Source organism: Perognathus longimembris, chromosome 27 (assembly GCF_023159225.1).
Source record: "Perognathus longimembris pacificus isolate PPM17 chromosome 27, ASM2315922v1, whole genome shotgun sequence".
NCBI classification, from domain to species: Eukaryota; Metazoa; Chordata; class Mammalia; order Rodentia; family Heteromyidae; genus Perognathus; species Perognathus longimembris.
In genome coordinates this window covers 4,622,349-4,757,335 of record NC_063187.1, presented here as the reverse complement: position 1 = coordinate 4,757,335, position 134,987 = coordinate 4,622,349, and the positions used below count along the sequence as shown (strand labels likewise).

General features: G+C 57.3%; 10 protein-coding genes across 12 annotated transcripts in view; 5 read left to right on the top strand and 5 right to left on the bottom strand.

Moving 5' to 3' along the window:
- Positions 1 to 6,484, bottom strand: part of Dusp16 (dual specificity phosphatase 16) — an 18,052-nt gene extending 11,568 nt beyond the window's left edge. The window contains exon 1 of the mRNA XM_048335140.1: positions 6,255 to 6,484. The gene's annotated coding sequence lies outside the window, so the exon portion shown is untranslated. The remainder of the gene's footprint in view (positions 1 to 6,254) is intronic.
- Positions 6,485 to 18,967: 12,483 nt separating this feature from the next.
- Positions 18,968 to 28,665, top strand: Crebl2 (cAMP responsive element binding protein like 2). Of its 2 annotated transcripts, none has more exons than XM_048335144.1 (4): positions 18,968 to 19,151; positions 20,831 to 21,028; positions 21,743 to 21,887; positions 28,500 to 28,665. In XM_048335144.1, the coding sequence occupies exons 1-4, from the start codon at positions 19,137 to 19,139 to the stop codon at positions 28,616 to 28,618; spliced, it is 477 nt and encodes a 158-aa protein (XP_048191101.1). In that variant the 5' UTR covers positions 18,968 to 19,136; the 3' UTR covers positions 28,619 to 28,665. The 2 variants fall into 2 exon arrangements, with proteins under 2 accessions (XP_048191101.1, XP_048191102.1); XM_048335145.1 differs by lacking the exon at positions 28,500 to 28,665 and adding an exon at positions 23,793 to 24,721 and having other exon boundaries at positions 18,996 to 19,151.
- A 1,049-nt stretch (positions 28,666 to 29,714) lies between these two features.
- On the bottom strand, positions 29,715 to 37,130 carry Gpr19 (G protein-coupled receptor 19). Of its 2 annotated transcripts, XM_048335142.1 has the most exons (3): positions 36,996 to 37,061; positions 35,482 to 35,633; positions 29,715 to 31,031 (listed from the first exon to the last, which is right to left on the bottom strand). In XM_048335142.1, the coding sequence occupies exon 3, from the start codon at positions 31,007 to 31,009 to the stop codon at positions 29,762 to 29,764; it is 1,248 nt and encodes a 415-aa protein (XP_048191099.1). In that variant the 5' UTR covers positions 31,010 to 31,031; positions 35,482 to 35,633; positions 36,996 to 37,061; the 3' UTR covers positions 29,715 to 29,761. The 2 variants fall into 2 exon arrangements, with proteins under 2 accessions (XP_048191099.1, XP_048191098.1); XM_048335141.1 differs by lacking the exon at positions 35,482 to 35,633 and having other exon boundaries at positions 36,996 to 37,130.
- Positions 37,131 to 46,426: 9,296 nt separating this feature from the next.
- Cdkn1b (cyclin dependent kinase inhibitor 1B) lies at positions 46,427 to 50,521 on the top strand. The gene is made up of 3 exons (XM_048335143.1): positions 46,427 to 46,859; positions 47,184 to 47,311; positions 49,250 to 50,521. Exons 1-2 carry the CDS (start codon positions 46,466 to 46,468, stop codon positions 47,303 to 47,305), a joined length of 516 nt encoding a protein of 171 aa, XP_048191100.1. The 5' UTR covers positions 46,427 to 46,465; the 3' UTR covers positions 47,306 to 47,311; positions 49,250 to 50,521.
- An 8,104-nt stretch (positions 50,522 to 58,625) lies between these two features.
- On the top strand, positions 58,626 to 64,961 carry Ddx47 (DEAD-box helicase 47). Its single transcript, XM_048335222.1, has 12 exons — positions 58,626 to 58,715; positions 59,099 to 59,192; positions 60,293 to 60,481; positions 60,611 to 60,682; positions 60,847 to 60,965; positions 61,178 to 61,249; positions 61,355 to 61,471; positions 61,698 to 61,844; positions 62,185 to 62,322; positions 63,232 to 63,302; positions 63,513 to 63,642; positions 64,530 to 64,961. Exons 1-12 carry the CDS (start codon positions 58,626 to 58,628, stop codon positions 64,659 to 64,661), a joined length of 1,371 nt encoding a protein of 456 aa, XP_048191179.1. The 3' UTR covers positions 64,662 to 64,961.
- Positions 64,962 to 71,516: 6,555 nt separating this feature from the next.
- Positions 71,517 to 76,141, top strand: Gprc5a (G protein-coupled receptor class C group 5 member A). The gene is made up of 4 exons (XM_048335216.1): positions 71,517 to 71,552; positions 74,338 to 75,267; positions 75,835 to 75,893; positions 76,004 to 76,141. Exons 2-4 carry the CDS (start codon positions 74,349 to 74,351, stop codon positions 76,094 to 76,096), a joined length of 1,071 nt encoding a protein of 356 aa, XP_048191173.1. The 5' UTR covers positions 71,517 to 71,552; positions 74,338 to 74,348; the 3' UTR covers positions 76,097 to 76,141.
- A 1,750-nt stretch (positions 76,142 to 77,891) lies between these two features.
- On the bottom strand, positions 77,892 to 83,830 carry Gprc5d (G protein-coupled receptor class C group 5 member D). Its single transcript, XM_048335052.1, has 3 exons — positions 82,936 to 83,830; positions 79,470 to 79,538; positions 77,892 to 77,899 (listed from the first exon to the last, which is right to left on the bottom strand). The coding sequence occupies exons 1-3, from the start codon at positions 83,828 to 83,830 to the stop codon at positions 77,892 to 77,894; spliced, it is 972 nt and encodes a 323-aa protein (XP_048191009.1).
- Positions 83,831 to 89,329: 5,499 nt separating this feature from the next.
- On the bottom strand, positions 89,330 to 92,709 carry Hebp1 (heme binding protein 1). Its single transcript, XM_048335196.1, has 4 exons — positions 92,569 to 92,709; positions 91,318 to 91,456; positions 89,949 to 90,129; positions 89,330 to 89,527 (listed from the first exon to the last, which is right to left on the bottom strand). Exons 1-4 carry the CDS (start codon positions 92,644 to 92,646, stop codon positions 89,356 to 89,358), a joined length of 570 nt encoding a protein of 189 aa, XP_048191153.1. The 5' UTR covers positions 92,647 to 92,709; the 3' UTR covers positions 89,330 to 89,355.
- A 1,970-nt stretch (positions 92,710 to 94,679) lies between these two features.
- On the top strand, positions 94,680 to 105,465 carry Fam234b (family with sequence similarity 234 member B). Its single transcript, XM_048335195.1, has 13 exons — positions 94,680 to 94,752; positions 97,508 to 97,900; positions 98,616 to 98,717; positions 99,563 to 99,760; positions 99,858 to 99,988; positions 100,260 to 100,407; positions 100,597 to 100,738; positions 101,224 to 101,367; positions 101,803 to 101,884; positions 102,487 to 102,642; positions 103,217 to 103,334; positions 104,312 to 104,532; positions 105,232 to 105,465. Exons 1-13 carry the CDS (start codon positions 94,716 to 94,718, stop codon positions 105,235 to 105,237), a joined length of 1,878 nt encoding a protein of 625 aa, XP_048191152.1. The 5' UTR covers positions 94,680 to 94,715; the 3' UTR covers positions 105,238 to 105,465.
- A 2,518-nt stretch (positions 105,466 to 107,983) lies between these two features.
- Positions 107,984 to 113,118, bottom strand: Gsg1 (germ cell associated 1). The gene is made up of 6 exons (XM_048335051.1): positions 113,112 to 113,118; positions 110,552 to 110,873; positions 110,256 to 110,303; positions 109,282 to 109,434; positions 108,585 to 108,696; positions 107,984 to 108,305 (listed from the first exon to the last, which is right to left on the bottom strand). Exons 2-6 carry the CDS (start codon positions 110,871 to 110,873, stop codon positions 107,984 to 107,986), a joined length of 957 nt encoding a protein of 318 aa, XP_048191008.1. The 5' UTR covers positions 113,112 to 113,118.
- Positions 113,119 to 134,987: the final 21,869 nt, after the last annotated feature.

Genomic DNA, 134,987 nt, shown 5'->3' with positions numbered 1-134,987 from the left:
AAATGCCACCAGGCCCAATGCTTGGTATTTGAAAATTCCCCTCAAATACACTCTATCTTTAAATGAACACCATGATGACTACATCCTACAACAAAGCCACAAAAGCCAGTAGGCCCCGTCTCCTCAGCTCCATCTCTCCTTCCGGCTGCTGGTGCAAGACAAGGGGCTTTCCGTGGTGCAGGATTCTTACTGTCGGTTACAAAAAAACCACAAAGCTATAAAAATTAAGCTCAAATAAGCTTCTTAGTCATCCACAAGTTGAAAAATAAAAACAATTGCTTTAAATACCAGTACAAGCACAAGGTTCCTAAACCAATATTTAGGAATTCGGTGGACATGAAATTAGACACTGTTCCTAAACTGTTCAAAGCAACTCTGTGGTTCATAGGCACCTCTGCATTTTATTCTGGAAAATACTCCCTTAAATACCTGGTGGTTCACTGGAGTTAAGAGTCTCACAGGTTTTCCTGCCTGGGCTGGCTTTGAACTGTGATCCTTTTCAGTCACCAATTCCCTCACACACTCTCCTTGTTTTTGTTGTATAAAAAAGGTGGGAGGGGGCTGGGAATGTGGCTTTGGGGTAGAGTGCTTCCCTAGCATGCATGAAGCCCTAGGTTTGATTCCTCAGCACCATATACACAGAGAAAGCCAGAAGTGGCGCTGTGGCTCAAGTGGTAGAGTGCTAGCCTTGAGCAAAAGGAAGCCAGGGACAGTGCGTGCAGGCCCTGAATGTAAGCCTCAGGACTGGCAAAAAAAAAAAAAAAAAGGTAGGAGGAGGGCAAGCAAATACTTATGGCAAGACTCCTCCCTCCAGCTCCCTTACCCACATCTCTGGGGGTGCCACCCCAAGGGGCTTCTGGAGCCATGGGGCCCCACCCACCAGCAGGTAGAGGGCTCCTCCCACCACTGCAGGCCCCGCCCACCACCATGGGGTAGGGGGGGTCCCCCTCCACCAGCTCCCCCATAGCAGTTACCCCCAGGAGCAGAGGAGACTGTATTACCAATGCAGGTTGCCTGTGAAGGACAAAGAAGAATACTTCATTCATCCCCACTGCTCATGGAGACTTCTGCAGGGGAAGCCGTGTGTGTGTGTGTGTGTGTGTGTGTGTGTGTGTGTGTGTGTGTGTAGTGACATCACAGGGTACACCAGCCTTGAGCAAAAGAAGCTCAGGGACAGGACAGCACCCAGGCTTAAGCCCCAGGACCTCACAAAAGAAAAAAAAAAAATAGCAGTTTGAAAACTCACTCTCAAATCTTAACCATTTTCCAATTTCCAAACACTCTTAGATGAGACTTCTGGTCAAATCAGTGAACGTGCCTTGTTTAATATTGTGTAATCAAACGTGCCAATGTTCAAAAGACCTGCTCAACTCAGCAAACCATTATTTTCCCAATGACCAACACCTAATATGACAAAACCACACACAGGGGGCTGGGGATATAGCCTAGTGGCAAGAGTGCCTGCCTCGGATACACGAGGCCCTAGGTTCGATTCCCCAGCACCACATATACAGAAAACGGCCAGAAGTGGCGCTGTGACTCAAGTGGCAGAGTGCTAGCCTTGAGCGGGAAGAAGCCAGGGACAGTGCTCAGGCCCTGAGTCCAAGGCCCAGGACTGGCCAAAAAAAAAAAAAAAAAAAAAAAAAAACCACACACAGGTCAAAGAGCCATCCAAACTACAAGGTGGAACAACAGATCTGAGTTAATGTTTCTGAGTACAAAGTAATTCATAGATAGGACCTCAGATTCAGCACAAACCACTTACTGAGTTTTGGCTTCCCGCGCCAGATGCACAATTACATGAAGACTGTTTAGATCCACCCCATCTTTTTCAACTACACATCTGCATGTGCCTGGCTTTCTTCGTGGACCTCAACAGAAACAATGGGTCCAAATAGACAGAATGTAGAAGCCATTTTGCCACTAGACAAGATGTTCCCAGGGGGAGGGGAGGAAATGAGGGAGGAGGTAACAAGTTGAACAAGAAATGCACCCACTGCCTTACATATGAAACTGTAACCCCTCAGTACATCACTTTGACAATAAATAAATAATTATTCAGGAAAAAAAAAAGATGTTCCCAGTCCTGGACAGCCCAGCACAACACAGCCTTCACTAAACTAGAAGTGGCATTCATGTTACCATGAAAACAAGTAACACCAGAAGAGTTAGGAGTAAAGAGAGTGACGGCCAACCTTGCACGTGGCAATCTACAACAAGTCATATAAGCTATATAGACAGTTAATTAACACGAAGAGTTCTACTCAAATTGGTTCAGATTGTGTGTGGATATTAAAGTTTCCACACTGACCTCGGTCATCAGAGTGTCTTAGGCGACAGGTTGGTTCAGAGTGACAGCACTACAGCAGATCTCTACAACTTCCTCGCTCATTCATCAGCTGGCAGGTTGAGACTTCTCATGAACTATGTGCTTGTGAAGGCCTTTCTCCTGGTCTGCAGTTTAGTGTCCTCTCTCCTGCCAGACTGTAAGTTCCAGAAAGCCAAAAAACCTTCCCTGTCTTGCTTTCCCTAGTATGGATGGTATATCTGGTTGAAGGGGTGACAGAATCCTGTACATGATTAGAAGGATGGACAGACACCCCCCCCCCACCTCCAGGCAGGGCTGCTCCTGAACCCCCATCATTGTCTTCCTGGGATGTCTGGTGCCCACATGCACACCTTCCTTCAGTCCCTCCACCCCCTCTCCTTTGGGCACATTCCCAAATCCCCAAACTTTTGCTATCTATGTGGCTAGTCTTGAATGTTTCACAGGATTTTTTTTTTTTTTTGCCAGTCCTGGGGCTTGAACTCAGGCCCTGGGCACTGTTGCTGAGTTTCTTTTTGCTCAAGGCTAGCACTCTACCACTTGAGCTACAGCGCCACTACCGACTTTTTCTGTTTATGTGGTACTGAGGAATCAAACCCATGGCTTCATGCATGCTAGGCAAGCACTCTACACTAAGCCACCTTTCTAGCCCTAGATTCATTTCTTTTTTTTCTTTTTTTTTTTTTTTTTTTTTTTTTGCCAGTCCTGGGCCTTGGACTCAGGGCCTGAGCACTGTCCCTGGCTTCTTTTTGCTCTAGGCTAGCACTCTACCACTTGAGCCACAGCGCCCCTTCTGGCCATTTTCCATATATGTGGTGCTGGGCAATTGAACCGAGGGCTTCATGTATACGAGGCAAGCACTCTTGCCACTAGGCCATATCCCCAGCCCCCTAGATTCATTTCTATCTGCTGTTAATACCAAAATCTAGTTAGGTAAATAAATGTCAACTTCTTGTGATTTATCCTGCCCTCCCAAATAACGCAAAATAGGCCATAAAACTAAAAAGAGTACCCCTCTGTCCTGGAAATGTCCAGAGTTTTGGTTTTGGGGTGTGTGTGTGTTATGCACTGGTGTGTACACGCGTGTGTGTGCACGCGCACGCACTGGTGTGTACACGCACATATGCGCACTAGTCCAGGAGCTTGAACCCAGGACCTGGATACTACCTCTGAGCTCTTTTGCTTAGGGCTAAGGCTCTCACTTCCAATTTTTTTAGTTGTTAACCAGAGGTAAAAGTTTCATAGACTGTCCTGTCCAGGCTGGCTTCAAACTGGGATTCTCACATCTTAGCCTCTTGAGTAGCTGAGATGACAAGGGTAAGTCACTAGCACACAGCCATTCCTCCCTTCTTCTAGCAGAGGTACAAAAGGGGTTCCTATTCATGCCAAGTTGTCTATTTCCTTCTCTTCTGGTCCAGGAGCTTTGGACTTTGGCCTCGTTCCATCTGCCTTAAGGCCATCCTTTAAACAACTCTTGTTCCCTTTAGTGGTTTATGTGACCAAATTGCTAACCCTATCTCAATCCTTGGGGATGGCTCTTCTTGAAGTTCAGCCGGCCTTTAAGGCCTTCTCCTCATGCAGCAATCCTTGATCCTCTGGGCGAAGGAAATGTCTACAAGTAACAGAGTGTTCACACCGCAACAACACAACGAAATTGGGTTAAAGGACAAGTGGTGGAAAATATCCTTAGGTCGCTTTGGCGAAACTTAACTTTCTGAATCACATTTTTGCTTAAGCCCAGTGTTAGTAAGATTCTATTATGGCTGGTATCAGGCTCAATTTTAAAATTCAGTGCCATTTTTAAAAAAGTTAAAGCCAACCAAGCAAGCACTGGTGTTTTTAACTCGTTCCTCAATCAGCTGGAGTCTGTTGTAAAACGTGTTGTTTTCTTGACATGCTGATCCAAACAAGTTTGCCCTGTCCATTTACATTCCCAAACGAAAGTAACTTGCAGTTGAGAACTCAAAAGCATGGTGTGTGTGTGTGTGTGTGTGTGTGTGTGTGTGTGTGCTGGGCACTATTCCTGAGCTTTGTGCTCAAGGCTGGCGCTTTATCACTTGAGCCACAGCTCCATTTCTGGATGTTTGGTGGTTCATTGGAGATAAGAGTCTCATGGACTTGCCTGCCTGGGCTGACTTTGAACTGTGACTTTGAGCCTCCTATCTCAGGCTCCTGAGTCGCTGGGATGACAGGCCAGAGCCACTGGTACCCAGCACAAACAAAACCCAGTGTTTTTAGGAAGCAGTCTTCCACATTCAAACTCAGTACTTCCCACCACTTTCTCTCTCAGTACCTAGCGGCTCTCTCGACTACAATACTGACACAAAGCAGTGGATTCTTAGTTTTCCTAATTAATTCTCCAGGCCACTGAGCCCTCAGAGCACACAAACCCCCACCAGCCTTACAGCTAGGAATTCATCAGTACTCTCAAGGAAGTGATGACAGAGCAATTCACTCACTGGGGAGGGATCCTGTCTTCTTTTAAAGTTTACCTTCACTTCTATAAACTCCTAGGTGTAGGTAGAAGAGATAGCACAGGCCTCAAAGAGAAAACAGCAGTCCATCAGGCCCTTTTTCCAGCGACCCATTTCCCAAATCCAGGCCCCGGCTGCGCGCTTTACGCACGCACACACGATGCCCAGCACATTAAGAAAGAGGAGGAACATACCTGGTCATTTTCTAAACAGGTCTGATGGGTTTGGTTGGCTGGCAGAGGCTCGGTATTTACTTACTTATCCTTACAAGCCCCTGGGCAGGCAGAGGGCAGGGCAAATCAGAACTTCCGAGTTGTGAAAACTCTGAATTCTCCGCTCCACTTGCCCTGGGGTTCCAGGCCTCCCCCACCCGGCCAGGCGAACCCCACAGCAAAAGGAGATTATGCAACAGGTCCTGCTGCCAAGCCAGGCCCCCCAACACCGACCAGAGCCACAGGCCCTCCAGAAACTTCTTTGGCACTCTGCACCACCCATTCATTTGTATTTATTTTCCCAGGTTCATCACACTTTTTTTGTTTTGTTTTGTTTTAATGTTGTATCAGCACAGGTTGTGCAAAACGGCTTTGGTGTGGGATACCTGAGTTTTTGCAAAGTTTCCCCAGCTCTCTTCCTTCCTCAGTCCCCCACTCTCCGCTGCACCCCCTCTTAGCCAGCTTTCTCTAGGAAATCAAGGCAGCCGCCGGGGAACACTAATCAATACTGGTCAACTTCACACCGCACAGGCCCTCCGGGGGTGTTTTAATCTCTCAGGGTACCCCTGAACCCCAGATCTTAAGTTCATGCCGCCTCGGCAGGGCGCTCTGGAGTGAGGGAAGTGGGGGGGGGGGCCCTGGCTCTGCGCCTCTGCTGCCCTAGGGTGAGGGAAGTGCGGGTCCCAGTCCTGTGCCCCCGCCACCCTGGTGTGAGGGAAGTGGGGGTCCCGGCCGTGAGCCCCCAGCACCCTGGGGTGAGGGAAGTGGGGGCCCCGGCCCTGTGCCCCCACCACCCTGGAGTGAGGGAAGTGGGGGTCCTGGGCCGTGCACCCCCGCCGTCCTAGGTTAAGGGAAGTGCGGGTCCCAACTCTGTGCCCCCACCACTCTGGGGTGAGGGAAGTGGGGGCCCCGGCCCTGTGCCCCCCCCACCACCCTGGGGTGAGGGAAGTGGGAGGCCCCGGGCCGTGCGCCCCCGCCGCCCAGGGGTGAGGGAAGTGGGGGGCCCCGGGCCGTGCGCCCCCGCCGCCCTGGGGTGAGGGAAGTGGGGGCCCCGGCCGTGCGCCCCCGCCGCCCTGGCTGGGGTGAAGGAAGTGGGGGCCCTGTCCGGGCGCCCCCGCCGCCCTGGCTCCGGTGAGGGAAGTGGGGGCCCCGGCCGGGCTCTCGGCCTGGCGTGTGGGGACCCGTCCTGGTGCGGCCCGCGCCCCGCGCCCCGCTCCCGGCCGCCCGCGCCCCGCCGCTGACCTCGGTCCTCCGAGTCCGCGCGGGCCGCGTCCCCGGCGTCCGCCCGGGCGCTCGCCCGCGGCCCGCCGCCCGTCCCGGGCCGTCGCTGTCGCCCCGTCCCCGTCTTCTCGCCGAAGGACCGGGGCCCGGGTAACTTTTCACCACTCGCCCGAAAATGTCGGGAAGGGTGGGTGGGGGAGGAAGGGGTCGGAACCGGCCAGGCGCGGGCCGCGGAGCGGGGCCGGGGCGGGGGCGGGGGTGCGGGCCGAGCCGCGGGTCAGGAAACTTCAAGCGCCGATGAGGTCATCGGCTTAAAAATAAAGGGATGGCGTCACTTGAAACCAATCCCAGTGAATGAACTCAGCGGAGCCCCGCGGAGGGCGGGGCCCGAGGGGCGGGGCCTCGGGGAGAGCAGGGCCGCGCGCAGGGAGGGGGCGCGGCCTCGGGAGGGGCGGGGCCTCGCGGGGTTGGGAGGGGAAGTGGGGGCGGAGGGACGGGCCCCGTGCGCAGGTGGAGGGCCTCGCGGGAACCGATGGGGCGGAGCTTCCGGAGACGCGGGGCGGGCCCCGGGGAGAAAAGGGCGGGGCCTCGGGGACAGGTGGGGCCGCGCGGGGAGGAAGGGGCGGGGCCTAGGTAGGGACGGGCCTGGGATTGTGGGCGGGGCCTTCGCCTGGTGGAGCCGCCGCGGATAGGGGGCGTGAAAGGGGCGAGAGAGAGAGAGAGAGAGAGAGAGACCCGGGCGGGGGAGGGGGCGTCCAGGGGAGGGCTAGGGAGGGACGGTGGACACGCCTGGCGAGGCGGCGCGCTCCGGGGCTCCCGCACCCGCTCCGGGGCTCCCGCACCCGCACCGGGCGGGGGGGGGGGCCGCGATGTCCGACCTCGGAGGTCGGGCCTGAAACCCGCGAGGAAGGGCCCCACGTGGCCGCTCCTGAATTATTTGTATTCGCCGATGCGGTGACGCAATGACGCACGTGCGACGACGTGATGACGCGCGCCGCCAGGAATTCTCCTCGCCGACCTCTCCTCCGCGGGGCGGCGGGCGGCAGCGCGTGTGGGCGCCGCGGCGGGGAGGTGATGGAGCCTTCCTTGTCTTGATGCGCCCTCGTTTTCTTCTTTCCGGCACGTCGGGGGAGATCTGAATCGGAGCCGGCGCCCCCCCCGCAGGACAAGCCGAGCTGTGTTCCTGAGGCCTCGGGGCGTCCCACTGTGGAGTCTGGGCGCAACACGAGGGTGCTGAGCCTCCCGGGGAGGCCCCACGTGCAGGCCCCGCTTCGAGGGTGGGGGTGGGGTGGAGGTGGGGGGGCCCTCCCGGGGAGGCCTCGCGCCGATGCCACCCTGGGGCCGTGAGTGACCGGCCAGGCGGGCTGCCTGCCCTTACCTTCGTGTTGGGACAACCCGGTTCAGACCACATCGTGCGTTGAGGCCGGTGGTAAGCGCACCGCACTTGGCCGTAAAGACAGTTTGTTCGGGAGGTTTCTAAATCCACACCGCCAAAGGGCCTGTCTTACACTGGTTTAAAAAACAACAACAACAAAAGCAACCGAGAGGACCTAGGCTGCTCCTACTGCTCCTTTTCTGCCTGTAAACCGTGCCACAAAAGCAGATCGCTGGGGCCGGGAATGTGGCTTAGCGGTAGAGTGCTTGCCTAGCATGCATGCGAAGCCCCTGGGTTCGATTCCTGGACACCACATACACAGGAAAAGCTGGAAGTGGCGCTGTGGCTCAAGTGGTAGGGTGCTAGCCTTGAGCAAAAGGAAGCCAGGGACAGCGCTCAGGCCCTGAGCTTAAGACCCCAGGACTGGCAAAAAAAAAAAAAAAATTAGATCACTGGTGGCGCACACCTGCCCAGGAGGCTGAGCTCTCAGGATCCCAGTTCAAAGCCAGCCAGTGGGAGAGTCATTGAGACTTCTCTCTAACCACCCAAAAAAGCCAGAAGTGGAGCTGTGGCTGCACAAAGCTCAAGAACAGCACCCTGAGCTGTTCAAGACCCAGGACTGGCGCGCACGCGTGCGTGCATGTATTTAAGTACAGGGGCTTAGTGTGCCTAGCATGCACGAAGCCGTGTTTGATTCCTCAGTACCACATACACAGAAAAAGCTGGTAGTGGTACTGTGGCTCAAGTGGTAGAGAGCTACCCTTGAGCAAAAGCTCAGGGACATCAAGCCCCAGGACTGGCGTGTGTATGTGTGTGTGTGTGTGTGTGTGTATACACACAAGCCCCCGGATAGGAAGTTGAACTCAAAGCTGTCAGAGTCCAAAGGCCCATAGAACCTGAGAGGAGTGGCTGCCCTTGGTATTTGTGGGGCTGAAGGTCCAGGGCAAAGCCTGGGCTGGAGATAAGGCTTGGAAATTCATTGGCTGGGTTTCTTTGCAGGTTTGGCCCATGATGAGATCACCAGAGGATGAGAACAGTGGTTGCAAAGCAGCGGAAAAGCCAAGAGGTTGGATTGGGGGTGGGGGAAAGAGGGGACTCAAGGAAAAGCAAGACTGACCTTCAGGCCGGAAAAAAGTATTTGTAGGGGAGAATGACCTCATGAGGCCCGCCGGGGCAGCTTTGCTTTAGCAGTGAGGTTAGGGCAGGAAGATTTGCTGAAGACAAAAGTGGCAAGACTGCAGTCACTGGGAAGAAAAAAAAAGGAAGAAAATGGAAACAAGGAAGCCAGAGTGCCTGCCAGCTTGCTACCCACGGGGGAGGCAGAAGGAGGAGATACAGCCAGGCCCTGCCTGAAAGGTGACTGGGTGCAAGCCCCAGTAACCATTGAAAGAAAGAAGAAGGGAGGGAGAAAGGAGTGAAAACAAAAACAATAGAACGGGTTCTCTCAAAAAGATGTAGTGTTAAAAGGACAAAAGCCAGGACAATCTTGAAAGACAGAGAGGGTGATGAGGACCTAGGAAGACTGTCAGGACCCAGTGACATTGCTACAGTTTTGTACAGCAAGCAAATACTAAGAGAGGGAGAAAAGTGAAGCCAACACTGGTGGCACATGCGTGTAATTCTAGCTCCTCAGGAGGCTGAGATCTGAGGATAGTGGTTCACAGACAGCCAGGGCAGGAAAATCCACAAGACTCATCAACAAACCACCAAAAGGCTGGAAATCGAACTGTGGCTCAAGTGGTAGGGTGCTAGCTAGCCTTGCCTGAAAAAGCAGCTGTGTTTAAACTGGGGAACACCAGACAGATGTAACCGAGTAACAGGTGTTGTGCCAGCCCCCCCCCTCCCAACACACACACTTTACTTCCTTCTCTGTCCCTCTTGGTGCAACCTGGGACATTTCACTGATTGAATGGTGCTCCCCCTGAGCTTCAGTCCCCTGATGGTGGAATATGGGGGGGGGGGGGTGACATCCTAGAATGCATTGTCGATGGGACAGGACTAGAGAGGCCCTCTGCATTCATTTATTACCACAAGCTTAGTGGCTGAAAGTGAACCGGACTTCTTCTTCCAGTGGGCAATACAGGAGTCAGAATTGGGTCTCTCTGCAATCAAATCAAGATCTGGCAGCGCAGCAGTCTTTTCTAGAGGCCGTGAGGGCCAAATCTAACCTCCTCGCCCTTTCCCACTTCCCCAGGCTGCCTGTGCTCCTTGGTGAGTGGCCTCTTCTGCCATCTTGCTGGTCCTCTAAAATAAATAAAGGTGGGGCTGGGAATGTGGCCTAGTGGTAAAGTGCTTGCCTCGTATACATGAAGCCCTGGGTTTGATTCCTCAGCACCACATGTATAGAAGAAGCCAGAAGTGGCGCTGTGGCTCAAGTGGTAGAGTGCTAGCCTTGAGCAAAAAGAAGCTCAGAGTTTTATTACTTACATGAGCATGATTTTTAATAAAAGTTGTCCATTCGAAAACAAAGGGTGTAAGATATCACAAGAAATGTACACACTGCCCTACTATGTAACTGTACCCTTTTTGCATAACACCTTGTCAAAAAAATTTGTGTTCAATTAATAAATAAATTAAATTTAAAAAAAGAAAAGAAAACAAAGATTGGAAGGAAGAAAACTATTCAAAATCCTATTCTTCCAGGAAAGTAACGTGCATGTTCTTAAAGAACATCTTACATTTAATGTGTTAGGGAGGGGAAGTGGGAGAAAAACGGGGGGGGGGGGGTAACAATGTTCAACAAGAAATGTACTCATTACCTTACTTATGTAACTGTAACTCCCTGTACATCACCTTCACAATTAAATTTTAAAAAATTAAAAGAAGCTCAGAGATAGCACCCAGGCCCTGAGTTCAAGCCTCAGGAGTGGCAAAAAACAACAACAAAAAAAAAGAATGAATTATCCAGGCACTAGGGGCTCACACTTGTCATCCTGGCTACTCAGGAGGCTAAGATCTGAGGATGGAGGTTCAAAATCAGCCCAGGCAGAAATGTCTGTGACAGTCCATCTACAATTAACCAATAAAGTACAGGACTAGATGTTTACACAAAAAGATAGTCTTCTTGGTGGGGCTTTTAAAAATAATACAATAATTGTATTAAGTCGTGTAGAGAGGAACTACTACCATTTACTTTTTAGTGAATTTTGATTTCCTAGACTGTATCTCGAAGCAGTTACCATTGAGAGTTTTCCGTGTGTCCTCCGGTTAAATTATTTTGAGTGGCTCCATAGGAAACAGCACAGAAGAATAAAATCTAGTCTGTGTTCTCAGGAAACTTACAGCTAGCTTGGTGTCACAAATTAACCAGACCTGGGGCCATTGTGAAGACTGAACCTTGGGCTGCAGCGGAGGTAAAGGAGGCTGCAGTTACCTTGAGAACTGGGACAAACACAATGCTTTTGCCTGGCATCTGGATGGGTCTTTCTTGTCCCTCTCTGTGATTGATTGATTGGGGCTTTCTTGGCCCTCTCTGATTCATTGGGTCTTTCTTGGCCCTCTTTGATTGATTGATTGGGTCTTTCTTGTCTCTCTCTTTGACATATGATTGGGTCTTTCTTGGCCCTCTGTGTTCCATTGGGAAATCCGGGTGTGAAACCTTTCCCACAGTGGGAAGGTGCTCTGGTGTGCAGGGTCCTCTCACACCCTTCCTCCCCCTCCACGCCACCTGAGTGCCATTTCATCTTGATTGGCACTCTCGGGAAGGGTAAAACCCTCCTATCCAAACACTGGCGTGGTTGTTTGCTTCCAGCCAGGAGAAGTTTCATGCAGAACCAGTTTCACCATGGGGCAAATGTTGTGTAAGGGAGCTTGGGGAACTGGTTAAAAGCAAAGCCGGTCATGGCGGAGTCTGACTTGAAGGAGGACACCTCTCTGTCAGCAATGGCTGGCCTCCGCCCTCACTTGTGAAAGCAGGGGCTCTATCCTGAGGCCTCTTGGGGCCTCAAGACCTTGTTTGGAGCACCAGGAGCTCTTCTTGTCCAACCTCCATTGGCATCTGCATACCAGGTCTAAAGAATTCAGTCTACAGTAAATGCTGTGTGGGAAATGAAACTTGTAGGCAGGGACAGGAAGGGGAAACTGAGGGAAAGGCGAAGGAAAGGGTGACATTGTCCATAAAAAGAAGTGGACTCCCAGCCTGGTCAGGAAAGTCCGTGAGACTCATCTCTAATGAACTACCAGAAAACCAGAAGGGGATTGGTGGCTCAAAGTGGTAGAGCACTAGTCCTGAGCAAAAGAGCTCAGGGATAGTGCCCAGGTCCCTGGGTTCAAGTCCCAGGACTAACCAAAAGAGACATGGACTCATTACCTGACTTATGAAAAGGTAACCCCACTGTATAACACTTTAATAATAACAATAAAATTATTTATATAGATGTGTAGAGAGAGAATATAGGCTAGGCTTGTGGAAAAGACAAGAGCTTAATGTCTCTGTCAGAATAACAAGGTCAAGCAGGCAAGGCAACAGATTCCTTAAAGTGACCCACTGATGAGAAGCTGAGCCGTGGGGCTGGGAATATGGCCTAGTGGCAAGAGCGCTTGTCTCATATACATGAAGCCCTGGGTTCGATTCCCCAGCACCACATATATAGAAAATGGCCAGAAGTGGCGCTGTGGCTCAAGTGGCAGAGTGCTAGCCTTGAGCAAAAAGAAGCCAGGGACAGTGCTCAGGCCCTGAGTCCAAGGTCCAGGACTGGCAAAAAAAAAAAAAAAAAAAAAAAAGGGGGAGAAGCCGAGTCGTGAGGGTGAACCTCACAGAGGACGAGCCCTTAGAGAGAAGGGGAAGAATTGTGGGTCAGGAAGAGAAATGACACACAGTAGACATGAGGAATGCCATATGCAAAGACAGGGAAATGGCAGGTTGGTAGAGAACAGGGGTGGCCGGCCTGTCTTGGGAAATGGTATGAGAATGTACACATACAGGACGCTAGGCGTTCATACACAGTGAGACCGGAAGCAGGCACACCCAGAAGAGGAACACAAAGGTACAGGGCCTCAGATCATAGAAGAGCATATATCAAAATGAACACCAGGAAATAGAAACAAGAGGGTTATTTTCCCCCTTTGTTATTGCTTTTATTTTCCTTTATTTTTTTTAAGAGAGAAAGACAGCAAGAGAGACCAAGAGAGAAAAGGAAAGAGATTCCTTTTTGTCTTTGTTTGTCATTGGGAGGGTAAATGGAGTCACAGAAATGGAGGGACAGAGGGCAAACAAAGGTAGTCGTGGTCCTCACTGGACACAATGTGGAAAATGAACTCAACCACCTGTGGGTGGGGAAAGGAGGGGAAAACTGGGAGAAAGCGAGGGAAGGGGGGACAGGGTCCAAAAAGAAATGTATTCTTTACCTGACTTACATCACTGTCACCCCTCTGAACATCACTTTTATTATAACAATTAATTTTTTTCACTTTTTTATTGCCAAGATGATGTACAGAGGGGTAACAGTTACATACTTAAGGTAGTGAGTACATTTCTTGTCATACTTGATACCCCTTCCTCATTTTTCTCCAATTAAAAAAAATTTAAAGAATGTACACAGCAGGGCTGGGGATATGGCCTAGTGGCAAGAGTGCTTGCTTCGTATACATGAGGCCCTGCGTTCGATTCCCCAGCACCACATATACAGAAAATGTCCAGAAGTGGCGCTGTGGCTCAAGTGGCAGAGTGCTAGCCTTGAGCAAGAAGAAGCCAGGGACAGTGCTCAGGCCCTGAGTCCAAGCCCCAGGACTGGCCAAAAAAAAAAAAAAAAAAAAGAATGTACACAGCAGAAATTGTTGGGAAAAGAAACCGGGGCACCAATGGCTCATACCTGTCATCCTACTTACTCAGGAGGCTGAGATCTGAGGATTGTGGTTCAAAGCCAGCCCCAGTAGAAAACTCCATCCGAATCTTGTCTCCAATAAACTACTCAGAAAATGCCAGCCGTGGTGCTGTGGTTCACGTCACAGAATGCTAACCTTGAACAAAAAGCGGAGGGGCAGTGCCCAGGCCCAGAGTTCAAGCCCCAGGACCACATAAAACAAGCCATTGGTGATTGATCACCTGGATGTGATCGCGAGAACAGATGGATGAGATTACACACACAGGTTCCTGAGGCCTGAAGCACCAGCCACGGTCTGGTGTGATGTCATGGCAGGTGGCACCTGCTAAGGCTCAGCTCACAGTGTCCTGGGCACTGTGTGTAAAGTGCTGGACACAGATGACATCTCCTTGACCCCACTTCAGGCTCTTGCGGTGTTTGCGCTGGTAGTAGGCCCATCTTCCAGGAAGAAAGGGAAGGCCCAGACAGGTTAAAGAACCCACCCCAGGGCATGGAGCTCATGGACGGGAAAGCCTGGCTTGGAGCCTCGTGACTCAGTTCCCACGTGGGCCAATTGCATCCACAGTGACGGCTTCATGAAAGCCTCATAATATCCCCTTGGGATGTGGCGTCCTTACCCCATTTTTGCAAAGGAGGATCAGAAGGACTGGGAGCCAACGAATCACCCAGTCACTGGCCAGCCGACCGGGGTTGGGGGGGGGGGGGGCTACTGGCCGCATTACAGCCCAGCCACTGGGCACAGGGTTGGATTGGGGGTCAAATGGGGAGGGAGGTATCTGACAGCCCACGTGACAGGGGCAAGGACACTTCCAGGTTTGGAACCGACATGAGTGGGTGAACAAATGTGATCTGAGGCCAGCACCAGCCAATCATGAAAGCGGATCAGGGAAGATCAGACATGAGCTTGTCATGGGGGATGGGAGGACAGAAACCAGACCGACGTGTGTGTGTGTGTGTGTGTGTGTGTGTGTGTGTGTGTGTGTGTGTGTGTGCTGGTCCTGGGGCTTAAACTCCGAACCTGGGGCCTGATCCTGAGCTTTTATGCTCAAGGCTGGTGCTCTAGTGATTCACTGGAAATAAAAAGCCTCACGGATTTTCTTGCCCAGGGCTAGCTTCGAATCAGGATCTTCAGATCTCAACCTCCTGAGTAGCTAGAACGACACATGTGGGCCACCGGAATCCAGCTAAGATCAACGTTTGAAGAAAAAAAAAAAAATCTGATCCTCTTTGAAGCCGAAAGAGATGAAGGAAGGAGCAGAGCTGTCAGTCATATTTGACCTCCAAAGGAGCAGCAGAGTCGGATCCCAGAGGACGGAGCCAGGATGTGGCCTGGGATGAAACACACCGTGAACAAGAAGCAAGCTGCCGGTCAAGGCAGCCGGGAGGCAGGTAGCCATGAAAATGAAGGAGGCAAAGTTCCCCAGCACCAAGAGAGGAGACCACAGGGTGGCCTCCTCCTGTCCACTGGCTGGGATTCTGGGGTGTTTCCAGCCTCTGAAAGCCACCAGCCACAGGCCGTGGGAACCAGTGGTTTGAGGCCTGCAGAATAACCAGGAACTTCCCCAGCGGGGGTCAGCAAAGGCCCAGAACCGAAGTCATCAGGGCGGGCATGCTAAATTGTACCCTTAAAGAAAAGCCCAAATGAGCAGGATGTAACTTTTCAGGTGTACCTCTAATCCCAGCTACTTTTAGGAGGCAGAGAGATCTGGAGGACTGAGGTTCAAGGCCTGCTTGAGCAAAAAGTTAGAGAAACCCCATCTCAATGGATAAGCTGGGTATGGTGGGATAGGCCTATTCTTCCAGCTACAAGGGAGGCATAGGACAGGAAAATCACAGTCTCAGGCCAGTGTGAGCCCAAGTGGAGACTCGATCTAAAATACAAAAACAAACAAAAACCAGATCAGCCAGGCACTGGTGGCTCACGCCTGTCATCCCAGCTACTCAGGAGGCTGAGATCTGAGGACCAGGGTTCAAAGCCAGCCTGGGCAGAAAAGTCTGTGAGACTCTTATCGCCAATGAACCATTAGAAAACCAGAAGTGGAGCTGTGACTCAAAGTGGTAGAGCGCCAGCTTTGAGTGAAAGAGCTCAGGGGGACTGGGAAGGTGGCTTAGTGGTAGAGTGCTTGCTTAGCATGCATGAAGCCCTGGGTTCGATTCCTCAGTACCACATAAACAGAAAAAAAGCCAGAAGTGGCGTTGTGGCTCAAGTGAGCAAAAGAAACTCAGGGACAGCACCTGGCCCCTGAGTTCAAGTCCCATGAATGACAAAAAAAATTATATATGTATGTATATACATATGTATATATACATATATATATATTTAGTATGTTTGGATCCCAAAAGTCTTCAATCAAACCTGACCTCTACTGGACATGGCCTGCCTCTTTGGGAACGCCCAGTTGTCCATTCCCTCGCTCAGGTTAGTGTCAGTGCTGTGCAGATTTATCGTGAGATCTTTGCAATCCTGAGACTGGACAGTCCATCAGCGGCAGGCGTTCCTCGCCCCCTCCCCCCCCCCCCCGAGGTTTCTCCTCCTGTCCTTTTTTCCTTTATTTTTTTTAAGGGCATGGAGAACTGATTACCCCGCCCCATGCGATCTCTTCTGCTGACCAGATTAAGAACGTGAGAGGCTTCAAGTGAGACTCAAGGCCTAGGAGGGCCATACCCAGAAGAGTCAGGAAGGGGGTCCCAGGCATCTGGGCTCACAGGGGTGTCCCTTGGGCTCCGGGGAGGCGGGGGGGGGGCAGGCTTCGGAGTCAGGACTGACCAAGGCCTTTCTACAGCAGTCCTGGGAGGGGGATCCAGTGCACTCCAGCTTTCTAGATCTTTCCATCTTGGCTTCATTACCTAGAGGATGGATAGCCTGCCTTGGAAGCCCTTGTTGATGGGTGTGGGGGAGGATGGTGGTGGTGGTGGTAAGCAGGGCAGAGGGGGGCAGAGGGGGGTGGTTGGGATGGGGCTATGTTGGCCAAAGTGCAAAATGTAGTTCACATCAGGAAAAGCAGGTGGTTCAAGCCTGTCGCTTCAGGAACGGCTTAGAGAGGTTTCAGTGCCACCTCTGGATGGATGCGTGGGTCATGAGAGGCAGGCACAAGGGCTGGAGGTGAGGCTCAAGCAGCAGAGCCCCTAGCAGATGTGCAAGGAAGGACACACTTTATCACACACACTACCTATGGCTTGCCACACCATGATGTTTCAAGTAGCAAAAAAAGAAAACTGTAATAATAATAATAATAATAATAATAAAACTGGCCAGGGATGGAAGGATTCACATTCAAGGCCTGCTGGAGTAAGGGGGGAAAAATAGCTCAGGAAACTCCATCTCCAAATGACCAGTAAATAAAAGCCAGGCGGGAGGCGTGGCTCTTCGGGTAGAGCGCCAGCCAAGAGAGCTGGAAGCCTGGAGTCCAAAGTGCAGTTCTGGCAAAGAAAAGAGCCCTTGTGCCTTGGAGAGGGAGTCTGTCCTGGGGGGGGGGGGGGGAAGGGAGAGGTGAGGGAAGGCAAGTTCTGACAGGGAAGGCTTGTAGTTGCCGGGGCTTCGCTTCTCTCCCTTCTCCTCTGCCCACTGGTGCTGGGGTCTGGGCCCAGCGGGGGCTGAGTTATTTGCGCCACCCCCCCCACCTCTGGAAATGTACACCCACACTGGGCCAGGGCAGTGTCAGGAGGTGCCGAGCCGTATGCAAATCCCACATAGTTGCCGGTGTGGGGGCGCCGGGCCAAATGCCTTTTAGAACAAAACCCCCAGAAACTTTCTCAGATGGAATCTTTTGCAGCCCCATGGACCAAGACAACTAAAGCTTTTGCAACCAGAAAGTCCAAGGGGGAGGGGGGGAAGGGATCCTGGCGGGGAGATAAATGACCTGGGGAACGCACAGCTATCACCCCAGGTGACTAACCCTGCTGGCTATGCTACTTAAAGTATGCCATGCAGCTCGAGGGCCACCTCTTTGTCCCCTGGTCCCCTTTGTGTCTCCCCCCCCCCCCCCCCGCCCGTCCCCCGCACATCTCCAGTCACCAGCGGCAAGAAGGCACTGTTGTTCACCATGGCCTTGGCATGCTAGGGCACAGAATACCGGCCAGTCCCCTGCCTGCCTCTTCTGTGGTTTCTGTGGGAAGTGTAAATGTGTGTGTGTGTATATGTGTGTGTGTGTGTGTGAGTCCTGGGGCTTGAACTTGGGGCCTGGGTGCTGTCCCTGAGTTTTTTTACTCAAGTCAGACACTCTACCCTTTGAGCCACAGCTCCCCTTGTGGGTTTTTATTTTTATTTTATTTATTTTATTTTATTTTTGGTGGTTAACTACTAAATGGACTTACCTGTCCGCGCTCGGCTTCAAGTCATGATCCTCAGATCTCAGCCCAGAAGCTGGGATGACTGGTAGTGTGAGCCACTAGCACTTGGCTCTCCACAAAGCTACTTTAATGAGAGGAGAGAGAGAGAGAGAGAGAGAGGCAGAGAGAGCTGGTAGGGCAGGTGAGACCGGTGTGTGCCACATGGTCAGTCTGTCACCACAAGAAACAGCACAGCGGCAGAATGTCCCGACGGACACTGCAGGACAACAATGCCTCTGTGTGGCGTCCCCCTGTGGCAGGAAATGTGTGTGTGTGTGCGCGTGCGTGAACGTGGGTTGCTGGGGAGAGAGTGGAGGGCGGGGAGGGAGGGAGAGCTGGGTGGTGGAGACTGAGAGGATGGTGCAGACTGAGAGGATGGTGCAGTGCAGGTGGCAAAAGGTGGGACCACGGATACACCCCCCCCCCCCCCAGGCCTTTCTTTCTTTAAAGCCCTGTTATTTCTTTAGATCTCAATTCCTGTCCCCAGTTGTGGCTGGATGCTTCTGTGTCCTGCAGGTATGAGGCACCAGTGCCTGGCTTTACCTGTTGAGATGGGAGGGGGAGGGGGGGTGCCTCACAGATATTTTTCCCGGGCTAGTCCTGAACCACCATCTTCCTGATCGCAGCCTCCCTTTTAGCTGGGGTCACAGACCTGCCCCACCATGCCCAGCCCCATGCCCCCTCCTTTAAATGTATTTGTTGTCACACCTTTCCTTTGTCCCCGGTTTGAGGCCTGGTGCTCTCTGCCCACTGTAACTTCTCCTTAGCTCTTTCTGCTCAAGGCTGGCACGAGACCACTGGAGTCACAACTCCACTTCCGGCTTTTTGCTGGCTACTTGGCGGATAACACCTGTCTCTGCCCAGGCTGGTTTCGAACCGCGATCCTCAGACTCCTGTCCTCCAGGTCGGGGGCCCAAACACTAGGCCCAGAGCATTGTGGGAGCCGTAGTTTCCCTGGCTCCCTGCCCCGGCCCGGCTGCTGGGCGCTAGTGGGCCTCCGAACAACAGCCGCCCCTGGCCGAGGCTCTGTGGGACTTGTAGTTCTTTCCCAGCCTGCCTCGTACAGACTACGGGGAAGAGAAGACTACAATTCCCAGAATTCCGCGCGGGCACGGCGGCCGCCGAGGTCCTGCCGTCTCCAGTCCCGGCCAGTCTGCGGGCATCTGTAAACACCCCGAGGCCGTCATGGGGCGTGCGGCGGAGGCGGTGGCCCCGCAGCGGGGCGTTCGCGGCGGGCCCCGGCGTCCGCTTCGCCGGTCTTGAGGCGGCCTCAGGGCCCGGGGACGACGGCTGCGGGGAGGCGGGCCGGGGGAGGAAGGAGGCGGCGGACCTCATCCCGTTCTCGGGGGCGCCTGGGCCGGGTGGCGGCCTGCGGCCATGGACGACAGCAAGGTGGGCGTAGGGGGTCGCGAGGGGATGTGGGGGGGGGGGCGGTGGGGAGGGCGCGGGGCCGGGGTGGACGTGAAGTGGGGGGCCCGGAGCACCAGCGGGCCCCGCCTCCTCCTGCTTCCCCCCACACCCCCAGTGCTGCCCGGCCTCTGGGCCTGTGGCGCCCTAGGCCTGTGGGGTGTGCGGGCCTCGGGGCCTGGGCCTCCACTTAGGATAATATGGAAGTTCCCCACCAGCACTGGCTGTATGGTGCCCAGAATGGCCCTCTCTCTGAATTCTCACCCCTCTGGCAACCCAGTTGGTCCAAAGCCTGGACATGGCCTCTGGCCTTTTCTTCGTGGGCTCCCACCAGCCCGGGTTCACAGCTACTAACTAGTGTTTGTGCACCCTGTGGCCCCCCCCTCTTGATCCTCACTCAGACCACCCCCCTATACACAGCCCCCCTGTTCCCTCCTTGCCTGGGCGTGGTGGGGCTCTGCTGAGCTCCAGGGGTTCTGTGGCCAGAACCCAAGGCTCACCTGCTCAAGAATACCTCCAAGAAGAGCACTTGGAGCCAGGGCCGTGGCTCAGCTCCTAATCCTAGCCACTCTTGCAGCGGAAATCCGAGCATTCAGGTTCAGAAAACTCTCTGAGACCCTTAACTCCAATTAACTAGCAGAAAAGCTAAGGAATAGTGTCCAGGCCCTTAGGTTCAAGCCCCAGGACTGGCACATAAAGAGAGAGAAAATCTTGAATTTCCTATTAATCTATTTAATATCCATCACTGTCTGGACTTTTCACCTTTCCTAAACTAAATCACTTGAGGTACATCATTCCTCATAGAGTTTTATATGCGTGTTATGTATTTCTTTCATGATAAGCATGAAACACAGATAAAGCAATTTATACTCAGAGAAGTCGTCATGGACTTCTTTGTTGAGTCGTTAACATGGCGATCATAATGAGCTTATAATTTTTTTTTTTTTTTTTTGGCCAGTCCTGGGCCTTGGACTCAGGGCCTGAGCACTGTCCCTGGCTTTTTCCCGCTCAAGGCTAGCACTCTGCCACTTGAGCCACAGCACCGCTTCTGGCCGTTTTCTGTATATGTGGTGCTGGGGAATCGAACCTAGGGCCTCATGTATCCGAGGCAGGCACTCTTGCCACTAGGCTATATCCCCAGCCACCGAGCTTATAATTTTTACTGTGGGGTTTTTACTTCCTCAGGTGTTAAAAATTCTTCATAATCTAAACACAGTATATTAGCTACCTCCATATGACCTGAAAAGTATACTGTTAAAGTATCTAAACTTAATTTTTATTATTTGTTTGTTTATTTTTACTGGTCCTGGTGCTCTCCCTGAGCCTCTTTGTGCTTAAGGTTAAGCGACAGCACCGCTTCCAGCTTTTTCTGAGTAGTTTATTGGAGGTACTCATGGACTTTGCTGCCCTGGCTGTCTTTGAACTGCAATCCTCACCTCTCAGCCCCCTGAGTAGCTGGGATGACAGGCGTGAGCCACAGGTGCCCAGCTTAAACTTAACTATGATTGAGTTGCTAGTGAAAGCCTCTTTGCACCCCCCTCTTGCCATGAGTGTCCTGGGGAGGGCTCTGGTTGATCAAAGGCTATCCAGCCGTGCCCTGGCCGTGCAAGCGGGCCACTGGAGCACAGCGGCTATGCCCAGTGGTGCCTTCTCTCCTGCTGCAGGTGGTAGGTGGCAAAGTGAAGAAGCCAGGCAAGCGAGGCCGGAAGCCGGCCAAAATTGACCTGAAAGCCAAGCTGGAGAGGAGCCGGCAGAGTGCCCGGGAGTGCCGTGCCCGGAAGAAGCTCCGCTACCAGTACCTGGAGGAATTGGTGTCCAGCCGAGAGCGGGCCATCTGTGCCCTCCGAGAGGAGCTGGACATGGTAATGGTGGGATGCCCTCCGTGCTACCTGGTGGTAGCAGCACCCTCAGTGCCGCCTGGCGCTCACAGGCTCCTCAAAATGGAGCGGCCTGCCCTGCTGGGTCTCTGCAAAGGCTAGTCCTCTGGTAGCTGGTGAATGTGTGTATGTGCTAGTGCGTGTGCATGCATGTGTGTACAGGTGTGTGTACGTGCATAATAGGCTTACACTGCCTCACTGCTTGGTGCAGGGCAGGTTCCATGGGTAGATTGCTAGTGAGAGAAGAAACTAGAAAACCACCTTGGCTACAAAAAGGCTCTACATTTATACACTACTGGGACTACTGGGTAGCCAGGCATGGTGGCACCTGCTTGTAATCCCAGCATCTGAAGGCCCAAGTGGGAGGATGACTAGATTGAGGCCAGCCTGGGCTGTCTAGCAATTCTTGTCTTAAATCACATCACACGTTATCTATTTCCAGTTGCAGCAATGCAGTAGAATGCTGGGTGACAGTGGGCGAGTGAATTTACGTGTTTATTCATTCAGTATGGGGTGATGGCAGTGGGCGGGGGGCAGTGGCAATGCCAGCCTGAGCTCTGAAAGGCTAGAGCAGCCCCCGCAGCCAGGCAGAAATTGGGCTCGCCTTGCTATCATGTAGTCATGGTGTGGAAGCTGCAGCCGTGTGTGTGTGTGTATATGTGTGTATGTGTGTCACCTATACTTGCTTCTCTCTTCCAGTACAAGCAGTGGTGCGTGGCCATGGACCAAGGCAAGATCCCTTCTGAGATCAAGGCCCTGCTCACTGCGGAAGAGCAGAGCAAATCTCAGCAGAGCACCAGCAGGCTCGGCAAGACCGGCAAGGCAGACGCCGCCAGCAATTCCTGTGCGTACAGCACCCACCCTGGGGCAGCCCGCAGGCCGGGTGTGCGTGTGTGATGTGTGTGTGTGTCTGGTATATGATGTTCATGCTTAAAGCATGAGCTTGATGTGTGTATGCAGCGCACAGGTGCAGCTGAAGTGGCTGTGTGTGTTCTCCAAACTGAAGTGTGGTTTCCATGGTGTTTATAGAGAGCAAGTGAAGGTCAAGCATGTGGTGCATACCTGTCATCCTAGCACTCAGGAAGTTGAGGCAAGGGAGATCTTGAGTTCAAGGCTGGCCTGGACCACATAGCAAGAGCTCATTCCATAAGCAGGAGTGGCACCACTTACTATTTAGAGCTCACAAGAACTTTCACCTAAGCTAAATATTTAATAATTGGAATGAAGGTTTATACTCATAATTCTTTAGGAGTACACACTATATGCTTAGCATGCCCAAGGCCCTTGGGTTCGATCCCAGCTCCCACAAAATGAAAGAATTAGGAGAGGGCTGGGTGAGTCTCCCAGGGCCCCCTGGCGCAGTGGTGGCGGTTAAACCAGGGTTGCTCACGGGCCATCTTTGTAGCAAGGCGAAAGCACACTGTGAGCTGTGAGGTATCGTGGAAGAGATGACGAGGCCCCATGGTCATTCCAACCCCAGGACCAGATCTTGCTTGTGGGGATGGACGCCTAGGTTGGCTGCGTGTGGGTTGAGTTTTGTGGAATGGAAGGTTCTTGTCTAGTGCTAGCCTCTCCCAGGTCTGGTTGGCGGCCCTCCTCCCCCCCCCCACCCCCAGGCATCTCCATTCTGGATGGCCTTGATGCAAGAAGTGTCAGTTTTGAGGAAATGAGCTTCTCTTGTTCTCTGTGTGGCTCCACGGTGGCGTCGGAGCCCAAGGTCAGAAAGATTGGCTGCTGCCTTTATCTCAGAAGTTGGACATGGCCCTGTACTTCGGCTTGCATTTGTTTCTCTTGATGGTGTAAGGGAGGCCGTGTGCTATGCAAACACTACTTGTTCAGTAGTGAAGACTATGTGATGTTGGGCCTACCATGGTGGCACTCCTGGGGAGTCCCAGGACTTGGGAGGCTGAGGCAGGAATGTGAGCTCTGGGCCAGCTTGGACTAGTTAGGGAGGACCTTACATTAGCCATCTAAGAAAAAGGAATAAGATGCCAGCATGGGCCTCATTTCTGCAGTTAGTCTGGTGACACTGAGTAATTACAAGAAATACAATGGTGGGGCTCCTGCTTACAAGTGCTTAGACAGGAGAAGGTGTCACCTTTTATAAACTGTGCATGAAGTTGAAAAGATTGACTTGATGTTTATTAAATGAGGGAGCGATGCACCTGAGTCCAAACTGAATAATGAAAAAAGCAAAATTTGCCTACTTGTCTCTTGGTTTGCATTTTTTGTTTCGATTGGTCATGGTATTTGTTATTTTTTTGGCCAGTCCTGGGCCTTGGACTCAGGGCCTGAGCACTGTCCCTGGCTTCTTCCCGCTCAAGGCTAGCACTCTGCCACCTGAGCCACAGCACCCATATATGTGGTGCTGGGGAATCGAACCGAGAGCTTCATGTGTAGGAGGCAAGCACTCTTGCCCCTAGGCCATATTCCCAGCCCTGGTCATGGGATTTGAACTGAGGGCCTGGGTGCTGTCTCTAAGCTCTCTTACTCATGGTTACTGCTCTACCATTTGAGCCACAGCTCCACTTTTGGCTTTTTGGTGGTTCATTGCAGGTAAGAGGCTCATGGAGACTTTTTTGCCTGGGCTGGCTCGAAACCGCGATCCTTAGATCTCAGCCTCGAGTAGCTAGGATTACAGGTGTGAGTCACCAGCACCTGGCCTGATACAACATTTAAAAAGCAGAGCCCATGAATTGTGGGACAGGCTGGGCAGACTTCACCAACCAGTGAACCTGGTGTTTTGCAGGGTGAAGGTCTGTGAGGAGCTCTGATTGCCACGAAGGGCGCCCTGGCCCCCCGACTCTGAGAGTCTGTGGCATCTGCCAGTTGTGCAAGCGAGTGTGGATCGCAGATCAGAGCGTGGAGTTTCTGCCCTAACCCCACCATGCCTGCCACGTTCAAGTGTGGCGATGCTCGAAAACCGGGAATAGAAAACGGGTGAAGACTGGGTCTTGGTACCTGAACTCCACATGGCTTCTTTGGTTAATTGATGTTCTTTCCATGTAATCGGGTGTATGGACGCAGTGCATGCATGTGTGTGTGCATGCGTGTGTTTGCTTGTGTTTGGGTGTCACCTCCTCTCATTTTGGTCACCCCACAAGGAGAAACCAAATGGGCTGACAGGTGCTGGGTCTTTATACTGACTTGAGTCAAGTGTATTTCTGGCTCCATCCATGATTGCTCAGCCCTTCCAGCATAAGCGTTCGTGAACTACCATCTCTGTTGTTAAATCCACACCTGTGCCAATAATGTACATGTCAGCCAAACCCACTGTGGAGGCCCCGTGGCAGCTCCCACGAACCCCACCACGAGGCCCTGTGGCAGCCCGTCTGGGCCGCTGCTGTCTTCCCAGCTGTATTTACACTTTTGCTGTGGCCAAGTGGACACGTGGAGAGTAGTCACATTCGATTTTTAACCAGAGCAGCCACCAGTCACCCGTGTGTGTGTATGTATGTGTCTGTCTGTCTGTTTGGAGGACTGGCCTGTTTGTGTTCCCAGTTCATTCAACTTTGTGAAGAAGATGGGGAAACGGATGTTGACACCAAGTCTGGGCCTCCCTCTCTGGGGCAGAGCCAGGGTGTAGGGCTGGCAAACACCAGGACTCGGCCTCCTCCTGGCCCGAGTGTCCTCCTAGGTGTGTCTCAGTCTGGGTCCTGTGGTCCAGAGGAGGAGGAGGAGGGTGACAGGGCAGGCAGGGGGTGGCAGGGCAGGCATGGCTGTGCGGGTCCCAGCATGCCTCACTTCTAGGAGCCCTCATCCCTGTGACTGTCACCCATGCCCCCTCCTTCCCTTCCTGCCACACCATTCTGATCGTCACCCTAAGAAAGACAGTGTTACCGCAGTTGCGAGGCAGGGTGGCACCTAGACTGTCTATGGGCCGCCCAGGGTGCATCCCGGTGAGAGGGAAGTGTTCCTCTGCTCTGCTCTGCCCTCAGTGCGCAGTCCACGCTCGGGTTACTGGTGAGAGCAGCCGGCAGGCCGGGTTTCTGCGTTGCGTTCCCACGTGTCTAATGTCTTCCTAGGGCCGTGGTATAGACCGCGTGGAGATGGCTTGGCCACGCCCCAGCACTTAAATGCGGCTCGGGGTTGTGGATTGTCCCCTGCTTGACTCAATGGTCTATCTTTGTTCCTGTCTGTGCTGAATTTACTATCTTCTGATCGCCCCGATGTCATTTCACAGCAGACATTCCAAAAGGGGCATCAAGGAGTCCTTGGTCTGGTGGTCCCTGTGCCCGGGGCACCATTTGATTTTTTTTCCCACATGGTTTTGGACTGCATCAGATCAAGTGAATCTCCTGGTCTCTGAAAAGGAGTTGGATCGCAATGGGAACCGTGCTGGCCGCATGCTTTGGCAGCCTAGAAGCATGTGTTCCCTTTGATCAAAGCCATGGGACTTCGCCTCCCCCTTGTCCCTTCCCCTTCTTCCCCCACGCCACCTCCCTGCTCTTTCCTTCCCTTCTTCCCTCCCTCCCCTTCCCTCTCCTCCTCCCCCCCTCCCATGTGCAGGGCACCTCACCTCTGCTATTCCACTGGGGCTGACCACTGAGCACAGCCCCTTCCTTCCCCCCCCCCCCCCATAGCTCCTGTTCTCCTTTCCTTCTTCCCCAGAGAAAGGCAGGGAAGTAGGGACGTTGGGGGGCGGGGGCGTGGTGTGCACCCCAGCCACCTGGCAGAATCTCAGCATCAGCAACTCCCCAGATGAAGCCCTTCAAACTTTTTTTCCCCCCTATTTGGTCAAAAATCTCTCTGTTCTGTCTAAATCACAGCTATCACTGTTTGCCAGCTAATTGACAAAACTTAGCATCACCAGTTCGCATTTTATTTTAACCTATCATCTTTCAATTATGATAGATTTGATTTGGCTAATTACAGAAAGTATAACTTTAAACTGGACTTAATCTTTAGTTAAAGGCAAATAAAACCTAAAGAAAAACCATAAATGCTGTATTTCACAAATCAGATGTGTAATATCAATTACCTCTTTTGTTCTTAAAAGGAGGACAATTATTAAGCCACATGGTATTTGGGGCATTGAAGGATTTTTTTTCCTGAAGAGCATTGTACAATTATATTTTTATGAAAAATAAAGTATCTTCACCAGAAACTTGTCCAGTTGTCTTTTTCAGAGTACTGTAAATATGTCTATTTGCTTAGCATCATTTTTAAAAACTGTGCGATTTAGAGAGAAGACTCGGTCTTGGGTCCATTTGTGAGTCACCTTGCATGAGAATATCGTGGTTCAAAATCAGTGGGGGCAGAAAAGTCTGTGAGACTCCAAAACAACCAGCAAAAAGCCAGGCTGGAGGTGTGGCTCAAGTAGTAGAGCACCAGTTAAGCAAACAAGCTGAGTGGGCCCAAGGACTTGAGTTCAAACTTCAGTACCAGCAAAAGAAAGATAAAAAGGAAAATTTCAGTACCACCAAGATAAATATAAAAATAAAACAACTGTGAGTGTGTCTCAAGTGGTAAAATCACATGTCTATCAAGCATGAAGCCCAGGATTCAATCCCCAATACTAGAAAGCAAAGAGGTAACTTGCTATTCAGCAATAGATGGCCCATACAGATCTCTGGTTTTCCTTAAATACGTATTTCATTTTAGTTTTTAATAGTCTATAACATCTTCCACAGGACAGTGACAAAGATGGCCCTAACCCCCCTTCCTGCTTTTCAGATTCCAGACTCCACAATCAGTTTGCAGACTACCCTCCTAGCCCCAGTTGCTCTGGACGTGGTGTCAGAACTTGGGGCTCACTGGGGAAGGCAGTCTCCACTCTTGGGCCCCACTGCTCCTCAGGTTGAGTCTCCAATCAGGAAAAGTAGGGGTGCAAATCCACCCCAGCCCCCAGCATGGTGGATGGACCCTGGGGGCCTGGCATCCCCCATCAGGAGCCCAAAGTTCCCTCTGCAGAGCTCCAGGCTCCCCGCCCAGTCTGTATGTGCCCAGCTGATAATCGGAAAAAAACACAGCATTTCCCAGTCTCCTACAATCGTAAAACATCATGGCAATTGCAAATTTTTCATTAGCGAAGGCCTGGGTGCTGGTGGCTCATGCCTGTAATCTTGCTCAGGAGAGTGAGTCCTGGAAGACTGCAGTTCAAAGTCAGCCTGGACTAAAGAGTTGAGTCTCCATCTTCAGTTAACTAGCAAAAGGCCAGCCTGGAGGCATGGCTCAAGTGTTAGCGTGTTGGCCATGAGCAAAAACAGTTGTTCGAACACAAAGCTGTGAGCCCAAGCTTTGGTACCAGCAAGACAATACTATTCAAAGGGGCTTTTGTAGTCATTGTGATTTCTCAGTATTGGGGACCCAACCCCGGGCCTTGTATATTTCAGGCAAGGACTTGAGCCACACACCCCTAGTAGCCTCACATCCATATTCTTTACAGTAGTTGTGTTCCCCGGTTAGTCCTGCCTTTGGCTTTCCTTTGGGCCTCACCTTGCAGTCACCGAAGCTGCCTTGTTAGCACCTGCTCTCAACTTTTGTGCTCCCCAACGGTGACCCAGTGTACTGGGGGTCAATCAAGTCACGTTCCCTTGCTGACTTTCCAGTGATTTTGAGAACCCCGGCCTTGCTCCCATCAAAGTTGGCTTCCCTCTGTGTTCTGCACCCCAGCTTTAAGCTCTTCCTGCCTAGCAAGTATTTGGAGAGGGTATGGCCGGGTGGATTGGATGTGATCTCAGGGAAGGGGGAGGTACCTGCCTTCAGGTATGCCAGCTACCCAGGTAACACAGGTACTCCTGGGGGTGGACCTGACAGTAACTTTCATTGAGGCCTTATCTGAAATTTTCCCTAAGGGAGGTGTGTGGTGTGTACACATGGGAGAGCTGGTGTGCACTGGTCCTAGGGTTTGGACTTGGCCTTCACTTTAGCTTGACATTTGCACTCGAGGCTGGTGCTCTACCACTTCTACCATACCTTCATTTCCATCCGGATGCGCATTCTGAGTCCCAATGCTAACGGGGGTAGAGGAGAGGCCTTGGCCACTGCCAGTTTGGGGGTTCTGTGGGATTAAATCACCTTGTGACTGGCAGGTGCGTGTCTGCGGGTGTCGTGTGGTGTGGGAATGTCATCTGGCATGGTGGAGTTTTGTGCTTTGAGCTCCCTGATGGATTGATCTCAGTGGGTCCGGGGGCTCCGCGGTCCCACACTGCCACCAAGTGGCCATGTCGGGAACCTGCGTCTGTGTCCAGGTTCTTAGTTTCTTGGATGAATGGATGGGCGGAGGGTGAAGGGAAGCCGGGGCGCTGCTGTCTTCTTCCTACTTGGCCCATGGCGGGGGTGGGGGGGGGGAGGGGGGGGCAGGGGTGAAGCAGTGCTGAACTGGGGGTGCAGAAGGCTTTTGATTGACCCTGACTTCACCTCTTTAGTTACAAGTTCAGCTTCTGATGCTATGAGCTTGGCCCCCTCTGTGCTGACTCTAATTTCTTGTTTCTTTTATTTGTGCTTATAACAGATGGGGACAACTTCAAAGAGAGAAAACTAGGCAACGCCACGCATCTTCTACCTAAGGCTCCTGATTGTTTCGCCATGAGGTTAAAGGATGGGAGGCTTCCAGCGAGATCTCCAATGTAGCCGGGCACTGGCGCTCAAGCCGTAATACTGGCGCTCAGGCCCGTAATCCCAGTTACTCAGGAGGCTTGAGATCTGAGGATCACAGTTTGAAGCTAGCCGGAGAAGAAAACCCATGAGACTCTTTATCTGCAGAACTAACCAGCACAAAGTTGGAAATGAGCAGTGGCTCAAGTGGTAGAGCGCCAGCCTTGAGCAAAAAAAAAAAAAAAAAAAGCTCAAGGACAACACCAGGCCCTGAGTTCAAGCCCTAGTACTGGCAGAAAAAAAAAAAAAAAAAGAGAAAAGATCCCCATGTATAAAGGACAATTGAGAGAAGATGGACAGTGCCCACTCCTCCTAGATGCTGCTTGGTAGAAGCAAGAAAAATTCCTGGAATGTTCCAAACTGGCATCTTTGAGAATGTTTGAACTATGTAACCCCCATAGTTACAAAAACTCAGTGTGGAGAGAACAATGAGGCAGAGGATTCCTCAAGACTGAGTGAGAAAAGATGCTTGTCGGCATCTAACTAATACACATTGTAATTGCATTGTAATTATATTGTAACTAACGTATATTTTTCTTTTTTTCCTTTGGTGCCAATCCTGGAGCTTGAAATCAGGGCCTGGGCGCTGTCCTTGAGCTGCTTTGCTCAAGGCTAGTGCTCTATCACTTGAGCCACAGCTCCGCTTCCAGCTTTTTTTTGTGGGGGGGGCGGTAATTTATTGGAGATAAGAGTCTCACGGACTTTCCTGCCCAGGTTGGCTGTGGACTGCAATCCTCAGATTTCAGCCTCCTGAGTAGCTGGGATTTACCTGGCTAATGTACATTTTTTCTAGGCAACCAACTCACGCACTCTGTGGTACAAGGTCTTCTGTGGAACCCACTCCATTCCAATCAATGAAAGCATCTTAGAGAAAGAGACTCGGACTAGACGTGGCGCTGTGGCTCAAGTGCTAGAGCGCCAACCTTGAGCAAAAGAGGCTCAGGGACAGCGCTCAGGCCCCGAGTTCAAACCCCAGGACCAGCACAAAAGAAAGAAAAGACTCCGAAAGCAGAGTTAGGGGGTTGGGGGGGGGGGGAAATACATCAAATCCTTTCTGTTTTTCCTGGTCCAGAGCATTTTAATACCCGGCATGTAACAGTAACGGCAAGAACCAAGGCATTAGACGAACGTGTTGGGCGGGTTCGAGTTGATGGGCCAGGCTAGCTTCTTCCCCTTGGCCTCCCGGTCGAAGGCGTCGTAGATGGAGTCTTTGGTGCCGGCCTTGGCGAGGGGCGGGATCTCGGAGATGCCGACGTAGTTCCGCTTGGCCATCCGGGAGCTGGTGGTGATGGTGTAGGCGTTGCTGCGGTAGCACTTGGTGGCGGACATGCAGAAGGTCTCCTTCACGCCCCTCCTGAAGTTGGCGTTGGAGATGGCGTAGAGCGCGGGCTTGGAGGCCGAAGAGCTGAAGGCCACGCAGGCGACGGCGGTGAACACCAGCGCGCTCTGCCGGGCGTCCCGCTCGCCAGGGTGCCACAGTTGTGCCACGTGGAAGGGCAGCCAGGAGAGCAGGAAGAGCAAGCTGAGCAGGAGGAACACCTGCACCGTCCGCACCTTGGTCCTGGGCACGACGTTCATGGTCCTGCGCACCGCCCGGCCGTCGCCACCCAACCTCCAGATGTGCCTCACCACCCTGCGGTAGACCAGGACGAGGAGCGACGAGGGCACGGCGAAGCCCGCCAGCACCTGCAGCGCCGCGAACGCCGTCCCCTGCCACGACGCGGGGGGGAAGTGCGGGCACTGGCCGTCCCCAGCCGGGCCGAAGAGGAAGAGCACGGGGCTGGCCAGGGCCGCGTCCAGCAGCCACGAGGCGGCGATCATCCGCTTGGCCTTCTCCCGGGACACCTTGAAGCTGAGCGGGTAGACGACGGTGTAGAAGCGGTCGATGGAGATGCACAGGAGGACCGAGCTCTGCACGCCGGGCGTCAGGTACTGCGCAAAGCGCACCAGCCTGCAGGCCGCCCCGCCCAGCGCCCAGCGGCCCAGCGCGAACTGCAGCAGCACGAAGGGCGCGCCCGCCACGCTGGCCAGCAGATCGGCACACGCCAGGGACACCACAAAGTAGTTGGTGGTGGACTGCGCCCGGCGGCTCCTGTGGATAACCAAACACACCAGCGAATTGCCAATGACCGAGGACAACCACAGGGTCCCGAAGAAGACGCTGGCCGCCGCCACTTCCCCGGGGGTCCGCGCGTACCGGGGGCCTGTCGTCCTGTTGCCGGGCCAGCCGGGGTCCTCGTTTAGTCCCAGCGGCCCGGGGCTGGGTGGGGGCATGGCTGGCTCCGAGTCGCTGTGGTTGTGGACGGGCACCAAGAGGGTCGGGAAGAGGAGCGGTGGCCGACTCCTGTCCATCGTGAGCGCGGCCATGCTTGCCGCCTTCTCGTCAGTTCTGGTGGGAAGAGAAGAGCGGGCCCTGGTTAAAACACTGTCACACGGCCCGAAGATGGCGTCGCCCCTGACCGTATTGTCAGGGCTCAGCTCCTCCCCAGGCTGCGTGCATCCCGATGGTGTGTGCTGGCACTGAGGTTTGAACTCAGGGCCTAGGCACCGCCCCTGAGCTTTTTCACTCAAGGCGAGCACTCCACCATGTGAAGCAAAGTACCCCTTCTGGCTTTTTGATGGCTCCTTGGAGGTAAGTATCTCACAGACTTTCACGCTCCAGGCTGGCTTTGAACCGTGATCCTCAGATCCCAGCCTGCTGAGTAGCTCTGACGACAGGCGTGCTACGGCACTGGCTGGCCTCTGTCCTTTCAGCCAGATCGCACAATTTCCCCTTTCCCAAGTGGAAAGAGCGAAGCTGTCACAGGTGGAAAGGGGTCACCCCAGATCCTCTCTGGGGGCTTCAGCTCCTGACACCAGCCTCTGCACCGCCCGGGTGTAAACTCAGATGGCTGGGTCTTCCTAGACTTGGTATGCAGACACAGGAATCCATGGCAGTCTCTACGGCCCTGCCGGCCTGTGAAACATCTGCGGAGTGCACCAGTAACACGGGCCAGCCCAGGGCAGCACGCGGGCCCCCGTGAGCCCGGGAGAGGACTGGACTTCAGCATGGCTAGAGGCCAGGGCACTTTCTAAAAGGACAAGAGGAGAGCGGCTCCCGCGTGCACTGCCCTGGAGGGAGCCGCCTTGCACATTTTAATACCACGACAGTGGATGCTTTTCCTTAAACCCTTCCTGTGCAGGCTTGAGCTGCCTCTATATACAAAGCCTGGGGCTCACGCCTGTCATGCTAGCGACTCAGGAGGCTGAGATCTGAGGACCACGGCTCAGAGCCAGCCCGCCAGGAAAGTCCGTGAGACTCTTATCTCCAATGAACTACTCTGAAAAAGCCAGAAGTGGCTCTGTGGCTCAGTGGTAGAGCGTTAGCCTTGAGCACAAAGAAGCTCAGGGACAGTGCCCAGGTCCTGAGTTCAAGCTCCAGGACTGGAACACAGACATAGACCACAGACATGCCCCCTTCTGTCTTTGTCCCTCACATGAATTCTGAAACAGTAGAGCAGGTAGCAGGAGGGCTGTCCTCAACCTCTGTCATCATGACAGCAACCTCTGAAAGTCAGGGCCCGCTGCCACGCACATGTGTGGGTACCAGCGCCCTCTACCAGCCCCTAGACCTGGTAGCTTGGGCTTGGGTGTAGCCGAAGGTGGGGTGTGTGGCATTGGGGGCTACCCTGGCCCCAGGAGACAGGATGGGCAGGAGACAGGAACAGGCCAGCGTACTTCCCTAGTTCATGCTGAGCACACTGACAGCAGATGTGAGGGAAACCTGGGCTTGGCTGGCCCTCTAGTGCTACGACAGTGGCCACACACCCACAGTGAACCTGGGTGAATCTGGACTCCGGCCGCCATCTAGTGCCGGAAAGCCGCAGTGACTGCAGATTTGGAAAAGCAGCCGCCTGCTTGAATTCCTGGTATGACAGGCTAAAGACAAAGCTAGGTTACAAAAAAATGGGGGGCAGGGAGGGGAAACTAACCTCAACCTTCAGTGTGCAGACCACAACACACACCAGCGGCTGCTCCAGGCAGCAGTTTAAAATTCTTTTTCTCCATCTGAGCGTTTGCTGGTGTTTAACCAACATTGGTGATGTTCAGAGATTACTCAGGAGGCTGAGGCCGGAGGAGAGTAAGACCGAGAGCAGCTTGGGGTGGAGTGGGAAGGAGAGGAAGTCTTCCAAAGGAATGATAAGAAGGAAAAGAACCCGGACGGGAATGTAGCACAGTGGCAGAGTGCACGTGTGAAATGAACAAGGCCCCGGGTTCAAGGCTTAGTGCCAACCACGGGGTAGTTGATACAGGATTCATGTCAGAACACGTTCCCAGAAAACACTGGGTGCCTGTGGCTCGTACCTGCAATCCTAGCTACTCGGGAGGCTGAGAGCTGGAGGGTTGTGGTTTGAAGCTAGATGGGGTAGGAAAGTCCTCAAGACTCCATTTCCAGTTAACCAGCAAAAAGCTGGGCTGGAGGCATGGTCCAAATGGTAGCATGCAAACAGGCCGAGCAAGCTCAAGCAAATACAAAAGATCAATTAAAACACCTGGTTTCAAAAACAAAAAAAAAACACCTGGTTTCTCTGAAAACATTTCACATATCCTTGTTTAAGATGACAAAAAGCAAAATAAAGCGTAAGTAAACACAGCCAGAGATGGGAAGGGGAGACATTACAACGGACCCTGCAGAAACACGCCAGCAAGCATTTTTTTTTTTTTTTTTTTTTTGGCCAGTCCTGGGCCTTGGACTCAGGGCCTGAGCACTGTCCCTGGCTTCTTCCCGCTCAAGGCTAGCACTCTGCCACTTGAGCCACAGCGCCACTTCTGGCCGTTTTCTGTATATGTGGTGCTGGGGAATCGAACCTAGGGCCTCGTGTATCCGAGGCAGGCACTCTTGCCACTAGGCTATATCCCCAGCCCGCCAGCAAGCATTTCTGGATGCACACATATCTTACTGAGACAGAGCTGGGCACCGGTGCTCACACCTGTAATCCCAGCTACTCAGGAGACTGAGATCTGAGGATCGCAATCCAAAGCCAGCGCTGGTTTAGAAAAGTCCATGAGACTCTTATCTCTAGAAAACTACCCCCCAGCAAAGCCAGAAGCAGAGCTCTGGTTCAAGTGGTAGAGCGCCAGCCTTGAGCACAAAGTTCAGGGACAAGCACCCAGGCCCTGAGTTCAAGCCCTAGGACTGGCACAAAAGCACAAGAGAGGAAGCCCACTGTGGAAATGTAGATGTCACAGACCAGCTCTGGTGTACAGTCCACGAAGAACCATCAGCCTGCTAAGGAACTGACTGCCGGAAGCCATTGCAAATCCCATGGTCGATGAGAAGCAAACCCAAATCCGTTAAACACGACCCGGCCTGAGGCTCAGTGGCTCAGGTCACTGCCACGCTGGGTGGCCGGGAGCCAAGTGCTTGACATGGACAACTTTGTGCTTACTGTCGGGGAGTGTGGGTGTCCCTTGTCCATTGGTTGTACAAATATGACAGAGGACACAGGGAACTGAGAACAGTGTGTGGTCCCAAGCTCCATCAATATTTGCTTCCTTATCATGGTGGACCACTGGAAAACGGGGAGAAACGGAGCCCGGCACAGGGTGGATTGTGTCTGCAAGCCCAGCTACTGGAGGGGCTGAGAGCAGGAGGACCCCAATTCGAAGACAATCCAGGTAGAAAAGCCCCATCTCTGAGTAGCTAGCAAATGCCCGGATGGAGGTGTGGACCAAGTGGTTAGACCACCAGCCGTGAGCAAGAAGGCTGAATGACTATGTGAAGCCCTGAGTTCACACCAGTCTACACACACACACACACACACACACACACACACACACACACACACAGACTGAGAAAAGATACACCAAACTTCTAACACCGCTTTGGCTTTGGTAGTTACCGGGTTTTGAACTCGGAGCTGAGGAGCCTAAACGTGCCTTCAGCAGAAAGATGTCAGCATTGGGTCCTCAAACCACATTTACTGGAGATTTCCTGAGGGCCACACGCCCAGCCACACCCCACAAGACTACCACGGCAAACGTGTGGCTTCTGTCCTGGGGACCTGTTGTTTATTTCAGCAGGGACCACAGGCTCTCCGCCGGGCTGGAAGAGTGGGGTTCACTATTCCAAGTGATGCAGTTACTCCCCAAAGTACTGCGCCGCAAGCACTGCAGGAAGAGCAGCCTGCAGTCAACGATTTGCAATGTCCTGCCACCTCCTCCTCCTCTGGGGGTTGTGTCCTGGCTGCGGGGGGGGGGGGGGGTGCGGGGGGGAAGGGGACCAGATCCACCTCCTCCTCCTCTGGAGGTTGTGCCCTAGTCACTTCCGGATGGCTCGGGGAACCAGATCCACGCAGAACAAAGAGAGGGAGTCTTCCAGCATTTCCAACCTTTACAAAAGGAATGAGCACGTTTCTCCTGGCACCCTGAAAGCCCGACGTGGCGAGGAGAGATGTGTTCGGTTCTTTTACTATGCAGCCTGATACTATTATTATTATAATTATTATTATTAGGCTGTGGATCTATTCTGTTTCACAACCCAGGATACGGACATCGTGTCAAATGTTTTTAATCCCTTTGAGAACAAAGTGGAGGGTGCTTAGAAAAACAACAAAGAAGAAGAAGCAAAAACCAGTGCATCCAGGCAGGGCCTGTGACCAGGGTTATGTCTGATGAAAGGATGCTTCTAGATTCAATATAAAAGAAAAAAAAATCAGCCATGATGTAATCCAGGTACTTTTTTCCTTTAGACATCATTCGGTCACCATGGCAACAACACAGTGCCTTACTACCAAATATCTATACAGCACAAGAGAGCGCGAGCAAGAGAGAGAGAGAGAGAACGAGCAATTACTTACTGGGTTATTTGGGGGTACGGAATATGCCCGTTGGGATAATTCAAAATTAATCATCGATTTCCCCAGGGATCTGTATTGGCCAGGCAAGCTGATTCCTTCCTCCAGTAGCCGCCGCTGAAGAGAACTCAGAGTCACATAACGCTGCCGTCATCCTTTGAGATAAGACAGGCAAGCCATCAGGAACTCGGACTGTGCGGTCTGGATTCTTGGCTCTAAATTCCAGGTCTACTATTTGTAAACTCAGTGACCTGAGCCCAGTTCCTTAACATCTCTGTGCCCTGGCTTTTTATTTATTTATTTTTTCCCCTCTTCAAACTGTGTGAGGTAAGAATGAATTGAGCCAGGCGCTGGTGGCTTACGCCTGTCATGCTAGCTTCAAAGGAGGCCGAGATCACAGTTCAAAGCCAGACCAGGCAGAAAAGCCTTATCTCCAATGAACCACCAAAAAGCAGGAAGTAGAGCTGTGGCTCAAGTGGTAGAGCACCAGCCTTGGGCAAAAAAGCTCAGGAATAGCACCTAAGCCCTGAGTTCAAGCCCTAGAACTCTCTCTCTCTCTCTCTCTCTCTCTCTCTCTCTCTCACACACACACACACGAATGACATGACTACTTAGAATGGTGCTTTCCACATACAACTTCCTAAGTATTTGTTTAAAAAAAAAAGACAAAATTCAAATGTGCTAGCTCCTCTTGTGGTGCTGGGTAGAAATAAAGATATCAAGATTTGAGGTCATAGCCAGGTGTTGGTGGCTCGTGCCTGTAATCCTGTCATCCCAGCTACTCTGTACACGGAGATCTGAGGATCAGAGTTCAAAGCCAGCCTGGACAGGAAAGTCCATGAGACTCTTATCTCCAATGGACTAACAAAAAGCCAGAAGTGGAGCTGTGGCTCAAGTGGTAGAGCACCAGCCTTGAGTAAAAAACAAAACAAAACAGAGTTCAGGGACAGCGCCCAGGCCCTGAGTTCAAGCCCCATGACACCCTCTCTCTCTCTCTCTCTCTCTCTCGCTCTCTCTCTCTCTCTCTCTCACACACACACACACACACACACACAGCTGAGTCTCTGGCAGATTTCTGCCTGTAGCTTTGGGTGCTTCCTTTAAGAACTTCTCTAGGGCCATCTTGGTGGCAATTCCGTGAGATGGGGACTCAGTGGCTGGGCTGCTCTGTGCCAGGTGCTCCGGGCTCAGGAGCAGGGGGAGGAAACAAGGCGGATCCCCAGCAGCCCTAGGAACTGGCAGAGAGCAACCGAACCCCCCCCCCAGCCCCCCAGACCAGACTAAGGGGCCACGGAACACCAGCTGCTTCCACTAACAGCTCCCTTTCTCTTTCCAGGATTCAACGAGCGCTTTCTTTTACGACGAATCAATCAATGAATCCAGGCTTTCCATCTGTGCCTCTCTCAGCGGGCACAGGATCGGGGGCACCACCTCCCCCCAAGAAGCCACCCCCCCCTCCGAACCCCAGATTACCAAGCAGGGGGGTGGGGGGTGGGTCAGATCTCTCCATCACCTACCTCCATCTGGACTCGCTTTCTCCCGGGGTCTTTGAGGTCAGGCGTGGCGCTTGCATGGGAGTTTGCAGAGCCCCCCGGAAAACCTGGGGGGGACGCATTCATGTCGGTCCTCTCGGCCTCCTCGGTGACACCGGGCCTACTGGCGAGGATGACGCCGCCACCAAGCAGGGCCGGGCTGAGCCGCCTCCCGCCCCCAGCCCCACTCCCGCTCCCCCTCCTCCTCTTTCCAAGGCGCTGGAATGTGTCACATGGGAGCCGGGTCACGTGGCTCTGGGGGGGAAATGTGGCCACCCTCTCTCTCTTTCTCTCTCTCCCTGCCCCCCCCACCCCACCTCCTTGCTTCTCCTTTCAGGAGCAAAACAGCAACCATCTCTGACCTGATTGGCTCAGACCAATGTGGGGAGGAAAAAAAAAAAAAAATCTCCATACGAAAAGGGGGGGGGGCGGAATTCGCCTTCTGAGCACCCCGGATTTCGCTCCATTCCCGTGTGCATCCCCAGCTCGCAGGGCTGCAAAGGGGGCTTTCTCCTTGGGTGTCTCTCGCCCCTTCTCCCTCCCCCTCCAAGACCCCTCCGCCCCCCCACCCCCACCCCCCAGAGCCCCTGTGGGCCGAGACAGCCTTCAGCACCATGGACAGAGTGCTCCCCTGACAGTGCTCCTTAGAGCCGTCCTCCCATCCGCTCGCAGGTAAATCAAGACATTGACACACGTTCCCTGAGAGCCTGTGCTGCCAAACAGGCACCCGTGTTTTGGGGTTCCGATTTCCCTTCCGACTAACTTCCCTCATCAACACAAATCATTCTTTCTATCTGACTAAATGAAACCCCAGATGGATATCCGTCTTCATCCCTGTACCAATCCCATCCCTCATGCCCACCTTCAGCTCTAGGGGTGTTTTTTTGGGGGTGGGGTGGGTGGGAGGGAAACATTTGCATAACTTAGTTTAAATGTGCCTCTACGCCCATCCTGATTAGGGGGGAACCCCAGCCACACAGAGGGATTCTGGGGTGTACAGCCCAGCAGTCCTCAGCCCTGCGTGGGCCTGCGTGGGGCTCCTCGGAACGGTCTCTCCCCCACGGCTGCTGACGTTGGTTGCCATGGTGCCAGGACCGAGGACTCCTTTCAGAAGTGCTCACCAGGGGACCAGGCTGCCAGGGGGGCGGGGGGAGGGGAGGCTTTGCAAGATTGCAGTCAGGACCAGATTGCTCCATGAGCTCACCAGAGCTGCCTTCATTCTAAGTGGGCAGTGCCTCGCCTCGCGTCCTCCATTGCCTCTTGCCTTAAAACTGTGTGTGTGTGTGTGTGTGTGTGTGTGTGTGTGTGTGTGTGTAGGGGGGTTAGCTCAGTGGAAGAGCCCTTGCCCGGCAGGTGCTGGCAAAGGCCTTAAGTTCCATCCTCAGCTCCACAAAATAAAATAAAAATAAATACATAAAAACCTCTACAGGTAAGCCAGGCATGGTGGCTCACGCCCGTCATCCCAGCTACTCAGGAGGCTGAGATCTGAGGCTCACAGTTCAAAGCCAGCCTGGGCAGGAAAGTTTGGGAGACTCTCATTTCCAATGAGCCAGCAGAAAATCAGAAGTGGAGCTGTGGCTCAAAGGGGTAGAGCGCCAGCCTTGAGTGAAAGAAGCTCAGGGACAGCACCCAGGTCCCCCCCACCCCGCCAAGCTCAAGCCCCAGGACCAGCACCAAAAGAAACCCCAAAACATTCACTGTATTTCGGTTCCACTGGATGGAAAGCTCAGCTTCCTAGACGGATGTGATCAGGGTGGGGAGAGGAAGCCGTGCATCAGTCTCCAGCCTTCCTGGACACAGACATCGGAAGCACACCAACCCCTCACACTAGGGTGGCCCGGAAGTGCTTTGTGACTTCATGGACGACCTGAGAAAGGCTTCTGAATGTGTGTGGGCTAAATTGGTGCAGATGAGTTTGCTCACTTCAGCACTGGAGAGAGCACCTGGAATCCCAGGAATCCCATGGCCTGCATGTTGTTCTCAGAGTACCAGCATATAATGAATCCCTTCTCAGAATTCCAACCACTGACCTTTCCAGCTTTTGATGTGTTAAAGGAGAAATATGGATCTGTGTGATGTCAGGAGAGAAGTCACATGGTGTGTATGTGGGGGGGCTGGGGTGCATAGTAAAACACTGTACTTGCTTCCTGTGGTGGCTCATTCCTGTGATCCCAGCACTCGGGACCAAGGCTGAGATGGGCGGACACAGTTAACATAGACCAGCAACTTACATCATGAGCTTATATAATTTCCCTACCAACCCAATGAGCTGGCTCGCACCTGTCATCCTAGCTACTCAGGAGGCTGAGATCTGACGATCACGGTTCGAAGCCAGCCCTGGCAGGAAAGTCTAGAGATTGCAAGTTCACAGACACACACAGCCAATACGCAAGTATTAGGCTGTATTCTACAAGGGCCATGGGTGCCACACACCGCCATACCCTCAAGGGGCATAGCCTGTTCCCTGGAAGATCTGAGTGACTGCAGACAGATGCTCTCCAGCAGGGCTGCTGACACCCAGAGAACCAGCAGGGCACCAGCTCCAAGTGTGCACCCCAGTACTTAGCCAGAGGCCCGGCCCAGTAACCACATCTCACCATTCACTCCACGAAATCTACCTCCTCCTGGCAGGAGGGTGGGCTTGGAGAGGGCCCCCAAAGGAAGCGGGGGGGGGGGGCGGGGGAGCAGGAAGAGGAGGAGGTGGAAGGCACTTCAGGTGTCAGGTGGTATCTGGGGGAAGTTGCCCGTAAGATACTACACTGGTGCAGGTGGCAGTGCATCCTGAGAGGAGGACATGTCAGGCAGTCCCCCAACTCCTGGCATCTGGCACTCCAGCCTTGAACCACCAGAAAAGCTGGGAGTAGAGCTGTGGCTCAAAGTGGTAGAGCACCAGCCTTGAGCTGAAGAGCTCAGGGACAGCGCCCAGGCCCCAAGTTCAAGCCCCAGGACCGTCTATAAATATATCTATAAATCTCTACCTATAGCTATATATGCATATGGAAGGAAAAAATATCTCCGAGGCCGTGGTTCTGTGCTGTGAATCCGCGGAGTCGCCGTGGTGGACATTTCCCCCCAGCGCCAAATTTGCAACCTCGGCGCAATTTCAAAAATTCCCGCGCTAACCTCCAGGCGCATGCGCGCTGGTGGGCGTGGCGCTCCCTAGACCCCAAGCGCATGCGCACTCGCCCAGGGGCGGAGCAATCTCGCTCCCCGCGCAGGTCCCGCGAGGTTTTATGTGGTGGTGCCAGAACCTTTTTTTTTTTTTTTCCTTTTTTTCTTGGAGGTTTTTGTTGTTTTTTTTTTTAGAAAATGTGTTTCTTCCAGCCCCGGTGCATTCGTGCCGAGGAGCGTCTTGGTGGCGGCCTCCTTGGGGACTGAGGAAACTCTGCCGAGGCCGTGAATTCGTTCTTCACCCGCAAAAGCAAAGAAGAAGAGTACGAAAAAAGCAAAGGGTGGGTCACCTTCGGACGCCTGGTTTTGCTTTCCTTTTTTTCCCCCCCAGAGGCAAAGCCCCGATGGCTACGAACGGGTTAGCACGCTGCGCCTGCGCGGAATAGGGAAGGGGGGGTGGGTAGCGCGGCGGCCCCATGCTGCGCTTGCGCAGATCGGATTGACGCCTCCTCCCCCCCCCCCCCCGGGTAGGCGCTGCGCTTGCGCAGAACGGGTGGACGTGCAGCGGCCTCCGCCACTGCGCTTGCGCAGTGTCTTGTTTACCGACCAGGCGCTGGGAGTCTGCGCCCTGTGGTTTGCACCTTATTATAACTATTTTGATTCTGGGGCTCGAACCCAGAACGTTGCCCTACCTAGGCAGAAGCGCTTTGCCTTTGAGCTACATCCCAGCCCTTTTGTTTGAACTTTTTTTTGGTTTGTTTTGAAAATGCGAATTTTGCAACTAAAAATGAGCTGATTCCTAAATGCACATTTTGCAACTTTCTAAAAAAGAGCAGATCCTGAGGTTCTGGTGAACTCAGGCTCCTCTGCCCGGGTCCCCGCCGAAGGGGGAGTGTTGATTTCTTTCTTTTTACCATGGAAATGACTCACATGTTTCATCTCTATCACATGCTATAGCTTTCAGAGTTGCGCATGGCAAATGCAAACATCCCATTCACAGTATTTACTTGTTTAGTAGTTACTCCAGGGTTAGCCATCATGTCATTGGCTTGCTTTTTTAAATTAATTTTTTTGTTATTCTAAAGGTGATGTACAGAGGGGTGACAGGAAACATAAATCAGGTAAAGAGTACAGTTTTTTTTTGTCTTTTGGTTGATCTTGGGGCTTGAACTTGGCCTGGGCACTCTGCCTGTGTTCTTCTGCTCAAGGCTGATGCTCTACCATTCTGAGCCACAGCCCCACTTCTGCATGTTGGAGATAAGAGTCTCAGGGGCTTTGCTGCCCAGGGTGGTTTTGAACCACCATCCATTGATCTCAGCCTTGTGAATAGCTGGGATGACAGGCATGAGCCCCTGGTAGCCCAGCTCAAGAGTACATTTTGGGGGGGGCAGTGTCACCCCCTTCCCTTGCTTGCTCTCTCCCAGTTCATGCTAGTTCTTTGTAGAAGAAAAACTCTTAAGAGTTGCTGCACTTGAAATATATATATAGATAGATAGATATAGATATAGATATAGATATAGATATAGATCTTGGGGCTTGAACTCAGAGCCTGGGCACTGTCCCTGAGGTTCATTTGCTCAAGGCTAGCACTCTACCACTTGAGCCACAGCACCACTTGCGGCTTTTTCCGTGTATGTGATACTGAGGAATCAAACCCAGGTGTGAGCCACCTTCACCCGGCTCTGCAGTGATTTTCTAAACAAAACAGGAGTGGGTTTGTACTGTGAGACTCCCAAGACTGTCCCAGAATCTCCCTCCAGAGTCAGTCCTTACTACCAAGCAGGCATGGGGCCTGCTTGGGGCCATGGGCAAGGTGCCTTGTCTTGTATGGCAGTCAGGGCGAGATACTGAAGGCACTGGCACTGGCGGAACACCAGACAATGAACATAAGAAAGGGCAATCAGCAAGTGCCCCCCTTTTTCTTGGGGGGCAGTTCTGTGGATAGAAATGACTTTGTACATGCTAGCTTAACCCTATCCTGAGCCAGCCTCCAGCCCCGTGTGTCAGTCTGAGCCTCAGGAAGTTGGTTTATTCCTTTTGTGGATATGTGGTGTGCGTGCACACGTCCTTTTCTCTTGGCCTTCTTACCAAGATCACTCAGGGATTGGCCAGCAAACCAAAGGGCACTTTTCAATCTGTTGATCTACCTATCATCTTTCTATTGATCTATCTATCATCTATTGTTATGTCATTATTCATCTATATTGATCTATTAAACTGTCCGCTACTGTTAATCTTACTGATGTATCTATTGATGTGCCCTATTGATCTACCAACAGCTATCTGTATAGAAATCCCCTCTCTTCATCTGTCTAGCAATCATCTATCATCTCCACATCTCTCTAGCAATCAGCTTGATAGATCTATTATCTACCCAGCATTGGTCATCTGTCTGGCAGTCTATCTGTATTATCCATCTGTCTATCCATCTGTCTGTCCATCACCCATCTGTCTGTTATGTGTCGCTCTGACTGGAATGGAACCTGGCCTTCGTCCCAGTTGATAATCGTGTATCATCCAAAGCTCTACTTCCCCTCTGACCTCATCCCCTCCTTCCGGCTGCCTCTCGCTGTGTTTCTGCCTCACTGGCTTCTCTCAGCCACCCCAGGTACATACCCACCCCCACCTCCTGCCTCACCCCCAGCCTTGGGTCTTCCCGGAATCCAGGGACCGACATGGCTGCCCTCAGCTCATTCCCGTCTCAGATGCCATTTCTGGAGGAGTCCCTTCCCGTCAGCGCAGCACCTGCCTTCATTACCGTCTCTCCGCTTCACTGGTCCGCTGGTTTCTTGGCATTGGCCCGACATGACGTCGTCCGTCCGCTTGTGGGTGCATTGTGCGCCCTCCACCCTCGCCAGCGCGGGCCACTCCGGGGCAGCCGGCACCGGGCTCACCTTTGTTCTCACCCATGTCCCCAGAGGGGCTGGCATCTGCTCAGGACTCATTAAAAATTTAATGAATGAAGAAATGAACCAATATTCATGTGAATAATTACTCAGGGAGAAAGTGTGCACTTTCCAGGCTTTGCTTTGTTTGTGATTTTATTACTAGTATTAGAATTGCATAGACCGAAGGCTCGGGTTGGGGGTGTGGACACTGGGATATGGTTGACGTTCCAGTTCTTTATCGGGTTCTCCACTCACATTTCCTCCATGCAAATTAAATGGCGTTCATGAACATGGACTCCAGTTTCGTGGTTCCTTTCCTGTGCTTACAACAGGAGCTTTTCAGTTTTCCTTGAACCTTTTTTTTTCTAAAAATGGCCAATGTAATTTTCTTTGTACCCCAGATTTTAAACTCTTCTCGAATCTAGTTCCCCCGCAAACCACCCACCCAAAGGTGCCACCTGTCTCTTCCCAAGGATTTAGATCCCATTCCCCACCACAGCCCAGAACCTCCTTTTGTGAATGAGGAAATTCAGCCAGCAAAGCTTGGTGATGGGAACGGCTGTCCATCTCTTAGCCTGGACCACGGGGCCTCGGGCCTGGGCCTCCCCGGTCACCCAAGGGGTCCAGGCGCCCCAGCTTCTGTGTCCTGGGCTTCATCAGAAAGAGAACACAGTCACCTCTGCCTCCAGACTGCAGCCTGGGGGTATTCAACAGGGTGGGGCAGAGGCTCAGGTCACAGAACTCTGGGATCTGTGTCTTCAACAAGGGTGAGATGGTTCTGTTGGTCCAGGGGTGGCACTGGAACGGAAGTGTGGGAAGCTGGGTATGGACACAGACCAGGCTTTGGCGACTGAGGGTTATCTTTCTAAAGCCACAGCATCTGGGACTCCCTCCATCCTTCTCATCCTCCCTCTCCCCTCCCTCCCTCCCTTCCCTTTCTTCCTGGTAGGTAATAGCGTTTGAACTCAGGGCCTAGGCTGTCCCTGAGCCTCTTTCGCTCAAGGCTAGCGCTCTACCACTTGAGCCACAGCTCCATTTCCAGCGTTTTCTGTGTATGTGGTGCTGAGGAATCAAACCCAGGGCTTCCTGCATGCTAGGCAAGCGCTCTACCACCGAGCCACATTCCCAGACCCTTCCAGCTTTTTTCTAAGTAGTTTATTGGAGATAAGAGTCTCGTGGACTTTCCTGCCGGGGCTGATTTTGAACTGAGACCTTCAAATCTCAGCTTCCTGAGTCGCTGGGATGACAGGTAGGAACACCGGTGCCCGGCGTGTATGGCACGTTTGTGGCGTGTCTTCCACTGTCTGTAGCTGGTCCCCGTTACCACCCCAGATTTCTTACTCCTCATGGTGGGGCACGCTCACCCCTTCCCATAGCGCCTTCCTCCCCCCCTCTGTCCATCACAGCCGTCGGGGCCTGGCCTGGGTGCTGCCCCCTACTTCCAGCCCTGGCTCGCCGCCCTGTGGCTTATTCTGTCTTTCACTCCCTGAGCTGCTGAGAAAAGTACCCAGGCCTTGCTTCCACAGGACAGGGTCCTGTCCCCCTGCCCAGCCTCTTCCCTGTCACTCAGCCAGACAAGCCCTCAGGAAAGCCAGGCCCCTTGCCTCACTCCTGTCCTCCCAGCTACTCTTCAAGAGGCTGAGATCTGAGGATCGAGGTTCAAAGCCAGCCCGGGCAGGAATGTCTGGGAGACTCTTATCTCCAAAATGCTGGAAATGGTGCTGTGGCTTTAGTGGTAGAGTCTAGCCTTGAGCACACAAAAGCTCAGGGACAGCTCCCAGGACCTGAGTTCAAGCCCTAGGATTCTCACACACACACAAAAGCAGGCTTCCTCCTGTTCACATCTGCCTCCCCAGAGCCTAGGATAAAGCCTGTCTTCAGAAGACATGTGTTGAGGGAAAAGAAAAATCAAACGAAAAGGAGGAGCTCAGTAAATATTTGCCAGGGTCAGGGCCAGGTGCCTCTGGGATCCTGGGGAAGGTGGGTGAGGGTCTGGGGGACTGGTAAAGGGGGGGGGGGCGCAGCAGGAAACAGCTGAGAAGGGACTAGAAGTGTTTGTGGTGGGGCAGGCCAGGCCTGCCCCACCCCCCCCTCCACCCGTGCTTTCCTGGGGAGCAGCACCTGGCCCTGCCTGGGGGCTCAGCACTTAGCTTGTCTCTGCTTTTTGCTCCACAGGTGTTTTCTTTGAAGTGTGTCAGCTTGGGGGTGGGGGGACGGACACTGAAATCCAGGGTGGCCTGGGGCCTCCTGTCAGCCGGGAGGCAGGCCTGTTTATTCTGACTTTACCTTATTATTATTGTGTTTGTGCCAGCGCTGGGGCTGGGGTTCGAATCCGGGGCCACTGGAACCCACAGCCCCACCTCCAGGGAGAAGAGGCCCCCCCCAGGCCCTGCTGCCCAGGCTGCCTCCGAACCACGGTCCTCCGGTCTGGATGGGGTGCAGCCGGCGCCGGGCTTCCTCCCCACGGTGTGCCTGGGGGAAGAGAGAGAGAGAGAGAGAGAGAGAGAGAGAGAGCGCGAGAGCGCCGGCCCGGGGGATCCCGCCGCGCCCGCACGCGCGCACGACCCGGGATCCGCGGGCTTCCTCCACCTCCCTCCTCCGGGCGGGGCGGGGCCTCGGGTCACGCGACCAGCCGCTTGCCGGGGGGGGGGGGGGGGGGGGCCGCAGGCGGGCACGCGCGGGGCCCCGGACGCGTGCGGAAGCGCGCACGCTGGCGCGTTGGGGGACCGCGCGCCGCCGCCGGGAGACGTGCCGGGCTGGGGGTGGGGGGGGAGGGGAGGAGGGCCGCGCTCGCGCGCAAGGAGACGTACTCGGCAGCGCGCGCGCGCACGCGCAGGGCTTCCCCTATTTCCCCCCCCCCACCTCGTCGCCGTCGCCCGCGGGAGCGCGCGCGCACGCGCCGAGGACACACGCGCGCGCGGTTAGCCGTGGCGCGCGCACGGCGGCGCGCGCAGGGGCCCGGGCCACCTTAAGAGTGTGTGGTTTGGCGGGGCGGCGCCCCGGGCCGCCGCAGCCAATGGCGCTCGGCGTCTGTTTAAATAGACCCGGCCGCGTCCGCCCGCTTCTCCTCCGTCAGCCTCCGTCCTCCGCCATGTTGAGACGCTGAGGAAAACAAGCGCGGGCGGCGTTCGTTCGGCTCCCCCTGCGGCGCCCCGCACTCGCCCCGCACTCGCCCGCCTTCCCCCCCCCCCCCCCCGCGGCGCGGACTCGGACGTGGGCCGGGGAGGAGGAGGAGGAGGAAGAGGAGGAGGAGGAGGAGGAGGAGGGGGAGGCTCGGGTTTGCAGCGCGGGCCCGCGGGCTCCGATCCCGCCGCCCCGATCGCGGAGCGCGGGGGCCGCCCCGCGTCCGTCCCGCCCCGCCCCGCGCCGCGCCCTCGCCGGGCTCGCCTCCCCCGTCCCCTCCTCCCCGCACACACACCCCTCTCCGGGGCCCCCCGCGCCCCGCAGCCGGCGGCGATGTCGGACGTGCGGGTGTCCGGCGGCGGGAGCCCCCTCCTGGAGCGCGCGGACGCCCGGACGCCCGGGGCGCCCAAGCCGTCGGCCTGCAGGAACCTGTTCGGCCCCGTGGACCACGAGGAGCTGCGCCGCGACCTGGAGCGGCACCGCCGGGAGCTGGAGGAGGCCGGCCGCCGCCGCTGGAACTTCGACTTCCAGAACCACCGGCCGCTCGACGGCCGCTTCGAGTGGCAGGCGGTGGAGCGCGGCGGCCTGCCCGAGTTCTACCACCGCCCGCCCCGCGCGCCCCGCGCCCCGCGCCCCGCGCCCGCCGGCCCCGACGACGCCGGGGACCCCGCGGGGCCCGACCCGCCCGAGCCGGGCGCCGCGGCCCGGAAGCGGCCGGCCGGGGAAGGTGAGGCCGGAGCCCGCGCCTGGACGGCCGTCCCTCCGTCCGTCCGTCTGTGCGGTGCCCCGTCTGTTGGCCGTGTTTGGTGTCCGTCTGTCCGTCCGGGTGCGGGCACTGCCTGGCCACCGAGACCCTGCTCGCTTGTCCCGGGGTGATGATGATGATGATGATGATGATGATGATGGTGGATGTGAGATCGGATCCCCAGCTCCGCGCGCGCGGAAGGACGTGGGGGCCGTGGTGGGGACAGGGGACGGGACTCTGACTTTGTTTCCCCACCCCCCACCCCCGGGGCCGACCCTCCCGTCACCATTTCCCCCTCGCCCTCAGGTTCCTCGGCCCAGAACAAAAGAGTCAACAGAGCCGAAGAGAACGGGGCGGGAGGCGCCCCGGACGCGGGCCCCGTGGAGCAGACCCCACGCAAGCCGCGGCTGCGGGGACAGCAGACGTAGACGGAGGTAGAGCCGGGGTGGGGAGGGGGTGGGTCGCGTGCCAGGGGTGGGGTGTTCCCCCACCCCTCCCCCCGAGCCCCGCAGGTCAGATCCTCTGCGGACCCCCCGCAGCCCCGGACCTCGTGCGAGGCTTGGGGGCTGTGGGGAGGCCCGAGCCCTCCAGGGGTCCGTGCGTGGCTCTCCCTCGACACATCAAACCAGCCATAGTCCCGTCCCGCCCCCCCCCCCCCCGCTTGAACCAGACCTGGGGTACCCACTCCCCCCCACAGTTGACTTCTCTAGAGGTTCAAATTAAATCAGTAGGACGTGGAGCGATGGCTGAGAGGATTTGGAGAGGGAAGAGTGGCCCAGGGCTCTTGTTGCTTCCTCCAGACCACAGGGTCAACTCCCTTTATTACCCCCCTCCCGCCCCCCCCCCCAAAGCTTGTCACTTTCCCTGCCCGTTGCTGAGTTTGGAGGAAGAGAGAAGGAAACGATGTCTTTTTTTTTTTTAAAGTCGAAAAATAGTAAAGTGTTGGCAGAATTTCTAATCACACCGAGTTGCAAAGCAGAAGTTTAGTTAACTGCCTGCCAGAGCAAGCGATCCCGAAGCAGCGGGCTGGACGGGGTTGTTTGGCTTGGGAAGCTGGCTGAATGTTTGGCTGTTGGGAGGGCGGGGGTGGGGGGGGAGTGGAGTGGAGATGTGATGGCCAATGTGGGCACAGGCCCAGCACGAGGGGAGAATTTTCCTCGGATGAAGTCCCCTGGAGAAGTCCCTGGAATAATTCAGCCCCCAAGTTGATGGGCTGTCCCGCAGTGATCTAGCTCCCCGCGCTGGCAGTGTGTAAACTTCTCGTGAACAGGGGCCCTGACCTGGTTTTCTTGTTCTGGAGGCTTTAAGGCGAGCCACTGTAAAATGTGTGAACACCCTCTTCTCTGAGGACACCCCCCCCCCCCCCCGCACCTTGGGGTCTCTGTGCGCCTGGTGTGCTGGGCTGTCCTGGTTCCTGGCCACCCGCACCTGGTGTTTCTCAGCGCTGCTCCCAAGCGCCCGGAAGATCCTCTGTCTGGAGAGAAACCTGGAGGGGTACTTTCCCTTACAGCCTGCCTGACACCTGACCTGTGGGTTTGTCACTTGTGGCCTAGCTCCTCTCCAGATTCTAATCTGGCCCCGTTCTGACTCACAGAGGTGTTTTGTTAGTGATGGTGCACTTGAAGAATACTAGAAATAGTCCTCAGGCCTGTTTTAAAAACATTCACGAATGCACACTGCACAAGAACAGGAAATTAGAATGTTTTTCAAAAAAAAGGAAGTGAACCCGTTTTCCTCCAGAGGTATTTTATATAGGTTATGTTCTGAGCATTATTCAAATGTAGGCAATAATGCTACTCCGAAGTGTGAAGTCTCAGAATTTTCTACGCTCAAGGCCTGAACCACAGCCGTCCCTTCCAGTTTTCTGGTGGTTAATTGGACATAGAATCTCCACGGACTTTCCTTAAAGCCCAGGCTGGATTTGAATTGGGATCCTCAGATCTCAGCCTCCTGCGTAGTTGGATTATAGGCTTGAGCCAGTGGCTCCCCGCTCCAGATCCCAGATTCTTCACCTCTGTGCTTTTGTCATTTGGGGAGGAATAGTTCTTTGTTATGCCAGGTTGTCCTTTGGGTTTTGGAAGGTTTTCTTGACCATATCCCTGGCCTTCCCACAGACAAAAATGTCTCTCCAAATCCCCGGATGTCCCCCCCTGCAGGGCTTGGGCAGGACGGCCTGCCTTCAGAATGACTTCAGAATGACGGTTCCAGCAAAAACCACCAGAGACTGAAAGATGTGAAATCAGACGAGTTTTAAAACAAACTCCCCAGTGATAAGGGGGGGAAAAAAAAAAAAAAGCCTGGTACTTGATTGGAAGTGAAGGCAACTGTTGCAACCTCTCCCTGATTTCTCCTTCCTGGGGTTTCTTTTGCAGATTCAAGAATGTTTCCCTGTTTTGATACATGGTGGCTTGGTGAAGCCACGAAGAGGCCCCCTGTGAAAGCATTTTGAGACAAATCGCTGACTCACAAATAAGCACTGAACAAGATGAGAATGGACACAGTAACACTAGTTGCCGGGCCCCTTCGAGGCCGCCTCTACTAAGTTGAGAGGCTTGGTAGAGGCCCAGCCTCCAGCGTTGGATGTAGCATCATGCAATTAGGTTTTGCCTTATTTGCTTCTTTGTCCTACCTGTGTACATAGTTTTTACTTTTTATGTAGCAACGTGTAAAACCTGGGAGGTGGGGGGAGGGGGGGAATGGAGATCTTGCTTCCATTTGTAGCAAGGCAAGCAATTTGGGGATAGGGTCTGTTTTCTTTAAAGATTTAATCATGTCTCTTTTGTGGTGAGAACCTGAGACTTCATTTAAAAAAAAAAATCACCAAGATTTGAACACTGGTTTAGAGAGTGGCTGTGTATTTGTACACAAATCCTGCTCTCTTTGGGACTTGGGAGGGTGCCACTCCTTTGAGTAGCAGCAAATGGCTTAAAAACAACAAAAAGGTCCACCTTAGTGCACCTTTAAAATTGGAAGTCACCCCTTATTATACAGCAGTTTGGTAAGAATCCAGGTAATTTGAGGCTGAAAATCTGGTTAGTGTGTGGTGTGAGTGAGGGAATTCTGAATGTTGACAACTGACCCTTTTTCTATACATTTGCCAAATTTGTTGGGAAAATTTTAGTTTCCCTTTCACTTGGGTAGGTGTAGACACAATCCCGAATCCCCGGGTTTTTTTTTTTTTTTTTTTTTTTTAAGCTCTGTAACTTCACACACACACCACAGAGAAATAATCTTTCATTCCAAGCTTCTTGTTCTGTTTGGTTGTTAGTTAAGGAGGGTAGGGGCACGGCCTCGTTTCCCTCTGTGCCTTCGTGGTTTGTAGACCATATCATTCCCAGAAGACCTGTACATAACTGTGTAAGACACTGAAAAATTATACTAACTTATTTATGTTACAAAGAGAGCTCTTAAAAAAAATTAACCAATATACAAGCCAAAGTGGCAAGTTTTGTGCATTTGTAAATGCTGTACTGGGTAGACTAGGCCCTCTTCTCTCCCCCCCCACCCCCACTTTTTTTTTGTTAAATAATATGGCTATGCTTAAAAGATTGCATACTGAGCCAAGTATAATTTTTTTGTAATGTGTGAAAAATGCCAATTACTGTTACACATCAAACAATCAATAAAGAAAACTTCTGTAGCTACTCAAGAGTGAATGATGAGTGCTTGCTTTCACGCCCTGCCTTAGTTACACAAACAGAAGTGAAGGGAACAACAACATCGAGAGTCTGTTTTCCCCGTGGGGTCCCAAGGGAATTAGTACTGACCACTTTACCTCCCCGGTGGACCAAGCTCTGAAGTAGAAAAGCCACCTTTTCAAAGAAACAGTAACAGTCCCGAGTCTTTAGAGAGTGGTGTACCCAGACCACAATTCCTTGCACACCGTGAATTGAAAATGAAAGTAAGTCGGTGACACCCAGGGGGTGTTAAGAACAAAATGCCCGCCCCTCCCTTTCCCTCCCCAGGCCCTGTCTCCCCCTCCTCCGGGCCCAAACACCCACCAACCCCCCAGATCGTGGCACCCACACTTAAGCTGGTGAGCAGCACCTCGTCAAATGCCACTGGATAGACAGAAATCCTCACACATCTAGTCGATGAAAATGATCATGCAACAAAGATAGATCTATTTAAAAAAAAAGGGGGGGGGAACCCAACCACCAAGCGTCCTAAAGTTAACACCAAGATGATCCACGGAACTCCTCCAACCTTCTCTTTCTTTTAAAAAACATTGTGGCCCTGGTATTAAAAGAAATAAAGGCAGCCACGGAGCGCAGGGCGGTGTAGGTGGGTTTAGGGGCCTGGGGGGGGGGCGCTGAGGTGGGGTGATGGATCTCTGATCTCAGGGAAGGGTAACTGCTCCCCGCCCGCCCCCCACGGTGGCCCCAGGACCGTGCCAGGGGGATAGGGGGGTGACTTGGCACGCACCCCTGGGGGTTCTGGAAGGAGGCCTCCGCCAGGGCTGAGCTCCCCGGGCTGGGGAAGGCGGAGAAGCCGGTGTGGGACGCGCGGGATGCGGGGCGCAGAGCTCACCCTGCAACCGTGTCCCCCTTCCCCCCACCCCCGCCGCCATCGCCGCGCCCCCGGGGCCCTGGAGCACGAATGTGTGTGGGGGTACGTGAACAAACCGGGGTTCCTGAGTGATCTGAGGGGCCGTGGAGGCCCGGATGATTTGGGGCCCCCGATGATCTGGGGGTCCCAAGTGATGGGGGGTGCATGGAGACCCGGATGATTTGGGGTCCCCGGTGATCTGGGGGACCGCGAAGACCCGGATAATTTGGGTACCCGGGTGATCTGGGGGACCGCGAAGATCCGGATGATTTGGGGCCCCCGGGTGATCCCAGATGATTTCGGGGGTGCGTAGACGCCTGAGATCCCCGGATGATCTGGGGTCGTGACGGGGAGACGGCGGGCCGCGAACTCCAGGGTCGAGGCGCGGGGCGCGGGGTGCAGAGGCCCGGGTCCCGGCCAGGATAACTGGGGGCGCGGGATGTTCGGGGCCGGGTCCCCGGGCTACCAAGGCGCCGCCGCCCGTTCTCCGCGCTCGGCCGCGGCGCCCGGGAGCCCGCGGGCGATCGCTCGCTCGCAAACAACCGGTCCGGGCGCGGCTGCGCGTGCGCGTGCGTGTCCGCGTGCGCGTGCGCGGGACGGGACAGGGCGGGGCTACTCCGTTCCCCTGTGGAGCCGCGGGTGGTAAACCTTGCCGGGCCCGCGCAGCGTCCCGCGGGGGACTTAAGGGTGACCCGAGTCCCCGTCGTGGGCGGGAAGACGCGCGGGGCGTGCGCGGCCCCGCTCCGCCGTCCCCAGGGCCCGCGAGCCCGCGCGCGCGCGCGCGCAGTTTGAATTCTCCTGGAGGCTTGTTTTCGTCTTAAGAAACCCACGGGCTCCAGACCACGTGACCCATCACGCAGCCTCCCGCCCCCCCCGGGGAGGGAGAGAGGGCGGAGCTTCGTTGGCAGACTCCGCCTCCGCTTCCCCGGCTGAGATCGCCGGATGGAGGATGGGCGTGGCTTCGGTGCCAGCTCCGCCTCCACGCCTCCGACCGAGAGTAAGCGATTGGGAGGTGAGTGGGCGGGGCCTCGCTCTCAAACCCCGCCCCCTGCGGGTAACTGCAGGGGCAGGGCGGCAAAAACAGAATTTCCAAAGTGCTTTGCCTCTGAGCGACGCCCAAGCCCTACGTTTCTCTTTTGTAATTTCATTTTTTAATTGGTAATTGTAAAGGTGATGTGCAGAGGGGTGACAGTTCCCCAAGTCAAGTCATGAGGGCATTTCTTTATGGACCCTGCCCCCCTTCTCTCTCTCTTTCTCTCTCCTTCCCTCCCTCCTTCCCTCCCTCTCTCTCTCTCTCTCTCTCTCTTCCCCTCCCATCCCCACCCACAGGTTGTCCAGTTCATTTTCCACACCCTGTCCAGTGAGGACCACGGCTGCCTTTGTTCACCCTGTGTCCCTCCATTTCTGTGCTTGTTTATGGTTTGTTTTGTATATTTTTCTTTTCTTTTTTCTTTCTTGTGCCAGTCCTGGGCACTGTCCCTGATGGCGCTCTACCACCTTGAGCCACAATGCCACTTCTGTTGTTGTTTTTTTTTCTGGGTAGTTTATTGGAGATGCCTTGGACTCAGGGCCTGAGCACTGTCCCTGGCTTCTTCCCGCTCAAGGCCAGCACCCTGTCACCTGAGCCACAGCGCCCCTTCTGGCCATTTTCCATATATGTGGTGCTGGGGAATCGAACTGAGAGCTTCATGTGTAGGAAGCAAGCGCTCTTGCCACTAGGCCATATTCCCAGCCCCAAGAGTCTCCCTTTTTCTCCCCTGGTTGGCTTCAAATTGGGATCCTCAGATCGCAGCCTCCTGAGGGGCTAGAGTGACAGGCGGGAGCCAGTGCTGGGCTCCTGAGTTCTTTGTGCTCAAGGCTAGCACTCTACCACAGTCCCACTTCCAGCTTGTTTTGGTTTTTAAGTGGTTAATTGGAAATAAGAGTCTCGGGGATTTTTTTTTCCTGCCCAGGGTGGCTTTGAACTGCGATCCTCAGACCTCAGCCTCCTGAGTAGCTGGGATTATAGATGTGAGCTACTGGTACCCGGCTTATAACCCCCCCAAGACGACGTCTTACTATCTTTTTGCTTGGGCTGGTTTAGAACCACAATCCTTCAGATGTCCACCTCCAGGATGGTTGAGATTACAGGCATGGGCCCCTGGGGGTGATGGCCCTTTGACATCTCTCTCAGGCCTTCATGCCTCCTCAAGTACACACAGGCAGCCAGGGGCCCTTCCCTGTTTGTGATCTGCCTGTCTGTCCCCTGCCAGCTGAGAGGCAGACAAGAGGGGAAACGGGAGGAAGGGGACTGAGAGGAGATTGGTCCTGCCTCGCTTGTCTCTGCAGCTCCCTGAACAAAAAAACCCTCTGTGTCTGGTTTGAGCGCGGAGGTGGGGTTACCAAGGGGGCCTGGACCTGAGGGAATACGCGGGGTCCCTGATTCTCCTCCTCCCCCCAGGAGGTAGATAATGAACATTCAGTACCTTGTATTGTCCAGGGTCTGGGTAGATTCATTACCTTCCCCTCCCCCACCGCCCCCTCCCTCCGCCTCTTGGGCCTCTGGAAGGAAAGGAACTTTTGTTACCTACCACGTCTAATCAGATCAGACTGTAAAAGAACTCACTGGGTAGTGGGCTCTGACTGGCTGGGAGGAACAAAGATTCCAACTCGCCCAGAAGAGATCTGCTTGCTTCTTCACCGTGATCTGCTCCTGGTGAGGCTGGACAGCTCCTCTCATGGCAGAAGAATTTAATAATGGTTTAAACGAAGGCTGCGATCTGAGGATTGTGGTTCAAAGCCAGCCCGGGGCAGGAAAGTCCATGCGCCTCTTAGACCTATTTAGTCATCAAAAAGCCGAAAGTGGAGCTGTGGGTCATGTGGTAGAGCGCCAGCATGGAGCAAATAAGCAGGGACGGCGCCCAAGTCCTGAGTTCAAGTCCCAGTAGAGACACATACACCAACAAAAAAAACCTAATTTCCTTGGCTACAGCATATGGCCCTGTAGCTGAGCTCTAGTCAACTGTGACAAACCCACGTCTGATTTCCTACCTTAAGGAACATATTCCTCACCCCACGCTGTCTACCCACGAGGGCAGTGGTGACTACATTTATTATCTACAGAGTCTTGATTATTATCTTATTCTCTTCCCCGCTCCTCCTCCTCCAGCACCATTGGAGAAAGACACAGGCAGCAGGCAGCTGAGTTATTTGGCTGGAATCTGCTCTTGTAAATAGCAATACTTACCCTACCAAGTCATTTCCCCCCCCCCCCCCCCCAGTGTCCCTGATTCCAAATACTGGGTTTTGAGTTTGAGTTGTTATTTTTTTTGGTGGGTCCTAGGTTTTGAACTCGCAGCCTGGGCCCTGTTCCTGAGCTCTTTTGCTCAAGACCAGCACTCTACCACATGAAGCCGCAGAACTATTTCCAGCTGTATGGTGGTTCAATGTCTCATGGACTTTTCATGAGACCCAGCTCAGGGCTTGAGCTCCAGTTCTACGTCTCTGAGGTCACAGGCTGCATCTTGCTGCGATCAACTCAGTCATGTGGGACCCTGCAGTCCAGTGCCCTCCTCAACTCAGGGTTCTGGGAGCCCTGGAGGAACCTGGGGGCAGCCCACCAAGGGGTTGTGGCTGAAGGTGACCCCAGGCGGGAGCAAGAGCCGGTTTGGGGGACTATCACCACTAATCTCAGGGAGCCTGGCGCCAGTCACAGTGACATACAATCCTCTGTGGTTCTGCCAGACTTTCAGACCTGGTGATTAAACGTGTCTGCCTGGAGATGGCCCCCACCATTTATTGAAACGTGATCCCCCTATATCTTCATTCACGGTTTTAATCAACACAAAAGCCAGGCCAGCTCTGTCTGGATCCCTGGCTGGGGCACCTCCATATTACTCCGTGCCTCGGTCTCCCCTCCTGTGTGGTGGGAAGGACAATGCCGCTTTCTGAAGGGCTTTGGGGGGAAAAGAAACATGGTGGGATCTGATGAGTGACCATCGGGAGACTTTTTGTGTGTGTTTGGGCCGGCCCTGAGACTTGAACTCAGGGCCTGGGCGCCACTGTCCTTTTGTTTTTTCATTTAACACTGGTGGTAGGTAATTGGAAAGAAGTCTGGGGGCTTTCCTGCCTAGGCTGGCTTGGAACCATGATCTTCAGATGTTGAGATCTTCCGATCTCAGCCTTCTGAGTGCCAGGGTGGACCGGCTCTGTAGACACTTTTTTTTTTTTTTTTTTTTTTTTGCCAGTCCTGGGCTTTGGACTCAGGGCCTGAGCACTGTCCCTGGCTTCTTCCCGCTCAAGGCTAGCACTCTGCCACTTGAGCCCCAGCGCCACTTCTGGCCGTTTTCTGTATATGTGGTGCTGGGGAATCGAACCCAGGGCCTCCTGTATTCGAGGCAGGCACTCTTGCCACTAGGCCATATCCCCAGCCCCTCTGTAGACACTTTTTGAGGCTGTTTGCTGCTGAGATGTCAGGGCACGGATGCTAACAGAAGTGGTTGGAGAGGCCTGGGAAGTTACCAAGGCAAAACATGGTTGACAACAAGGAGAGCATTTGGTTACAACTCAGGACCATCAAACAGCAGATAAAAACTGAATTCTACAAACTAACCTGGGGCTGGGAAGGTGGCCTAGTGGTAGAGTGCTTGCCGAGCATGCATGAAGCCCTGGGTTCGATTCCTCAGCACCACATATATAGACAAAGCCGTAAGTGGCTCTGTGGCTCAAGTGGTAGAGCGCTAGCCTTGAGCAAAGAGAAGCCAGGGGCAGTGCTGGGGTCCTGAGTTCAAGCCCCAGGACTGGCAAAAAAACAAAACAAGATGCATAATCCTTACAGACTGCCATGTTGAATGGAAGCCAAACCCCTTTGTCTAACTACTTAATGATAGTTTTAAACAAAATTAAAAACTTCCCAACTCCAGGGAGGTGAGGTGGACAGTGCCATTTAAGAGTTGGACCCCCCCCCCCACCAGGTGGGGCCTGCCCCGAGGGGTGTTTTTGTTCTAGCACTTTCTGACTGATGGAAATCTAGACTACTTCCACTCGCAGCCGGGCTGCTGGTGAGGTTCAGTGAGCCCCGCTTTGTCTCTGGGAGCCATTTCTGCTCTTGAGATGTTTGTCTTCGCAGGCTCACGCCTAACTGCGGGGCCCAGCATCCCAGGACCCCGAGAAGGCCTGGCGCATTGGGGGGAACGGCTCTGAAACCTGTTGCCAGAATATTCTTTGATTCCTAATCATGTGCTTAATCAGCTCCGGGTCAGCTTAGTGCAAACAGTCGGGGCTTGTTCCCGTCCCTGGCAGGAGAGCCGGCGAGAGGATTACGCTGTCCGAGGAGCGAAGGTGCATAAAGACTTTCTGTCTCCCCCAGACTCTGCGAGCCCCCCATTTCCCTGGGATTAGTGGATTAGTCGTGCGTGGTGCCCCTGGCTTTTCCTTGTTTAGTGTTTACTCTGTGTCCAAGGTGGAGAAATCGCTGTACCAACCAGGGGGGTTGGGGGGGTGGGGGGGAACTCAACCAGGACCCAGGGATGTTGAGGAGCAAGGTGGAGATGAGGGGAGCCAGGCAGGGGGGACGCGAAGCGGGGTGCGTGGGCCCCACAAACTGACCTGTGGCGCTGACGCCTTTGTACAACTAAATAGTGTCCATAGACGCCATTGCACAAGCTCAAAGTGTCCCTTTCAGGAATCTGTCCCATAGTGGGGTGCTAGGTGACTGGGGCTGGCCTCCAGCTCACGTTCCTCGTGCCTCAGCATCCTGAAGGCTGTGATCAGATCCCTGGCTAAGAACCTCCTTTATAGAAATACTCCAGAGGACTGGGAAGGTGGCTTAGTGGTAGGCGGCTTGCCTAGCATGCATGAAGCCCTGGGTTCGATTCCTCAGCACCACATATATAGAAAAAGCCAGAAGTGGCGCTGTGGCTCAAGTGGTAGAGTGCTAGCCTTGAGCAAAAAGAAGCTCAGGGACAGTGCTCGGGCCCTGAGTTCAAGCCCCAGGACTGGCAAAACAAAAAAAAGATGGAAATACTCAAGAGAGTGCATGCACACACGCATTCACGCATGCGCACATGCCTTTCTGTTCTCTGAAGGGGATGTTAACACCTCACCCACTGCTCTGCCATGAAGTCAGTGGTCTGGGGCCCTGGTGGGGGGGCTCTCTGGCCTCCCGAGAGCCTGGGGAGTAGACCACCCCTGGCCCTAAAGCTTGTGTTTGTGGGGGCAGAAACTTGGACACGGGGCCCAGCAACTCCTCCAGGAAACCCACGGCGGCAGCAACACAGGTGAACTTCTGCAGGCCAGTCCCCAGGTGCCACAGCTTTGGCAGGGGCTGGGCGACCTCCAGACCCCCGCACGGCCTTCCCAAGCCTGGCCACCACCTTGGGGGCTGTTACACAACGGCCCTGTAGGGGGGCAGTGTTGCCCACTTGTTCTAGAAACACAGAGAGCTCTGGGAACTCTGGGAAGGTGGTGGAAATCTGTTTCACCTTCTCTGAAAACTGCAGACTACACTACAGGGCGTTGTCCTGGGCTTTATAGCACTCCAGGGGCTCTACCACTCGAGCCCCAAGTGGAGCCACAGCTCCACTTGAGTTGTACAGACAGAGGCCCGGTCAGGGGCCCACGCCTGTCATCCCCGCTGCTCAGGAGGCTGAGATCTGTGGATCGTGATTCCAAGACAGCCTGGGTAGAAAAGTCTCCCTGAAACTCTCATCTCCAACCAATCACCAGGAACTGGAAGTGGGGCTGTGTCTCAAGGGGTAGAAAGCCAGGCTTAAGCAAAAGAAGCTCGGGGTTGGTGGGGGGGGGGGGGAGAAGGCAGCACCCAGGCCCGGATGCAAGCCCCACAACCACCCCAAAGTAAGTCTGTCTCTTGGACTTTTCCTGCCCGGGGCTGGCTTTGAACCTCTATCCTCAGATCTCAGCCTCCTGAATAGCTTGGGATGACAGGCGGGAGCCACTGGGCCTCTGCCTGGCCCTTCTCATCAGCCTCGGAGAAGCCCCCCAATCTGGCAGCTACCCCGCCCCTCTAGGCCCGTGCTCCTGTTTACATTGTGTACATTGTGTACATTGATCCGCCTGTTTCCCCAGGCTGCAAAGCCCAGCGCGCCGGCAGGGGGCGCTCCAACACTTCATTCCTCCCCGCCCTCCCCCGGAGGGCAAGGCGGAAACTACATCTCCCAGCGTCCCGCGCGCCGACATCCGCTTCCGGAGCCCGTGGACAAGATGGCGGCGTCCGTGGAGCACGATTCCCCAGCCGAGGCCGCTGGGCCGGCCGTGGAGGAGGAGGAGGGAACGCAGACGTTTAAAGACCTGGTGAGGACGGCGGCTGGTGCTGGGGCGGGGGAGGGGGGGGTCTCCTCTGTGTTCTGGGCGCGGGGCCCAGGCCGGGCGCGGGGCCTTAGCGTCCGCCTTAGCCGCTGGTGGCGTGCGGGCCTGAGCTGGGTCCTGTCTGCGCATGCGCGTGTGCGGGGCCCGGGGCTGCGTGCGGGGCGGTGACGAGGGCGGAGCACCGGGGTTTGTCCCCTGGTGTGAAGTACTAAGTCCTGTGCCTCAGTGCCCCAAGAACAGGCTCGGAGATGCCCCGGGCCTCAGTCAGGTGCCAGGCCGGGCCGGGTCGGGCTGGGTGCAGGGCCGGGACCGGGAGCCATTCGGGGAGACGTGTCCCCCCCGGCTGAAGGTGTGCCCCGCATTCCCAGGGCGTGACGGACGTCCTGTGTGAAGCCTGCGACCAGCTGGGATGGACGAAGCCCACCAAGATCCAGGTGGAAGCCATCCCCTTGGCGTTGCAAGGTGGGTCGACCTTCAGGAGCCGGGTGTGATGCCGACCTCCCGCCTTGTTTCTCATGCAATAAAGATCTAACCTCTAGAGATGCAAAGGTGGGCTTATGGGCTTCTGAAAAAGCCATTCTCCGGTTTTTATGGAGCTGCTTTCTGTCTCATAGCGGAAGGGTTTTGTTAGAGGCACTATAATGAAAGAAACCACCCTCAAGAGAAAACCACTACAAATAATCAAGTGGTGGTCCACGCCTGTAATCCTACTAGGGAGGCTGAGATCCAGAGTTTCATGGTTTGAGGCCAGCCCAGGGGAGAAAGTTGTGAGTCTCCCAAACCTCAGTCCATAGCTGGGCCCAGTGGTGCATGCCTGTCGCTCCAGCTGTGCAGGAGGCTTAAGTAGGAGGCTTGCATTTCAAAATCCAGCCCGAGTAAATACTATCAGACTAGGCTGTCTTTGGAAAATAAGGGGAAAAAAAGGGGGTGGGGTGGGGCTGGGCTGTTGAATGGCTTAAGTGGTAAAGCATGTAAGAACCAGTTTCATCCCTAAGGCCTCAGATTGAACACTGGTTGGTTCCAAAAAGACTAGCAGAACACAGTTCAGTGTTGCTTTGGTCCAGGGATAATTTTTCAGGGGCCAAGTGAAGGGGGCTAGGAAGCCCTGCTGTTGGAAGTTCACACAGCCCCACATCGGTATTTCTAGTCTGTTTTTCCTGAGTCCCCCACGGGGGCTGTCCTCGAACTTGCGGCCTGACTTCACGTTCCCGAATCCAAACCCGAGTGGTCCTTTCCTCCCCAGAGCAAACCCTTCCCCCTTAACTGTAGCCTCTGATGTTGGCTTTTGATTTTCTCATAGCCCAAACCTGTGTGTTATCCCCATTTCCTTTACTTTTGTATTTGTTTGAGATGGGGGCTCTTGCTGTGTAGCCCAGGCTGGCTTTGAACCGAGATCCTCAGCTCTCAGCCTCCCGAGTAGCTGGGATTGCAGGAGTGAGCCAGCGGGCTGGCTTAGCCAGGTTTTGCTGTGCAGCCATCTCCCTGGCCCAGCAGAGGTTGGCTCTAGGTTGGCTGTGTGCCCAGGTCGTACCTCGAGGTCCCTGAGGTTCTTGGTCTTGCAGGCCGGGACATCATTGGCTTGGCCGAGACGGGCTCGGGGAAGACGGGCGCCTTCGCATTGCCCATCCTGAACGCGCTGCTGGAGACGCCACGGCGCCTGTTCGCCCTGGTGCTCACCCCCACACGGGAGCTGGCCTTCCAGATAGCAGAGCAGTTCGAGGCCCTGGGCTCTTCCATCGGGGTGCAATGTGGTGAGGTTCGGGGAGGGGCAGGGGATGGGGCGCGGGCGGGGGCACTGTGATCAGCCTGGGGCTGGCTTCGGGAGGTACCGGGTGGACAGTGGAGGGGACGGGGCCCACTTCCTGCTTCTGTCTCCGCAGCAGTGATCGTGGGCGGGATCGACTCCATGGCCCAGTCCCTGGCCTTGGCGAAGAAGCCACACGTGGTCATTGGTAAGTGGCTGGGTGTAGGGTGGGAGGGTGGGTAGGTCAGGGGCTGCACGTGGTCATGGATGAGTTGCCAGTCTCCGGCAATGGAGGGGCCACGCTTGCGGGGACCCCCCTCCCCCCGCCCTCCGTCCACGGTCCTGAGCACCGCTCCCTTCCCCACCCGGCAGCCACTCCCGGCCGCCTGATTGACCACCTGGAAAACACGAAGGGCTTCAACCTGAGGGCGCTCAAGTACCTGGTGATGGACGAGGCGGACCGGATATTAAACATGGACTTCGAGACCGAGGTGAGTCCTGCAGCTGGCCCAGGGACCTCAGCCCTGCCGCCTCTGTGCACACACTCACATGCACACACACTCTCCTCCTGTCACCGCCACTGTCACTGTCGCCGCCACTCAGGCCAGGGGGACAGAGCTCGCCCACTGGCCCTTGGAGATGTCCCTGAGCCCCCATGGCCGGGCGCGCAGTCCGCACCCACTGACATCTGCCCCTGGCCCAGGTGGACAAGATCCTCAAGGTGATCCCCCGGGACCGGAGGACCTTCCTCTTCTCGGCCACCATGACCAAGAAGGTGCGTGTGCTCCCCGGGCGGTGGGGGACCAGGGCAGAGCCCGCGTGGGGACGTGACAGCACCCGGGGCTCACGCCAACCTTGCCCTCCATGTACCCCCCCACAGGTGCAGAAGCTGCAGCGAGCGGCGCTGAAGAACCCGGTGAGGTGCGCGGTCTCCTCCAAGTACCACACGGTGGAGAAGCTGCAGCAGTTCTACCTGTTCATCCCCTCCAAGTTCAAGGTGAGCCCCCTGCCCCGGCTTCCCTCCTCCCTCCTCTCTCCCCTGCCCTCCGCTCCTCTGTCCCCTCCCGTTGTCATCCCTGGGCTTCTCCTTGAGGCCATGGCTCTGCTGCCCGGCGTCTGCGGTGACCAGGAGCCGAGGGCCACGGGCGTGGGCTTCCCCCCGTGTGTGCGTGGCCCGGCGTCCGTGGGGACCCGTGACTGAGGCGCTGGCATCTGTGGTGCAGGACACCTACCTGGTTTACGTCCTCAACGAGCTGGCGGGCAACTCGTTCATGATCTTCTGCAGCACCTGCAACAACACGCAGAGAACGGCGCTGCTCCTGCGCAACCTGGGCTTCACCGCCATCCCGCTGCACGGCCAGATGAGCCAGGTGTGCGGGAGGGTTGGGGGGGCACCGAGCTCCAGGCGGCCGTCTGCTCCGGGTCCTGATCTGTGCCCTGCGGGCTCTGAAGCGTGGCGCGCTCCTCCCCGTGGCCAGAGGCCCCGGTTGAAGGTTCTGCAGGGCCTTCTACCGTACAGTCTCCTTGCTGCGTCACTCTGTGCACACGCCCCTAAGACTCCTGTGGTTCCCTGGCGTCTGTTGCGGATTTGAGAAGCCCCCTGGCTTCCAGAGTTGGGTCTCTGTGTGCCGGTGCTCATGGCCTCTTCTCTGAGTAACGCGCCTCGGCGCTGCAGAACTGAAGTTCCTCTGTTTCTGCTCCTCTTCCCAGACCAAGCGCCTAGGGTCCCTCAATAAGTTCAAGGCCAAGGCCCGCTCCATCCTGCTCGCCACCGACGTGGCCAGCAGGGGTCTGGACATTCCTCACGTGGACGTGGTCGTCAACTTTGACATCCCCACCCACTCCAAGGTGAGCTGCCCTCTCTCTCCCCTCCCCTCCCTCTCCCGCCCTGCCCCACCCCACTGGGTCTATCCTGAGTCACACTGTTTGAGGCCCAAACCTGGAAAAGTGCTTGGCTCACTGTTGCCAGCTCTGGTGGCCACGTCTGTGGTCACTCGGGACTGCCTAGCACGTGGCCACCAGAGCCTCCAGTTAGGTCACGTCAGGCTTCTCGTAGAAATGACACTGAGCAGGGCCACCAGTGGCTCACGCCTGTCATCCCAGCTACTCAGGAGGCTGAGATCTGAGGATCAGGGTTCAAAGCCAGCCTGGGCAGGAAAGTCTGGGAGATTCTGATTTCCAGTGAATCACCAGAAAACCAGAAGTGGCGCTGTGGCTCACGTGGAAGAGGGCCAGCCTTGAGCGAAAGAAGCTCAGAGACAGCGCCCGGGCCCTGAGTTAGAGCCCCGGGACTTCCACAAAGGAAACTGGGTCTCAGCATGCGCGGGCGCTCTGGGCCTCACCCCTGCGGCCACCATTGCCATCTGACTGGGAGCTTGGCTGCTGTGTGCTCTCTGCACACTTGTGTGACTGTGCCACACGCCCAGAACGCCCCCAGAGGAAGCCGGGCGCACAGGGGAGGCAGAGCCGCCACTGTGAACCCCACTCTCCGAACTTCTTTCTGCTCTGCTCGCTGGGAGGACAGGGCGTGGCCTCTTGGCTTCCTCCGCCCCTTGTAGAGGCAGAGGAGTCTTTCTAGAAAGTCAAGGAAAGCACCAGGTCAGGTTGGCGGGAAAAGGCACGGTGGCTCCTCCCCGCAAGGATTCCCCATGTTCCTGCCTGGCCTGGGGCTGCTGCAGGCCGGGGCACACCTTGCGGGGCACACGTGGCGAGCCACGTACACGCCACGCGGTAAGATTCGATTTCCTCTCCTTCCAGGATTACATCCATCGCGTTGGCCGGACAGCCCGAGCGGGGCGCTCGGGAAAAGCCATCACCTTCGTCACGCAGTAAGTGACACGGAGACAACGTGGCAGCGGGCCCCCGCACGGGGCCGTGGGTGGGGAAAGCCACGCGTGAGAGGCCTCCCTGCCATCCCGGCCTGGCGCGTGGCTCCACTCCTGTGTCCCGTGTTCATGGCGTGCGCGGGAGGCGGGGGACCTGGATGGAGAGTGGGGGGGCGTGGCTTCCCTCCCCTCACCGCGCCCTCCCCCTCCCAGGTATGACGTGGAGCTCTTCCAGCGCATCGAGCACCTGATCGGCAAGAAGCTGCCCGCCTTCCCCACGCAGGACGAGGAGGTGATGGTGCTGGCGGAGCGCGTGACCGAGGCGCAGCGGTTCGCCAGGATGGTGGGTGTCGGGAGCGCGCCGGAGCGTCCCTTCCTCTCCTTACCCGCCCCGAGACGCTTGAGCCCCTTTATTAAAGCTGGCTGGTGGGAGTGGCCGTCTGCTACAGAGATCTCCCCCCCCCCCCCCCCCCCCCCCCCCCCCGCCCCAGGGCTGAGGGGAAGTTGAGAGGGGTTTTTAAGGCAGTAAGTGCAGAATTTGCATCTGTTTAGTTAGAATAGGTACTTAACAGATAGAGCCAGATTAGAGCTGCTAGAGACGGCTGGTATGTCTTCATTTAAACACAGGTGGCAGTTGGGGGGTCCTGAGCCCCCGGGTTTATTTACCGTGACTCCCGGTCTTCCCTTCTGGTGGAACTCTGCTTGTCCCTTCACTGGGAACCTGGTGGGGGAGGCCTGGGTGTTTCACCAGTGGGGATCCGTGTCGTCGTCCTTTCTCTTGGGAGGCAGGCTCTTGCTCTGTGGCCTAGGCTGGCCTTGAACTTGGGACCTTCCGCCCTCAGTCTCCTCAGACTGTGATTCCAGGCCCGTGCCCACACATTCCTACCGTTCCTTCCTTTTCTCCATTCCCACTCCTGTGCCCCCGTACTCATTTTTTTTTCTCGGCCCCCAAGAATTCCAGCACGTGTCTGTGGCACGCAGGGCACGCTTGCCGCTCTCCGGCTTGGTTGGCTCGTGCCCATCCTGCGTGGACGGTCGCCCACGGGGACTGCTGCCCGTGTGCGGCTCCGTGCCTGTGCCTCGGGCCCGGCGTTGTTTCCTCTTGGTTGTCGCCTTGCTGTGGGCGGGGGAGGGAGGGGACGTCCAGGAAGTGACCCCAGCGGGATGGCCCGGAAGTGACCCCGGAGGGCTGGAGCCCCCTTCCATCCTCATCCTTTCTGCTTCCGGTAGGAGCTGAGAGAACACGGGGAGAAGAAGAAGCGGGCCCGGGAGGAGGCCGGCGACAACGACGACACGGAGGCCGCCATGGGCGTGAGGAACAAGGTGGCGGGAGGGAAGATGAAGAAGCGGAAGGGCCGCTAGGCTCCGCCGGATTCCGCAGCTGCTCTGTGCAAGGACTGGGCCTCAGCGGGCCCCCAGCCCGATCTGTCGGGACCCATTGGACTCGTCCCGGCACTGCCCGGGTGCCCGCCCCGGTGCCCGTGCTGCGGGCCCGAGGTGGCGGCCGGCTGTGTCGGTGCCCATAGCCCAACCCGCCTCTCGGGCCCGGGCTCCCCGGCCCAGTGCGCCGCCCGGCCGAGGAACGCGGGGCGAGCTCAGCTCCCAGCCTCCCTGGGCCTCCAGGGTCGTGCGGGGCAATAAATCCCAGCCGCCGTCTCCACAGCGCGTGCCTGCTCTCTGTGCTGCTGGCCGGCGGTGGCTGCCCAGGACAGGCCGTTGTTGGGCCTCGGTGTAGCCGAGTAAACGGCATTGACCCCTTGGCGGCATCAGCAAAGGGCAAGGTGGCGTGGAAGGGCCACGGCGTGTGCTGCTGCTCACACCTGTCATCCCAGCTAGTCTGGAGGCTGAGATGTGAGGATCGCGGTTCAAAGCCAGCCTGGGCAGGGAAGTCCATGAGACTCTGATCTGCAATGAACCACCAGGAAACCGGAAGTAGCGCTGTGGCTCAAGTGGTAGAGCACCAGCCTGTGCAGAGCAAGCTCTGGAACGCCGCCGGGGAAAAGGGACCAAGGGACCTGGCCGTCGCGAGCCAGGGCGGCCCCCATGAGTCTGTGTGCGCTGAAGGCTCTGGGTGTCAACAGCTCCTCCCCAGCGGGGCTGGAGCGCCTCACCTGATCTAAGGAAGGAGCACTGTGCAGGGAGCACCGTGCAGCCCGAGGAAGCCTTTCCTCCTGCCTGCGTGCAGGCCACCGGCTCCCTGGCTTGCTGGTCTGGTGGCACTGGGTTTGGCTGGGCTTGAACTTGGCAGGCGCACCATGCCTCGGTGTCTCCAGGGTCTGCCTAGGTGGCTCTCCAGGTGGCTGGGGTTACAGCTGGAGCTCCCAGTCTTCCTGGGATTACAGCTGGGGGCTCTCAGCCCCCCTGGGGTACAGCTGGGAGTCTCTGCACGCAGTCTCTCCCCTGGCTCCCTTTTCCTGGAGCTGGAAGTGTGGCCGAGGGAGATGTCACAGAACCCCAGGGACGGGAGTTGGGGGGCTCGAGTTGCTAACAAGGTCCCTTGCCCTCAGGTGGGTCGAGACTCCCCAGTCTCAGAAGTGCCAGGAATGTTCCAGACCAGACCCCTGGCTTCCCTCCAAGCACTTTTGGTCGCTGGGAAGCGTAGCCTGGGGGGGGGAGGGGCGGGCATCTCGTGTCGCCGGCCCAGCGCAAAGCTGTGGCCCATACGGCTAGCCCCTGAGCACCTGGGGTGAGTCACCCCCTCAGGTGGGAAGGGGGGGACGAGGACCCCACGCCCGCATTCCTCCCTGCCGCACCTGGCCCAGGAACGCACTGAAACTGCTCCTGGAGATCACCACCCCACCGGCCCGAGCCTGGGGAACCGCGCCGGCTGCGGCCCAGGCTAGGAAGCCATCGAGGGGGCGGCAGACCCTAGGCAAGGCGGCCGGACCCGGGGCCCCGCCACGCCCCGCTCTCCCCCTCCCCCCCATCACATCCTAGCTGACATTTCACAACGAGACCCCCATCTGTGACCACCGCTGCTAATAAAAATGGAGACAAACACGAGAACAACTCGGCGCTGCTTGTGGAGTCGCCGCGGCCTCCCCAACTGCGGGGACCACTGCGTGAGCGTGCGCTGCTCCTGGCCTTGAACTCACGGCCCCGGGCGCTGTCCCTGAGTTCCTTCACGCAAGTCTGGCGCTCTACCACTTGAGCCACAGCACCACTTCCGGCTTTTTGCTGGTTCATCGGAGATGAGAGTCTCACGGACTTCCCTGCCCAGGCTGGCTTTGAACTGTGATCTTCACATCTCTGCCTCCTGAGTCACTGGGATGACGGGCTGAGGGTGTGCAGTGTGGTAGAGGCTCAAGGGCTGTGGGATGACTGGCAGGGGTGGTGGTCTTTTGTGGGGTCTCTGGGCCCCACCGCTTTCCCGGCCCCCCCCTGCCCCGGCCCGGCCCGCACCCCCTCTCCTGGCCGTGCTGCTGCCCTCTGGGGCGCACTGGGAGTGTTTATTTGCTTTTTCTGGCTTAATTGGTTGTCAAGTACCAGTCATATTTGATGGGTGACTGTGTGTGTGTGGGGGGGGGGTGTGGTTGGCCCTTCAAGCTGCATTTCTGGAACATTCTGTGTGGACTCAAGCTGGTCCTCTTCAGCGACGCAGGCACCTGGGCACAGGAGGGCACAGGACCCGCCTGGCGCTGTTCATTTTCCTGTCCTTTTTTAGTGGCACTGGGATTCGAACTCGGGTCTTCATGCCCTCTAGACAAGTGCTCCACCCCTTGAAGGCTCTGGGAGATAGAATTTCACCCCCACCCCCACCCCCCCGCCAGCTTGGACTCGGGCTTTCCTATTACACTTCCCACCATAGCCGGGGTTGATAGACACCCCCACCCCCACCCAAGCGTGTGTGTGGAGGTGAACCCCAAGATGTGGGTGGACAGTGGGAAGCCACGGCGGCCCTGAACCCCAGCGGGGCGGGGGGGGGGCGGGCCTCGGGGGTTGTCTCGAGTGGCCTTAGCATCGGCCGGGTCTGGAACACAGCCATCTCCACTTGCACCCCAAGGGCTCTCGAGCAAAGTCTCAGCTGTGAAACACGCCAGGCATCCCAGGGGGATCCCCCCCCCCCGCCCCGGCTCCCGGTGCCTGGGGAAGGGGGGCAGCCACGTCTGCACCATGCCCACGATGCCAGCTTAGTGTGGGGTTCTGCACAGAGACGCAGGGCCTCGCCCCACGCAGCCCTGACCCTGGGCGCCCCCCCCCCTTTCGCCCCTATTCTGCCCATCTCCCCAGGGAGCGCGGGGGCCCCGCCGGGCCTGCTGAGCTCATGGTGGCTGGCATGGCCCGGCTTGGCCTGGCGAGCGGGTATTTGCTTGGGCACTGTTGGGCTTGGCCGGGGCGGCCCGCCCCTCCACCCCTTTCCGAGGGTTCCTCCACCACAAGCCGGGCGTCATCTCTTAGATGTGGCCGGGCTGCGCCGTCATCGCTTAGTCTCAGCCGCTGTCCTGCCTTGGGAAAGCCTCCACCCCAAATCCTCCTGCCTGCAGCCTCCACAGGGGCCGGGGTCGCCCGTGTGTGAGGAGGGGGAGGGGGCACAGCCACAAGTGACAGCCTCCCCTTCCCCAGGACAGTGTGGGGCGGGGGGGGGTCCCCCGAGTTCATGTCCTACGACACATCAAAACAAAAAGCTGCTGCTGGATTTGTTCATCACTTTATTTTGTGCCAGTCCTGGGGCTTGAACTCAGGGCCTGGGCGCTGTCCCTGAGCTTCTTTCACTCAAGGCTGGTGCTCTGTTACTTGAGCCACAGCTCCACTTCCGGTTTCCTGGTGGTTCCTTGGAGATGAGAGTCTCAGGGATTTTCCTTCCCCGGGCTGGCTTTGAACCACGATCCTCAGGTCTCAGCCTCCTGAGTCGCCACCGGGAGCCACCGGTGCCTGGCTGTTGTGTTGTTTTTGGTCCAGGCTCTTTGCTCTGGGGCCTAGGCCGGCCTCCACCTCTTGATCCCGCTGCCTTCAGCCTCCAGAGCGCTGGGATTACAGGTGTGTGCTGCTGTGCTGGGCTTGAGGCAGAGCAGGCTGAGGTTTGATCTGATTGGCTCGGGAGGCTGAGTTCCTCCGGGGAGAGAAGAAAGGAGATGTCAGAGGCCTCGGGGTTGGGGAGAGGCCTGCGGCTGGCTCTGGGAACCAGTCTGAGCACTTTTTTGGGGAGTCTGGGACCCAGCCCTGGCCCCCCCATCCCCCGGAGGCTTTGAGGCTTTAGCTCTGGGGATTTCAACCCTGGGAACCCAAGTCATTAGAAAATTGGCCGCAAGGGGGGGGATGGGGGGGGAGAGGGAGGGAGGGAGGGAGGGCTGTGACTAGAGCATTTTTCAAATAGCCTGACAAGGAGCGCCAGGGGCCCTGCAGGTGCCTGGCGGGTGCTGGCCACAGCTTAGTCAGTTTGTCAGTTTCAAGTGTCCCCTCCCTTCCCCGGCCCTCCCTCTGCCCTCCCTCCCCCCTCCCCAGCTCTATACTCCCTCCCCCCTCCCCCCCATTTCACCTCACCAGCAGCTATGCCTCTCACAGAGCCCCAGAGGCTTCCTTCTAGAAGGATCTTCTGCCTCTCTCTCCTGCAACCCCGGCTACTTAGGAGGTTGAGATCTGAGGATGGTGGTTCAAAGCCAGCCCGGGCAGGAAAGTCCGTGATCCCGCTTCTTATGGTGATGGGCATCTCAAACAATCAGGAAACCGTTGTGGAATGTGGAGGGGTGGGGGGAAGAGCTGGCCTCGCTTCTCTTGGGGTTCTTGCGGTCCGTGTCTGGTGGTGGTGGGGGGTGGCTTCCTCCCGCACTCGGCATAACCTCACCCCAGACCTGGTGACTCAGACCCTAAAGAGCTGGGCTGGCCAGCCGGCCCTGCCCACGTGACCTTTGATCCCTCGGCGAGTGGCCGGTCCAATCCGGCACGTGCGGGTTCTTCCTTTCATCACTTATTTTCTGTGTCGGTCACGGGACTTGAACTTGGGGCCTGGGTGCTGTCCTTGAGCTTTTTCACTCCAGGCTGGCGCTCTACTGCTTGGAACCACAGCGTTGCTTCTTTTTTTTTTTTTAATTAAATTTTATTGATAAGATGATGTGCAGAGAGGGTATAGTTACATAATAAGGTAGTGAGTACATTTCTTGTCATATTTGTTACACCCTCCTTCATTTTTCTTTCCCTTCCCCAGTTCAGATAAGCATGTATACAATATCCAGTGTACCAGAATCATATACAGTAACCACAGGGGCTACGTCAAAGGAAATTCACCTAGTACATTAAACATTGACAACAGTAATATCCTCCTGTTTCCATCTCTTGGAGTTCATTTTGCTTAGCCTCATATAATCATGTGTATGTAGCTGTTGAGACCTTTTTATGTTTATTTAGTAATTGTTTTGGTTTTAGAGAGATGATCTAAAGTCGCTGACCAAAATATGTAGAAATACCATTTGAAAAGAAGTTTGTTGCTTTACAGACATGATCTCTACTGTTCTCCCCTCCCCCTCCAACAACCACATATCAGGGAGACCCTGCGCCTTTGTCCTCTGGGCTCTAGGCTTGTCTCGCTCAACATTATTCATTCAAGATCTGACCATTTCCCTGTGAATGCCATTCATTATTTTATCATTTTTTTTGCCCTTAAGATTACCTTTATTTTAAGTACACATTAAACAAGAGATTATCTAAAATCAAATGTAACACTTTTGAAAGAGACATATTCTAAAATAACTGATTTCAATGACAAAGTAAACATTTACTGAGTAGTCTGATTTCTAAGTTTATCTTGCTGTTAATTTCATTAAACATATTGACTATTTTTTCAGTAGGCAGACAATTATGTTTACCTTAGAGACAATATTTTTTGTGGATTATTCAGTAGAATTCATTATGTTACCTAATATGCACAGAATGGACTTTTCTATGAAATTATGTAGGATGTCATGTTATCTTCTCCATATTAATAACCTAATTGTATTTTCATATGTGCAAGTAAACTTTATGAGCAATATTCTCTGTTAGCTCTCTCTAGTTGCTGCTCACCACACAATCTGAGGCTGTTTTAAGAGTTCTTTTTTTTTTTTTTTTTTTAAAAAAGCCTTGTGAATGTAAATCCTTTTTTAAAAAAAAAAAAAACAGTGTCGCTTCTGTTTGATTATTTTATTTTTTTGTGTGCCGGTTCACTGCAGGTAAGAGTCCCACGGACTTTCCTGCCGGGGCTGGCTTCGAACCATGGTCCTCAGATCTCAGCCTCCTGAACGAGGAAGACAGGTGTGAGCCTCCGGCATGGGCGGGCACCCCGTTTATCTCTCTTCCTGAGGCTCCTGAACAGCCTGCCATTGCGTTTGTGGTGCTTGTTGATCTAGGGGGACCCCAGCCTGTGTCACCCCGGGGCCTGGAGGGAGGCAAATCCGAATTCAGCCCACGGCAGCCATAAAAACCGGGACCAGCCCCTCCCTTCCCCATGGCTCCCCGCCCTGCCTGGGCACCCCAACACCCTGGCCTGGGGCCTGGCACAGACGATTGTGGGCTGGGCATGGCTGTGGTTTCTTGGGAGTGAAATCCAAACCTCAGGAGGGGGGGCGGGGGGCCTGGGTCTGGGTTGTTTGGGTGCCTGAGTCCAGAACCCAGGGCCTCACCCCGTTGGGAGTGGAGCACAGGCCTGGAATCCCAGCACCCCGCTAGACGGAGGCCCGAGGATCTCAAGAGAGAAGCTGCCAAGGTCACCACCCTAAAAGCCTAGTGGCGGGGGGGGGGGGGCTGACAGAGCCCGGTTTCAGGGGGAACGAGGCAAATTCCTTCCCTCCTCAGATTCCTTCCCTCCGCCTCTTATCTCACCTGGAGGTGGGAGGGAGGGCCGGGAGGGGGGGCCCCCCCGGGGGTCCAGTCCCAAGCTCCATCACCCATTCCAGACCCCAGGGCTCCCTCCCCTGGCTCTCACCTCCTGGGCTTTGGCTGGGGCCCCCTGTCCCCCCAGGGGTGTGAAGGGGAGGCTGGGCCTGGCCTAGATGGGGTACACCCCTCACCCCCACCTTCAAGAGTGACCACTTCTGACGTCAGGGCCCGAGGCTACAGGCTGGCACCCAGACTTGACTTTCATAACTTGGTGGAGGGCTGGGTGTGTCCTCCCCTCCTGGCCTGGCACTGCCCCCCCTCCCTTCCTCTGCCCTCCTCCCTCTCTTCCTCCTCCTCCTCCTCCACCCTGGGGTGACAGCTGCCTTTATAACTGCTCCCCAGCCCCAGATCAGCCCCCGGACTCCCCATCTCGCCCAGTCTCCCCAGAAGCAGCGCAGGTGGAGGGTGAGTGCGGCTGGAGCACGCCGGACCTGCAGCTTTCTGTCCCTGTGGGAGGAGATGGGGTGGGGGGGAAGGGGGCGGAGAGGCAGGACTCTGGGGAGTGGCTTCCCCCCGTCCCCCAGGAGAGGCGCAGACCCCACTTTCTGGGCTTCCCCGGGTGGGCGGGAGGTGGGGGGGCAGAGGCAGGGGAAGGAGGAAGGGGTTCCACCGCGCTGAGGTGGGGTAGGGCAGAAGGAAGATCCTGGAGGACAGGGGGGGACTGGAAAGCGGGGTGTGGTGCGGGTGGACAGCCTCCATGCCCTTGTCCTATGGATTCTTGGGGGGGGGTGGAACTTGGGAGATGGCCTAGAGGCCCTCTGGTGTCCCCGCCCTGTCCTCCTGTCCCCCCTGTCCTGGCCCTCCTGCCTGGAGCCCAGTGGGGTCCCCCGCAGGTGCCCCCCAGAGTTCCCACAACACCACTGAGACAGGTGCAAGGCTGGATAGCCCTAGAGGGTCGGGCTTGGGAGGGGCTGCACCCCCTCTGCCCCCTGCCCCCCCTCAGTAGTCCCCTCAAGAGGGCCCGGGTCCTGGGGAACGGAGGGGGGACGAGGGGGAGGACGGGAGGGCCCCCACCCACCCTCAGGCCCCCACTCCTGCCTGGGGGCTGTCTGGAGAAAGCCGGGTGAAGTTCTGGCTTGGGAGTTGGTTCTTCTTGTTTGAGGACCTGCTGCTCTTTTTGAAACAGAAAACAAACCCCGAGATGGGGCCGCGGGATGTTGGCTTGGAGGAGCAGGAAACAATGAAAGACTAGCACTTTCTTTCCAGGGAGTCTGGCTTTGAAACAGTCACTGTGTTGGGCTGAACCCTGTCTCTAGGTTTATAGCGCTGTGGTCAGACTATATGGCCTGCGGGCTCCCTCCCTCCCTCCCTCCCTCCCTCCCTCCCTCCCTCCCTCCCTCCCTCTCTCCTTCCTTCCATCTTACCTTCCTTCTTTCCTTCTCCTCCCTTCCTCCTTCCCCCCTCCCTGCCTCCTTCCTTCCCCTCCTTCCTTCCTTCCTTCCTTCCTTCCTTCCTTCCTTCCCTCCCTCCCTTCTTTCTCCCTCCCTCCCCCCTCCCTCCCTCTTCCTTCCTTCATTGTCCTGGGGTTTGAACCAATACCAATCTATGTATTTCCCTTCCTCCCTCCCTCCCTCCCACCCCTTTCTTTCTTTCTGCCAATCCTGGGGGCTTGAACTCATGGGCCTGAGCACTGTCTCTGGCTTCTTTTGCTCAAGGCTCTACCACTTGAGCCACAGCGCCACTTCTAGCCTTTGCTGTTTGTGTGGTGCTGAGGAATCAAACCCAGGGCTTCATGTGTGCTAGGCAAGCACTCTACCACTAAGCCACACCCCCAGGTTCTATCCATCCACCTACCTACCTACCTACCTATTGGTCTATCTGTATCATCTGTCATCCATCTCAAACATATCTATCATTTATATATCATCTATCTATATCATCTATAACTATCAATTACCTATCTTAGCATATCTATCCATTCATCTATGTATGTATGTGTGTATGTGTATGTATGTATCCATCCATCCATCCATCTTTTCTTTTCTTTTTTTTTTTTGCCAGTTCTGGGCCTTGGACTCTGCCACTTGAGCCACAGCGCCACTTCTGGCCGTTTTCTGTATATGTGGTGCTGGGGAATCGAACCCAGGGCCTCATGTATACGAGGCAAGCACTCTTGCCACTAGGCCATATCCCCAGCCCCTGTCCATCTATCTTTTCATGTATGTATGTATCCATCCACCCATCCATCTTTTCATATATGTATGTATGTATTATGTGTGTGTATTCATCCATCCATCTGTCCATCTATCCTTTTATCTATGTATGTATGTATGTATATCCATCCGTCCATCCATCCATCTATCTGATCCCAGGGTTCAAGCTCAGGGTTTGTACTTGCTTTGCACTTCCACCACTTTATTTTGGCAGCCATTTGAGGCCCAGGCTTGCTTGCTTCAAACGCCCCATGTTTCTCAGGCCCAGTTCTCAGTCTTCCGTCTGAGGCAGAGTGGGCGGGAAATGTAGGGGTGTGTGGGGGGGGAGTGCGTCACCTTGCTGGCTTGGCTCTGTGCCTCGATGGCTTCTCCTCTCCCAGTAACCACAGAAACCCAGCGCCACCATGCACGCAGGAGGGTGTTGCCCATGGACCTGTCAGAGCCAGGGTGGCCGGGCTAACGGGGGGCAGGGCGGGGGCCAGGCCTCCTGCCCAGATAGTGCGGTCATTTGTCATCACCAATCCTCCACCTGGGGGGAGGGTGGGGGGTTGTGCCTCTCCTAGAGACCACAGCCCGGATAGAAAGGGGTGGGGTGGTGTCAGCCGGGCGCTGGTGGCTCACGCCTGTCACCCCAGCTACTCAGGAGGCTGCGATCTGAGGTTCAAAGCCAGCCAGGCGGGCGGGAAAGTCCGTGAGAGACTCTGATCTCCCATGATCCGCTCAGACAAAGCCGGGAGTGGCGCTGTGGCTCAAGTGGTAGAGCGGCCAAGCCCTGCGGGAGCGCCCAGGCTGCGAGTTCGAGTCCTGGGATGGACACACACACACACACACACACACACACACACAGGACTGAGATAAATGGGGTAACGGAGGGCTGGGATCTGCCCCGTCCTCCCCTCCTCCCTCTTCCCTCTGAAGTTGGCCACTTGGTGGTCTGGAGGCGCAGAGGGGATGGGGGGTGGAGGGAAGGGGAGGGGGGGATGCATTTTAGGGTGACCAGCGCGCCCCCCTCCTCCTTCCCCCCCACCCCCCCGCAGGGTCAGTCAGGATGAGTGCGCCCCGGGGGTGCCGCTCCGACCTGGACCCCCGCTACCACCGGCTGTGCGACGTGGCGGGCGCGTGGGGCGTGGCGCTCGAGGCGCTGGCGGCGCTGGGCGCGGCGGCGGCGGCGGGGGCGGCGCTGTGGCTGGCGGGCGCGGCGGGGCGCGTGCAGGACCCGAGCCGGCGGCGCGCGCTGCCCACGCTGCTGCTGCTGCTGGGCGCCGTGCTGGGCGTCTTCGCGCTCACGTTCGCCTTCCTGGTGCGTCTGGACGGCGCCACGGGGCCGGCGCGCTTCGTGCTGTTCGGGGCGCTGCTGGGCGCGGCCTTCGCGTGCCTGCTGGCGCTGGCGGTGCAGGCGGCGCGGCTGGCCCGGGGGCGCGCGCCCTGGCCCGGCTGGGGGCTGCTGGGCCTGGCGCTGGGGCTCAGCCTGGTGCAGGACGCGCTGGCCGTGGAGTACGTGGTGCTGGCCGCGAACGGGACGCGCGGGGACGCCATCGCCGGCCTGCCCGCCCCCCGGCGCAACCGGGACTTCGTGCTGCTGCTGGTGTTCGTCATGGCGCTCATGGCCGCCGCGCTGGGCGCCTCGCTGCTGGCCCTGCGCGGCCCCTTCGCCGGCTGGAGGCGCCACGGGGCGCACGCCGGCCTCACCGCGCTGCTCTCCATGGCGCTCTGGGCCGCCTGGATCGCGCTGCTCCTGCTGCCCCAGCCCGGCCCCGACTGGGACGACGCCGTGCTCAGCGCCGCGCTCGTGGCCAACGGCTGGCTGTTCCTGGCCGCCTTCGTGCTGCCCGAGTTCCGCCAGCTCACCAAGCAGCGCGACCCCGCCGACTACCCCGGCGAGGACGCGCCCTGCAAGCCCCAGCTCCTCAAGCCCCGCCTGGGCCTGGACAACCGGGCCTACGCCCCCGACGAGGCCCCCCCACCAGGTACCCAGCCCCCCCCCCCCAAGTGGGAGCACACGCCTGGCATCCTAGCTGCTCGGGAGGCTGAGATCTGAGGATCACAGTTCAAAGCCAGCCTGGGCCAGGAAAGTCTGTGAGGCTCTGATCTCCAGGGAGCCACTGGAAAACCACAAATGGAGTCCCCCCCGTCCCCCCCGTCCCCCCCCCCCCGTGGCTCAACTCGTAGAGTGCTAACTTTGAGCACAAAGGACTCAGGGGCAGTGCCCAGGCCCCGAGTTCAAGTACCGCAACCGGCATGTTTGTGAGTGTGCACGCACACAAGTATAGTTAATGCCTGGCACTGGTGACTCTGTCCCCTCCACGCCTGTCTCCGGCCCCAGCCCTTGCCAGCCCCCCAGTCCTTGCCCCAGAAGAGGGGGGGCGGTTCCCACCGAGGAGTTTGCACCACAGGCTGTCATCCATTCCTTCATGCAGCTCGCGGCCTTGAGGGTGAATCTCCCCTGGGAGCACCTCCCATGGACCCCGGGTGGGGGTGGGGGTAGGGTGGGGGCTGGGCCGGGGTCCCACGCTTCTCCCCCTCCCCTTGTGCAGGTCTGGACGAGCCGGGCCCCATGCTTCACGCCCCGTACTCCACCCACTTCCAGCTGCAGGTGACACCGCGAAGCCGGGCCATGGGTGGACTCTGCAGGGGGGGGGGACTAAGTGGACACCCCCGGTGGCGGGGCGGGGTGGGGTTCAGCGCTGGTGTCTTCCCTCCTAGGACAGGGGCCCTGCCGGGGACTTCTCCATCCCCCGGGCCCAGGCCTGGGCCAGCCCGTACAACGACTACCAGGGTCGGAAGGAGGGCCGCTGACACCCCGGACCCCCGCCAGTCACGCGTGGACGCGGCCCCCGAGCTCTCCAGGCTTTATGCGCCGTCGTGGGTGGCTGAAGGTTGGTGATCTGATGTCCGCCAGCCGGCAGGGTCAGTGCCGGGAGCCGCCTCGGCTCAAGCGGGACCTGGTTTGGAGAGGATCTCCCGACCCAGAGCGGATCCCACCTCGTCTGGAAGCCCCGTCCGGCCTCTGCAAGACAGGCCGCAAGTCCTGCCGTGGCTCTCATCCACGGGCCACGGCCTGTCGGGGGTTGGGGGGGCCCTGCGGCTTCCCCGCACCGAGCGCAGGCCCCCCTTCCCCTGCCAAGCACCCCCGATCTGGCACAGGGACCGGGCCTCCCACCCTCCAGTGTGCGGTCAATCCCCCCCGGATCTGGAATAAAGGACGTGGTGGCCCCACGCGTGACCGTCCCTGAGACCTACCTCACTGTGCTGCGCGCTGCCTTGGGGTGAGATCTTATTTTATTGCCCCTCTCCCCCCCCCCCCTGCGCTTCAGGCTTGGATGTCCATCCTGCTTCTTCCTTCACCAGAGGGGTGCTACCACGGCACCCGGCGTTTTGCTGGTTATCTCGCCCCGTCCTCATCCCCCCCCCCACCACCCCAGCCTCAAAGAGTGATGCTCCCAAGCTTGGCCTCCAGAGCGGAGCCGGAAGGAGAGTTGGGGAGGCCAGAATTAGATCTCAAGTCTCTTTTTTTTTTTTTTGCCAGTCCTGGGGCTTGGACTCAGGGCCTGAGCACTGTCCCTGGCTTCTTTTTTGCTCAAGGCTAGCACTCTGCCACTTGAGCCACAGTGCCACTTCTGCCATTTTCTGTATATGTGGTGCTGGGGAATCGAACCCAGGGCCTCAGGTATACGAGGCAAGCACTCTTGCCACTAGGCCATATTCCCAAGCCCCCATCTCAGGTCTCTTGCCAGCCCCTGGGGCTGCCATGCCCCTACATGGCCACCAGGTGGAGGTAGAGCCCCAGCCTTGAGTTCAAGCCCCAGGATGAGTGCACACACGCGCGTGTGCGCGCGCACACACACACACTCAGTCCACCTGCTTCTTCTAACCCCAAGGCACTGAGGTAAGCTAGCTGCTACGCTGATGTGAGCATCACCTTGCCGAGGAAGGCGGAGGCGGCTGGGATTCCAGCTCTGACTTCCCCGTGTTAACCAGGGACCCTAATGCTGCCCAAGCAGTTATACGAACGTTGGTGGGGGAGATGTGGATTGGCAGCGTTCTCCCCCACCCCTTGTGTCAGTACTGAGGCTTGAACTCAGGACCTGGGTGCTATCCCTGAGCTCTTCTGCTCAAGGCTGGTGCTCTACCACTTTGAGCCACAGCTCCACTTCCGGTTTTCTGGTTGTTCTTTGGAGATAAAAGCCATATGGACTTTCCCTGCCCGGGCTGGCTTTGAACTGCGATCCTCAGATCTCAGCCTCCTGAGTCGCTGGGATGACAGGCGGGAGCCACCAGCGCCAGGCCAGTGGTCAACTTTCGTTGTGTCTCAGGCCTACCGCCCCCCCAATCCTCCAGCCCCCCCCCCCCCACGTTCATTCCCGCAAAGCCCGCCCGTGACACAGGTGAAGAAAGACGCAGAGCCGGGTGAGGGGGCAGCGGGGTTGTAATCGGTGGCCCCAGGGTGGGGTCTGGGGGTGGGGAGGGCTGGGGTCCGGTGACTCGGCTGTGGCATGGCGGGGGGGGGTCCGCTGGGGCGGTGGTCAGCTCACAAGGGCGCGTCCGTGGAGGGGTTCAGGGCCGCCCTGGGCAGGAGGAGGCCCGGGAGGGCTCAGCAGTCTGCAGAGGGAGAAATGCACCACCCCGTCAGGCCGGCCCCCACTGGCCCCGTCCCCGTCTCTCCCTCTCTCTGTGTCTGTCTCTGTCTGTCCATCCTTTCCTCTCTGTCTGTGTCTGCCTGTCTCTCTCTCTCTCTCTGTGTGTCTGTCTCTGTCTCCTCTCTGTCTCTGTGTCTGCCTGTCTGTCTATCTGTCCATCCCTTCTTCTGTCTGTGTCTGCCTGTCTCTCTCTTTTTCTGTGTCTGCCTGTCTGTTTCTATCAGTATCTCTATGTCTGTCTGTCTGTCTGTCTGTCTCTCTTTCTGTGTCTCCTCACGTGACTGCTTGGGGGTGAAGAGGGGGCGGGGAAGGGAGGAGAATCATGCAATGCCATTGCCTCCATGTGTGAGGATAACGTCAGGAAACTTCCAGAAGGCTGTTAAATGCTGGATTGCAGGGGGAAAGGGGGGGGGACAATGAAAACTATAGTTGAGCTTATAGACTCCATGGGACACGCGTGCACGCAGATCCCGTATAGGACTCACGCGTGTGTGCCGCCCAGTGGGAGGCAAAGGCGGCCATGTCGTGTGCACACACACACACACACGCGTGAACATGGAAAACACCTGCTGAGATTTTCCTGAGAGGTGGGAAGGGAGAGGGAGGGGAGGAGGGGGGAGGAGGAGGGAGGGAAGGGGCAGGGGAGGGGAGTCTGACTGGGCACACTCTGCTACTAAGAAACCTTCAGGAACGAAGGGCCCCCATCTCCTTGCTGCTTTTTTTCCCTCTCATTAATTCTGCGGGTATCAGACTGCTTCATCATCAACAAACATTCATATATATATATAATATATATACACATACATACATATATATATATTTAAAACAAGGTTCTTGAGTTGCTCATTGCTGGAAATTGAGAGAGATGAAGAACCCGTCTCCTGTGTAAATGTCTCGCCCCTCCCCGCCCCCCCGGGGGTTAATTACGGCAGGTGACAGCATCTAGGCCCTGAGGGAGAGGGTGATGTCCCAGCAGGTGGGGGACACCCGCCAGCCCAGGAGAGGTTACCCTGCGCCTGGCCCCCCCCTCCCCCCATGCCAGCTTCCTGTGACCAGCGCGAAGCTAGGCCAGCCCAGGCCTTTGACGTGTGTGTGTGTGTGTGTGTGTGTGTGTGTGTGTGTGTGCCAGTCCTGGGGCTTGAGATCATTGGAGAGATAAGACTCTCACAGACTTTCCTGCCCTGGCTGGCTTTGAACCCTGATCCTCAGATCTCAGCCTCCTGAGTAGCTGGGATGATGGGCGGGGCCTGAGCTCCCGGCCCCCGCCCCGCTCCTTGTCTCAGAGGGGATACACGCGGCTCTCTGCGTAGATGGAGGTGGTGGAGACGCGTGCGGTTTGGCCTGGGATGAAGGGGGGGGGCGCCTCGTGTCTCCTGTGGCTTGAGTTGGGATGGATCGAGTACTGCAGGACTTGGGGGTGGCACCTGGCTTGCCCTCTCTCTCTCTCTCTCTCTCTCCCTGGGTGTATCCTGAAGGCTGAGGAAGGGGTGCTCGCTGGTCCCCCCCAGGAGAGCGGGTGGGGGCGCGTTTACCTGCGGCTGAAGGGGGAACGCCATGGGGGGTTAAGTCTACATCCTCCTCAGCTCCTTCACTGTCTCGGGCTGCAAGCCAAAGCAGGAGGAAGGCCTGGGTTAGTGGGGGAGATCGTGGGGTCAGCCGGAGCACTAGGGAGGGCTGGACGGTGGACAGGAAAGGCCTGGTGAATTTTATTATTATTTTTTTGCTGGTTCTGAGCCTTGAACTTGGGGCCTGGGCGCTGTCCCTGAGCTTCTTTTCCTCGAGGCTGGCGCTCTACTACCCCTTGAACCACAGCGCCACTTCTGGTTTTTCTGGTGGTTCATTGGAGAGGAGAGTCTCACGGGCTTTCCTGCCCAGGCTGGCTTTGAACCGTGATCCTCAGATCTCATCCTCCTGAGTAGCTGGGATGACAGGCGTGGGCCACGGGTGCGGGGCTATGACCACTTTTTAGAGGCAAAGGCTCACAGGCTCCTCGGGGCTGGGGGCCTGGACCCAGCGTGGGGTTTGTGAGAAGCCAGGGCCTGGGCTGGGTTCTACGTGGGGTGTTTTTTATCCCCAGCGGTTTGGTGACCGCAGTGATTGCATTTATCTCCTCCGGGCAGATGTTCTAATAGCTTAGGATTAGGTCCGTAAGCCACTCCAGGGAAAGGAGGCTTAGGGATTTCACTGAAATGGAATTTCTAATCCCCGTGCCTGATGGGTTTGCAAACGGACTTTCCTGTTCCTGGTTCACCCTAAGGCCTCCCCCCGCCACCACCCCCCCCCCCCACCGCCCCCCAGGCCCTGAGCAGATACGTTTCCTGCGCTGGGTTTAGTCAGGGATGGAAAGGTCAGCACGCGGTGGCCCGGGAAGGCCCGGCCCCTTGCGATACCGTCCTGCTTTGCTGTCTTAATTCTGAACGGCTCTGGTCCTGACAGCCCCACACAAATCAAACCGTTCTGCAGCCAGAGGAGTCACAGAACCCCAAGAGCATGTCTATGGGGCCGGAGCACGGCCCAGCGCTGTGTGATCAGTGCGGGGCAGGGAGGCAGACAGACAGACAACAGACAGACTTGGTGGCTGCCATCTTTCCCCCACAGGCCTGCCTCCGGTCCTTGAATCAGCGGTGGTTTTTCTGTCTACCACACCTTCCCTGTCCACTAAGCAGTCCCATGCAGCTCAAGACTCACAGACCACTTGAGACTTTTCCAGCGTGGTTGTGATTTCCTATCTATTTGTACATGTTGCTAGCAAGATCCAGCTCTGCACCTATTATTATTATTTTTATTATTATTAGTCCTGAGGCTTGAACTCAGGGCCTGGGCGCCGTCCCTGAGCTTCTTTTTTATCAAGGCTAGCGCTCTACCACTTGAGCCACAGCGCCACTTCCTGCTTTTTCTGTGTCTGTGGTACTGAGGAATCGAACCCAGGGCTTCCTGCATGCTAGGCATGCCACTCTACCACTAGGCCACATTCCCAGCCCTGCACCTCTTTATTTTTACTTATTTTTTGTTGGTTGTGGGGCATGAATTCTGGGCCTGGGCACTGTCTCTGAGCTCTTTCACTCAAGGCTGGTGCTCTACCACTTGAGCCACAGCTCCACTTCTGGTTTTCTGGTGGTTCACTAGAGAGAAGGGTCTCACAGCCTTTCTTGTCTGGGCTGGCTTTGAACTGTGATCCTCAGATCTCAGCCTCCTGAGTATCTGGGATGACAGGTGGGAGCCACTGGCACTAGGCCCTGCATCTTTCTATTAGGGGTGTGTGTGTGTGTGTGCGTGTGTGTGTCTGTGTCTGTGTTGATGTTGATCCTGGGGCTTAAACTCAGGGCTTGGGCACTGTCCTGAGCTCTTCCTCTCAAGGCTGGTGCTCTACCATGTGAGCCACAGTTCCACTTCTGGCTTTTGGGTGGTTCGCTGGTGATAAGGATGTCATCGACTTTCCTGTCCAGGCTGACTTCAAACCACGATCCTCAGATCTCAGCTTCCCAAGTGGCTAGGATGACAGGTGCGAGCCGTGGGCACCGGGAGGAGGAGTGGACCAGTGGTCCGCACGTGTGTGGATATGTAATCCGTTGTCCTATGCCCTCACTTAAAACCAGATGGGAATGTGGCTTTGTGGTAGTGTGCTTGCCTAGCATGCACGAAGCCCTGACTCCTCAGTACCACATAAACAAAAAAATAACTGAAAAATAAAATTTAAAGAGAGAGAGAGAGAGAAATAAAAGACTAGCATGATCACAGAGGTGCCAAAATGGGAGAAACCGGTTGCCTGTTAAAGTCTCTGAGATGGATGGAAAGCGAAGACTGTGGCTAATGGAGCTGGTGTTTCAGAGAATGGAGCACTGAGCTCTGACAGCTTCCCAGATAACTGGAATTAACCACTTATTTAACCCAGGTTGCCTGGCTGGGGTGGGGGTGGGGGCAAGCGTCTGCGGCTCGCAAATAAGACATCTTATTCCTGAACAAAATAGGAGTCGGGTTGGCGTGGTCTTTGGACACGTGGACAAAATTGTGACCCAGAAATTCCTAAGCTCGCTTTGTCTAAGCTGCCTTTTTTTTTTTTTTAGTCTCAGGCTCATCATACACACACACTTGGACTTTTCCAGGAATTTAGATGGGGGTGGGGTGGGGGGGCTGGCTCTGTGGTTGCTTTTCCTTTAAAACCTTGAGAGAGATTTCCAACCGTGAATCCCCGGCTCTCCATCCAGGGCTCCGTGGTTGGAGGCTGTGACCTCCCTTGCAGGTCAGACTCCCAAGCCAGTTGAAAGTCATGTTTGGTTAAATTAGCTTGGAGACTCCAAAAGATGTGGCTTTTGTGCTCCATGGCCCAACAAAGACATCTGGGCTGGCTTTGATGTCCGGATGACTTGCTTGGGCCAAGCCTAATTTGGGGCTGGGTTAGCTCATTTTATTGCGGGTGCCCTTTTTAATTTTTTTTTATTTTTGGGGCCAGCATGAGCAATTAAGAGTCATGTCTTATTTATTTAGAGCCTTTGACTCATTTATTTTTTTTTTGGCTTTTTTCCATAAAGCTCCTGTCTTTTGGAAAATGTCATTTGTTTATCTATTTTTTTTTTCATAAAAATTGAACCTTCATTCTGTGTGTGTGTGTGCGTGTGCGTGTGTGTGTGTGTGTGTGTGTGTGTGTGTGTGTGTGTGTGCTGGTCCTGGGGCTTGAACTCAGGGCCTGGGTTGCTGTCCCTGAGATTTCTCTCTCCCCCTCCCCTCAAGGCTGGCGCTTTACCCCTTGAGCCACAGTTCCACTTCCACCCTTTTTTCTTTTTTAATGGTTCATTGGAGAGCTGAGTCTCCTGGCCTTTCCTATACCAGGCTGGCTTTGAACCGTGATCCTCGGGTCTCAGCTTCCGAGTAGCTGGGATGACAGGCAGTGTGCACCCCTCGAACCACCAAGTTCCCTGCCCTGGGTCTGCCCCCCTCCTTCCTTTGGGGTTCATCCTGCCCTTCTGTGTTTATCTCCCCCCCTCCCTGGGGGTGTGGTACCTCGGGATAGCTCTTGGTTGTCCATCCGCAGGCCGCGCTGGTAGACGGGGGCCGGGCAGGCGTGGCCGGGCGCGGGGCAGTCCTGGCGGTAGGCCCGGTAGAGGAGGCAGAGCTGGGGGAGGACGTAGATGAGCAGGAAGGCCCAGGCGTTGGCCACCAGGCCGATGCAGATGACGGCGTCGTCCCACTGGGGCTGCCGCTGCAGCCGGGGGTTCCCGCAGGTGAGCATGCCGATCCACGCGGCCCAGAGGACGGCGGACGCCAGCGCCGCGGCGAAGACGAGCCAGCCGGGCCGGCGCCAGCGCGCGCAGGGCCCGTGCGCCGCCGCCTTGGACACGACGAGCGTCAGCGCCAGGAGCGCCATGACGTAGATGGTGAGCGCCACGAAGTCCACGTTGAGCTGGTGCGGCGTCAGGCGCGCGAAGGTGGGGCCCCGGGTCATCACCAGGGTCACGTACTCCGCGGCCAGCACGGCCTGCGGCAGGCTCAGCCCCGCGGCCAGGCCCAGCACCGTGGGCCACGACAGCGGCCCGCAGCCCCGGGCCAGCCGCGTCAGGTGCGAGGCGTGGGCCAGCAGGCAGGAGAAGCACAGGGCGAAGAGCACCCCGAAGAGGAAGAAGCGCGCGGGCGCCGTGCCGTGGCTCAGGGGCAGCACGAAGGCGAAGGCCAGGCCGAAGAGCCCCAGCACGCCCAGCAGGAAGAGCAGCAGCGTGGGCAGCGCGTTCCAGTGGGCGCAGTCCCGCACGCGCCGCAGGAGGAAGAGCGCCGCCAGCAGCAGCAGCAGGGTCGCCGTGATGCCCAGGGCCGCCAGGGACTCCAGCACCACGGCCCACGGGCCCTCGTCCTCGCAGAACACGTACTGGTCCTCGGCGGACTTCACGCAGTCCTCGAACATGGTGGCCGACAGGTGGCTGGGCGGCTCTGGTTCCCTGTCTGGAGAACGCACGGACGGCGGTGAGGCCTCATGGCTGCTCATCGGTGCCCAGCGTGGCCGGGGAGGGGCGGGGGCCGGATGGAGAAACCCCCCCCCCCCCCACCAGACACCCTGGAGAACCCATCTTATGCCTTGTTGACTCCTGATATTTATTTGGTACCAGTCCTGGGGCTTGAACTCGGGGCCTGAGCGCCTTCCCTGAGCTTCTTTTTGCTCAAGGCTGGCGCTCTACCTCTTGAGCCACAGTGCCACTTCCGGCTTTTTCTGTGTCTGTGGGGGTGAAGAATCGAACCCAGGGCTTCCTCACGCCAGGCGAGCGCTCTACCGCTAAGCCAGCCCCAACTTCTGGCTTTTTTGTAGTTCCTTGGAGCTAAGAGTCTCATGGACTTTCCTGTCCAGGCTGGCTTTGAACTGAATTCTTCAGATCTGCTGAGTAGGTGGGGTGACAGGTGTGAGCCACGGGTACCTGGCCATACCTATTTATTTTGTGCCAGTCCTGGGGCTTGAACTCAGGGCCTGGGCGCTGCCCTGGAACTTTTGTGCTCAAGGCTGGGGCTCTCCCACATGAGCTACAGTTCTACATCTGACTTTTTTGTGGTTCCTTGGAGCTAAGAGTCTCACGGACTTTCCTGCCCTGGGCTGGCTTTGAAACCCAATCCTCAGATCTCAGCCTCCTGAGTAGCTGGATGACAGGCGGGAGCCAGAGATATATAATCATGGCCTGTAGCGAGGGGAAACGGTATCATCAATGATCCCAAGTTGATGACTAGAGCCAGAATGGCCTCAGCGCCACTTTTCCTGTGAAGGAAAAGCGAGGCTGGAAGTTCACCCATTTTCCCCACCGGATTTCCCCATCCGAAGGCAAATACACAGGACTGTGTGTTCGGGAAACTCGCGTGGCCAGTGGGACGCCCGTGGCCGGCGTTAATGGACCCTTGGCTGGGTGAACCCGCACAGGGAGGTGCGGCTCGAAGTCCGGCCAGCCCGGCCCTGCGGCCCACCCGGCGTTATAAAGGACTGCTTCTTCTTGCAGCTCCATTCAGCTCACCCCCAACGCCACGGCTCATCACGAAAAACCCAGCACGGGTTCACCAGAGAATTGCACGCAATCCCTCCCTCCTCCGATCCACTTTTCCAGGCGGGTGGGCGCCGAGGTCCGGGCCTCCACCTGACTAGGAAAGCAATCCTACACCTTCACCTGCAGAAGCAAAACCCCACCTGCCCTCCCCCCCACCCCATGACCCCCGTGCCCTGCCTGGAGCCGGCCCCGAGGCTCTGTCCCCACTCACCTGTGTCCACTCCGAGGCAGATGCTGCGGGGAGAGACGGTGGCTGCCAGTGAGTGAGGAGCCGCGACCTCCCCTGCTTTAATCTCTCCCCAAAGGGGCGGAAGCAGTGTGAGCCTCACCCAGGCCCGGCCCGGCCTATAAAACCAACTGGAAGGGCAGAGACACACCTAGCCCAGCGCCTTGGCATCGGCTACGTTGCTTTGGTGATCACGGGGGTTTCTCGTTCCCCACCGGGATCTAGCTAGGTACCTTGGCTCCCTGAGGGTTTTGGGGTGCATGTGCGTGTGCGTGTGTGCGTGTGTGTGTGTGTACTTCGAGGTGAAAGTTGCCAGGTCACATCTTCCTTCTGATCTATACGCCAGTGGCTCCCGCCTGTCATCCCAGCAACTCAGGAGGCTGAGATCTGAGGATCTGGGTTCGGAGCCAGCCCAGGGCAGGAAAGTCCGTGAGATTCTCATCTCCAATAAACTCCTGAAAAGGCAGAAGTGGAGCTGCGGCTCAAGTGGGAAAGCGCCCGTCTTGAGCAAAATAAAAGTTCAGGGACAGTGCCAGGCTCTGAGTTCAAGCTGCAGGACCTGCACACACACAAGCCACTTCTAGAAACTTCCTCACATCCGACTCCTAAGATTCACGAGGACGCCTTCCAACAAAGCGAGCTGAGCCCTAAGGAAGGGCTGTTCCTGCCATTCCTGCCTCTGCTGGGTTTCCCACGTGGGGCCTTGATTTCCCTATTCTGCAAATCTCTTTTTTTGTTTTCCTTTGGGAAATCCTTCTTCCAGGCGTGCAGCCTGGGTGGCAGAGCAGGAATCCTGCTGGACTTTGGGGGAGTCTTCCTCCTTGCCCCCCGGGCCTCACCCCCCGGTGGTCTTCAGTCCTGAGAGGGAGGCACAGGAGGCACTGGATAAAACAAACACCTTGCATGTCCCCCTCTACCTATAAGCACCACTTCCAGTATTCTGATGGTTCCTTGGAGATAAGAGTCTCATGGACTTTCCACCTGGGCTGGCTTTGAACCCTGATCCTTGGATCTCAAGTCTCCTGAGAGGCGGGGATGGCAGGCATGAGCTACCAGCGCTGGGCGAAATCCTATTTTTCTACTCAGGCTATTTGTTCATCTGCCAGTGGCATTCAGTAATAAATAGAAATGGGCAATGATGGAAAAGAGATTTGTTAATGTATTTCATGAGCTTGGGTCTCATCTCCTTGATTAGATTTGTAGTTTATAGGTCAGATTCCACATTATTTATTTACTCATTTAGTTAGTTAGTTTTGTGTCTGATGGTCAGGGCCTAGGCACTGTCTCTGAGCTTCTTTTGCCCACGGTTAGTGCTCTACCACTGGAACCAACCTCTACTTCTAACTTTTATTACCGGTAGTTTAGTGGACATGTCTCATGGACTTTCCTGCCCAGGCTGGTTTTGAACCCCAATCCTCAGATCTCCTGAGTAGCTAGGAGGACAGCTCTACCTGGAGTCCTTTGCCTTGCTGGGGAACTTACTGGAAGCCTAATGCACGTGGTACGGTGGAGATATTAATGAGAACGTGGGATGCATTAACCCAGAGCCGCCGGGGACTTGGCGCAGCCGGATTTTGTTTTAGAACAATTCCAGGTTCCCCGAGGGCCGCTCTTTGTTGGGAGGCATGGCTCAGGAGGTACAGCGCCAGCCAGTGAGGGAAAGGAAGCCTCAGAGGGCGAGTTCGAGTCTTGGTCCTGGACACACATAAGATATACACACACTGGCGCATGCGCGCGCGCACGCACACACACACACACACACACACACACACACACACAGCCTGGTGAGTGGTGGAATTCTCTCTTCCACAAAGATAGGTCGGGTGGCTCTCAGCACCCTCACCGAGGGCTGCAGTTAGTCACGAGCCTCGCCCTTTGCTGCCCGGATGCCTTCTGACTTTGCCATGGCTTGAGGCCTGCGAATTAACTGGCGAATTAACTGGCTAATGACTCCCAAGCCCTGGGAAGACCAGAGATAAAAGAGCCCGGGCTCAGGTGTTAATTATCGCTATTGTGAAGCTGGGGTGATCGAATGCACCCCTTCTTCTGCGCGAGGCCCCCAGAGGGATCCCAGAGGCCCCGCCCTGCAGACAAACCCCGGTGATTCACCCCTCAGGCCTTCACTCACCCGTACAGCGGCTAGGACATACAGCTAAGACTGGCTTTGATGAATCGAAATAAAAATATGCATTAAAAATGGAGATGAAACCGCGGGGAGACCCCAGGGAAGTCCCTGGCGTGCCACTTGCGTCCTGGAAGCAGTTCCTACGGGAGAGTGTGGGGATCACCGCACCCAGCCTTCACGCACAGTAGACACCAACGTGGGCTTGAACTCAGGGCCTGGGCACTGTCCCTGGGCGTTTGTGCCCAAGGGTGGTGCTCTACCATTTGAACCGCAGCTCTATAAACTCCAGCTTTTTTGGTGGTTTATTGGGAGATAAGAGTCTCACGGACTTTCCTGCCCAGGCTGGCTTCAAACCATGATCCTCAAATCTCAGCCTCCAGAGTAGCTGGGATGACAGGCGCGAGCCACAGTCACAAGGAGCCGTCTCTGTACTTCCATAGTCTCCGAACGGAGTCGCTTATACACAGTGGCGTGGAAGGCACATCTGTGCACCTGAGTTGTTGTTGGGGTAGAGCCATTCCTAAGGAAAGACTGAGCAGGAGAAGGGATGGGGAAGAGGCAAGGACTGAGAACGCCCCATCCCAAGTTAAACCCTTGAGTTCAAACCCCCGCGCTGCTCTCCCTAAAATACACACGCATAAAAACAGAAACAAGCTGCATGCCGGTGTCTCCTGCCTGCCATCCCAGCTGCTCAGGAGGCTGAGATCTGAGGATCGCGGTTCAGGGCCAGTCAAGGCAGGTAAGTCCGTGAGACTTTGATCTCCAACGAACCAGCAAAAAGCCAGAGTGGAGCTGTGGCTCAACGGTAGAGCGCCAGCCTTGAGCAACTAAACTCAGGGACATGCGCTCAGGCCCTGAGTTCAAGCCCCAGAACTACCACCACCACCACCACCAAATAAACAACCGGGAAAAGCCAAGCACTAGTCAGAGAAATAAATTCACAGGCCAAAGTCATGACATCCAACCGCACCCACCCACGGCCCCGGCCTGCCGTGAAACTTTAATGACGGCACTCCAGATCAAAGCCCCATTACTCAGGAGTGGAGAAGCTTAGGTGTAAACCGAGGTGCTCTTCCTTAAACAAGCGACAGCAGCCGGCCTGCTGTGCCCAGACCAGCTCCACGGCCATGACCCCCCCTCCACCCCGTGACCTTGAAGCGGTGGGCATAGAATAAGGCCGTGACCCGAGAGGAGCCGGTCCTCCCTGTCTTGGGGCCTTCGTAGCCTGGCTCCTGGTTCCTTCCTCGCTTCCCCCTCTATGGTCCCGTGAGGGAAACGTGGCTCTTGAATCCTCCGTGGGCTCCAGCCGCAGGCCTGACCATGACGTTCTGATGGACGGCCGCCCGGACCCTTCTACGGGGACCCTGTGGTACGTGTGGAAGGACCCTGGGGCTGGGAATCCGGACGCGTGGAATCCCACCCACCCGGCTCCCAAACGCGTGGTCTCGAAGACCCCCCCCCCCCCACCGGCCACCAAGTCTGCTTAAGGCACAGGCTTTTTATTTTTAAGACAATGATTTCGTGCAAGGTCCCCCCAGTGACGGCCGAGCTCAGATCACATTTCATGAACAAAGACACGATCCACTCAAAGCCAGCCAGGGCAAGGAAGGGGCGTCGAGACTCTCCTTGCCAGTGAACACCAAAAAGCCGGATGTGGAGCTGTGTGTGGCTCAAGTGGCAGAGCACCAGCCTGGAGAGAGGGGAAAAAAAAAATCCCCAGGGACAGCGTCCAGGCCCTGAGTTCAAGCCCCAGGTCCGGCACACACACAATCTGGTCATTAGGAGAAGGAAAATCGGTTCTCAGCAACCCAGGTGGGTGGGAAAGTACTGCTGGTGTTTCTCGGCTCTGCCACAGAATTTTCCACAGGGGCGAGAACGGCCTCCATCTTGGCTTGGCCATTTCCAGCCCAAGAGAAACACACGGGCCAGCTCTGAAGTCTCAGCCCTCCTGACCCTGAGTAGGGCTGGGGGGGGGGGGTCGGAGGTCTACGGGGTGGGGGTGGGGGGGGGCGTGGGGGGGTCACTGAGGTCCACGACGGGGGGGGGGGGTCAGGGGATCAGGTCTTCAGCAACCAGACCTCATTGCGGCGGCCATACGGCTTCATGGGTGGGTCATAGCCAGCGCAGAAGTATAGGTCGCCCTGGCACGGGGCCTGGCCCTCCAGGGCGGCCCGCAGCTGCCCCGCGTGGGCCACGTAGTCCACTTCCTTGGCGTAGCCGCCGAACTGCCTGGGGACACAGCAGGGAAAGACGTGAGTTGGGGCTGGGGTTGGAAAGAACCGTGCTTCTGGCTACCACAGCGGCCTCGATTCTCTTCTTCCTAGATGGATCGTGTGTGTGTGTGTGTGTGTGTGTGTGTGTGTGTGTGTGTCTCTGCTCTCAATCACGCTTGGGTAGGTGGCGACCCCCAGTGGGCGCCGGAGGAATAGCCACGCGCTAGGTCGGAGCCCTAGTTAAGGTCACAGGGCCAGGCGGTGTGGGCAGGGGATTTCCTGAGATCCCGCTGCTTAGAGGTCACCTTCTCTGTGCTGAGGATGGGGGCAAAGGGCCGGGAACCCGTCCTTGCACCGCCCCCCCCACCCAGCCGCGGGATCAGGGCGTCTGCGGGGCCCCCCGGGCAGAGCCTCAACCCCAGGAGTCCCGTTCTTACGTGGAGTAGACCGTGATGCCCCCTCTCTCCTCGATCCTCACGCTCTCGTCGCTGGGGGCTGGCGGGTCGCTTTGGAACTGGTTGGGGATCCGGAACCAGACTTTGACTCTCTTCTGTAGGGAGCCGTCGTCATTGGGGAAGACGGCAAAGGAGATGGGGACGGTCATCCCCATTCCGATCCCTGAGGACAGACAGAAAACCAGGCAGCCTTCAGGCAGAGCCGGCTCCGGGCGGTGCCACGGCGCTGGGGTTTGAACTCGGCACCACGTGCTTGCTGCCAGGCAAGGCAAGCTCCCTGATGCTCCCGCCAGGCCCCCAGCCCTTCGGCTGCTAGTCTCCCCATCTCTGGGTGTCGGTGGCTCCCGCCTGGCATCCCAGCTACTCAGGAGGCTGAGATCTGAGGATCACGGTTTGAGGCCAGCCCAGGGCAGGAAAGTGTATGAGACTCCCATCTCCAAGAAAGCACTCAGCGGCGCTGTGGCTCAGTGACAGAGCCCAGGGCCAGAGTTCAAGCCCCAGGATGGGCAAATAAATAAGGCTCACCCCTGCCCACGTTGGTCTCTGGGGCTGCGGTCTTATGGCTCCCTCCTCACTACCAGGGGCTCCAAGCAGTTTCTACGCCCACAGAAACCTGACCTGCTGTTCTCAAACTCCACGGCGGCCAGCCAGGGCTGGAGGCTGGGATGGAGCTGGACACGGGCGGCTCACGCCTGTAACCCCAAGTCCTCGGGAGGCTGAGAACCGGAGGATCACCGTTCCAGGCCGGGAAGAAAAGCTCAAGAGCCCCCTTTCGACACTTTGCTGGGTGCATGCATACATCAGCCCAAGCCAGGTGGGCGGCTGAGGTCAGGAGGACAGCGGTTCGAGACCCAGGCAGCAAAGTCCACCCACCGTGCCCCATGTGCTCAGGCCAGAGGTGGTGACGCAATCCACAAGCAACCAACGGGACCAAGACTTAGGTGCACACCCCAGGCAGGAAGGTGTCCTATGCTCAACCAGTGAAGAACAAGACTGGTGGGGTGGTCTGGTGGGGGGACACCCGCCTAGCAAGCTCCAGGCCCTCAATGTAACCCCAGTGCTTCTAGAAGAAGCCCAAAAGCTGGGATGGCCCATGCCCCCAGAACAGAGCCTGGCGCTGCCGGGCTGGGTAGAAGCTGAGGAGGCCTGGGCCTCTCAATCTGGCGAGAGGACCCAAGGCAGAAACTGGGGTTTAGCTCCTGTGGGGGCATCTTAACCAACCCATCTGAAGAAGCGTTAGGGACAGGGCACGGGGCTCCCTCTTGGGGAAGAACACAGATCTGGGAACCTTCGGAGTGAGGTGGAGCAGAGCTCAGCCCTGAGGCCGGCCCTGTCCCCCAGGGGTACTCACCCCGGTCATTGGAGCCGCCCGCATACTTCATGACCTTGGGCATGGCCTCTTTCAGTGCCTCATCCAGAGGCTTCTCTGTCACCTCCACCGTGGCGAACTTCCCGCCCTCGCAGGCCCGTTCCTCATAGGACAGTTCCTCCTGCAGACAGGGAGACACCATGGGGAGGGGGTGAAGGCATGGCCAGGACCTCTCTCTGCCCAGATGTGGGGGTCAGTGCAGGGGGCAGGGCCCAGCGGGGCTTTGCAGGCAGCAATCCACCTGAGGATTGAATGGCAGACAGCTCCTCCTCCCTCAAGGAGCTGGGCTGGCCGGGAGGAGGCTGGGCTGAGTCTCTGGTGAGAGTTTCTCTGAAGCCACCTTGATCCTGCAAAGAGTCGAGTCCCAAACTCCTCCACTCCCTTTCAGATGGCCCTGGCCGGGGTGCACCGTGCAATGCGACCTTCGTGAACCCCAGTGTTCAGGCCTGGGCGCCCCCTTCCCGGCTCAGGGATGGGTGAGGACAGGCGGGGCAGGGCTGATAGGACCCACCAGGAGACTTATCGGAGGGGTGCAGGTCCTGCAAACGGTGTGTGCGCACTAACAGAGCCTGGGGGTGAATTTGGGCTCCACCCAAGGCACAGCCAAGGTGACTCAGTTTCCTTCTAAAAATGAATGGTTCAGGAACTACTTTCTCCACAGGGCTGTGGAAGAGACTCGAGTGAGCCAACTCAAGTGTTGTGTAAGGCCAGATAAGCAGCAAGTACTGCTCCTGGCTTAGGGAGGAGGAGGAGGAGGAGGGGGAGGAGGAGGGGGGAGGGGGAGGGGGAGGAGGAGGGGGAGGAGGAGGAGGAGGAGTGTTTCTGGCTGTGTTAGTATGGCCTGATCTTTCCTTAATGATCACGAGAAAACGGCTTTCCAAATTCAACAGGCCAGCTCGTGTCACATCAGGTGACAGGGAGAACTGCACCAGGACCTCACGCCTGTAATCCAGGCGCCCAGGGGGGTGGGGGTAGGGTGGGGGTGGGGAAGGCACCGGACAGAACTAGACAGAACTGGACAGAGCTGGACAGAGCTGGACAGAGCTGGAGGGGAACTGCAGGTTCTTCCGGGCCCCTGGTGGTCGCCCCCACCCTGCACCCCGCGGCCAGAGCCCGCACCCCGCAGCCCTCCGCACCCCAGGCCCAGGCTCCTGTCAGGGGCCCAGGGACACCCCCCCCCCCGGGGTTCACTCCCACCTCTACCCCACCCGCCCCCTGCCCAGTCGGGCCTACCTTGCTCCCCGTGCTCAGGACTTGCCACGGCCACGTCTCCACGCTCCCGAACAGCGAGTTCCGGATGAGGCCCAACATGTCGCCGCGGGGCGCGGGGCGCGGGGCGCGGGGCGCGGGGCGAGCAGCCGGGTCCGCAGGCCTGCACGCAGCCCTGGTGGCGCGGCGGCGCGGAGGGTGGGAAATGAGGAAACTGCCTCAGACCACGCCCACATGGGGCGGAGCCGGCGACGGGGCGTGGCCTCCGCTGGTTTCTCTCACCCGAGCGGCGACGAGGGCGGGGCCTCCCTAGGCTCCGCCCACCGAGAGCGTCCCTTTGGGAGGCCGTAGAGGCGGAAGCTCTCGGTGGAGCTGGAGCGGGGGCGTGTCCACGAGTAGCTCCGCCCACAGAGGGCGTGGCCTGGTGGCGCGCTTGGCCCGCCCCGTCCCCTAGCCGGGTCCGGACCTCAGGGACTTCTGACCAGTTCCTCAGCCGCTCTTACCTTCAGCCTGGGACTTGATCTCGGGGTTCTGCGTGCGAACCACTCCGGCTCCCGAGTCGGGCTGCTACAGATTCAAAGTGTCACGTGGATTCTCAAGGATAGAAAAAATGAAGAATATATTACGTAACAGTGTTTCCAACAAATGGGCCCGAGATAGAGCATTTAGAGGGCGAGGGTTTGAAGGGGCTCCGGGGACAGACAGCACACCCCGGGGGGGGGGGGCGAGCAGACCCAGACAGCCTTGTTCCCACAAGTGCCAGCTCGGACCCAGGTGTTCTGAGCCAGCAGAGGAGAAAGGGAAGGGAGGAGAGCCCGGGTGATGGCGTGGGTCCAAATGTCTCCAGGCTCCTGGTCTTCCTGGAAAAAAAGCAGCTCCTGGCCTTTCAAGCGTCTCCCATCTATGCAAATCTCCCCGGGCTCCTCCTGCAGCAGGAAACCACAGCCCGGCCCATCCAGGGGGTCGGAAGTGAGGCCCACCAGGCAGCTCTCCTCAAGGACCTAGAAGGGGAACTGGGCAGGATCCTGCTCTCTCGCTGGGAACCGGCCCCAGTCGCGTCCATCCTCGCGCTGTGCACAGCAGACAGGCCGGGAATGGGGGGGGGGGACAGGCTCCAGTGTGTGTACAGCACAAGCCATGCAAGAAAAGCGGAGTGAGACTACCAGACCCAGAGTTCAAGCCCCAGTACTGGCACAAAAGCCGAAAAGAAAGAAGAAAAAGAGGACCCATGAAATTCTGCGGCTACCCAGCCCCTCACGCACCCCCACCTGCACCTGCTAGCTGCAAGGCCGGCCTCTCTGCAGGCCCCGCCCACCCGGTACGGCCCGCCCACCCGGACCACGCCCCTCTATGCCCCACTCAGACCACTCGGCTTCCACCCATCCGACCCAGGTGGCTCGGCCCCGCCCCACCCGGCCCGGCCTTGGCCCGCTCATCCCATGGCTCCTGGCTCCGCCCCTCCCGACTTGGCTCCTCCCTCATTCTCTCCAGGCTCCAGACCCTTGAGGCTCTGGCCCCACCCCATCCATCCCTCCTGGCTCCGCCCCTCGCGGCTCGGCTCCTCCCCGCCCATCTCTCCTGGCTCCACCCCTCACGGCTTGGCTCCTCCCTGCTCGTCTCTCCTGGCTCCGCCTCTCGTGGCTCTAGCCCCACCCCACCCATCCTTCCTGGCTCCACCCCTCATGGCTCGGCTCCTCCCTGCCCATCTCTCCTGGCTCCGCCCCTCGCGGCTCGGCTCCTCCCCGCCCACCTCTCATGGCTCCGCCCCTCACGGCTCGGCTCCTCCCCGTCCGTCCCTCCTGGCTCCGCCCCTCATGGCTCTGGCCCCACCCCACCCATCTCTTCTGGCCCCTCCCCACCTATCTCTCCTGGCTCCGCCCCATCGATCTCTCCTGGCTCCGCCCCTTGCTGCTTGGCTCCTCCCCTCCCATCTCTCCTGGCTCCGCCCCTCGGCTCCTCCCCGCCCATCTCTCCTGGCTCCTCCCCCCGCGGCTCTGGCCCCACCCCACCCATCCCTCCTGGCTCCGCCCCTCACAGCTCGGCTCCTTCCCGTCCATCCCTCCTGGCTCCGCCCCACGCGGCTCGTCCCCGCCCCTTCCGCCCCTCCCAGCCCCGCCCCGCGCGCGGGGTCCACCTCCCGCGGCGCGCGCAGGCGCACCGGGTCCTCCACCATGGCGACGGTGCTGTCGCGGGCGCTCAAGCTGCCGGGTAAGGAAGGGTCTCGGCGCGGTGCCTCCCGTCCCCGCGGGGCCTGGGCGCCGGTCCGCGCCCCGCCGGGCAGGGGGCGGCGAGGACGCGCGGCCGGGGCCGGTGATGGCGGGGCCGGGGGATGGGATGGTGATGGCGGGGCCGGTGGTGGTGATGGCGACGGCGGTGACAGTGACGACGGCCGGGGCGGCGCGCGGCGCGGCTCCCGCTCCGGCACCGGGGCTGGGGCGATGCTTGTGAAGGGGACCCCCCCTCCCCCCGGCCGCGCCGTGTTGGAACCGGCTGGAAGGCCTGGTTTCCCGGGGCCGGGGGTGGCCCGGATCGGGAGACATGATTGACACCTGTGCCCGCGGTGGGGTGACCTAATCGACACTTGTGCCCAGATCGGGTGACCTGGTGGACACGTGTGCCCGTGGGCAGAGTGACATGAGTGATGCCCGTGCTTGAGTCGGGGTGACATGGTTGACACCCGTGCATTGGGTCCCAGCTGGGTCCCCAGGGCAGCAGCTCCAGGTTCTGTCTCTGTCTGTCTCCTCTCTCAATTCCTCGGTATGTCTGTCTGTCTGTCTGTCTCTGTCAGTGTCTCTCACGCTCACCTAAAACTTCCCTGGAAGGGGGGGACTCTGCTGTTCTTTCACAAAGAGCATTATTTCTTCTGCCCAAGTACATTCTAAACGTTAAGGCCGTGGCAGGATTCGGGGTTCTGTCAAAATCACTTACCCCCCCCCCCAAACATCCCATTATAAACATTTATTTTGTAGAGGGAAAAGCAAGTGGTCTCGGGAGGGAGGGCTGGTGGGGTGGGGTTGAAGCTGGCTGGAGCCCGTTCACGTGGACATCCCAATCTGGTGCCCACCTAGCACCGACTGACATGAATTTGTGTTGTTCCGGTCACCGCACCAGACCTCCAGCCAGGTTTCTTTTCCTCCTGGGCTCGTTAGAACTATCAAAGAACATTGATGGTATCTGCCTTAGGCCGGGTGCACAGTACCGGGGTGACTTGGGGAACGAGGTCAGCGCTGGAGGTTGCTTTCCTCTGAAGAGAGGAGCATGGTGTAGGGCAGTAGCTCCGGGAAATGTCCCTTATGTTTAGCTTTCTGTTTTTCTTTTTAGAGTCTTCCTTTTATTCCTTTCAGCTTAGATCAGGGTGATTCTCTGAGAACAAGAACACTGTGTATATGTGTGTGTGTGTGTGTGTGTGTGTGTGTGTGTGTGTGTGTATGTACAGGTCCTGGGGCTTGAACTCAGCACCTGGGCACTGTCCTTGACCTTTTTCTCTCAAGGCTGGCCACTTGAGCCACAGCTCCACGTGTTGCTTTCGGTGGTTCATTAGCGTTAAGAACCTCACGGACTTTGCTGCCTTTCAACCACGACCCTCAAAGATCTCAGCCTCCCGACTTAGCCGGGACGGCAGGCGTGAGCTGCCAGCCTTTGGCAGGAGAATCTGTCTTTGGATGGCGATGGAAGGGGTGAACGCGTTCATTCTGAGTTCTCCCGTGGGTTCACAGTAGGTTGTTGTGTCGTGCCTCTCCAGAGTGGTTGGCACACGGCCAACGGCTTGGCACAGTTGCCAGGCCCGGCTCGGCCCTCTCTCTCCATCGCCCCTCTCCAGACATTTCTCCCACAGATCCACTTTTTATCTTTTTCTGTCAGGGAGAAGCTGCTTTCGCACAGCTCGTAGGGATGCCCCCTGTGGTGGGCTGCGGGGTCTCGCGTGGGGTGACCTCATTTAGCCTCGCGTGAGGGGGGAGGAGGGAGCCGGCTCCCAGCAGGTGGCTTTGGTACTCAGACCTACACTGGTTCCTCCTCCATCATGATGATGCGATTATGAACTATTCTCAAGAAGCCCACACACCCCTCTGCATATTTGTTTAGAGCCATAAAAGAGACAACTGTAGGAACACAAAGAGATGGCTGTACTGTACTGAACACAAAGAGACGGCTGAAATGAACTTCTGACAGGTTGGCCACTGTGATCTCCACCCGAGCCAGGTCATTTATTATGGAGGTGACAGCTGCTGGCTAGGCTCGATCCAGCAGAGGCCTGGTGAGAGGACTCAGCTAGCTGGAGTACTAGGGACCCTTACAGGAGCTGGAAAGATGGAACGATCTGGGCCCTGACTACACTAAGAGGTTAATCAGTAACAGCGGGATAACAACAGGGCATTCTCTAAGCTTGTGGCCCGGCTTATCTCTTATGTATATATTTTTCTTGAGGCCATTTTAAAGTTTGAAGGTCAAACATACCAGGGGCTCTTAGAGTCCTGTGTTATTGTTGTGGTTTGTTTTACTACTTGTGATTAGAGATTATGATTATGGATAGCTCTCTGTGTGTCTCTCTCTTTCCTTATCCCTCCCCTTCTTATAGACATTTAATATATATATGTACATATATATATATTTTTTTTTTTTGGTTGGGCTTGGGGCTTGAACTCAGGGCCTGGGCGCTGTCCCTGAGCCCTTTCACTCAAAGCTGGTGCTCTACCACTTGAGCCACAGCGCCACTTCTGGTTTTCCTGTGGTTCATTGGAGAGGAGAGTCTCACGGATGTTTCCTGCCTGCTGCTGGCTTTGAACCTCTGTCTTCAGATCTCAGTCTCCTAAGTAGCTGGGATGACAGACGCTTGGCTCTGGTTTTTTAATTTAGAGGATGAAGATGTATTTCACCAAGCGTGTGTGTGTGTGTGTGTGTGTGTGTGTGGGTTTGAACCCAGGGGTCTGCGTGCTCGTGACCACCCACCCACCCGCCCTTCCAGGCAAGAAGAGCCCAGACCTGGGGGAGTACGACCCGCTCACCCAGGCCGACAGCGATGAGAGCGAGGACGACCTGGTGCTGGCGGCGCCGCAGAAGAACGGAGGGGTGAAGAACGGCCAGGGCCCCCGGGGAGAGGCCCCGGACTCGGACGCCGAGGGCCCGGGGCCCGCTCCACCCCGGGTCCCCGAGGCGGGCGTCCAGGGCTTCCCGGCCGAGCCTCCGGGGGGCCTGGAGCCCAAGGCCGCGGGGTCCCTGGCGTCCCTGGTGCGCACGGCCGTCTTCCTGCTCACCCTGCTGGTGTCCATGGTCCTGGTGCTCCTGTGCGCCTTCCTCATCCCCTGCCCGCCCAGGGACCTGCACAGCGCCTGGAGCCGCCGCCTGGCCTCGGGGGCCGGTGAGCCCCCCCTTCCCCGGCCCCCCCCATGCACCCCCAGGCCCAACCTCCCAAATAATCCCGCCTCACCTTCTTTCTCGCTCCCGGGAGAGGACTGGGGGGCTGCGGATGGTGGTGGTGGGGTCCTCTTAGGAACTGGGGTTCCATCTCAGCCCCCTCCTCCCCCCTTGGTCTCCTCCTCCTCACTGAGGCAACTGAGTCACAGGCCCGGGCCTTGGGGGGGGGTCGACACGGACTCTGGCAAACTTGTGGGGTTTCTCACCCAGCCTGGCTTCACCCGGTGCTCTTCGCCATGGCCGCCTCCCAGTAGCTGGGGTGACAGGTGTGAGCGCGCCCGCGCCCCGTGCCAGTCCCGGGGCTCGAACTCCAGACCCCGAATGCTGTCCCTGAGATTTTTTTCTCCCCCCCTCCCCCACACTCAAAGCTGGCGCTCTACCCCTTGAGCCGCAGCTCCGCTTCTGCTTTTTGCTGGGTCGACTGGTCCTCAGGGAATGTGGGGGTGGGGGGTGGATTCTGGGGGAGCAGGGTGAGGGGGGGCTCGCTCGCCCCCTGGGAATGAGCCTTGGCTGGGTCCCTTCCGGGGAGGGGGGGCTGTCCCCGGGGTTCCGGGGTGGTTGGAGCCCTTCTCTCCTCCCTCCCCCTCCCCCCGGGGTGCGGCTTCCTGGGGGTGGGGGCGGCTCTGCTCAGGCCGACCTCTCGCCTCGTGTGCGCTCAGGTGGGGACCTGGCCCCGCTGGACCTGGCCGACGTGAACGGGGACGGCCTGCGGGACGTGCTGCTGGCCGTCGTGAGGCCCGGGAACGGCAGCGGCGGGGGAGGTAAGGGGCGTGGCGGGCGGGGTAAGGGGCGTGGCGGGCGAGGTAAGGGGCGTGGCGGGCGAGGTAAGGGGCGTGGCGGGCGGGGCAAGGGGCGGGGCCAGCCTGGCAGCAGGGGCTAAGGGGCGTGGCCAGCCTAGGCAGCAGCGGGCGAGGTAAGGGGCGTGGCGGGCGAGGTAAGGGGCGTGGTCAGCCTCGTGGGGAACTCAAGCTCAGAAAAAGAAAAAAAGAGGGGCCCTGGGGTGGGGGGGGGCACTGGTGGCCCACGCCTGTCATCCCAGCTACTCAGGAGGCTGAGATCTCAGGATGGCAGTTCAAGGCCAACCCCGGGTGGGAAAGTCCCGTGAGCCTCATCTCCAAAGAACACCCCCCCTACCCCCAACGGGAAATGGGCTTTGGCTCCAGGGGTAGTGGAACAGCTCTGGGACAGGGCCCGGGCCCTGAGTTCAAGCCCCAGGACCTGCGCAGAGTGAGCACACACACACACACACACAGCCAAGGTTCAGGAAGTTGTCCCAAAGCTGCAAAGGTCGTTCTGTGTTCTCAGCCTGGGCTCAGGGCCGGACCTCACTGCACCCCCATGCTTGCACACACACACACATGCACACACATGCACACACACATGCACACACATGCACACACACATGCACATAACACGTGTGCGCTGGTTCTGCAGGGCGCGCCTGCAAGCCCAGCTCTGACAAGGGCCTGAGGTCTGTCTGTGCGGTCCTCGTCCAGGCCTCCCCGCCCCCCCAGGTCCCCCCACCTGTCTCTCCCGCGTTTCCCTTTTCAGTGAGGCCGGGATTTGAACTCAGGTCCGCCTTCCTCACCTGTCCTCTCGCCCCCAGGCGTCCCGGGCTCAGACCCCAGCGCCCACCTCCTGTGCCTGTCGGGGATGAACGGCAGCACGCTGTGGTCCACGCCCCTCCCGGAGGAGGCGCAGCACGTGGCGTGCGTGGATCTGCAGCCGGGCCTCGACGGGGCGGAAGCCCTGTGCCTGGTGACCGGGACGCGCCGGGCGCTGGGCGCCTACAGCGCCTCATCAGGTAACGGTGGGGGGCGGGGTGACCGTCAGCCCGAGGGTCTCCCCCCTCCCCCCTGCCCTTCCCTCCCCCCCCCCCACTCTTCTTGGTCCTCCCGCAGGTGAGGCCGTCTGGACGCTCTGCCCCAAGCACCTGGCCAACGGCACCGTGGCCGCCCCCGCCGTGCTGCTGCCGGACCTGGACGGCGACGGCGCCCGGGATCTGCTGCTGCTGGCCGTCGGGGACGCGCAGGTGAGGCCCTGTGGGGGGCTGGGGGGGGGGGGGCGGGCGCAGCAAAGCCCAGCAGACTCAGCCCCACGGAACCACCAAAAGCGGGAAGCCGCGCTGCGGCTCAAGGGGTAGAGCGCCAGCCTGGAGCAGAGAGCGCCAAAGCTCAAGGGCGGCGGCTCCCAGGCCCCGAGTTCAAGTCCCAGCGGCGATCTGAAACTTGAGACGGCTTGGCCGGCTCTGGGTGTCTGCCCAGCCGACCGCCCCCTCCCCTTGCCCTCCCCCCCCCCCCCAGCCGGACCTGTGCTTCCTGCTGGTGTCCGGCCGCACGGGGACCCCGCTGGGGCGCGCGGTGAAGTTCAACGGCGTGGGGGTGGGGAACCTGATCGGCCCCCAGGTCTACACCACCGCCAGCGGGGCGGTCTACGTCCTGTTCGGCTTCGGTAAGTGGCCCGTCCTCCCTCCCCCGGTCCTCCCTCCCCCGGGCCTCCCCCCTTTCTTCCCACTGAGAGCTAGCTAGTCATGCCTCCCCTCTCCCAGGCTGCTCTCCCGAGCCACCCGGTCCCCTCCCTCCCCACGCGCTCCCGAGTGGGTCCTCCAGGCTTCCCTGTGTTGTTGTCACCGTGGCATAGGAAACATCCAGGCCGTGGCCCTGCGAGACCTGTTTGTGCAGGCCCAGAGCCCAGGCCCCCTGCCCACCTCCCTGCAGACGGGGGAGCCCGCGTGGGAACGGCGGCGCGCCAGCAACGCCTCGGAGCTCATCCCCGTGTACAGGTGACCGTGAGGGGCGTCCTGGGGCTCTGCGTGGGGGCGGGGAGGGGAGAAGGGGTTGCAGGGTGAGCGTGTAAAGCTGGGGGAAGTGTCTGAGTCGTTTTGACACACTCGTGGACAGCAGGTTATAGGTGGGGGTCCAGAGACACGAGCCGGGAGCCGTGGCTCACGCCCGTCATCCCAGCTACTTGAGAGGCTGAGATCTGAGGATCACAGTTCAAAGCCAGCCCAGGCAGGAAAGTCCGTGAGACTCTGATCTCCCGTGAACCACCAGAAAACCAGAAGTGGAGCTGTGGCTCAAGTGGTAGACCGCCAGCCTTGGGCCAGAGAGCTCAGGGACAGCGCCCAGGCCCCGAGTTCAAGCCCCAGGACCGGCAGAAAATAAAATCAAAAGCAAAGGGATGCACGTCTGTGGATGACTCGTAGACGGGGCGGGCTGTGTGGACAGTACACCCAGGGGCTAACCGCCGGGGTCTCGCCCGATCCAGCGACGGCGTTGAGCAGCTGCAGGTGGTGAAGGCTCTGGATGCCAACGGCAGCGACCTGCTCCTCACCACCAGGCAGGGCCTGGTCCTCCTCGGGGGACAGAGCCTGACGCCCCGCTGGACACTGCACCTCCAGGGCCTGCACAGGTCCGTGCCCCCCCCCCCCGTCCCCCCGCCCCGGACCCTAGTGTGCCCATCCACTTCTGGTTGCTCCAAGAGGACAGCGGCTGGGTGTCAGTGGCTCCCGCCTGTCAGCCCGGCTACTCAGGAGGCTGAGATCTGAGGATCCTGGTTCAAAGTCAACCCAGGGCAGGAAAGTCCCCGAGACTCTGATCTCCAAAGAACCATCAAAAAAGCCAGAATGGAGCAGCGGCTCCGGTGGTAGAGCACCAGCCTTGAGTGAAATAGCTAAAGGACAGCGCCCAGGCCCTGAGTTCAAGCCCCAGGACCGACACAGAAAAAAACAAACCAACAAGAAATGACCTAGAGCATTGCTTATTATCTGTGGCTGGCTCAAGGTGGGTGCGGGGAGGAGCGGCCGCTGTCCTGGGGTGTCCCCCATCCTTCTGTGTTTACCTGCAGCCAGCCCACCCCGGGGTACTTCACCGATGACCAGACGCTGGATTTCCTCCTGCAGATCAGCGATGGCATGGGGACGAGGCAGGTAAGGCCTGGGCCTGGGCCCGGGGATGGCCGGTCAGCTCAGCACGGCGGGGCCCCTGGCTGGCCCCAGACACCGGGCCTTTTTTCTCTATATGTGGTGCTGAGGAATCGAACCCAGGGCTTCATGTAGACGAGGCGAGCACTCCTTGCCACTAGGCCACCTTCCCAGCCCCCGTGCGTCTGGTTTGAGGGCCATTTCTGTGAAATGTCTGATCTCTGAGGCTTTCAGCCCCTCGGCTGCGGGGCAAGGTGCACCTGCTGGTGTAACAGTAATTACACCGAGGGGGTGGTGGGTGGATCTGAGTGTGTGTGTGTGTGCATGTGTGTGCCAGTCCTGGGCCTTGAACTCAGGACGCTGGCGCTGTCCCTGAGCTTTTTTGCTCAAGGCTGGCACTCTGCCACTCAAGCCACAGTGTCACTTCTGCTCATTGGAGATGAGAATCTCTCAGACTTTCCTGCCTGGGCTGGCTTTGAACCGCTCAGCTCTCAGCCCCCCCGAGAAGCTGGGGTGGCAGGCGTGAGCCACGGCTCCCAGCTGCTCCTGAGCTCTTGGGGCCTGCTGCTGTCCGGTGCCCGGCCATGGCCCTGTCTTCTCCTCTGCAGATGATGGTGGTGGACGGCGGCTCTGGCTCCATCTCCTGGAACCACAGCGCCCCATGCCGCATGAAGGAGTCGCCCACCTCCTCCGCCGTGACCTCGGAGCTGAAGTCCGTCTTCCTCTTCTGGGCGGAGGCACTGGCCGTCCCCTCTCCCGACTCGGTCAGTGACCTGGCTGCGGCCGGCTGCAATGCTGGGGAAGGCTGGCCTTTGGGGGCGGGGGGCAGACCACAGGCAGGAATGGAGGGGGAAACTGAGTCCAGGTGGAGTTGCGGGAGGAAGCTCCAGGCCAGGGGTCTGTCCCTGCTCACTCCAGCTTGGTTCAACGTAGCTCCACTTGGCTACTGTGCTCCTAACCCCCCTCCAGGGGGCCCGGAAAAGGCTGGGGGTCCAGCCTGGGGGAGCCACTTCTGGTTTTCTGGTGGTTCATTGGAGATGAGTCTCATGGACTTTCCTGCCCTGGGCTGGCTCTGAACCCCGGTCCTCAGGTCTCAGCCTCCTGAGTAGCTGGGTTGACAGGTGTGAGCCGCTGGTGCCCACTTTCAGCCCAGTGCTTGTGGTTGGCTTTGGCCTCCACTGAGCGCCTTCATTAAGCGCTGGGCCTGGGGTCTGGAGGGAGAGGGGCGCGCCGGGACTGGGTCCAGAGGGAGAGGGGTGCGGCCGGGGGCTGGGGCGCGCGGGGGAGTGGGTCTGGCGCCAGAGGCTCAGCCCTGTTCTTCCCTGCACCGGCTCTTAGGGTGTCAGCCCGGGAGCGGAGGCCCCGGGTCTCCACCACCTGTACCTGCTGCACCCGGCCTTCCCCTCCATCCTCCTGGACCTGGCCAACACCACGGGCATCGTCACTGCTTCTGCGGGTGAGCCCCGGGGTGTGGCACGGGCGGGAGGGGAGGGGGGGGACTTGGAGCGCACAGGGGCGTGGCATGGGGACGTGGCACAGGGCACGAGGGCGTGGCACCGGCCGAGCTCGTGGGGGCGTGGCATGGGGGTGGAGCCTACAGGGGCGTGGCACAGGAGGCGGAGCGCACAGGGGCGTGGCACAGGGGGCGGAGCGCACAGGGGGGTGGCACCGGCCAAGCTTGTGGGGGGCGTGGCACAGGGGGCGGAGCGCACAGGGGCGTGGCACAGGGGGCGGAGCGCACAGGGGCGTGGCACAGGAGGCGGAGCGCACGGGGGCGTGGCACAGGGGGCGGAGCGCACAGGGGCGTGGCACCGGCCGAGCTCGTGGGGGGCGTGGCACAGGGGGCGGAGCGCACAGGGGCGTGGCACAGGGGGGCGGAGCGCACAGGGGCGTGGCACAGGCCGAGCTTGTGGGGTGTGTGGCATGGGGGCGGATCACGGAGGCGGAGCTCGCGGGGGCGTGGCGAGGCCGAGCTGGGGGGGCGTGGCGAGGGGGCGTGGTGAGGCCGAGCTGGGGGGCGTGGTGCGGGGGCGTGGCGAGGCCGAGCTGGGGGGCGTGGCGCGGGGGCGTGGCGAGGCCGAGCTGGGGGGCGTGGCACGGGGGGTAAGCACACAGGGGCGTGGCTTGGGGCGCGAGGGTGCGGCGCAGGGGCAGGGAGCCCAGGGCAGAGCGCGCCCCGCGGCCGGTGGAGGTCGCCCTCACCCCGCAGACACCCACGGGGCCTCGGCCCCTGTCCCCCTCACGGCCTGGCCTCGGTCAGGGGCTTGGTCAGGCTCCCCTGTGAGTGAACGAATGAATGAATGAATGAATGAGATGAAGGGCTGGGGTGTGGCCGCCCTCCGCCCCTAGTTTGGGCCGGTGTGTGAATGAATGAATAAAGAAGTGAATGAATGACCGAGGGCCCCTCACGGCTCCGGTCCGGCCCTCTCGCAGTGGGCATCAACGACGTGTGGAAGGACGCCTTCTACGTGACCAGGACGGCGGAGCCGGGCCCCGAAGGCCGCCCGCGGCCCGTGGTGGTCAGCAAGCTCAGCCTGCGCTGGGCGCTCATGGAGGGCCGCGTGGTCCCGCTGCACGAGGCCGCCGCCGGCGTGGGCCGCGGGGAGCTGCGCAGGTTCCTGTCGCGCATCAAGTTCGTGGACTCTGCCCCGCAGGTGAGCAGCTTCGGTGGGCTCCGGCTCAGCCCGTGCCCGGGATCAGGCCCAGGCCCAGGCCCAGGCCCAGGCTCAAGGTCAGGCCCAGGGTCAGGACCCACCCAGGCCCAGGCCCAAGCTCAAGGTCAGGCCCAGGGTCAGGACCCACTCAGGCCCAGGCCCAGGCCCAGGCCGTGCCCCTGGGTTCAGGCAACTCTGCAGCAGGTCCTCAGCACCTGGCCATGATGGCTGTCAGTTCTCCACAGCGGGAATCCTGCGCGCGTTTTCTGGGCAGGGATTAGCGACAGTAGAACAGCGCTTTTTATCCATTTTTGTGCCCATCCTGGGGCTTGAACCCAGAGCCTCAGCGCTGTCCCCGAGCTCTTTCGCTCAAGGCTAGCTTCTCCACCACTTGAGCCACAGCGCCACTTCCGGTTTGCTGGTGGTTCATGGGAGATGAGAGTCCCATGGACTTTCCTGGCCCGGGCTGGCTTTGAACCGCCATCCTCACGCGTCAGCCTCCCGAGTAGCTGGGACGGCAGGCGTGAGCACCGATGCCCGGCCCCAGCGCAGTGTTGAGTCCCTGAAGAAGGAACCGCTCTTCAACCGTGGGGATGGGACGGAAGGACAGGAGAAGGGCAGCGGCTCCGACCTCGGGGTGCCGCCTCGACGTTGGGGGGGGGGGCGAGGAGGAAGTCACGGCCCATGCCTTTCCCACAGGTGTAGTCCGACGGGCTGCAGAGGAGAAGAGGGAGCGGGTCACCCCCTCCTGGCGTGAGCACAGCTCCGGGGGGGCCAGGCCTGGCTCTGACCAAGCGGCACACTTTAGTGGTTGGCGTGGCTCCTGGCATGGCCGGGGGCCCTGACCGGCTCTTTCCTGCATCACCTGCCCAGGAACTCTGTGCAGAAAGACTTTGGAAATGTGAATCTTACAGGGGTTTTATTTTTATTTTATTTTCCACGTGTAATTTATAAACTCTCTCCGGGAGATCCGGTGGAGTCGGGGACTGGGGGGGGTGTTTGCTCTGTGCTGTGCATGGATCTGCTCGTGCGGTGGGGCGCTGAGCTCCAGGGATCACGTTCGTGTCCTCCAGAACACCTGGCTTAGTCATCCAGCGGCTTCTAGAAGCTTCCGGGTAGCCGGCCTCTGACTCTGAGGGTTGCCGGTTGCACGCGCCGCAACCCCTCCCCCGCATCATCTTCTCTCCACCTGCAGAGTGGTGACAGTGGAGGGGGGCCACGCAGCCTCCCCTCTCCCCCCAGCCCTCCCCCCTCCCTCCTGGGCCCTCCCTCCGTGTCTGTAGTGTCTTGTGTGTGGTCACACACCTCGCGGGTGGCCCTGCGTGGCCCGGGGCCCAGTGACGCATGTCCTTTGTGAGCTCGCTGGAAAATGGGGTGCCCACCCCCCCACCCCATGGCCTTGTCCTGCTGCGCCTGTCCCTCTGCCTCCCCCAATCCCCCTCCCCTCAACTCGTTTTCTATTCAGGGATATGTTTCTAGGCGTTTCCTTCGGCCATGTGAGTCCCGTGTGCAATCATTTCGCTCTGCCCTCCTTTCTCCCAGGGCCTTTGAAGCACTGTATTCTGAGAAAACGCTTATGTAAATGTTTTCTGTGTGTGTGTGTGTGTGTGTGTGTGTGTGTGTGTGTGTGTGTGTGTGTGGTCTGGGGCTTGAACTCAGGGCCTGGGTGCTGTCCCTGAGCTTTTCCACTCAAGGCTAGTGCCCCATCAATTGAGCCACAGCTCCACTTCTGGCTTTTTAGTGGCTACTTGGAGGGAGGCGTCTCATGGGCTTTCCCTGCCCTAGCTGACTTCAAACCCGGGCCCTCAGATCTCAGCCTCCTGAGCAGCTGGGATGACAGGCGGGAGCCGCCGGTCCCCAGCTAAACCTTCCCTTTTCTAGTGAATCATCTCTGTGGAATGATCTCTCCTCTCTATAGATTTGTTTCCTCTGTTAAATTGAATTCTCCCAGAGTTCTAGGCCTCTGTGTGTGTGTGTGTGGCTGAAAAATCCTGTGGTAGCCGTAGAACATGCTTCCTTTCTTGAGGAATTTTGTGAGTCAAAATCGGGAAAATGTGGGGGCCTTGATTCCTTTTAGGTTAGCTTAATAAAGGGATTCCAGGAAATCCAATCTACGAATCCAGAAAACTGAATCTGTTAATTGCCCCCCGGCAGGTGATGTAATCCTGGGGCCATTGGTCTCTCCAGGCCGAGGCTGGCACCTCTGCCTTAAGATGGCTCTCAACCCTTTAGATGTCACATGTGGAAATCAGAGCCCCCCCTCCAAGAGGCGGGGGAGCAGAGAAGATTCCAGACCCACTCACAGGGGTCTGAATGAGTTTGTGCCTACAGCCTAGGATGCTGTCTAGTTTAGACTTCTCAGGACTCATTTGTAGAGGACCAAACTGGCGGGCCCGGGGTACCGGCCTGCCGTTCCCGGTGGCATTGGGCATTGTGGGGGAGCCGGCCCTGCCGTTCCGCCCAAGGCCCCGTGTTCATGCAAGCGTGCATTTCAGACCCAGAACAGAGGAAGCTCAAACGGCGGTGTCATGAATTCTCCTAACTTCCCCTTGCTACAAGTTTGGATCTGTCCTTGCTAAACACAAAAGCAGTCTTCTAGCTACTTCTTAAGCCAGGGCAGAAGAGGTCAGCGGCGGCTGAAGCTTGAGGAAGCCCTGGCCTCCTCCTCCCCCATCTCTCCCCTTGCCCTTGCGCGCCCTCCCCCCCCTCCAGCCCCACCCCCACCCCCCAAGAATGTGAATTTCTGTCCCTCCTGCCCTGGCCAGCCCATCCTCAGAAAGCACTATTGAAAATGTGAACTGGAAACTGAACAATAAACAACTACAAACAGGACGCACAGGTGCTGCTCTGGTCTTCTTCGGGCTCCGGGGCTTGGACCGGCATTGCTGGGGGGGGGGGGGGGACAGGTGTGGACCTGGCGCCCCCACCCAGCTGCTTTCCCCAGGGATCTTAAGATGGGGGGGGGTTGACACTTAGGATGGGGCGAGGTATGGGGGGAAGGGGAGGTGTCTGCCATGTTCTCGGGTGAACCACAGAGAAATCGGTTCATTTGTGGGGGTTCACCCCCACCCCCCCACCCCGTTCTTCCCACTTCCAGACACATTACCCGGGTTTCTGAGACCCTCGGAGGAGGAAGAAGAGCGTCCCAGCCCTTTGCCTCCCCTGCTCGACACCCTCCGCCCCCCTCCCCCCGCCCCGCATGTGAGAATCCACGAGTGGGAGGAGGAGGGTGATCGGGGTTTGAACTCGGGACTTGGTGAGTGCCAGGCCGGCGCCCTCCCTCTGAGCCACAGAGATGGACGGACAGACGGACGGCAGCCGGGCTGGGGGAGGGGCCCCGGCTGTAAGGCCCTCCCCCCCCACCTTCTAAAAACCACACGTGTGAGACAGACCTCGGCTTAAGCAGATGTTAGTAATGATCAAGCCTGCTCCCCACGCCCTGGACTGACTCCTAACACTGCTCTTCCTCCACCGAGACCCCCGGGGCCTCCCCCGGCCCCCCCCGGGCCGTCTTGTCCCGGAGAGCCGAGAAGAAGTCCACGCTCTCGGAGACGGAGCGCAGGGGCGGATGGTGGTAGCCGTGGCAGCAGCTGGTGGGGGGCCCCTCGGGCAGCGGGGCGCAGGGGGGCTGCTGGAGAAGGGGCACCGGGCAGCCTGCGCCCACCTGGAAGCCCCTGTCCCGCCGGCTCTGGAACTCCAGCGCCATCTTGGTGTAGATGTTGAAGGTGGTCACCGCCGACGCCATGCAGCAGGTGAAGGAGACCCAGGCGGTGCTAGGGGCCAAGGGAAACCACTGACTGAGAACCTGGCGTTCTCCAGAGAAGCACGGTCCTGCGTGGGCCAGAGGCAGAGGGGCCTGGGCACGCTGCCACCCCCACCCCCACCCCACGCCCAGTAAACAGCATGGGTGGGGACTTGGTCTGTTCTAACGCTACTGGGAGTTGTAGGTGTGTTGACTGTCCGTCCTGGGTCTTGAACTCAGGGCCTGGGCGCTGAGTCGGCAGGACGGGGCCCCCCCGGAGGCGGATCAGAGCAGGGACGCAGGTACTCACTAGAAGGCCCAGCCGTAAGTCCAGGCGTGGGGTCTCCAGTCCTCCGGGCCCAGGTTGGCGGTTGCCTGGAAGACTTGCGAATACATCATGTGGGCCACCATTCCCAGAAGGCCTGCAGGGGGGCGGGGACGGGAGGAGGGGGGGGCCTGAGATGTGGCCACCACCCTGTCCCAGGGTAGGGCGCCATCTTGAATTCACCTGCCTGCCTCATTCTGGGTTAGGTGGGCGTGGAATCCCTCACGCTCATCCGCCCTATTTCCCTGCGGTGGGGCTGGGGAGGGGTGATCATCCAAAAGGGGGGGGGCACGTCTCTGCTGTCCATAATTGGCCACAAAGTGACCTTAGGGGGCCCCAGAGTCATTGGTGGCGATGACAGGGCAGAATTAAGCACCTCGGAGACTTTCCTGCCTAGGGTTGGCCTTGAACCACCATCCTCCCGTCTCAGCCCCCTGACTGGGAGTTATGAGAGTTAGCCCGGACTTTAGAGGGCGAGGGCGATGGGTTCCACTCAGTTTCTCCCGCCTTCCCTCCCTGTCTTCCACGTGCATCTCTTTGTCTAAGATCGAGGGACATGGCCCACCAGCTCAGAGCGGAGGCTAGAACCCACGCATCGGGAGGCCGCTGGCTTTAGCCACCCACATCATCTCCCTCCCTCCCTCCCTCCCTCCCTCCCTCCCTCCCCAGGGCAGCCCCTCACCTGACAGGACGGAGAAGACGGCGGCGAAGGCGCTCAACTTGAGCCCGCAGGCCGGGCGGCGCGTGAGCAGCAGGTGGATCAGTAGCAGGAGCACGCTGATGAGTTCAAGGCCGAGGTGGGCGGTCTGAGACCCCAGTGAGAGCCAGAGGATGGCTGAGAGAGAACACAGGGGGACAGGGCACCCCTTGGTCACGGGGCCCCCAGAGAAGCCAGAGGGGGAGGCAGCCCGGGTACCGCGGGGTTTGCCCCTTGGCCCGTGGTGATTGATGGGTGAGCCCGGCCAACGGGCCGTGTGCAAAAGATGTCACGTGGCTCTCACAACTCTCACAGGGATGGGGCTTGGCCTTCTTCTTTTGCGCCTGTACGAGGATTTGAACTCAGGGCCTGCGCGCTGGCCCTGAGGGTTTTCACTCAAGGCTGGCGCCTTACCACTTGAACCGTGGTTCTACGTCCAGCTTTTTCTTTTTGCCAGCTAATTAGAAATAAGAGATTTTCCTGCCCAGGCTGGCCTTGAACCGTGATCCTCAGATCTCAGCCTCCTGAGTAGCCGGGATGACAGGCGGGAGCCACCGGTGCCCCATCGGTCTTGGCCTCATTTCTCTTTCCTTCCACCTCCCTCCCTCCTTTCTCCCTGGCTCGCCCTCCCCCCCCCTGCACCCCCTTCCCAGTTGGCATTCCTGCCTAGGACTCCAAGTCAGCTCTTGAACTCGCGTCCCCCCCGAGGGACTCAGAAGGGGAGAGAGAAGCAGGTGACAGAGCGGCTTAGATCCAGAGAGGCCCCGGCCCAAGTCAGGTCAGGAGGGTGGGATGGCGGGGGGGGGGGGGAGGGGGGGGAGGAAAGGGATACATACTTGCTGGGTGCCCCGAGGGGAGGTGGGGGAGGAGGGCTGTCTCCATTAACCGCTCCCCTCCAGGTCGGAGAGGGGGGTCACGTGGGCCTTGCACCGCGGCAGGTTCCAGTAATCCTTTCTCACCTCTCTGGGCTGGTGGTGTGAGTTCGATGGAACTTCGGCATTTCTCCCCTGCAAAGGCGCACGCGTGACGCGAGGGTCGCAGGGGGGGGGTGTGTGTTGGGGGTGGGGGGAGCTCGGACCACGAGATCCTCAGATCTCAGTTTCTCCGGTGGCTGGGATGCAAGTGGGGTGTCCTGGGGTCGTTCCCTTGGGGGGGGATGGTGGGGGGGGCCCAGCTCTGAGCTGTCTGCGTGGTGGATTCCGCGTCTCCCCCCGCCCCCCCAGCAGGGCTTGTGGGGGGGGGGCCCCCCGTCTACCTGGCTCTTCCATGATCTCCGCACAGGATAACCACACGCCACTGTGGAAGGTAAGGAAGGCGAAGCCGTCATCCCCAGCCGCCCAGCTGTATTGTACCACCGCCGCGGCTGATGCGTTGGGGACACCGCCGCCGTCCAGGGGCACTGGCAGCTCATGACATTCGGCTGCCACGCTTTTCCCGCACACGGGCTTGGGCACCTTCTGTGTGCCCACAAACCACCGGTCGCTGAGCAGGGATGTTGCGGAGAGGCCGAGTGATAGCAGGCCGAGGCCGGCAGGCAGGAGGGCGCGTTGGCCAGGGAGGCCCGGCGGGAGTTCCATCTGCGGGAGGGAGGGAGGGAGGGAGGGAGGGAGGGAGTTCTGTGTGACCCCGGGGTGGGAAGCACCGTGCCCCACCCTGTATCCCCCACCCCCCCTTTCCCCCAGGCCATAGTGATTTGTGTAGTCTGGAGGGGGCCAGGAGGCCGGAGACAAACAGAGCTTTGATTCCCTTGAACTCAGGGCCTGGGGGCGCTGTCCCTGAGATCCTTTGTGCTCAAGGCTGGCGCTCTACCCCTTGAGCCACGGCGCCACTTCGGGTTTTCTGGTGGTTTCATTGGAGATCAGAGTCTCACGGACTTTCCTGCCCGGGCTGGCTTTGAACCACGAGCCTCAGCTCTCAGCCTCCTCCTGAGTGTCTGGGAGGATGGGCGTGAAATCCCTTGCACACCCAGCACCGGCCTGCTTGGCAAACGCTCGTGCCGGGGCGTCTGGTAGCTGGGGGGGTTTAGGAGAAGACGCACGGGGACTGGTGCTGGGGTCCAGTGGTCGTTTTGGGGGTTGATCCCCCTTGAGGAGGAAGAGCAGCGTCCGGCTGAGCTATACCGGTCACTGCCAGTCAGCGTGCTATGGGTCCTGGCAGGCACGTGGAAGCTTTGGGGGGCTCCAGTGAACCCCAGTGTGCCGGGCCCTGGGGTCAGCATTGCGGCTTGATACAGCCTTTCCTGACTCCCCAGTTGCCATGATGGCCAGTATGTGTTAATCCCAAATGGGACAAGATGGCAGCCCACGCTGGCAGCTCACAGATGCTTTGGAAAATAAACCATCTGGAGTCATCAGATCTTGATCTGCTTAGCCTCGGTGATTGGGGTCCCTAAGACCCCAGCCGGTAATGAGCGGGGGGGGGGTAGTTGCCCTCCAAATCCACCTGCCCCCCCCCCTCCAGTGTGGCCATTTCCGCACAGATCGGGGCTTAGCTTGGAGTCACAACCCTCATTGGCAGGGATTAACGCGGTGTACACCCAGGCCCGGCGACTCGTGACAAAGACACAGCAGGAGGGGGTATCCAACCGCCCAGACGCGACTCTAGACAGACACCCACCCAGCCAGCGCCCCCACAACTGTCCCCACGCAGGGCACCCTGACCTCCACAGACCACAGTGATGTCCCAGTGACCCCCATCCCCAAGTCTTTTTTTTTTTTTTTTTTTTTTTTATCAGTCATGGGGCTTGAGCTCAGGGCCTGGGCGCTGTCCCTGCGCTTTCTTGCTCACAGACTTTCCTGCCCAGGCTGGCTTTGAACCTTGATCCTCGGATCTCAGCCTCCTGAGTAGCTAAGATGACAGGCATGAGCCACCAGGGCCCGGCTTCCCCCCCTGCCCGTCCCCAGCTCTTTTTAGTGATGAGATCTTACCCGTCACTCCTGAGTCCATTGCTCACCTAGGAGCTGAGCTTTTGGGCAAAGCAGCAACCGTTAGGCTGTAGAAGAAGGAGCTCAGGGATTTAAGACAAGGCTGTGTTCCAGCCCCTGCGGTCTGGAAATTTCTCTCCCACCCATCGCATCCGATTTCACTCCACGCAGTTATTAGGAAATAAAGGAGGCCAGGTCCCAGGGCATGTGGTCCTGGGCCATGGCTGAATTGGGAAAGGGATAATTTGGGGAACCAAGGGTGAAGGATTTGGGTTAGCTCGACAGATTCGAGTTCTCCATAGTTAAAGGGCTCTCCCTCAACCAGTTTCCCAAGAGCTATCATCACCTTTGTCGCACTCTGTCACCAAACTTGTTTGGCTCCCTGAGGATCTAGATAGCTCCCTCCTGACTAGAAAGAACGACACATCTCATTTCGCAAAGGTAAAGTAAAGCGCCAGAAGAGAAATCCACCTTTGGACTCGGGGCCTGGGCGCTGTCCCTGAGCTGCTTTGGCTCAAGGCTGGTTGGTGCTCTACCACTTGAGCCACAGCTCCACTTTCAGCTTTTTGGTGGCTATTGGAAATAAGGGTCTCCCTTAAGGCTTTCCTGTCCAGAGCTCAGCTTTGAACCCTGATCCTCAGATCTCAGCCTCCTGAGTAGCTGGGATTAACAGGCATGAGCCACCGGTTCCCGACAGAAAAAATCTATCTTTAGGGGTGGCGAATGACCCACATGCCTAGTCTTTAGATCATTAAGGAAAACTCTGATGTCTGTGCCATTCTTCAGTCGCTCTACAGCCTAGGCCGGAGCTTGGATGTGTGGTTGACACGGGGCCATGCCTCTCGGTCTATCTCTGGAGCAATCAAAGAGGGCGGGGGGGAGGCTGGTTACCTTGGCCATGGTCGAGGTCCTACGGCTGGTCCGGAAGAAAGGATGGAAGGATGCCACCGGAGCCGCCAGTCCCTCTGGTTTTCATGTAGCAGGAGCCTTGAAGCTGCCTGCCCGCCCCCCACCCCCCCTCCTGTCTCCTGATTAAAGGCTGCCAGGAGGGGAAGGGAGGGCATTAGACAAATACTCTATAGCCTAGCTGCTTGGGGAGATTACTGCCAGCGAGCTTGCCTGGGGGGTGGGGGGAATCGAGGCTTAAATGCGGGTTTTGTGGGGGGGGGGCAAGGATGGGCAGCGGCAGAAGGGACTCTGTCAAACGGATGAGCAGATCTGGGTCCCGGCAATGTGATCACCCCAGAATAAGCGGGAGACAGCCTTGTACCCTTCAAGGAGGGATCATTAAGGAGTTCCCTCCACGGGGAGGGCTAAAAGCGTCGGGTAAGGGCTGGAGGCGTGGCTCAGTTGGTAGAGCGCTCGCTGATGGGTGACGGTTAGGTACCCCAAGTTCCAGTCCTGATCTCAGACTTGACAAGAAAAAAGAGAAGTGTTGGGTGGGCACAGGAGGAGAAGTGGATGGAGGACGGGAAGCCGGTGGTAGAGCCAGTCCTTTCCAAGCTTCCAACCAGAGGAAGAAAAGATTTGTTTTCAAAACAAACCAAGAAAAAAAAGCACACCCACAAAACGTAAAACTTGTGGCCAAGATTTTAAGCCAAGAAATCTGCCCAAACTGATAAGGAAGGAGTGGGGCTGGGTTGATCTGGCCACCGGTCACCTGGAAGAACAGGCCGTTCCTTCGCCCTCAAATCCTGCAGATTTATGGGCATTGAAGGCTTGTCCTCCCTCCCTCTCTCCCTCCCTCTCTCCCTCCCTCCCTTTTTCTTTTATATTGGGGCTTGAACTCAGTAGCTGACTCTTCCCCATTAGCTTTTCCTTTTCCTTCTTTCTACTCAAGGCTGGCGCTCGACCCCTTGAACCACAGGCTCCATGTCTGGCTTTTTTTGGGGGGGGGGCTTCGATTGCAGATCAAGTATCTCAAGGGCTTTTCCTGCCCCAGGGCTGGCTTTTCAAACCTTACTCCACGGACCTCAGCCTCCTGAGTGGCTCAGACAACAGGCGTGAGCCACCGGCACCTGGTCGGTACTTTATTTATTTATGTATTTATGTATTTATTTATTTACTGCCAGTCCTGGGGCTTGAACTCAGGGCCTGAGCGCTGTCCCTGGCTTCTTTTTTGCTCAAGGCTAGCACTCTGCCACTTGAGCCCCAGCGCCACTTCTGGCCGTTTTCTATCTGTGTGGTGCTGGGGAATCGAACCCAGGGCTTCATGTAGACGAGGCGAGCGCCCTACCACTAACTAGGCCATCTACCGAGAAGCAGGTCCTGCTTTCTGACACGGGCGTGGCCCCCGGGAGATTTTCCCACCCTCTTCCCCCATCCCGACATTAGACATTAACCCACGGGCCCTGCCCGGGGAGGTGGCAGGGACGTCCCCTCCTCCTGACACTAGGGGGCGCTGTCCCCTCGCGATTTCAAGCCCTTCTTGGAGGCGGCTAGGTGCACGCTGCTTTCTCCCTCACGCTCACCCCCCCGCCCCCACCCCCGCCCCATGGGAAGGCCCGTGTGTCAGCCTCCTGGAATTCGGGGCCCACCGTGAACATGGGGGCACCCCCCGCCTCGGCCCCTCCCGGCAGGGCCCCTTGATGATGAGTGTTTTATTTCCTGCCACGCATGGGTGTGCGTGGGATCACTTCCACTTCCTCCCGGGGAAGTGAGGCCTCGCCTGGTGTGTGTGTGTGTGTATGTGTGTGTGTGTGTGTGCCAGAAAACACACTCGGGCCCAGTGTTCCCTGACCAGTCCCGCTCGCATTCTTCTCTCCTGAGTCGCGTCCTCTCGGCTCCCCCCCCACCCCCCCACCCCCCACCACCCCACCGCACCCCACCCCTCGGGGACAGCCAACAATTCTTCTCCCTGCCTGAGTCACTGGACTGGCTTCGCGTTTATGGCTGGGGCCTATAAACCGCACCCCCCACACCCCCTTCCTGGCTTAACAGGGACAAGGGGGAGGGAGGGGCAGTCGGTCCAGGCAGCCAGTGGGGTGGGGAGCTACTGGATCCCCACTGGGCCACAGCCCTAGCCCTCAGGGGACCCCCCCCCACTTAACTCAGACTGCCCTTAGGACCTTGTTACCCACTTTTAAAGTGGGTCGTTTTTGCATTATTATTATTATTATTGTTTTCCTGGAAGGAGACGCAGCAGTTATTTTAAGGCCTCTGTGAGGCTTGGATTTCCTCCACCCCACCCCCCCAACCCCAGGGCTGTGTACTTTTGGGGGGGTGCATGGCCAGCCACGGTTTATGGTCAGTCTTGAATCCATCCCCCCACTACTTCCCCAGGATCTTGGGTCTCCTGTGTGTCTAATTTCCTCTTTTTGACAGAACACGAATGTCTCTGCCAGCCACACCCTGCCCACTTCCTTTTATTGTACTGTGGGGCAAGTGTGCATTTTTCCTTCTCTTCCCTTAGCACCACCACGACGACCACAGAAAGCGACGGCTAAGTCCACCTAAGAGAAATCCAACCCCGGACGCAGCTCAGAGGTTTCCCACCAAGACTCTGCATCTGAGAAACTTTGGGGTGTCAGGCTCTGGTGCCCGCGGGGGGTGTGTGTGTAACCCTGGCCTCTCAGGGAGGGGGACACCCCAGCCTTTATGACATCACAGAGCTGAGCTGGCCCTGCCCCTTGGCTGCCAAGGTGGCCCACTTCCCCCCCCCCCCCCCCCCCGTCCCTCAAGACTCCAAGTCTACTTTTTAACCAGACAAATGGCGGTGACGCTCACACCCACCCTTGCTTTTCTAGGCAGCTCCCAGTTACTGCAGGTTGGAGATGACTCAAGTCTAACAGGGACACGGGAGCAGGGTTGTCCCTGCCTGAGGCTGTGCTATCCAGTCCTTCCGGCTAGGAATGCCTCCGTCCCTCGAGCCCCAATCCCAATTCTAACCCGCGGCCCCCGCCACCCTCTGAACTAATCACTCCAGTTGCTTAATGGAAGAAGGCTGGAGTGGGTTGGTGTGGCTTGCTTGCCCTTCACTGGGCTGGGAAGGTCACGGTCCATTTTTGTGACCCTGGTTTCTATATGTCCTAGCCTGCATCTACCCTCACTTCTTTGTATTGCACATTTGACTCTGTGTGTGTGTGTGTGTGTGTGTGTGTGTGTTCAAGTGGGTGTGTGCCAGTCCTGGGGCTTGAACTCAGGCCCGAGCGCTGTCCCTGAGCTTCTTGTGCCCAAGGCTGGTGCTCTATCACTTGAACCACAGCTCCACTTCTGGTTTTCTGGTGGTTCATGGGAGATAAGAGTCTCACAGACTTCCCTGCCCTGGCTGGCTTTGAACCTCGATCCTCAGTCCTCAGCCTCCTGAGTAGCTGGGGTGACTGGCTCAGCCTGGCTCACTTGGCTGGGCTGTGTTTGGGCTCCTCTGAGACCGTGTGTGCTTTCACTACCACCAAGACTCAAGAACAGGAGGAGGAAACTGACGCTTTAGACACAGTGAGCGGAATTCAAACAGGCTGGGTGCTGAGCAGACAATTCTTTCCTAACACACTCTCTCTCTCTCTTTCTCTCTCTTCAGTTGCCCTGGTTCTGTTCAGACTCCACCAAAGGCCTCCTGGGTTTTCTAATCTTTCTGAACCCCCCCCCCCAAGTGTCCACCTCTCCAAAGGCGTGCCGCATTACTGTGTGTGCACATGAGTGTGTGTGTGTGTGTGCGTGTGAGCAGGGGGGCCGGGGCCCCTTAGCCAAGGCTGAACCTTGCGTTCCCGGAAGACCTTCGAGAGAGGACACCATGAGCTGGACCGGGGCAGGTCATTTCTAGGGATTGCTCCCAGCCCTGAACAAGCCTAGTCTAGCTTACTCTCTGAAGGGATCTAGAAAGAACCCTGCAGATCCTTCCAGATTCTCAGAGACCAAAGGCCGGGCAGGAGCACGGGGTGAGCCGGCGATTCGCTGCTCTTTCTCCCTGTCTGAGTCTCACACGTTGGTTACCACTGGGTTTTGTCCGGGGACCGGATGGCCGTACAAGTAGAAAATAAAATAAAAGGAAGAGCTCTGGCTGGGAGCACTGGGCAAGAGAGGAAAAGGAGGGAAAAAGAGGCGAATAAGGAAGAAATGGAAGTTTCTGGAAACTCAAGGGGTGGAGGTGGGGGACACAGAGGCTGGGCTCCTGGTGGAGCGCATTTAGGGCGATCGTGGGGTGCCCGAGGCTCTGACGGCGGGGGTGGGGGGGCGGGGAGACCCCGTGTGGCGAGTCTGGTGGGGCGGTGGCCCTGGGGTGTGTGTTGAGTTTGTGGGGAGCCGTCTGGGGCCCGGGGAGGGCGGGAGGACGTACCTTCGTGGTGACACAAACATTTTGATCAGCCTGGGAAGGATGGCGCATGCACAGGGAAGCGCGGAGGCGGGGCCTGTGGTGTCGTCCGGTCCGCCCCGGGGTCTGGCTCAGCTGGGTAGACTGAGGCTGAGAGGCGGGATGAGCAGCTTTCCCCTTCTGCCCGCAGAGGAGTCTGGTGGTGAGTGGGAGCCGGGCTGGGACCGGTGGGATGTCCCACAGGCTGGGTGGGCCGGCTCTGTGATGTCACAGTGGTGGGTGGGAACCTTCCCACTGCCCCCACCCCCACCTTGCCCTCTCCCCACCCCCACCCCCCACCCCCCGGGGAACCCACCTGTCAGGGGCCCAGGTGTTCCTCTGCCCTCTCCCCATCTTTTGAGCCAGTCCTGGGGCTTGAACTCAGGGCCTGGGGCGCTGTCCCTTAGGCCTTTTGCTCAAGGCTCGGTGCTCTACCCCTTGAGCCACAGCGCCCCTTTGGGCTTCCTTTGTGGTTCATCGGAGATGAGAGTCTTAGGGACTTTTCCTGCCCCGGCTGGCTTTGAACCACGATCCTCAGAGCTCAGCCTCCCGAGTAGCTGGGATGACAGGCGGGAGCCACCCACACAGGCTAGAAGGCGTGGATTCCGGGGGGGGGGGGTGGCCCACGCGGCTTCGGGGGAGAGGTCATCCAGGGGACCCTGGGGCTGTAAATTCAAGTGAACCACACCGTCTGAAAACTGTGTCCACCAGCCACATTTCGTCAAATGGACACCCGTCCGCCCGGCAGTCAGAGCTCCTTTAGCGCCTGGTGAAAGTACAAAGGAAACACTCAAATCACAACCCTGCTAGGGGGCTGGGGAGATGGCCTAGTGGCAAGAGCGCTTGCCTCCTACACATGAAGCTCTTGGTTCGATTCCCCAGCACCACATATATGGAAAATGGCCACAAGGGGCGCTGTGGCTCAGGTGGCAGAGTGCTAGCCTTGAGCGGGAAGAAGCCAGGGACAGTGCTCAGGCCCTGAGTCCAAGGCCCAGGACTGGCCAAAATAATAATAATAATAATAATAACCCTGTTAGGTGCTTCTGTCCAAGCGCTAAAACTTAAGAGGAATGGAAACCAAAGCTTGTCTCTTCCTCCTCCTCCTTTTCTTTCTGAAATAGTCTGTGTGGCTCAGGCTGTGTAACTCAGGCCGGGATTATAGAGAGAGCACCATAGTCTGAGCTGCTTGAGTACAAAGCCGACCACACTCCCCTGATAGCTAGGCTAGTGCCAGAGGATAACGGGTGATCAATAAGGGTGATTAAATAGCCCAAAACATCCAAGTAAATGTCTGAGGAAGAACCTCAGGGATTGGCGTCAGTAACTTGGACAGAAGGAATAGGACGCCTTATTCCTGGCCCAGCTGATTATACCACCTTGAATTCATTGATACATCTCATGTAACTGCGGCGCCAAGGCCAATGGGCAGCTTTATTTTATTATTTCGTATTATTTTTATATGGTATTGTGTTGGTATTGGGGCTTGAACTGAGATCTGGGGGTCCCTAGGCATTTCTTTTTTTAGTTTTTTAGTTTTTATAGTTCCTCTTCTGGCGTTTTCTGGTGGTTCATTGGAGACAAGAGTCTCCCAGACTTTCCTGCCCTGGCTGGCTTCGAACTGTGATCCTCAGGTCTCAGCCTCCTGAGTGGCTGGAATGACAGGCCGGAGCGCCAGGTCCTGGCTCATAAAGATTTTTTTTTTCTTTAATTGAGAGGAAGGAAAGTCCAAAATGCCTCTGAAAGACAGAGGGAGGACAAAGAGACATGACATGTACGTAGAAAGCCTCTGGGCTTCATTTCTGAGGAGCGGAGTGGAGTTTGAATGTCCCACGCCCCTGCTCTACAGAGGGGGCCCCCTGGCAGTATTTCACAAAATCAGGCGTGCATTTTTCTCGAGTCGGAGTTTTGTATCTTTGGGGGAGAGACGCCTTCCATGGCGTGAAAATATGTGTATGCCAGCCCCCGATGGAATGATCGAATCGGGAGCTTAAAGCCTTAAATGGCCGGCTCTTGATACACAGCCATCCCAAAGCACTGTGAACTCAGAGAGTACAAAGCGGGGCAGAACACAGGCGATTTCTGTGAACGGACGTGCAAGGATTTCTAGGAAACACAAAGTGGAAACGTTCCAAGTACAGAAGAGCGCACGTAATATTCTCTCTGGAGTGGGAGGCGGAAAGCAAGCCAGACTGAGCAGAAACCCAAGGCAGGAGAGGTCAGAAAACAAACAAGGATGGGGCCAGCCATGCTAGATTGCGTGCCGGTCATCCAGCTTCTCAGGAGGCTGAGGTTTTGGTGGTGGTTTGTTTCTTTTGCCAGTCGTGGGGCTTGAACTCAGGGCCTGAGCACTGTCCCTGAGCTTCTTTTTGCTCAAGGCTATAGCACTCTACCACTTGAGCCACAGAGCCACTGCTGGCTTTTTCTATAGATGTGGTGCTGGGGAATTGAACCCAGGGCTTCATGTATGCGAGGCGAGCACTTTACCACTAGGCCACATTCCCAGCCCAGGAGGCTGAGGTTTGAAGCCAGCCTAGGCAGGAAATGTCCATCAGACTCTTTATCTCCACTTAATGAGCAAAAAGGTCCCCAGATCTCAGCCTCCTGAGTAGCTCGATTTATAGTGAACTACTGGGCTAGACCAAACATTCATTCATTTGTTCATTCATTCAGTTAGTTAGTTCCAGCACTAGAGCTTTAACTCAGGGCTCTGTCCCTGAGCTCTTTTGCTCAAGGCTGGTGCTCTACCCCTTGAACCACAGCTCCGCTTTGGACTTTTGCTGTGGTTGGTTAATTGGAGATAAGAGTCTCAAGGCCCCTCTGGGCCTGGCTTTGAACGGTGATTCTCAGATCTCAGATCCTGAGTAGATGGGGTGACAGACAGGCAGGCGTGGGTCTCTGGCACTGGGATGTGTTCAAGATCCTAGGATGAAAGTGATGGAGAAGTAGATAAACAAACCATCAGCCAAGTCCTTACAAACCGCTAGGAGGAATCACATGAGAGTCGTCTTATCTTGTTCATGTAAATTTAAAGTGCCGCACACAGGAAGGCTTTGCAGCCGGCATTGTCATCGGAGGCCTTGGGGCTCTGTTCTGCATGGTCGGTCATCCATTCCGGAGCCCTGTGAGCCGGCCAGTGGGACACCTGCTCTGGCCAGGAAACAGGCCGGGTGGAAGGCCCTGGTCGCGTAGTGAGGGCTGAGTCCTCGAGTCCAGCTCCTCAAGTTCCCATCCTGTCCTGCACCGCTGGAACAAGGACCTCAGTTAAAGCTTGATCTCCCGGGTGTAGACACCAGCTCCGGGCCTAGGGTGGGTGGAAAAGATCTGTTCATTCCTTCTCCCAGCCCCGGTCCTCTTTGTGCTCAAGACTGGTGCTCTACCACCTGCACCGCAGTTCCCACTCCCAGCCTTTTCTGAGTAGCTCCATGGGAGATCAGAGTCTCATGGGCTTTCCTGCCCAGGGCTGGCTTTGAACTATGATCCTCAGGTCTCAGCCTCCTGAGTAGCAGGGATGACATCTGACTCCGGTGGTTGCGTTCTCAGAGCTTCTTGCATGATCGGATAATGAGCCATGCAGATACGTCTGTCTTTTACAGACCTGCCGGTGGCTTGTCCGTTCTCTCCAGCTCCTTCCTTTTCAAGTGCAGCCGGGGGTGGTCTTGGTGACCCCGCCTGCTCCTCTGCTTCCTGCCGGCTTTGTGGCCTGGCTGAACGGCACACACATCCGGTACTCCAGGTCTCTACTGCCAGACTCGGGGGTCTTGGGGTCCTGCGCTTCGGGCTGCGTTTCCAGCCTGAGGCTCAGCACCCGTGCACATAGGCCGACCTACGCGAGGTTTCCCGGGAGCTTGTCGGCGCCATCGTCAGCAGCAGAGGGGGTGGAGACTTGCTGCACATACGGGCACCTGCCCTGGGCTCTCTGACCAGACACCAGGGGTGTTGCAGCCGTCCCTACCCAAGAGCCACCGGGGTGCCGTCCCACCGGGACATTCATGGCAGGCATGAGTGTGTGTGTGTGTGTGTGTGTGTGTGTGTGCGCGCGCGTGCATGCTAGCACGCAGGCTCAGGTGATGAAATTCCCCTTTGCTGAATTCTCTCCCAAACTTCTCAAGCTCCTCCACGTTGTCAAAGCCCTCTCTGTTTTCTCCATCCTTGTGGTTTTTCCTTCTCTTTGCCTCTCTTGCCTTTGGGCTTGCAGTGTTTTCTTCGTTTTGCAAAAGTCTTCCCTTCTGGGGCCCCATCTGACCCAGGCATTTAGCTCCAAATGCCTTCCATTGTGTTTAACAACGCAGACTCCAGAGCTGACTTCAGCCAGCAGCGGTGGATGGAATTGAGGAAGGAAGAACCCACGTGATGGATGGATGGATGGATGGATGGATGGATGGATGGATGGCCTACAGTCCTTCCACTTACAGATGTGAGCGCCTGGGTGTTCTCACGGAAAGTAAAGAAGTGCTCGCTCATGAAGATCACCAGATGTTCTGTCTGCAATGTTTGATGCTTTTGATGTTAGGCAGGAAAAAGATGCGTGTTCTTGGTGGTGGTAGTGGTGGTGGTGGTGGTGGTGGTGGTGGTGGTGGTGTGTGTGTGTGTGTGTGCCAGTTCTGGGGCTTGAACTCAGCGCCTGGGTGCTGTCCCCTGACCTTTTGCACTCAAGACTAGCGCTCTATCACGTCGAGCCACAGCTCCTTTTCTGGCTTTTTGGCGATTAGGTGAAGAGAGTCTCATGGACTTTTCCTGACGTGGCTGGCTTTGAACCATGACCGTCAGACCTCAGCCTCCTGAGTAGCTGGGATGACCAGTGCTACCAGTGCCTGGCTTCAAAACCAAATTTCTAACCTAGGAAGAGTTAGGACTGTGCTCAGCACCCTCCCCTTTGGTCTAGAAAAGTCTGGCCCACGTCCAGTGCCATGCTGAAGGAGGAGCCATGGAAGTGGTGGTAGGAGGATGTCAGAGTTTCACAGACACACGCGTCTCCCAGGACAGGCTTGGTGGCACAGGACCATTCTCCAAAAAGCAAATTCCAGAAGTACCATTGCCCCGGGCCATAAAACTCAATCATACAAAGGGCCTCGGCTTAGAACAGAGCCCCCGGACTTCCCCCATGCTTTCATCGGCAGATTCTGGCTTATCCAAGCACCCATTACCGGACTTGCACGCCACGCCCTGAGTAGAGGGATGCGATCATCTCTTGTTTTACAGCTGGGCAAATTGGAACCCAAGAAGAAGCAGGAAGCCTGGTCAACATGGCCCGCTCAGGGGCGAGGCTCTGTGTCCCGGCCAGCCACTCAGCTCCAGCCTTGAAGCGGACCTGGGGTGGTTCATTGGAGACTGAGAGTCTCACGGGACTTTGCTGCCCAGGCTGGCTTTGAACCGCGATCCTCGGATCTCAGGCTCCTGAGTCGCTGGGATGACAGGCGGGAGCCACCTGCACCCGGCAAAACTTGCTCGCCTTAGTCCTTCTCGAGTTGGGGTTTCTGTCGGTTTGCTCCTCACCGTCGCCAGAGAGCCTCTGGCTCTGGGGTGAGCTGGGAGGAGGCGCGGGGGCCTCTGGGAAATGGTGCCCCCTCTCCCCCGCGCCCTGAGTCTGGCTGGCTGTGTCAGGTGCAGACAAACCAGTTGATTCAGGTGTCAGAGTCGCCGGTCAGAAGTAACCACAGGTGATGAATTCATTACGAGTCTTTGCCTGCGGTCCTGGTACACTCACGCGCGGAGTCCTCCCTTCCTAAAGCACGGAGGTTTCAAAGGCCTTGGCGTGGCCCGGCCTCTCTCAGGTGCCACCACGAGAGGCTCTGATCTGATCTCCAGCCGAGCAGAATCAGTGGTTCCTGGGGGCATCCGGAAGCTTCCTAGCGACCCAATAGACAGGACTCAGAAAAGTACAAATAAGAATGTTAAAAACAGGCTGGGAAGGTGGCCTAGCGGTAGAGCGCTCGCCTAGCATACATGAAGCCCTGGGTTCGATTCCTCCAGCACCACGGACACAGGAAAAGCCGGAAGTGGCGCTGTGGCTCAAGTGGTAAGAGCGCTAGCCTTGAGCCAAAAGAAGCTCAGGGACAGCGCTCAGGCCGTGAGTTCAAGCCCCAGGACTGGCGCATACACATGCACGCACACACACAATCGGTAGCTGGGTGTATAATGTCCTATTGGGTGAACTTCGGTTGGAAAAGTAGAGAGTATCACAATTGTATTTGTAAAGGTTTCCTGAAGGATTAAGCATGTCGAGATGACGATCCCCCTGAGTGTGAACCCCAGGAATTGAGGAGAAACGCCGAGGACCCCACCCCTCCCAGTAGACACGGTAAAGCCCCACAGGATGGTGGACCATGGTGGGAAGCATCGCCATTGAGACCCGGATGTCTGTCGTCCATAATTATGGCCGGCTCTCTTGGATTGTGGATTTCGGCTCGTCTCTGGGGCGGGGGACCCCAGCACAGGCACAAGTGTTTGGTGATGGAGGGGGGGGGAGGCGTCTGAGGGAGGAGGGGGGTAGAGACCCAGGGCGCCTCTGCTTTGTTCCCTAGCGTTTATCTCTCCCACTTCTTCCCTACTCTCATCCCTCTGTCTGATGATGGGTGGACTGAAGCGAGGAAGGAGGCAGGGGAAGGGCAGGGGAGGGAGGGTGGAACTGCCTGTTTCCAACACAGCAGAACAACAACACGCCCGGCTCCTCCAATGCCCGGGTCGGGCGGCGCTGACGGACTGGCAGAGCTGGTTGCCGGAAGGCAGGAGTCCCGTGGATGGATCGGGAGGTGACTCCAAGGCTGACCCGGGCCTCCGCCGACCACGCCCTGGGCTCTCGCTCCGGAGTGACTCAAGCATACCCGGGGTAGCAGGATGCCGAGAGGAGTTGCACCCAGCCCAGGATCTCATTAGAATGTGGCCAGCTTTGGGCAGGGTCACCTGTGGGTCACAGGACATGCTGGGCCCCACGCAAGCCCAGGTTGAATTGAACAGCTGCCCTAGAGCCCAAGCTCGGGCCTAGAGCATGCTCTCTCCAGCTTACCAGGGCCTCTCGAGTGTTCCTTGTACTTGTTCTCTTCCTCCCTACCACAACTCCTGGGAGGAGTGCCTGTGGCAATGTTGAGTGGATGGAGGGATGATGGCTGATGGGTAGATGGGTGGGTGGATGGATGGATGGATGGATGGGTGGGTGGATGGATGGGTGGATGGGTGGGTGGATGGATGGGTGGGTGGGTGGATGGATGGGTGGGTGGGTGGATGGGTGGGTGGATGGATGGATGGGTGGATGGGTGGGTAGATGGTGGATGGGTAGTGGATGGATGGATGGGTGGGTGGATGGTGGATGGATGGATGGATTGCAGATGGATGGATAGATTAATGGATGGATAGATGAATAGATGGATAGATGAGTGAATAGATGAATAGATGGATGGGTTAATGTAATGGATGGATGGATGAATAGGTGAACAGATGGGGGAGCTGTTTCCTGCTCCTCACATCACCTAGGTGTTTGCTCCAGCTCCCGCCATCACAACTACCTTCTATTTTATTTTAGTTTTAGGTCCAAGAGCAGGACTGGAAGTCTGTACCTGATGCTTTCTGTACCTGGTTGGCTGGTGCTCTCCCAAGCGAGCCACACCTCCAGCCCCATAACCACTTTCTAATCAGCAGAAAGGAGGAGAGAGAGCATGGAGGAGGGAAAAATGGCTGCGGACAGAGGTAGCCCCGCAACGGCCATTCCCGTGGTGGAAGCTGGGAAGTGCCTCACAGGTCACCGGGTTGCCAAGTTAGTTCTTTGTCGCTGCCTTACGAGCCACCGCCAGACCCAGCAGCTTCAGAAAAAGAACAACTTGGCCACCGCCGCGTGGTTCTGGGGGTAGACAGTGACAAGCCGGCTCTACAATTCATACGGAGCTGAGTGAAAGGAGCCCAGGGTTGGGGCATCGAACAGGTGGTAAAGAGCCTGCGCCAAGGGCCGCAGGTTCAATACTCAGGCAGAATATTCAGCCTTGAGTAATACTCAATATTCAAGAAGAAAGAGCCAAAGAGAAGTCGAAAACCTGGGGGGTGGGCAAAGTGTTTATTTCTGAGCAGAGAGAACGTCAAAGGTTGTTAGAAGACGTAATAGTGGGGCACAAGTCATGAAGAAGTAGAGAAGCGGGCTTCCATTGCAATGGAAGCATTTCGTGATATTCGAACAGGAAATCCGTTAGAACCTCTTATTTGGACAAATCCTGTTTGTTTTTATTTTATTGGATTTTTGTTGGTTGTGGGGCTTGAACTCAGGGCCTGGGCGCTGTCCCTGAGCTCTTTTTGCTCAAGGCTGGTGCTCTACCACTTGAGCCACAGTTTCACTTCTGGTTTTCTGGTGATTCATTGGAGATGAGAGCCTCACAGACTTTTCTGTCCGGGCTGGCTTTGAACTACAGATCCTCAGATCTTAGCCTCCTGATTAGGATTACAGGTGTGAGGCACTGGCACCTGACATGAATCATATAGTTAGTGGGAGAATGATACCTCAAATAGCTAAAGAATGCTTAACAATTCAGTGATTAAAAAACACATTTTAAACAGGCAGAGGATTGGGGGCTACCCATAAAAAGCGGGTGAAGGCTGGGAATATGGCCTAGTGGCAAGAGTGCTTGCCTTGTATACATGAAGCCCTGGGTTCGATTCCCCAGCACCACATATATAGGAAACAGTCAGAAGTGGCGCTGTGGCTCAAGTGACAGAGTGCTAGCCTTGAGCAAACAAAGGAAGACAGGGACAGTGCTCAGGCCCTGAGTCCAAGGCCCAGGACTGGCAAAAAAAAAAAAAAAAAAAAAAAAAAAAAAGCAGGGTGATAATCACCCATTGCCATGGAAATGAAAATCAGACCCACAGTGAGTTAACAGCTGCTACCCACCCAGCATAGTGGGGCAGAAAGTGTCACCCACGTCTCTTCTACTGGTGCCGAGGAAACACCGGGCGGGCGGGCGGGGTAACCAGGTTGGAAATTCCTTCAGATGGCTCAAGGGTGACTTTATGACCCAGAAATCTCCTCCTGGGTGTCCACCCAGAGAGAGGCTGACACTTGACACAGGAGTGTTTATAACTGTAGTGGTGTTGGTAACTGCCCAAAGTTGGGAGCCCCGGGATTACATGAATGAATGGTGTTTCTATATGGGGGGACATTACTCAGCCGTCATAAAGCGGAATGGAGCTCTGATTCATGCTACGGGCCCGGCCCCTGGAAACACCCTGCCCTGCATAATAAACCTCTCACACAATCTCGGGCGCCACACACACCCACTTGTGTGAAATGCCCACGGGAGGCCATGCTAACAGAGAGGACCAGAGGCGTGGCCTGGGTGTGGAGGGCCGAGGGGCAGCCGCCCAGGGATGGAGGGAGGGAAGGAGGGAAGGAGGGAGGGAGGGAAGGAGGGAAGGAGGGAAAGTGGGAGGGAGTTGGAGCATTTTTGACTGGGAAGAAGATGGCCCTAGGTTGAGCATGGTGGTTGGGATACCTGTACCTGAGAACAGACTAACCCCCCTCCCCCATCCCTCCCCCTCCCCCCCCCCTTGTGCCTGGTCGCAGGGAAGTCCCAGGAGGTTGGGGTCAGGGGCTGGTTGGTGTTTGCCGCGTGGCAGCTACCCAAGGCCATTCTCAGGGAGGAAAGGTGCAGCTGAGTGCAGGGGGGTAGGGTGGGGGTGGGGTGGGGGGTGGGGGATGGTTCCAGTGGGCTCCAGGGGTCTCCTGCTTCCTGGGAAGCAGAGACAGCAAGGGGCAGGGGGGCTGAGCTGGACCAACTGCCCACAGAGGCCACACCCATCATCCACGCTTTCCTATTGGCTGTCCAGGACCTGGTCCCGCCCATGGTGGGTGTGGCCACCCTGGGGCCACCAGGGCCTGCTAGTGGGTAGGAAGGACAGGGAAAGAAAGCTTCCAGACCAAGGTTGTACCCCGGGCTCATCCAGTGGGAGCTTTAGGACCTCGCTGGGGCCCTGTCAGGGCGGGGAGGGGGGGGGGATGAGGCCCTGAAGGCGGCTGCCAAGCCCTGGTGTCCTCACTGGCCCCGCTTCAGGACGGGCCCCTGGGGTGCGGTTCCAGACAGGATGGAGAGGAGGGTGTGGTCGAGCTTCGCCAGATGTGTCTGCCTTTCCCTCCACTGCTTGGAAGCGTGAGGCCTTCCCAGAGGTGCTGGCCTCTCATTCACTTAGTCCCCCCGCTGCCCGGAGGAGCCGTGGTCATGCCTACCCCGGTTTACTCTGGCATACTTTTGTAGGTAGTAACTGGGGGAGGGAAGCTTCCAGAACGTGCAGAGCTGTTGTGTCTCCCTCATCAGTGGGGTCTGGGGTATGGAAAACGCTGCCATCCTTTAGAGACCGAGCTTTGAAGGGTGGGAGAGGCTCTGGTTAGATCCTCCCCGGGGTCGGGGGGGGGCCCTCTGGGCTTCTTCCCACCTCTGTTCCTCCGTGCCTTGATTTACCATTTAGCACCTCTGCGATCCCTGTGTCCCCCCACCCCCACCCCGGGCTGCCTACACAGGAGATGGTGGGGATCGGGGGACCAGAGCTCACCATGGGATGGATTTAGGGTACCTCGAGGCTGACTGAGGTCAGGCCCACAGGCCCCGGGGGGCTGTGCCCAGGTTCAAGGCCCCCCCCCCCCCCCCCCCGGCTTCCTCAGCCCGCAGTTCAAGCCTCTCCACGCTCCACTTCCCGATTGAATCATCACCGGAATTTTCTCCCACTTTTTTTCACCCAATAAATGGAGCACATTTAAATGAAATTCTTGCCTCTCCTCCCTTCCCTCCCTCCCTCCCTCCCTCCCATCTTGGGTCTCCAAGAGTGTGTGTGTGTGTGTGTGTGTGTTGGTCCTGGGACTTGAACTCAGGGCCTGGGCGCTGTCCCTGAGCTTTTTCCACGCAAGGCTGGTGCCCTACCACTTGAGCCACAGCGCCACTTCCAGCTTTTTGGTGGGTCACGACGCACAAGAGTCTCCCGGACTTTCCTGCCTGGGCTTGGCTTTGAACCACCGTCCTCAGATCTCAGCTTCCTGAGTAGCTGGGAAGACAGGCGTGAGCCACCGGCTCCTGGCTCCTTCTTTAAGAAAACCAAAATGTTTGTACAAAGCAATGGATTCTATCATGATGTTCTCAGGGCTCAATGTATCCTATTTTGGGAGGAGCAGTGCTGGGGTTTGAACCTGAGGCCTCCCGATTGCCACAGGCCAGGGCAGGGCCTCTCCCTCCAGAAGGGACACACAGCCTGTGAAGGACAAATCTCACGGATTCGAAAGTGGGCTAGGGACAGGTGTGTGGGGACAAGCCCAGGACACGGAGGCCGGCCCTGGGCCATGCCCCATCCTTCCGTCCTTGGCCTGGGATGTGGGCAGGACCCCTTCCAGGTGACTGGACCCTGGGACCGTGGTCTCCTGGGGACTCCCGCTTCCCTGAAATGATGTCACACCCCCCCCCCCCCGGGCGGTCCCAAGGGACGGCTGCTGAGTGGCCCTTGAGTCAGGGATTCCGAAGGAACGGAAACCGCTGGATCAGGAAAAGTTTCTTCCCCTTCCGGGAACTTCCGTTCCAGGGTGCTTCCCAGTTTCCCCCTCCACCAACCCCCCCCCGCCCCTTCTAGGGGGCGGGTGAGGTTATTATTAATGACAGATCATCGCTTTCTCGGGAAGTAGGCTGTGTCCTGTGCCATTTGCCAAAATCAAAAAACAAATAGCTTACGAAGCTGGGAGCCATGGTTCCCGCCTGTCGTCCCAGCAACTCGGGAGGCTGAGATCTGAGGATCACGGTTCAAAGCCAGCCAGGGTAGGAAAGTCCATGAGACTCTTCACCTCCAATGAACCACCAGAAAATTGCAAGTGGAGCTGTGGCTCACGTGGTAGAGCACGAAGAGCTCAGGGACAGCGCCCAGGCCCTGAGTTCGAGCCCCACGACTGACCCCAAAGAAAACAAAAAAAACCAAAACAGCTCCCTAACCAGCCAACCCTTCAACTCACACACGAGTGGACGAACCCACCCACGAGCAGCCCCCGTGCCGGCCCAGGTAGGCAGCCGGCTGTTTCCACGCAGCAATCTCAGCCCCGTGGTCTGCCCGGCGCCCTGTGACCCGAGTTTCAGGAGCCCCTGCCAGGCGAGCGGAGGGGACCCCGTGCACTTTCAGTCACGTGAGCCGGTGACTCAGGCCTGGCCTGGGAACGGGGAACGGGCGAGACAGGTGAGGAGTGACTGCGCAGTGATTTTTCTTTTTTAATTTTCTGGGAGCGCCCTGGGCTTGGGCCACGCCCTGCTGTTAGTTCCGGGGCTTCCCTGGGCCCTGGTTATGTGAGCAGCCATAAAGCTGTTAAAAACCCGCAGGCCAGATGTTCCCCCACCCCCCCATCCTGCATTCCAGAGACTGGATTGGAAATAAGAAAAAGAAAGTGGTGGTGGTGGTGGTGGGGGGGGGGGAATCAAATAAAACCAAACTCCATTCCTGCACTTCCTGTAATGAAACCACTGGCTGGGGTTCCCCCCCCCCCCGCCCCCACCCCGGCTTTGCTAGACAGAGTGGAAAATGCCCTCCCCACTGCAGGAAGGTGGAAGGGACCCACCGGAAGGAGGGAGGGAGGGAGGGAGGGAGGGAGGGCGGGCCTCTGGCCTGGCACTGTCCCAAGTGGGAGTTCAGAAGTTATTTCCTTTGTTGGGGGGGGGGTGGCGCTCACCGCCCAGCCCTCCCCCCATCCCACCCCACCCCACTTTCCACAAAAGAGCCAGGAACACACGGGCTGGGAGCCTCTCCTCGCCCCTGTGTCTCTGTGGACGCCCATCTCGAAGATGTTTGAGTCTGTGCCAGGGCTCGGTGTTCTGTAGTTCTAGACAGGGTGTCCTGGAAACCGACGGCGGGGAGCTGGAGGCCGGAGCGGGGGGTGGTGGCGGGGGAGGGGGAGACTTGGAGTTAGAGCCAGATGAGGGGGGGGGGCGGTGTCTCTGTTCCTTTGACCCAGAGACCCTGGGCTTTAAGTCCTGGGGTCATTTGGAAGGGAAATAAATGCATTTAAAAGTGCACAGGATAATGGCGACCTACTTTTCAAGAGCATAAAAAGGAAAATTAAAATCAATTAAGATTAAAAGGAAAATTAAAATTCCCTCCCCTCCCCTTCCCTCCCTTCCCTTCCCCTCCCCTCCCCTCCCCTCCCAGGGCCGAGGTCCAGCTCCTCTGGGGACAGGAGGGGGGTGTGTGTGTCAGTGATGAGCAGGGGTCATGGGTCCATTGTGGGGTGCAGAGGTCAGGAGCAGGGGTTGAGGAACTTGCCTGGCCGCAGGTGGAGAGGCGGGAGGGCGGGGCCGGCTGGGTGGAGGGCGGGGCCGGGCTTCCTCTCCGCCCATCCCATCCATCCCCTGGGTGGAGGGAGTGGGTGGGGCTCTGCCTGACCCCGTGGGAGCTCATCAGGTGACATGGGGAGCCAGGCAGCCAGGCCACATCTGGGGTGCTCTTGTTTGCCTTGGATCCCTCAGCCCTGATCTCCAGGGCATGGGCTGGCTTTGAACCGTGATCCTCCGATCTCAGCTTCCTGAGGAGCTGCGATTACAGGCGTGAGCTGTGGTGCCCAGCTTCACATACTTTTTGTGTGTGTGTGTGTGGCAGTCCTGGGGCTTGAACTCAGGGCCTGAGCGCTGTCCCTGGCTTCCTTTTGCTCAAGGCTAGCACTCAGCCACTTGAGCCACAGCGCCTCTCCCGGCTTTTTTCTGCGTCTGTGGCGCTGAGGAATCGAACCCGGGGCTTCACGCGTGCTAGGCGAGCGCTCTACCCCTGGGCCACCTTCCCAGCCCGCCACACATTATTTAAGGCGAGTCACTCTAGAGCTCCCAAGTGCTAGTTGAAGGCATGAAGTGAGCCCGGAGGCCTGTGGGGAATCTTCTGGTAGTTTCCCGGCCCAGGAGAGGAGCAAGGAGAAAGATGGGGGGAGGGCCCACTTTTGCCGGAGGTCTAGAGAGAGAGACCAGTCAGTCCCGGGGTTTCGTAGAAGGGAGAAGCCAGGAATGGGGTGGAGGGGGGTTAAGGGAGGGCAAGCACTGGATTCAGCACCAGGAAGGAATGGTGGGGGGGGGTGGTAGGGGAGACAGGGTTGGTCCAGGGGCCCCTCAAACCCAAAGTTTTAGGGTGCGCTCAGGTTGTTCTGCAGAGTAACTGATCTGCGTGTGATCTGGACACTGCCCGCCGGTAGACTTGAGACGACCGCAGGGGATCGATCATGCCACACCTGGTACCTTGTGTCTGTCAGGTAGGGATAAAGCGCCAAAGCCCTGAGTTCAAGCCCCGCAACCAGCACAGCTCCACACAAAATAATGATAAGACGGGAAGAGTGGATGGGTTGATACTCCAGGCCTCCTTGGAGCCTTGATCCTATCAGACTTGGGGGGCTCCCAGTTCCATCCCATCTTCCCCTGTCACCCCATCTACTCCTCCCGGCCTTCTTCCCAGCTTCCCTCCCTTCCTCTCTCCCTCCTGCCTTCTGGTTGCTAGGCAACACCGCCCCGGTGGTACCCAGCAGGGATAGTGGTTCCCTTTTCCGGTTCCGGTTCTCCCTCCTCTCCGGGGCCTGGGTGGGAGTTGGGCAACAGGTTGAAGGTCAAAGGCAGCGTTCCTGGGGCCTGGCCTGCCAGTGGCCTTGTTTCCTCCAGGGGAGGTGTAAGGCTGACTCAGGAGAAAAGCATCTGTCAGGCAAGGCTGGAATGAAGCAAGCCTTCATGTGGTCCCCCCCCAACCCACGTGGCCCCCGCCCCACGTGGCCCCTACCCTTCAGCAGGGAAGGGCAGGGCCGGGGGGGGGGTGTGGTGAGCCGACCTGGCTTTGTGCGGTTCAGCAATGTCTGCCCCACATCCAGGACCAAAGTTGAAGAGTCCCAGGTTAGCCCTGGCCCCCACGTGCCCAATATGGAGACCCGGGGAAGGGCAGAGGATGGAGATAGATTCAAGGGGGGTGGTGGGGGAGGAGGGAGGGGGCGAGCCAGCATCTGGGCGTCTTCAGTGTCTCCCAGCTGCAGACGTTGGGGTTGTTAATGAGGGAGGATTGGGGGCCAGGGAGGAGAAAGGCCTAGAATGAAAGCTGCCCAGCTCACAGGCCAGGCCTAGGGGTCTCGCGCTGGGTCTCTGTCCCTGGCAAGTTCTGAGGATTGTCACTTTTTTTTTTTCAGGCACAGAGAAGGAGCAGGGTTCCCTCCTGAAGTGTCAGCTACTCAGGAGGCTGAGATCTGAGGATCGGGGTTCAAAGCCAGCCAGGTCAGGGAAGTCCACGAGACTCTGATCTCCAGGGAGTCCCCCAGAAAAGTGGAAGTGGGGCTGTGGCTCAAAGTGGTAGAGCCCCAGCCTTGAGTTGAAAGAAGCTCGGGGACAGCACCCCCCCAGGTCCTGCGTTCAAATCCCATGACTGGCAAAAAGAGAAAAAAGGAAAAGAACACATTGTTCCCTTGAGGGGCAGTTTGTCTGCCACACGGGAAGTGTAACAGTGAGTTTTCTCCCTCCGTAGCTGGGAACGGTGGCCAAGGTCGAGAGGGTCGCGGTCCAGGTCAGTCCAGGCCAAGAGACTCTCCCCCCCCCCCATCTCTGTGGAAGAAAGCCGGGTGTGGTGGCGCATGCCTGTCATCCTAGCTACAACGGGAAGTGAAAAATAGGGGGACCACATTCCAGTAGCCTGTCTGAGCAGGAAGTGAGACTCCAGTGAAAAGAAAATAACGTGTCAAGCAAAACAACCAGCATGAAGCTCAGCAGTGGAGCAAGTGTGAGTTTATGAGTTGTAACCCAGAGAGAGAGAGAGAAGAGGGAAGGAAGGAAGGAAGGAGGGAGGGAGGGAGGGAGGGAAGGAAGGAAGGAAGAAAGGAAGGAAGGAGAAAGCACACAGTCTCTTGGCACTGAGCCGGGCCTGCCCTGTGGAATGGCTGGGTGGGTTTCATGCTTGGTACATTCCAGAAGCACCAGTCACGCGCTCCGCTGTCTGTCCAGTTGTTGAGAGATGGTGAGCAAGTTCACGAGTTCCAGAAACGTCTGCCTTCCTCTGCTCTGGAGCTCTCTGCACGCCGCCCCCTCCCTTGAGCTGCGCTCACTCCAGTGCCATGATAAAGCACACCGCTGCCTGCATGACCTTATCTTCTCTCCAAGGTCAAGGTAACTGGACTCCACCTTGCTTTGTGAAGACTTATTTTCTTTCCCACCTTCCTTGGGCTCACGGCGAGGCCTAGGACTTCCAAACCTCTGAGACACAAAATGGAAAGAAATTGTCCTAAAGCATTTTTTAAAAAAAGAAAGAAAGAAAAGTGACCACAAGCAAAACACTAGGGCTTGGATGGAATCAAACCATCCCCCTCCCTCCACCCCCTCCCCGCCCCCTCCCCCACCGCCCCAAGATGAGGCCCGGCTGGAAGGAGGGGTGGAGTTTCAAAGAGAAGAATGTGGGCAGCCGCCCCCTTCCAGGGCCGAATGGCCTCCAGATGTGGGCCTCGAGAGCGCTGTATCCTCCAGATGTGAAGACAGAGGGGGGGCGGCGGTGGGGGGGGGGAGAGAGAGAGAGATGCCTGGCACAGCTGCAAAACCAAGTGGAAAAATCTCCCTCATCCCCAGAGGAGGAGGAGGAGGAGGAGGGAGGAGGAGGAGGAGGAGGGCCAGGCTAGCTAGGACCAGAGCAAGCCTCCAGTACAGGCCGGAGTGGGGAGGGGGGGGGGCAGAGGGGAGGCCACGGAATGTTCTAGAAGTGTGTGTGTGTGTGTGTGTGTGTGTGTGTGTGTAAGGGGGCAACCGAAGACCATTGAACCCACAAAGACTCCCCAGGGAAGGCTGGGAGTCTCCGGTTCTCAGCCTCCACTGGGCCTTTGGGGCGAGGGGTTTTGCACCCCCTGTTAATGGAAAAAGCAGGTGGAGGAGGAGGCCACACCTTTCCCAGAATCCTCCCCGGGCACGGGGGTGGGGTGGGGGGGTGTCCTCAGTGGGCGGGACCAGGGGGGCTGGGCCTCTGTCCACGGCACGCTGGGCCACACCACCTCCCGCCTCAGTCAGTCCCCCGCGGACCAGGCCTCGAATGTGGTGTCCATGCACACACACCACACGCACACACACGTGTGCCTGTAGGTGAGCTGGCCGGGGACCTAGCGTACCCCATGTGTCCCCTCGGGCTCAAAGGCCTCCTGAGGTCAGGAGGGTGGAGGGCGGAGAGATAGAAGTTCAAGTCTCCTCGGCCAATCCCCAACCTTGCCCAAATGAACACCCTCACTGTGGTCCCCCCCCCCCAACCTTGTGTGGCTGGGATTACAGGCATGTCCCGCCATGCTGTCCCCGGACATGGGGTCTCATGGATTTTTATGCCTGGGCTGGCTTTGAACCTCAGTCTCCTCATCTCTGCCTTCCCAGGGGTGAGTCTTACAGGCTCCCGCCACTGAGGCCGGCTTTTTATTGTTATTAATCTTTAAAAAACATACACACACACCAGGGTTGTTGTAGGCACAGCTGCGGCTCTCTGCTAGTCACACTCACGATGACAACCATCATCTTGGT

Bases quoted from the DNA above. Each gene is read 5' to 3' on its own strand.
- Crebl2 (XM_048335144.1), top strand. The intron at 21,029-21,742 runs GTAATGGTGGGA...TCTCTCTTCCAG, and splicing joins TCCGAGAGGAGCTGGACATG to TACAAGCAGTGGTGCGTGGC. The intron at 21,888-28,499 runs GTGCGTACAGCA...TGCTTATAACAG, and splicing joins AGACGCCGCCAGCAATTCCT to ATGGGGACAACTTCAAAGAG.
- Gpr19 (XM_048335141.1), bottom strand. From the start codon at position 37,093: ATGCGTCCCCCCCAGGTTTTCCGGGGGGCTCTGCAAACTCCCATGCAA. The intron at 31,032-36,995 runs GTAGGTGATGGA...TCTTCCCACCAG, and splicing joins GAAAGCGAGTCCAGATGGAG to AACTGACGAGAAGGCGGCAA.
- Cdkn1b (XM_048335143.1), top strand. From the start codon at position 46,466: ATGTCGGACGTGCGGGTGTCCGGCGGCGGGAGCCCCCTCCTGGAGCGC. The intron at 46,860-47,183 runs GTGAGGCCGGAG...CCTCGCCCTCAG, and splicing joins GAAGCGGCCGGCCGGGGAAG to GTTCCTCGGCCCAGAACAAA.
- Ddx47 (XM_048335222.1), top strand. From the start codon at position 58,626: ATGGCGGCGTCCGTGGAGCACGATTCCCCAGCCGAGGCCGCTGGGCCG. The intron at 60,482-60,610 runs GTGAGGTTCGGG...CTGTCTCCGCAG, and splicing joins TTCCATCGGGGTGCAATGTG to CAGTGATCGTGGGCGGGATC. The intron at 61,845-62,184 runs GTGTGCGGGAGG...TCCTCTTCCCAG, and splicing joins TGCACGGCCAGATGAGCCAG to ACCAAGCGCCTAGGGTCCCT.
- Gprc5a (XM_048335216.1), top strand. From the start codon at position 74,349: ATGAGTGCGCCCCGGGGGTGCCGCTCCGACCTGGACCCCCGCTACCAC. The intron at 75,268-75,834 runs GTACCCAGCCCC...CCCCTTGTGCAG, and splicing joins CGACGAGGCCCCCCCACCAG to GTCTGGACGAGCCGGGCCCC. The intron at 75,894-76,003 runs GTGACACCGCGA...CTTCCCTCCTAG, and splicing joins CCACCCACTTCCAGCTGCAG to GACAGGGGCCCTGCCGGGGA.
- Gprc5d (XM_048335052.1), bottom strand. From the start codon at position 83,830: ATGTTCGAGGACTGCGTGAAGTCCGCCGAGGACCAGTACGTGTTCTGC. The intron at 79,539-82,935 runs GTACCACACCCC...TTTGGCTTGCAG, and splicing joins CAACCAAGAGCTATCCCGAG to CCCGAGACAGTGAAGGAGCT.
- Hebp1 (XM_048335196.1), bottom strand. From the start codon at position 92,646: ATGTTGGGCCTCATCCGGAACTCGCTGTTCGGGAGCGTGGAGACGTGG. The intron at 91,457-92,568 runs GTAGGCCCGACT...CCCTGTCTGCAG, and splicing joins TCCTGAGCACGGGGAGCAAG to GAGGAACTGTCCTATGAGGA. The intron at 89,528-89,948 runs GTAAGAACGGGA...CTGTGTCCCCAG, and splicing joins GGCATCACGGTCTACTCCAC to GCAGTTCGGCGGCTACGCCA.
- Fam234b (XM_048335195.1), top strand. From the start codon at position 94,716: ATGGCGACGGTGCTGTCGCGGGCGCTCAAGCTGCCGG. The intron at 97,901-98,615 runs GTGAGCCCCCCC...GTGTGCGCTCAG, and splicing joins CCGCCTGGCCTCGGGGGCCG to GTGGGGACCTGGCCCCGCTG. The intron at 99,761-99,857 runs GTAACGGTGGGG...GTCCTCCCGCAG, and splicing joins CGCCTACAGCGCCTCATCAG to GTGAGGCCGTCTGGACGCTC.
- Gsg1 (XM_048335051.1), bottom strand. From the start codon at position 110,873: ATGGAACTCCCGCCGGGCCTCCCTGGCCAACGCGCCCTCCTGCCTGCC. The intron at 109,435-110,255 runs GTGAGAAAGGAT...GTTCTCTCTCAG, and splicing joins CACACCACCAGCCCAGAGAG to CCATCCTCTGGCTCTCACTG. The intron at 108,306-108,584 runs GTGAGTACCTGC...CTTGGCCCCTAG, and splicing joins ACTTACGGCTGGGCCTTCTA to CACCGCCTGGGTCTCCTTCA.